This window comes from Camellia sinensis, chromosome 3, assembly GCF_055761805.1.
Source record: "Camellia sinensis isolate YWXY chromosome 3, ASM5576180v1, whole genome shotgun sequence".
In the NCBI taxonomy this organism is placed as follows: Eukaryota; Viridiplantae; Streptophyta; class Magnoliopsida; order Ericales; family Theaceae; genus Camellia; species Camellia sinensis.
This window is the reverse complement of record NC_138963.1, coordinates 151783697-151927875: the sequence shown is the minus strand read 5'-3', so window position 1 is coordinate 151927875 and position 144179 is coordinate 151783697. Positions and strand designations below refer to the sequence as shown.

Sequence of the window (144179 nt, the reverse complement as noted above, 5' to 3'; positions counted from 1 at the left end):
GCAATGCTGAACAAACCAAATCCCTCTTTCCCGCCAAAAAATCATCCAATATCCAAAGTACCAAAAACTAAAGTAAGTTTCAAGTTTTAACAGACTGGGAGGGAAACTTAAATAAGCAGTTGGTCGGCTATCTAACCGTAATCTCAAAGTAAGCTTCTCATCTAATTGACCTAAGAGATAGTAGCTGCTTTTGTAGTTATTACTTCTTGGAGAATGATGGAGCATTAATATACACACACTTAATGAAGAGGATGTGCAAAAAGTGTAGTGAGTAGGATGTGCAAAAAGTGTATATTGTGTGTGCAAATAGAAGCTCCCATTAATATGCCATATGTTATTACAAAAGTGCTATAAACCCCATATTCTTTTATCAAATACTCATATGGGTGTATGTTGCACACCCATTTAAGTGTTTAACAAAAAATTTAATATTTGTGATCAAAACTATCTAGTTAATAAGCTATTATGAAATCCACCACAGGCTCCAAATAATTTGTTCCATTTATCGTGTTGATTTTTATGTGCAGTAACTGTAATAATTTTATTCCATTATATATGTATTTTAAAAAATATATGATTTATTTTCAAAAATATTTTTATCATCTTTTTTTTTTTTTTGGGTTGAAAATAAATATGGTTACAAATTATTGAATTAATATGATTTTTTTCACGAAATAATCTAAACATGGGCGGGAACCTACAATTTGAATTGATTAAATCATCTAAATCCCATGGCCAAATGGACAGTCCAATCCACACATGTGGATCGGAAGGAAGCTATACTCTTAGGGTGAGTTTGTTTAGATGGACTGGATAAGAGAGAGATTGTATCCACCAGACTATTAATCTTGGGATACATTGTTTCCAGACTATTTGGTTGGACTGAATTTGTATCCTATGTAGGGTTGCAAACGAATCGAACTGAGCTGGGTCGAGCTCAGCTCGGCTCGTTAATAATAATGAAGCTCGAGCTCGGCTCGGCGGCTCGGCTTGATAATTTTTTTTAATATTATTTATATTATTTAATATATAATTTAAATAATGATAAACGAGCCAAACTTGACGAGCCGAGCTTAAGTGAGCTCGAGCTCGGCTCATTTACTAAATGAATCGAGCCGAACCGAGCCCTTAACCAGCAGAGCCGAGCTTGTTCACGAACAACTCGGTTCATTTGCAACCCTAATCCTATGATTATTTAGTTATGAGATTAGATGTCTAAATTGGACTATTCTATTGAATCCTATATTTGTTTAGTCATGTGATTTGATATTTGGATTGGACTATTCTATTGAATCCGATATGTATCCTATTTTATTTAATTTTTTTACTAGAACTTTTAAAAAATAAAATAAATAGAACATCAATAAAAATTATATATATTTATTTTAATTTTTAGTTGAACTTTTTAATTTTATTTTTATTTGAACTTTTAAATATATTGAACTTTTAATTTTATTTTTAATTTACCAAAATTATATAAATTTTATTTTATTTTTATTTTTTATTTTAATTTTATTTTAGTTGAGATTTTAATTTTATTTCAATAAATTCAGGATAATCCCAATCTCGAGCTTATCTTGAGCTTTCTATCTCACACCTGCCTTGGCAAAGAGTTGTCCCATATATAGGGGACTATTAGTCTGGATGGACTAGGAATGTAATAATGGTCCGGCCCGGCCCAAGCGGGCCTTGCTGGCTCCCTCCTTTTTAGCTGGCTGACCCGCCTTATGGGCCAAAAAGTGGGGCCCAGGCCCAAGCCCACTCATAATAGGGCCTGGGCCGTGGGCCTCCTAGTCATGCCTTTTTTTTTTTTTTTTTTTTGAAAAATAAACGATAAATACATTATTTATGTAGATTATTTATTAGGAATAAAAAATAATTAAAAAAATTATACTAGAGTATTTTAGCTAAGATTAATGAAATGTTTTGGTTGGTTATGTTTCATAGCGGTATTTAAATTTAATTATATATGACTTATATTTTTTTAATTATGAACTTATAACTAAAAAAGTATGCAATTATGTAATTTTTTTTCTTTCGAAATGAATAATTTTATATATATGAAAATGAAACTTTCAATATTACAATATTAAATTAATTATATAACATTTATTGAATGAATAATTTTTATTTCAAAATGAAATAAAATATTACAAAAATTTATATTATTAAATAAGATAGGATGGTAGAGCAATTGCATCACTATAAGTCAAGTACATCCCAACTAGGTTGGCACCTACTAGCCGACCAATCATTTGCATTATACTCCACCTCAATAATCTAATACAAAAAAAAAAATGAAATGAACTAGTAAAAAAAAAATTGTTAATTAATCATCGGAGGAGACAGACATTTCAGTCGCGTTTCCCGAAGATATATCATCCAAATAATTTTGAATTCACTCGTTTTCACTATAATTTTGTCTTTTTGTAAGCACATGCATATAATCTCTGGATATCATCAGTGCCGCAACCATTTGGGGTGAAAGCCCGCTCCAATAATCGCTCAAGACCCGTCCACCTGCACTAAAAGCTGTTTCCGAAACAACTGTAGAAATAGGAACGGTTAGTATATTACGGGCCATCTGTGAAACCACAGGCCACATACTTTCATTTTGGTTTCACCATTCCAAAATGTCAAAATCATCAGAATCATCCATTGACGGGCTTTCCAAATAACGTTGTAGTTCAGAACTACTTACACTAGTATGTTGAGATATTCTTCTACTTTTTATTACTGAAAAAACACTTAATCTCCTGCCTCAAGATAAACCTGCTAGTGTAGTGTGTGTAGGTATATTTACAGATGCAATTGCCCTGTATTCTTCAAATAGTCTGTTGCATGTTTGCATAATAGACGCAAACTGTGTTTGATCAACGAAAAGACGTTCTAAAAATTCTTGTAAACTAATTTTTTTTATACCTAGGATCAATTATTATGGCTAAACCTAAAAGATGAGGCAAATGATCAAAAATATTTATCAAATTTTACTTTCATTGAAGTAATAATGGTTACATAATATTCATTACTCATATATTTTACGAAAACTTTAATTATTTCTGCTAGCATATGTAAAACAAATGGTGAAGTAGGAATATATATATATATATATAAGAAAATAAATTTGTTGAAGTATCAAAAACTTTTAAAAAATCTTTATACATGGTTACTATGACAACCCAACCCTCTTATATGCTTTTAGCCTTTCATTATATGTGTAATTATATGCTTGATGCGAAATGCCATGTGAAATTGTGCTTAATTATGGGAATTATATGATTATGGAATCATATCTATCAATTGTGAGAAAAGTCTGTTAAAATTGTGACGTTTGAACTAGATATTGAACTAGATATTGAAAGCCTTAGAGGCGCGATAACCCAAAATTGACTTTATAATTGTGATTAGCATGATTTTTAGGTCATAATATAATTTTTTGTAAAAAATTGATTCATAATGAATTAAATTGATTAATTTGAGTTTAAGTCGTAAATAGTCTATTACACTCACGACTTAGTTACTCTTCAACAAAAGAAAATATCTCCTGGAAAGAAGAGAGGAAAGAGAAGAGAGAAGAGAGAGTCAATTAGGAGCTTGAAGAACTTGAGAGCATTCAAGATTGAAATTCAAGGTGAGTGTAAATAAACTTAAATCCTCCAAATTTCCCTTTGATTGATGAATATCAAGCACTAAATTGAGGTTTTACGATCACCCAAGTTAGGATTTTGACCTAGAGAACTTGTTTGAGATAAAATCCATGAAAATTGTCAAGTTTTAATGTATTTATTTAAATTATGAGTTAAATCTTGTACTTTGGGTTTGTTTTGAGTTAACTTGAGGGAATAGCTTCAAGATTTGCATGTTTTGGTCTCTCTCTCTCTCTCTCTCTATATATATATATATATATATATTGTATCTCTTTTGGGTTCATCATGGTAAGGTGAAAAGTTGAAAAGAATATGATCCTCAAGTTTCATAGATGGCCTTTAAATAAGTTATGATCTATTTAGGTTTAAGAATCATGTTTATTATATCCCTATGTTGTGTTGATGAAAGGAATTTTGCTTGTATTGGAGCCTTAAAATGCTTTTGAAAGTTGGATTTGGATGATTTTCGAATTGCCCAGAATAGAGCCAGAACCGCACGTGCAAAGGCCCAGGGCCGCACCTGCAAGAGGCACAACCGCACGTGCGGGGCTCACAGCCGCACTTGTAGAAAACAGGGGAGAAAGACTGAACTACACTGCAATAAAGGCACGTGTGGTGGGGACTTCCGCATGTGCGACTAAAGTTGGGAAATTCTGTTGTTTTCTTTCGCTCTTTTCAACCCTCAGAATGTGTTAATATGTTCGTTTAATGTTTTCATAATGCATTTAATTACATGGAACTTAACGAATTGAACATTTCAAAAATAAGAGGAAACTAAAGAAAAGTGATATACTTACGAGTTGTGTGCTATGTGTAGGGCACTTACAGGAGGGGACCATTGTTCATCCGCATCACAGTGAGTGATAGTAGTGTAACGTCATATTTCATTCGCGTATTGTATTTGTATATGTTATTCGATACCTTATTCACTTTTTTAGTAATTAACTTATGTTATATGAGTTATGTTTGATAGAGCAATTGAAGTGATTGGACTTTGGCACATGAGATATGGACCCGAGGTTGTTCTGTTTGCTATTATGATGGGCCCAAGGCCGTTTTGTATTTCGTTGGGCCCGAGGCTGTTTTGCTATTATAATGGGCCTATGGCGGTTCTGTATTACGTTGGGCCTAAGGCTGTTCTGTCTTATGTGGGCCTGAGGCTGTTCAGACAAGGAAATATGAACAAGACCAACGTATAATTTATGAATATGCACTGTTAAATTATGCTCGTACTCTTAATCTTTTTGCATTGCTATCATTTACTAAGCATTGCTCACTCCGCTTTTATGAATGTTTTGTAGGTAATCAGCCTGTTGGACAACCTTAGGTCAGCCCAGGAGCCTTTTATTAGACCTGTTTTGCTGAGTCACCCGAAGTGGCTCTTTTATTTTATTTTTGGGAAATCCCCATGATGGCATGTTTTGTTAGTATTTGGAGAAATAGATGTGAATATATTGTCAATATTTAACTTCTGGGTTGCTACCCGTTTTATGGTATCAGTGGATATGAATGGTACATGGAAATGTTATGTACTTATGTATAGTAGTGTATCAAGATCCTAACATTTAGACACAACTCAATGGATGTTTTATTCTACTATTATTTTGCTTCCGTTCAGGCCCCAATATGAGTAAAACTTTAAATAATAAGGTTGAGGCCTAAAGCCAGGCTGGTCATGTCCAAACTTTCAGGGGCAGGTTTGGGTCGTGATAGTTATTTGGCACCAATTAAGTTTTGTGGGAGTTAGTACTCCTTCTATTAATGTTGTTGCAAAAAATAAATCTATTACTTTTATTTGTTTACAAGTTATTTTTAACATATTATATGTTGAATTCCTCCTATTATCTACATCTAAAATTAATCTTTAAATGACATATTTTCTTGTTGATAAATTTTTCTATATTTCGAAATTCGATTAGCAGAAAACATAATAGTAACAATTGCATTTTTTATTACAACTACAGAAGTCTCGTATACATACATAGCTTCTTTAACAATTAAATTTAAAATATAGGCACAACAATGAACATGAAATAAATCACCATCAACAAATACTTGTAAAGTTGATTTTAAATCGGCTACAGTTTGATTATAATATGCTGCATTATCTAAACTAATCGTAAATATTTTATTTTGTAAAGTCCACTCATATAATACATTTCTTATTTCTACACCAAGCGAATGACCGGTGTATGGAAGTTCAACTAATTTAAATAAAATAATTCTTTTATTTAATTTCCAATCATTATCAATAAAACATGCAGTGATACATTGATATTCAAAACTATTATTTGACCATAGATCAGATGTTAAACAAACTATTCCATTCAAATTTTTAAAGATGTCAAATAATTCACTTTTAATATCCTCAAATTTCTTTAAAATCTTATTTCTAGTAGTATTTTTTGAAAAACTTTGATATTGCGGTGCAAAACTTTCGTGAATCATTTCGGTAAAATCGGGAGATTCACTAATAGTAAAAGGTTGTTCTTTTTTAATAATATAATCAACTACAAAATTTTGTGCACGTATAGGATCATATGAAAATATTTGCAAATTACCAGTTGATGAAACCCCTAATTGCATTTGACTTCAAATATCAAGTTGTTGACTTTACAAATGTTTGTTAGTATACCTTTTTAGATGACTAGTACCCTCTGCAAATGCAGCACCAAGTAAATGTGCACAATATTTATATTTTGCTTTAAATGTAGTTGTACCATCTGGATTATTATAGATATTTTTTCAAAATGTTCCTAAACACTACTACTTTTGCCCTTAGATGATGATCCAACTGTTGGAAGGAAAGACATTAGAAGGAGTATCAACGGATTCATGTTGTGTAGTATATGTATCAATATCGACATAAACATTAGGAATATTAGGATCCATAGTAATGTAAATAAAATGATATATAAGAATTAATAATTAATTTAAATAATGTGTAAATACAATGAGTAAAAAATAATAATTAATATATGTGCACAAATAATTAATGAAAAAAATGAGTAACTAATAAATTTAATCAAACTAATTAATGTTACCGGCTGGCAAATCCGATACAGAAATTAACTTCCTCTAATAAAAGTTTCTTGTTGCACAATTGCAATTGTCACTTAGGGATGACACTTCAAAATTAATTGAGAATTGAGAGAGATTGAGAGTTTAAGAGAAATTGAGTTGAGAGAGTTTAAGAGAGAGAGAGAGAGAGAGAGAGAGAGAGAGAGAGAAAGAATTATTTGTGAGATTCATTTTGGAAAAGGGAGGATATTTATAGTAGTTTGAAAGAGTGAAGTAAATTTACAAATATATATATATATATATATATATTGCCGTTGTATTAAATGGTAATATGACCGTTTGAATTTTTTTTTTCTTTTTTTTTTCTTTTTCCATTCAATGAATGAAGAGTGAGTTGAGTGATTGTGATGCAAGCATATAGCACAAGGTAGGCTAGTATGGGGCAATAGCAGGGCAGGCTGCAGGCAAGCAGCAAGTGTGATAATGAACCGTTTGAATTATTATTGTTATTATTATTATTATTTTCATTCATATTCATTCAATTTCAATTTGCAAGCAAAATGAAAGGGTGTCAAGATGATGCATGGGAAGGTGCACAGAGAGGGGTCTACAATTATTATAATCTCTTTTTTTTTTTAATTCATTTATGGTAAGGAAATGACATTGACTATTGTGTTATTTTGTTTTTTATTTTTATTTTAGCAAGATCAATCCTTTATTTATTTTTTAAATTATTTAACCGTTGCAAGTTGCAAGTTGCTTTTTATTTTTATTTTTTTGAAATTTGACAATTGGTAGAGAGAGGGTCAGGTGGGCTGGGTTGGGCCTCAAAATTTTTTTGGACCAACAGGCCGAGCCAGGCTTCAAATAGAAGGCCAGGCCCAAGGTATTGGGTCGGGCTCAAGCCCGTGCCCGTGCCCTTGCCGAAGTGGGTCAGGCCCACCTCAGGCCTAGAGCGGGCTTCAGGCCGCCCGCAAGTCTCGGGCCATTTTTACACCCCTAGGATAGACTCACAATCCGGTGCAAAATTTTTGAACCAAACAATGGACTATTTCATCCACTAGACTATGAGTCATATCCCATGCTCCTATCCCTCCAGACAAACGTGCTTTTAGGTCATGTTTGCTTTTCAAATTATGTTGACGGGGATTGTGACTATGATAAGATTGAATGATAAAATTATTAGTGTGATGATATTAAGTTTGAAATATAAGATAAAATGCATTTATTTGGGTATTATTATAGTTGTGTTAGTTAGTTAGGATTTATGAAATTATTTAAAAATCTTCATTATATAAAATGTGACTTTATTATTTGGGACAATTGCAAAAAAAATCTCAAAGTTTGACCCTTATAATAAAACGAACCCCCAAATTTTTAATTTTGTCTAAACTATTTGTCTATTTTCGTTAACTAAAACCAACGAAAAAATAGTTTTTTAGTCATTAAAAAACAATGTAAGTATACATAGAATGTAACCAAGGGGCTTTAGGGCCTTTTCCCAATATAAGCTAATCTACTAACCTATTTTCCAAACTAAGTCTAGTTTGGCCAAAATTCCTAGAATAAGCTGAAGCGTGTTTTCAAAACACGCTTTCAATATGTTTTTGGCCCAAACGTACAAAATGAATAAAACCATAAAAGCGTGGTTACAAATCACGCTTTTAATTAAGAAAACGTGGTTTCTATTAGCGTTTTCAGGCAATAATAGCGTGATTTGGAAACACGCTTTTAACATATATTAAAATGTAAACAAAATGAAAGTCAAGTGGGGAAGTAGCTCAAATAGTAGAGCGCTTGTTTGCTTGCAAGAGGAATGGGGTTCAATCCCCCGCATTTGCAAACTCAAATTATTTTTCAAATTCAATTCAACTCTTTCCCCCCTCCCCTTCCACTTACTCTATAATTTATATATAATGCAAACTCAAATTGTTTTTCAAATTCAATTCGACTCTTTCCTCCCTCCCCTTCCACTTACTCTATAATTTATATATTTAGTATGTAATTTTTTTATCAACAAAAAAGTAAAACGTTTGTTTGGTTAACTAAAAAAATTCTCTATAAACTATAAATTTTTTCAAAATGTCAACATAATTGATTAAAAAGTATTACTATTCAGGTCTAAAAGTTCCCCTCTCCAAGGTTTAAAGTAGTATTACCAATTGCCCCTTTGGTTAATATTAGTTGAAATAAAAATTCATTGAAAAAAAAAATTAATTGGGAAAAAAATTAATAGAAAAAAAAAATTTGTTAGTCAAATTTTAAAATTTCTGTTTAAAAACCAACATAAGATTAAAATTACACTGACACCCTGCGAGGTTTATGTTTATTACATTTGAAAGATAAAAATTATATAAAAATGATAATTATTTTTTATTTTTTATTTCTTAACCCAATTAATTTTTAATTTTTTAAAAAAATTCTAAAAATCAAACCATACATAGTCTAAGAATCTTTTGATAAGTCATTTCTTACATTGGTAACTTATTTAATTATTTGTTAATTTTACGATATTTTTATCATCTGAGGCCTGTTTGGTAACCATTTCGTTTTCAGTTTTCAATTTATATTTACAAAAATTTAAAAAACTGTCATAAAAACTTGTTTGATAATTTTTTTGGTTTATAAATGGTTGTCTCAGTTTGTAAATTTGAGGAAAAAATGTAAATTCAAAAAATGAGTTTATGTTGGTTTTTAAACAGAAATTTAAAAATTTAACTAAAAAAAAAAATTCAATTAATTTTTTTTCCATTTAATTTATTTTCAACTAATACTAATCGAGGAGGCAATTGGTAATGCTACTTTAAACCTTGGGGAGGGGATTGTAATTTCTTAAATGTGAGGGGTGTCAATATAATTTACCCAGTGAGGGAAAAATTGGTATTTAAAAAAATTAAATGTTGGAGGGAGCAATCGGTAATGAAACTTTAAACTTCAGAGAGGGGGATGTAATTTTCAAAAGGTGAGGGGGGAACTATAATAAATATAAACCTCAGGAAGTGTCAATGTAATTTACCCTATTCTTTAATTATCAAACAATTATCTTTTTGACACATCATTGGACCCACTTTATAAATTCAGTGATGTGTCAAAAAGATAATTGTTTGATAATTAAAGAATATTTAATTTTGAACCAATAATTTTCTTGACACATCACTAGGTCTAGAAAATGAACTTTTAGACCTGAATAGTAATACTTTTTAATCAATTATGTTGACATTTTGAAAAAAATTATATTTTATAGAGAATTTTTTTAGTTAACCAAACAAACGTTTTACTTTTTTTTTTTTGATAAAAAAATTACATAATAAATATATAAAGTATAGAGTAAGTGGAAGGGGGGGAAAGAGTTGAATTGAATTTGAAAAATAGTTTGAGTTTGGAGATTTTGATAAAAAAAAATTACATAATAAATATATAAAGTATAGAGTAAGTGGAGGGGGAGTTGAAAAAGAGTTGAATTGAATTTAAAATAGTTTGAGTTTGGAGATGCAGGGGATTGAACCCTATGCCCCTTGCAGGAAAGCAAGGGCTTTACCATTTGAGTTACTTCCCCACTTGACTTTCATTTTGTTTACATTTTAATATATGTTAAAAGCATGTTTCCAAATCGTGCTATTATTTAAGCCTAAAAATGCTAATAGAAATCGCGTTTTCTTAATTAAAAGCGTGATTTGTAACTACACTATTATGATTTTATTTATTTTGTGCGTCTGAGCCAGAAACATGCTGAAAGCATGTTTTGGAAACACGCTTCAGCTTATTCTGGGAATTTCAGCCAAACTAGGCTTAGTTTGGGAAATAGGTTAGTAGGTTAGCTTATTTTGGGAAAAAGCCAGGGGCTTTAGCCTAGTTGGCTAGCCCTTTGACCACCAAGTTTCTCTTAAGAGGGAGGTCTTGGGTTCCACTCCTAGGAGTGGAATAAGAGGGCAAGATTTTCTTATAAAGTGTATAGTGTGAGTTTCATCTTCCCTAATGTGCTAATCTAATAACTAACCATTGAGTTTTGTTAACAATAAAAAAAGAAGAAGATATACATAAAATGTCAAAAATATTCATTTTCATTGAGTTTAATGATTGAAATATCATTTTTCTTGTCGATTTTACCTAACGAAATATGCAAATGGTTCAGATTGAAAACAAATCAAAATTCAAGGTTCGAATTGACAAAATTAAAAATTTAGAGTTTATTTTGTTACAAAAAGGTCAAACTTTGGGATTTTTCTTGTAATTTTCTCTTATTATTTTTGTAACAAGAATAATATTATAATGATATTTTAAAAAATATAAGCCATGATTTTTTGTTTTAAAATGACAAAATTAAAGTTTGTCAAATCATTCTATATTAATTTTATCAACGCCACTACATCCACACTAATATAGTGCCCCGACTCCCCCGACTGACCTGGCTACGCTTGGAGAAAACGAAATCCCAGTTGCCCAATGGGTGTGTTTGTTTCATGCTCCCAAAGCGAAAACTGAAATCATTTATGGTGTGTTTGGTTGAGGGATTTGGGGAGGGATTTGGAAAGGGAAAGGGAAAAGGTGTGTGAAACTATGTGAAATATAAGCATGATTTATTCACATTTCACCTACCTTTTCCATTTCTCTTTCCAAATCCCTCTCCAAATCCCCCAACCAAACACAGCATTAGCAAACAGTCTGTCTGTTTGTCTGTCTATCTCTCTCTCTCTCTCTCTCTCTCAAACAACAACCAAACCTAAACCCTTAACAAACACTCTCTCTCTCATCGACAATCACCGATCACCATTAACGAACCGACTACTCACTTTCTCTCTCTGTGTGAAGCTTAATTAGATAGACAAACTTCAAATTAGATTTTATGGAGCTTGAATTAAAATCAAACATTTGTTTTAATTGCTCCTTAACCAGAATTTGCTAGACCAGTCTTTTGTTGTTACTGGTTTTGCTGGTTATTTGGTTCATTGAAGCTTTACTATTTAGATTTGAAGTAATTCAAGTGTTTGCTATCAATTTGTGGTGACTTTTCAAACTATGTTTTGTTTTGACCTTTGAAAAACAGAAGAGAGAGAGAGAGAAGTAGAGTGCTTCGTTAGAGAAAGAGATAAAGGATTTATGGGAGAGACAGAGAGTGAGTGGGTGTGTGTGCTACGACTCATCCTCGGTACCCAAAGGTTAAGTATCGCAACCAATCAACTACTGAGGTTACCAAGGGTCAATTCCAAATTTAACAGATTAATAACACAAGGGGCGACAAAATAAAAGGATACCTAAACATGCATTAGAGTTTTTATTTATTTATAAAAGCCAGCAAGCATTAAAGGCATCTGATTTACAAAATATGTGGAGTAAGACTATATTTACAAAGTGCATTGTGTCTACGCCAAGTCCTGACCTTGCTACTCCCCAAAACTTAAGAGCACGGGGTTAAAAACCCCACCCTAAGTCTCGTCATCTAAAAGTGTATAACAACTATAAACACATGGCAAAGTGAGAAGCACTATAGTGAGAGCATAAGGGTACAAAATTATCATGGATAATTATTTAGGTTAGACGGTGAATAATTTAGTTCGAACAAATAAATTATTTTAAATAACAAAAATATAATTCAAAATCGTATAAGTAAAATAATCATAAGTACGATATAGAACAGAATATAGGGTCAATGGATCCATGACAAACCGAGAGTCACTAAAGTAACTAATCAGAGGGCCAATAGTTATTTAAGTCCCTTCAATGCATGGGACCTCTGTAATGGTACTTACAAAATAATTGCTTACATTATCAATTATTAAATTGTCTTAAGAAACATATTTAATAAAGAGTAAATTGATGATAAATCTAATTTAAAGAGCGTATAAAACATTAAATTCAGTGAATATTTTTTATTGTTGAGAGGTCCACCTTTTGTGAACTAATTAATTTGGTGAGAAATCCTTTTATTGTTTTGAAATGACATTTGTTTCTAATTTTAACCCTTAATTTACCTGTAAACTTTTCATTATGTTCAAATTTATATCTATCTATTCAAATTATTTTCTATCTATTCAAAATTTGTCTATTTGTTCAAATTTTTCAACTATTTGTTCAATTTTTTCTCTTTATCTGCTCAAATATATGTCTAAATTTTATTATATATTCATTGTTTTTTTTTTTAATTTTTTCTATCTATTGAAATACCAAGCAAACCAAATTTTATCTGTTGAAATTTTGTCTGTGCAATTTTCTATCTGTTCAAATTTTTCCACCATTTTTCTGTTCAATTTTCTATATGTTCAAATCTTTCTCACTCTCTTGCTCTCTCCAGACAATGAGATCTATTTTTTTATTTATTTATCTACTCATTTACAATCTATTTCATAACAACAAAACTCCTCAAGATCATTTGCAAAATTATTTTCTCTATATTAAAAAATGTCATCAAAGAATCATCATCACGTCTAGAATTGGAAATCACGAAACCCTAACCTAGAACTGGTTAATCTAGTGAAAAAAAGAAATTGTTATCTGTTTCATCATCATTAATCATCATTATTATCAACAACAGAGAGACAATTTGTTTAAATTTGAAAAGAAAAGAAAAAAAAAATCTGAGGTGGAGAACACAAACATTGCTATGTTTACAAAATCAAAGCCACAATAATCAATGATCCAAACAATGAGATTTATGAAAAAATTTGTGATTTCTGAATATGTTAGTGAAAGAAATTCATGAGAGAGAGAGAGAGAGAAAGAGAGAGAGAGAAGCATAAACATGTACATAGTAGAAAAAGGCAAAGGTTTAGTAGTTTGGTATTCATGGTGGCATCAGATCCTCTACACGGTGGCGCACGACTACAGAGTAGTAACGACAGACCTTCGAGGCGACAGAAAATGAGGTATATCTAACCCCACTACCTCCGTACTAGTAGTCTAATCTGCCGCCACTGGCGGTGGGGAATCCAACAATGCCTCGGTACCCCCCATCATCGTCAAACCGTTGCAGGAAAACCCCCAGGGGTGGCGAAGCTTCCGGCATATGGCATGCTACAATGGTGCTATTTTTAATCAAATGAGAGAGAGAAATCTGAGGAGAGAGTAAGAGGTATAGATCTGATCAGAGAAATCTGAGGGGAGAGAGAGAGGTACAAATATGAGGAGAAAGAGTGAGAATCATAAACGTAATATAAAAAACATGAGATAAGAAGTAGAAGTGGCGGATGGGTGTTTCGGTCATTTTGTCTAAGCTTGTCCTTTTGGACAAACTATTTTTTGGGAGCATCTATTTACACACACCACATACACTCTTTGCACATCCTTCTCACTACACACACCAAAAAAATTAATTCCTAATTATTCTACTCACTGCACACACGGTTCATTCCACATCTACCCTCACACACACACACACACACACACACACCCTCGATCCCAAACCCAGCTCTCCCAACGGTGTAAATACACCTATTGAAGCTGAAGTTACATCTCTCACATTACCGTGTTGAAGACATTACCCCATAGTAGAAGCTTCACGCAGCTTTCATCCCCAAAGCTGCATCCATCAAGACATCACATTGAAGCATTCTAGCACATTTTCAATCCTCATTCGTATTTAGGTGAGTTTACTTTTCAATCCTCATTCCTATTTAATTTGTAATGTAGAGTTTTGTTTTTATCATTTTCAAAACGAACGAAGGCCCACGGAATGTAAACAAGTTGTTCGGAACTGGTTTTCCGAAAGTAAGGAATTGGTTCGGAAGTAGGAATCCGAAATTAGTGATTTATTTCAACAGTAGGTTTCCAAAAAATTTTCATTATTTCGGCAGTCAACTTCTGAATATTTTAAATTCGGACAACATTCAACTTCTGAAATTAATTTTTTGTTTCAGTTTTCAACTTCCGAACAGTTTGTTTGTTTGTTTGTTTTTTTTCTCCCTTCTTTTGTATATTCTTTTTACATTTGTATAGTCATCAAACATATTAATTTTTGAAGATAATATGGATTTTGAATATCAACAACGTGTCTCACCTACTGCTTCAAATAGACGACGTCGTGAATTGGATGTTGACCATGAACGGCGACAAGGGCGTGGGCGAGGACGAGGTTGAGGTCGTGGTCGAGGTCGAGGTCATGATGCAATTTTGGTAGAATATGATATCCCCAGTGCCAGTCAAAGTCGAAGCCGAAGCCAAAGACGAGTTCAAGATGATGATATGCCTGACATTGCTGTGGACGATGCCTCTTTACCCGATTCTCCTGCTGTCCAGGAAGAGTACCTTACTTATGTTTTTCCAGGTGGACCGACTGATCCATCAATACTGCGGAGTTTTAATAGTCATGTCGCTGCAGCTATTTGGCATGGGGAGGTAAACATTCTTGAGTATAAGTGAAATTCATTTTTATATGAGTTTTTTTTTTGTGTGTGTGTGTTGTATGGTAGTTTCTAATGAGATATCATTTGTGTTATAGGAACGAGGGCCCCTAAAGTTTCATAATCACTCTTCGAAGATCCTTGTATGGCCATGGTGGTCAGTAGACAACAACACCAGATTCAAAGCCATTATTGAGTAGTCTGGGCTGTCACAGTTAGCTCGTTGCACTTATCGGTTCGTCAACAAGCTTCTAATCTCCGGTTTTGTTGAGAGATGGCAACCTGAGACGAACACATTTCACATGACAGTTGGTGAGATGACCTTGACTTTGGATGATGTTGGCACTATTCTTAGCTTTTCCATTGTAGGTAGATCAGGTAGCGTACCAGATGTGACGGATTATCATGGAGTTACACTACTAGTTTCTTGTTTGGGGATTACTGAACGTGTAGCACATGAAGAGGTTTCTATTGCTGGTGGCAATTCAGTCAGGCTTGAGTGGTTACGAAGTCAGTTTGCCGATGTCACAGATTCAGACCCCGAGGAGGTTATACAATGCGCTGCTTAGAGCTTATTTGTTGTTTCTGTTGGGATGTACACTCTTCAGTGACAAGAGTGGCGGAAGAGTTCCTGTTGTTTACCTTGGCTTATTGATAGATTTGGGATCCATTCATACTTACGCTTGGAGTGCTGCTGCATTAGCATTTTTATACAAACAGTTGGGGTATGCTAGTCGATCCGGGGTTAAGCAGATGGGTGGTTATATGACTCTTTTGGAGGCGTGGATTTATGAGCACTTCCGAGCATTCCGATCTCACCAGAACATGGGCTACAATGAAGATATGCCACACGTGTACCATTGGGCATCTAGGAGAGAGGCGGGTTCCTCCATTAATCATTTGAAATCTTTTCGAGCGAAGCTTGACAGTTTGGTAGCGACTGATGTAAGTTTACTCGTCCTAAGATAATTTTAACACTTTTCATTTATCTTACCCTTTATATACTTTAATTCAAAAACACTTTACGTTCACAGGTTATTTGGGATCCATACCACAGTTGCAGAGACCTGCATACATGTAACCCGGTTACGTTGTACCATGGATGCTTAAAGTGCTTAGACATGGTCGAACCCTATCATCCAGATAGAGTTCTGAGACAGTTTGGCAGGGTTCAAACCATCCTAGATGCACCGCTAGCTCCCAGTCGTGGTGCTCGCGGCAACATATCTGCACAATATACAGTCATGTATAGATACTTAGATAGGATCTGAGAGGCTTGGGATAACCACGTGTTATCTGAGCAGCGAAGGAGCACACCAGTTCGTCAGCCTTGGGAATGTGTATCGGGTTACATGGATTGGTATAAGAATATCACGCACCTTTATGTTCAGTACACTGATGCACTGCGTGTCCATGACCATCAGGATTTCAACCAACACGCCGATGTAATATATTATCCTCTTTTATGCATTTGTAACTTACTTTTTATTTTCTGATATGTTTTCTAAAATGTGATATTCTTTTCAAATGCAACGTGTTGCACATGCACTGTAGATTGCATATCCTATTACTGAGGCTAGTTATGAGGAGGCGATTCGACATCCTCATCGACTTTACCAGGCTATCAAGACTATGATGCATGTCCTTGAAGGTCAGCACATTGACGAAGCTGGACCTAGTTCTGTTGGACCTAGTTATACTGGAGGTCGCTTTTCATCTCTGACATTGACATACAGTCGTAGGCCTAGGCGTAGGCATACAGCTGATTCGTGACATACCTCATTTGTTAGTTGATGAATTTTTTGTGGTGTTTTTTGTAAGATGACATTATTGTAATGCTAACAGTGGTTAATATTTTCTTATTAGAATGGAATGGCAACAATGGTTGATACCATTGAAAATGACATTTTATTATTAGAATGGAATGGTAACAATGGTCGTTGATTTTGTAAATGTTATTTTGTTATTAGAATGGAATGGTAACAATGGTCGTTGATTTTGTAAATGATATTTTGTTATTAGAATGGAATAGTAACAATGGTCAATAACATTCAATCCATGCCACAGAACACATCAACATCAAAAACACATCCATTAATTTCTTCCATAATTCTAACATTGTCAAATGCATACATGTGTCATGAGACATCAACAACATCAAATGTCTCTCGAGTTGCTACAGTATCATGAATAATGTCCTTGAAATGCTGAATGCGGCGCACATATGCATCATCCTAGTCGATAGCGCAAGGGTGCCCGTATTTTTGCCAATTAGTGGCTATAGGAGGAACTGGATGGCCTGGCTGCAAAAAAACCTACACCAAATGTCAATTGAGTTAGTGGTCATACCTCACAGCTGCTTGTACATGCACAAATTGATAAGTTTCTGTTATACTTGGACGAAATAATTTCCGTTGACAAACCCAATGGCAATCTCATGTCTATCAAGTTGAGGTACTGGCACTGTTCTAAGAGGTAAAAAGGTGAGACATTGCTGTAATGACAAGTGGTATAACACAAGATTGTAGCACGATGCAACAAGATGCCCCATGTCTGGCATAGTCATCCAATGTGAGTATCTAGGACTGTCTTCAAAGTATGACAATATGCTTGTCAATTTTTCAAACCTTTCGTAGGACCCATAAAGTGTAATTTATTCCTCTTTGTGTGTGTGCAGCTCACCCAAAAGATCACGCCAAACCTGAGCCCAATCATTTTCTCTATGACCAATTGAAGCAGCTATAGCCCTGAAACCACAATTCCCATCTGCAGCTACATCCTTGACAAACTTAATGTATGGTTTCAACCCAAAAGGGAAAGCATCAACATATGCACTAGGTTTCACTGTTCTAGTAATGTACACCTTCCCTTTCGCATTCACCTTCTCCTTTTCCTTAACAGGTCGCTTCTTCTTGGTTCCCATAGTAGAAGCTAATGTAGTGATTTAAGTGTCCCTAGGTGAGAAGGAATCATGTTTAGATTGCACCAACTCAAATGCACACGGGTCACGACGGGTAGAAACATTGATCTTCTTATGATTCCGAGGACATGTTTTGGGCTTCACCTCGGGCTCAACAAGAAAAGTGCTTCCCAGAAATACAATCTCTTTTAACTTCTTCAAAAGCTCCAACCGCATGGTTCTATCACTTTCATTGAACTTTTTCACAAACAACTCTACTTCTGCATAACAAGTCACCTCCGTTTCCTCTCCTTTGTTGCATATGGAGATATGAACTTGCCTCCACTGTGAGTGTATGGTAACAAGTGGTATAGGACGATCTTGTCTGATGTAGTTAGTAATCTTATGGGCACAAGGTAAACCATGAGTGTGGCGAAGGATGCATCCATAAGCTTCAGCATCAATACCAATAGAATTGGCTCTCTTACTCTCTACAAGTAAATACTCTAATGCAAAGATAGACATATTACCCCGTAACTCCCTGAACTGAGAAGGTTTAAATTGATGTTGCACAACAGTTAGACTTTTCTCAAATGAAGCCTTGATATCAGTGTGTTGCAACTCAAGCAGACTGTGTATTTTCTCAAATGATGCCTGAAATGAGACTTGACATGAACCCAATTGTCTTTTAAGTTTTGCATGTCCACTCTCAGCCCTGTTCAATTCAATGTAAGTGAAATTAAAATCAAGTACATGACACTTATTAATAACATATTTGAACAAAAGTAATCTGACCGGTTGGTTGTAACATTGCCACAATGCAAACACGTGTCTGTCCATGCCGCCACAAATTTCTCCTTGTAAGGAACAACCAAGTATCCATGACATAGTTGACTGCATCCGAATAACTACTGAATTCCTTAAGTAATGATTTAAGACGCTCATCGTATTGAATTTCAGAAGATGAATACACTAAAGAGTTCCACTCATGGTTGAACTTCTCTCATTTCTGCTGTGTCTCAAACATTTTCTCGCATTTGGTCAATACATTCTTACTGATATGCCAACGACATAATAAATGTCTTCCAGTCGGGAATATCTTCTGTATGGCATTCATCAAGGCTAGCTCTCTGTCAGTAATAATAATTGATGGCAAAACAAAGCCATCCATGACATCACGCAATGTAGCTAACACCCACGCATAGTTATCAGCCCTCTCATACTGTAAGTATGCGAAAGCTACAGAGAAAGTCATTTCAGTTGATGTCACTCCCACAATTTCAAGAAGAGGAAGACGATATCTATTGGTTTTATATGTGCATTTCATAATTAATATACGTGGGAAAGACCGAAATAAGTCCAAACTAGTAGGATGTGCCCAAAACAAGTCTGTCACAGTCATCGTGGACTCTTCACATCGATGGTGCTCAATGTAATTATACTTGGCCAATTCACCCAATAAGTGTTGCATCTGTGATCTTCTAGCTCTCTGTACCACCCTGTTTCGATGGTGTACATTGTAAATGGTTTTAAGTGTGCTTACATTAAGGGCATCTTGCTATTTCAAGGTTACTAGGATTTCTTTTAGCCGAACCATGCTCTTTGACATATCCATTAACAATGCTTTCTCATCCTTTGACAGCCCCCTCGCATATAAATGTCCATCAAGGTGCTCTGCAGGTGGATGGTTATGCTATTCGCATACTACGGTCAATGTCCATTCATCATGTGTGGTAAACCTATAAACCTTCATATCAAAAGGACAACCACACTTCTTCGTACCGGTTATTCTTGATGTATTGTTGCCATCATGTTTTAACTTCTTTGTCGCTCTATATTGACCACTCCTCTCACAAGCAAGATACATCCTGGGTCTTTTTTTCCCTCCACCATAGTCTGATGTTTTGATTACAATGACCAAACCATTTCTGTTTCCAACTTCACGTACCCAGTTGAGCAATTCATCCTTACTTTTGAATACCTACAAAGTCAAATAAATATTATCAAACATTTACATTTGTTGAGCAATTCGAAACATAATCATTATAATTTCGTAGAGTGAACCTGTTCAGTTGTGAATTGAATAGTGTAATCCAACACACTATCTGTGCAAACCTGACTTCCTTGAGTTAACACATATTCCTACATGTTTTGTATAACATTACAAATTTTTAATGGCATTATAAAGATTAATTTGCAATTTGAAACTGTAAATTTGGTATGCAGTTTACAAATTTGGAATATAAAATGGTGAAAAAAAAATTTACTTCATTCAGAAGTACAGTGTTGAACAAAATGCTAATTTTCGGAAGTTGAATGTTGTAAAATTTAACTTATTTCGGACAACATCTTCCGAAATTAAATATTTATTTCGGAAGTAGATTTCTGAAAATAATGATATAATTTGGCTCTGGTTATCCAAACGACGCTGAAAAAAAAAAAAACAAGATTTTTACATTGCAAAACTCACATTTCCTTGGCTATCTTTCTTATAAACATTTATTTTCTTTTGAAAATCTGAATTTTTAGAAGAGAAATCCTCCATAACAATGACGAATGAGGATGAGGTTAGTGTGTAAACTAATGGAAATGGAAAGCTACGATTGGACTTAGAGCTTCAATAGCTTCAACAACTTCAATGGACTTGGAGCTTCAACAGCTTCAATAGAAGAAGTACCAGCTACGAACTTGGAGCTAAACAGCTTGAACAACAGATGGGTGTTCAAGATGGATGTGAAGTTTGGATGTGTATTAAGATGTTTTTTTATTTGAATTGGTATGATGTCTAAAATAGTAATTTCACTTAGGGATAAAATTGTAATAAAAATAAATATCATTAAGTATGTGTATAGAGTGTATTTGGTGTGTGTAAATAGATGCTCCCCTATTTATTTTTTTATTTTTTTTTATTTTTTGAATCTGAAAAAGTAGCTGAAAACATTAAGTAGGTAATCAATAAAAGCAAAGGAGAATGTGGACATATAGCCCAATTACAAGGAAAACTATTGGAAACTAAGGACTTTGCTTCCCAATGAGCAACTTTGTTATTTTGACACCTGGTCCAAGAGAATGTTATCCTCTGTTGAGCAGTTGTACCATGAATGTCGAAAATCAGAGCAGCACACTCCCACAGAGACACAAGTTCTGAAACACACAGCTGAATCACCCATTGGCTATCACTTTCAACTTCAATTGAATGCAGATTGAGTGCTTAGATCATTAAACAAGCCAAATGAATAGAGCATGCGCCTCAGCTTGAAGAGCAGAAGAATACACTAATAACTAGGTCCTCTCTTCAACAAGCTTACCACGATAATCACAAAAAACCACTGCAATGGTTGCCATAGATGAGTGATTGCAAAAAGCTGCATCACAATTAACTTTGAGATGTCCAGGCAAAGATGGCCTCCACTTATGAACAGCAGGAGAAATAGAGCCCAAATGAGATGAATCAACAACAGTAGCTAAGAGATGGTAGATACATATTTCATGACAGGATTGCGATATTCTGTGACAAGTAGTAAAGGTGTCCACAGGGAGGTGGTCAAATACATACTCATTTCTAAACTGTTGGAACAATTTTCTGTGTAAAATAAAATAACTTGAAATAATCAAACAAAATAAAATAAATCTTACAGAATTTATTTCGTTGAACTGAATAAATAATTCAAGACCAAGTCAAGTGTGTGACACTCTGTCCTTAAGACAGATTCACCCCGCTACGGTGCTTACGGTTGAGTGGCGTCTATCTCCCATGATACAATGATCTTCAAAAACTTGTAGTAGCACTCCACACAAATTTTTACGGCTAACCAAACCTTGTGTTCTATACTCTCTCAATATTATTCTAAAACTAATAAATGAAGAATAAATGCAGTAGAGCAAATGGACAGCAAAGAGACCAAATTCAGACTGATTTTCGGATTGGAAAACATGCTGGACAGTGTTGGGTATATATAGAGCCGAACAGGTGCAGAAATTTAAACTGAACAGATGGGTATTTGAATTGAACAGGTGCTGTTTGAATTCAAACAGATTTCCAAACTGTTTCAACAGATAAACTGCTGGACAGTTATACCCGGAACTGCTGGGCAGTTTCTGGAAGTTAAGTAACTAAAAACCAGTTTAAATTTTTTGAGAAATTTCGGACAGAAGTTGTCTTAAATGTTGGACAAAAAATTAGAATTCAAATTTGAATTAAATTCTCGCAATATTATTTTGAAAAAATTCAAATGAATTTTGTCCAAAAAATTAATACAAGAACCAACCCGACCCACAACCCACACCCGCGCCCGACACGACCGGTCGGACGGACGGCGGTGGCAGCGCGCCCGCATGTGTGTAGTGGTTTGGGCTAAGGTTCACTTTGTCCATAACTCTCTCCTTCTACAAACTTGGGGTGCCCCTTAGGGCCCAACCCAAGTATTGTAGGCTAGAGCTTATAAACTCAACAAAACTCTCTTCAAGTTTCAATATGGGACAAGCCTCTCAAGGAAACCCACATTCAAAACTTAAATGTTCAATTCCACGAACCCGAAAACGACGTCATGTTCCCATTTACTCATAAATGATTTTGACGAACCGTCTTCACCGTGTGACTTGCCACGTGGCAAGGAACACTTCACCTCTTCGGACTTGCCCCAAAAGACGTTCGAGGCCCACTCAATTTTGAGCTCAAAGTTGGCCCAAAATAAGCCTATATAAACCATTTTTTCCAACAATTCCCCACATGAATGGAATTTGACGGAGAGAAGATGCAACAACATGATCTAAATACAGAGAGTACAGAAATTGGAAATATTCTACAAAGGATAGGTAGCTTTTGACTTTGAACCTTCCCTTGTGAGACACTATCGGATTTACTAGCTAACCAGTGAACATGATGTCTTGAACTGTTCAGCCGTTTGTGTAAACTAAGACAATAAAATTCACACAGTATATTCCCAGACACAGTTTAGTTCTCACTATTGTGTTCATTTTGGCCCTGAACAACCTGGTCTTTCATGAGTACTCTAGAGAATTGTAGCCCTTCACAAATCTCATAGAACCGGCCCAGTTCACACTCTCATAGGTGATTCTTATAAAGAGTATCCTGCCATACTCCACTAGGTTTACCTAGATATAAGAATCATTAAAATTTTACTTATCCTCAAACGCTGCAGACATCACTATTTTATCAAAGAAATGGGTAGGAGTTAGACGCCCCAATGATCCTTCTGAGTCAATCACAACTCGGTTGTCCCTTTGAACCTAGATCTTGGGATCTCCAGTCAACTAGGTTGGGTTGCCATTGTGGTAACTCTTATTTAATAGGCTTAAGTCTCATTCCCCTCGATGAATTCTCAACTAACTCTCTTGCTAACCCTTTGGTTTAGTGGATCCGCTATGTTGTCTTTAGACTTAACATATTCTATGGACATAATTCCATTAGAGAGTAGTTGTCTTACGGTATTATGTCGACGACGAATGTGTCGAGACTTACCGTTATGCATATAACTCAGTGCTTTACCAATTGCTGATTGACTATCACAATGTATGCATATAGCAGGCACCAGTTTTGGCCATATTGGAATATCTTCAAGGAAGTGGCGAAGCCATTCTGCCTTTTCTCCTGCTTTGTCTAATGCTATGAATTCTGATTCCATAGTAGACCTAGCAATGCAAGTTTGTTTGGAAGATTTCCAAGATATAGCCGCCCCACCAAGAGTAAAGACATACCCACTAGTGGACTTTGAGTCTCTTGTATCCGATATCCAATTTGCATCACAGTATCCTTCAAGTACTGCTGGATATCTAGTATAATTAAGCCCAATGTTACGAGTAAATCGGAGATATCTAAGAACCCTTATAATTGCTTTCTAGTATTCTACTCCCGGATTACTCGTATATCTACTTAATTTACTTACTACATAAGCTATATCAGGGCGAATGCAGTTCATCAAGTACATTAAGCTTCCAATAATTTGGGCATACTCTAATTGAGAAATACTTTCCTGTACATTCTTAGAAAGATACAAATTAACATCTACAGGAGTTCTAGCAAGATGATCATCATCTTTGCTGAATTTGTCAAGTATTTTCTCAATGTAATGAGATTGTAACAAAGCATATCCTTCTGATGTTTTGGTAATTTTCATACCAAGTTTTACATCAGCAATGCCCATGTCCTTCATGTCAAAATGTTTATTCAACATTTTCTTAGTAGTTTTAATCATATCATTATCACTACCTATGATGAGCATATCATCCACATAAAGACATACAATGACATAACATTTGTCTGTGTTTTTAATATAAACACATTTGTCACACTCGTTAATTTTAAATCCATTTGACATTATTGCTTTGTCAAATTTCTCATGCCATTGCTTTGGCGCTTGTTTTAAACCATATAATGATTTAACCAATTTACACACTTTCTTTTCTTTTCCTGGAACAGAAAAACCTTCTAGTTGTTCCATGTAAATTTCTTCCTCTAACTCACCATTTAAGAAAGCGGTTTTAACATCCATTTGATGAATTTCTAGATTGTATAGAGATGCAATGGCAATTACCATTCTAATGGATGTTATTCTAGTAACCGGTGAGTATGTGTCAAAGTAATCAAGACCTTCTTTTTGTCTAAAACCTTTGACCACAAGTCTTGCCTTGTATTTGTCAATTGATCTATCTACTTTCATTTTCCTTTTGAAAATCCACTTGTACCCAAGAGGTTTACAACCTGGTGGCAAGTCCACTAATTCCCAAGTGTGATTTTGCAAGATGGATTCAACTTCACTGTTGACAGCTTCTTTCCATAAAGGAGCTTCAGGACTGGACATAGCCTTTTTAAAAATTAAAGGCTCATTTTCTAACAAATATGTTAGAAAATCTGGACCAAAAGATTTTGAGGTTCTAGCACGTTTACTATGCCTAGGTTCATCTTCCTCATTTTGATCTAACTCTTGTTCTTGATCCTGACTAGTAGTAGCATCATGAGATCTTTTATTATTACTAGTCTCTTGTCCAATCTTATTTGGAAATACATGTTCAAAGAATGATGCATTCTGAGACTCAATAATAGTATTTACATGCATTTCGGTATGTTCTGATTTATGAATCAAAACCCAATATGCACTACTATTCTTAGCATAACCAATGAAAATGCAATCAGTGGTCTTAGGACCAATCTTAGTCTTTTTAGGACTAGGAATAGCCACTTTAGCCAAACACCCTCACACTTTTAAGTATTTGTATGATGGTACTCTTCCATGCCACAATTCATAAGGTGTTTAATTCACTTTCTTTCGGGGTACTTTATTAAGTATATAATTAGCAGAAAGTATTGCTTCCCCCCACAAGTTCTGAGGTAATCCAGAACTGATTAACATGGCATTCATCATTTCTTTTAAAGTCCTATTTTTCCTTTCAGCAATTCCATTTTGCTGAGGTGAGTAAGGAGCGGTGGTTTGATGAATTATTCCATGTTCTTTACAAAATTCACCAAAAGGTGATTCATATTTACCACCTCTATCACTTCTAAGTTTCTTGATTTTCTTACCAAGTTGATTTTCAACTTCATTCTTATATTGAATGAAAATTTCCAAAGCTTCATCCTTGGTTCGAATTAAATAAACATAACTATATCTAGTATGGTCATCTATAAAAGTGATAAAATACTTTTTCCCACCTCTAGTTTGAATTGATTTAAAATCACAAATGTCACTATGAATTAATTCAAGTGGTTCCATACTTCTTTCAATTGAATGAAAAGAAGTTTTAGATAATTTTGCCTCAACGCAAATTTCACATTTATGATTTGAATCAATGTTAAATTTAGGTAAACATTCCATATTAATTAATCTACGCAAAGATCCATAATTAACATGTCCTAGTCTACCATGCCATAAATTTAAAGACTCAAGCAAGTAAGAAGAAGATGTAGTATTATTAATAACTGAGGGTACAACGGTCATTCCATTTAATTTAAAAAGGCCATCAGACATGTAACCTTTTCCTACATACATCCCGTTTTTGGTAAGTACAAACTTTTCACTTTCAAAAACTAGCCTAAACCCATTCTTACTCAACAAAGATCCAGAAACAAGATTCTTGCGAATGTCCGGTACATGCAGCACATTGTTGAGAGTGAGTTCCTTTTCAGATGTCATCTTGAGTACAATCTTTCTTTGTCCTTCAACTTTGGAAGTTAAGGAGTTGCCCATAAAAAGTTGTTCACCATTGTCCACTAAAGAATAAGATGTGAACATCTTTTTGTCGGCACAAATATGGCGAGTAGCACCAGTGTCCACCCACCATTCTTTAGGATTTCCAACAAGATTTGCCTCAGAAACAACTGCAGAAAGATTGATGTCTTCGACACCATTGGAAATATTGTCCATTTCGGTCATATGAGCTTGAGTAAGCTTCTTGCTTGTTTTTCTTTTGCTTTTGCCTTTGCTACGGCAATCTTTGGCCCGATGTTCCTCTTTGTCACAGATGTAACATTTGTCATTAAACTTGTACTTTTTATTATCCCCCCCTTTAGAGCCTTGTGATGAACTTTTTCCAGAAGACTTTCGTTTCTTGGTTTTTGAAGCATGTTCCACCACATTTGCCTTAGACTTTATAGGATGCTTACCAGCCCGCTTTTCAGAATTGCGGTTGTCCTGCTCAATTCTCAAACGCACAATTAATTCTTCCATAGAAATTTCTTTGCGCTTGTGTTTGAGGTAGTTCTTGAATTCCTTCCAGCCTTTTGGTAATTTTTCAATTAAGGCTGCAACTTGGAATGATTCATTGAGAGACATGCCTTCTGCGTGAATGTCATGTAGAATGAGTTGGAAATCTTGAGCTTGGCTGATCACAGTTTTTGAATCAACCATTACAAAATCCAAGAATCTGCCAACCACATATTTCTTTGAGCAGGCATCTTCCGTTTTGTACTTTTTCTCCAACGATTCCCAAAGTTCCTTTGTTGTCTTGATTAGACTGTAGACGTTGTATAAAGTGCTGTCAAGTCCGTTCAAGACGTAATTCCAGCAAAGGAAATCGGCATGTTTCCTAGACTCAACCGCAGCAACTACTTACCGGTCGGTTTCATCCTCTTTGAGGGTAGGAGCCTCTTCACGGAGAAAACGAGCCAGGTTCAGAGTAGTAAGATAGAACAACATTTTCTGTTGCCATCTTTTAAAGTCAGTTCCTGAGAACTTCTCTGGCTTCTCTACATGATTTATTGGTACTGTCATCACAGGAGAGGGGGTTGGTGCAATTGCAGCCACCACAGTAGTACTTGTTTGGGCATTTGTTTCAGTAGCTATCAATTCTAATTTATAAAACAAAATTATAATTAGAATTTACACTACACAGAAAATTAAACCAAATGCACAGAATTAAATTCTGTAAAAATAAAAGAAACAAGAATGTAACTTTTATTTTCCAATTAATTTGAAAATAAAATAAAATTTTATTCAACCAAATTAATTCCACACAGGAAATTAAATTCTGTAAAATAAAAGAAATAAGAATATAACTTTTATTTTTTCAATTAATTTGGAAATAAAATAAAATTTTATTCAACCAAATTAATTCCACACAGAAAATTAATTTCTATAACACTTCAATAATTAAAATACTAAAACAGAATTTTAAGTAATGAAAACTCAGAAAATAATTTCTAAAACCCAAAATTAATTTCTGAAAAAATTTCACAAAAATATATTCTGAATTGTTAATGACACCAGTATCGTACTACTAGTTGTTGTCAAAGAAAAGAGACAGTATATTACTACTATCTGTAAAATAGCATATAATCACTATTTGTTTTTCCAACCAAAATATTATTTTGTAAATCCACTGAAAATAATTTCTCCGAAATTATTTACGAAGAATGAAAAAAGGGAAACAGACAAAAAATTCTGTAAACAGAATAATTCGAATCTGTCTTAAGATTGTTGGAACAATTTTCTATGTAAAATAAAATAACTTGAAATAATCAAACAAAATAAAATAAATCTTACAGAATTTATTTTGTTGAACCGAATAAATAATTCAAGACCAAGTTGAGTGTGTGACACTCTGTCCTTAAGACAGATTCGCCCCGCTACGGTGCTTACGGTTGAGTGGCGTCTATCTCTCAGGATACAATGATCTTCAAAAACTTGTAGTAGCACTCCACACAAATTTTTACGGCGAACCAAATCTTGTGTTTTATACTCTCTTAATATCTATTCTATTATTAAAAGGGAACAGTGATTTTGGTGTCCTGAAGCTTCTGCCACCTGCAAGTTATATATATTTTAAAAAAATAAATACACTTGCACGTCTCAATTGCCCTAAACGTTTTGTTCCTACACTTGCACGTCTCAACTGCCCTCACTTTAACTGCCAATTATATATTTTTTACTTCATCCCTCACGTTTGTTCTCTCACTTTTCGCTTCATCCCTTTGCACAAACTTTTCAATGAATTTCCAATCTCTTTGCTTCATCCCTTTGCACAAACTTTTCAACAGATTTCCAATCTCACTATCAACGATTCCGGATCGGTGAATTCAATTCAATCAATTTGTCTAATAGATTTCCAATCTTTTTGCTTTATCCCTTTGCACAAACTTTTCAATGGATTTCCAGTCTCTCTCTTTCAATTTAAGCACGTGTTGCTGTCTCTCCATCCCTCTCTTTCATGGGCTCTCTTATCTTTGGTGAGAGCAAAATCTTTTTCATGGACTCGAGCGATGGCGTCGCCGCCAGATTCCGCATCCAGAAAACCACTTCCTCCTCCTCAACGAAGACGAGCAAAATCTTTTTCATGGACTCGAGCGGTGGCACCGCCGCCAGATTCCGCATCCAGAGAACCACTTCCTCCTCCTCAACGAAGACGACGTTTTCTGGATCGGCGACTTCGCCGACCACAACCGTTCCTCCACCTCGCATTCCACTTTCTCCTCTTCCCGCTCCCACCACCACCACGGCGTCGGCCGTGCGGAGAATTTCGGCATCCTCGCTGCATTGTCTCCGGTAACGGAATCGGATTAGACTCGCTCTGTTTTCAACCACAAGGCTTCGACGTCTGTCTCTTCATCGACGTCTTCGACTTCGTCATCGTCGAGGATGATTCCGAAGAAACTGCCTCTGGATCAGAATAGTCTGTTTTCAAACAAACAAGAATAATATTTTGTGTGTGTATGTATTTTTTATTTTTAAAAATCAATGTTCTTAATTTTGTATTTGTGTGTTTATAATTTATGTTTTGAAAAAATTGGTTTGTTTGGATGGTTAATTTTGTGTGTTTTAAAAAAAATAAAAATAAAAATATTATGTTTTCAATAAAATTCGTTTGTTTGTTTGCTTAATTTTATGTCTTCAAATTTAATACCAAATGTTACATTGTACATAATTATTCATATGATTTATATGTATATTATTAGAAAAAATAATATCAAATTCATATTATAATTCTAAACGAATTTGCACACGAATCGCGTGTGCGCGGTTGCTAGTTATTCTAAAACTAATAAATAAAGAATAAATGCAGTAGAGCAAATGGACAGCAAAGAGACCAAATTCAGACTGATTTTCGGATTGGAAAACATGCTGGACAGTGCTAGTATATATAGAGCCGAACAGGTGCAGAAATTTGAACTGAACAAATGGGTATTTGAATTGAACAGGTGCTGTTTGAATTCAAACAGATGTCCAAACTGTTTCAACAGATAAACTGCTGGACAGTTATACCCGGAACTGCTGGGCAATTTCTGGAAGTTAAGTAACTGAAAACTAGTTTAAATTTGTTAACAAATTTAGGACAGAAGTTGTCTTAAATGTTGGACAAAAAATTAGAATTCAAATTTGAATTAAATTCTCGCAATATTATTTTGAAAAAATTCAAATGAATTTTGTCCAAAAACTTAATACAAGAATCGACCCGACCCACACCCGCGCCCGGCACCGCCGGCCGGACGGTGCGCGCGTGTGGTGGTTTGGGCTAAGGTTCACTTTATCCATAACTCCCCCCTTCTACAAACTTGGGGTGCCTCTTGGAGCCCAACCCAAGTATTGTAGGCTAGAGCTTATAAACTCAACAAAACTCTCTTCAAGTTTCAATGTGGGACAAGCCTCTCAAAGAAACCCACATTCAAAACTTAAATGTTCAATTTCACGAACCCAAAAACGACGTCATGTTCATATTCACTCATAAATGGTTTTGACGAACCGTCTTCACCGTGTGACTTGTCACGTGGCAAGGAACACTTCACCTCTTCGGACCCGCCCCAAAATATGTTCGAGGCCCACTCAATTTTGGGCTCAAAGTCGACCCAAAATAAGCCTATATAAACCATTTTTTCCAACAACTTCCAAATATACCATCCTACCGTAGCCACATGACTAAACAAGATTCTAGCCTCCTTCAAAGGCTTATGCAAATCGAGAAAATTAAAGGTCCACTAAGCTACATTCGGAATAGAGCCTGTTGTGATTCTGAAAGACAGGTTACATCCGAACCACATAGTTTGCGTCCAAGTGCAATCAAAAAGCATATGTTCCACAGTTTCATTATCTTCAAGGCAAATAGGGCAAGTGGCCGTAGGAGCACACTTTCTTTTATTTAGCCCAACTTTTGTGGCTAATAAGTTGTGACACGCTTGCTACCAAAAGTGGCGAATCTTAGGTGGGGTGTCAAGGCTCCATATGAACTTCCAAAGCAAATCCCCAAAATTAAAAAAGAATGAAGAGGGCAAGTTGGATGGACTGCCTCCCACTCCCGCCTAGCCAGAGCATAGCTAGATTTGACAGAATAACAACCTGATGATGTTGGATGCCAAACCAGAAAATCCACACGCTCTACCACAGCTATGGAAATGGCTTGGATTGCCTCCACTTCCACCTTAGAAAGATGAGACTGAAAAGAAGATAATTTTCATGAATTACGAGAGCAATCAATTGCATCAGCCACTGTGGTAATATTGCACCCATCTGGTTTAGGAGTCAAAATCCTATGGCCTTCAATAGACGGGATCCATTTGTTCGTCCAGAAATTAACGCGCTCACCATTTTGAACCTGCCAACGTAGCCCTTTAAAAGAAGGTCTCTGCCCTTAAGTAAACTAACCCATGCCCAAGATGGGGATGTGCCCCCCAAGTAGCTTGAAGAAAATTCGAATGTGGAAAGTAAAGCCCTTTGTAAATTTTACCCAAGAGAGAATTTGGGTGATTGATGATCCTCCGTTCTTGTTTAGCTAAGAGAGCCTGATTGAAGCTACGTAAATCTCTGAAACCCAAGCCTCCTCTAGCTTTCAGACTGGTTAAAGTGTGCCACTTGGCCCAATGGATACCACGACTCTCAAGATCTCCTTTTCACCAAAAATTCCTGATAAAAAAATTGAGCTTATGGCAGAAACTAAGGGGTAACTCAAAACAAGCCATAGCATAGGTGGGAATGGCTTGTACCACTGCCCTGATCAAAACCTCCTTTCCCGCTTCAGATAGCAATTTAGTCTTCCAACCCTGGAGTTTAGAGAGGGCCTTCTCTAATAGGAAAGAGAACATTTCAACTTTGGAGTGCCCCCAAGAAAAAGGAAGTCCCAAGTACATAGCTTTGGGATTAGCTGGAGAAATGCTCAACGTGTTGCAAATAGAGTCTTTAAGTTGCACTGATGCATTGGACTAAAAAAATACTCCATATTTATCAAAATTAAGAGCCTAACCAGAGGCAGTACCATACACCTCAAGGATATGTAACAAGTTCAAACATTCTCCCTGGTGAGCTCTAAGAAAGAGAATTGCATCATCCGCAAAAAAATATGTGTGAAAGAATGGGACACGTCCTTCTCATCCGTAAACCAGATATCCTATCCAATTGAATGTTATGTGTGAAGAAATTGGAAAGCACTTCAAACACCAATAGGAACAAATAGGGGGAGAGAGGGTCACCTTGTCGCAAACGACAAGAAGGAAAAAGAGAGGTCCGTAACTGTCCATTAGCAAAAATCGAGAACTTAACAGTGGTGACACACTCCATAACAAGATTGACCCAATGAGAGTGAAACCTCATTTTAAGGAGGATTGCCTCTAAAAAGTCCCATTGTATTCTATCATAAGCCTTGTTGAAATCTAGCTTGAGAGCAATGTGAGCCCATCTTCCTTGTTTCTGTTGTTTCAAATAATGAAACGCTTCATGGGCCATGAGGATACTGTCTTCAATGAGGTGTCCTGGGACGAAGGCAGCTTGGGTGGGCGATATAAGCTAATACAAGAACTTTTTCAATCGATTGGCCAAAAGCTTTGTGATGATTTTCATGATAAAGTTACAGAGACTAATCGGCCTGTTTTGAGAGAGTTTTTCAGGTGCTGCCATTTTGGGGATCATTATGAGATGAGTGTGATTCAACTTCCTTAACGCATGGCCGCTGGCGAAGAAACTATGGATAGCCTGGCACACATCCAGGCCCACTACCTCCCAATGCTTGTGATAAAAAAGGCTAGAGAAACCATCCGGTCCTAATGCTTTGAGTGCACCAAGTTGGAAGGCTGCTGTTTTAATTTTAGAGTCTTTGACAGTGCGCACAAGTTCAGTATTCATCTGAGGGGATACCCTATTCTCAATAAGCTCCAAAGCCTCCTCAAAATTTCTCATGGGCATGGCTTCATGTAGCTTTGTGAAATATGAGTGAATATGGCCCTTGATATGTAGTCAAACAAACCCCATCATTAGTCCTTAGCATAACCAGTTGGTTGATTTCACTGCTTGCGTTGAATAACCGTATAGTGGAAAAAATGCTAAATTTTGATTCTCATAATTGAGCCAATTAATCCTTGACCTCTGATGCTGATACATTTCTTCTCTACAAAGAGCTTGCTTCAAATCCTCCTTGATGGATTGGATTAAATCACCGTTATCAGTTGAATAAGGTTGTTGTTGGGTTGCAATCAATTTGGCCTTGTGTTCATGGATACGGATGCGATTGTCCCCAAATTCTAGTTTGGTCCAAGATAGTAACGACTATATGATACCCCAAACAACAAAAAAAAAGTCACAAAAGGTATTTGTATTAGGTCTTGTTTAACAAATTCGATTTTTTTTTGGTAATGGGCAAGTGTGGTTGCAAAATAGTTTTTTTTTTTTTTTTTTTTTTTTTTTTTTTTTTTTTTTTGGTGGCAATGATCATCGTAAAAAGTGTTCAAAATCTTATAACAAATGTAGTGTTTCTAAAGTTTCATTTTGGACATATTTTTGAGATTTTTTTTCTAAATTTGTAGTGTTTTTCAAAACCAAAAAAAAAAATTAAAATAAATAGTTAGTTTGTTGATTGATGTAAGATATTTAGATAATTCCAATGTTACTCTTCATTTTTGACCAGTAAATGGAAAAAATAGTATACACTTTATTTTACCTAATTGATTTTTTCATTTATGTGCTCCAACATCACTGATTTTCACATATTTATCTGTACAAATTAGTTTAACGAGACTTCCAAGATTCTCCAAAAATAACTAACCTAGAAGAATCTTGTTAAAATATTTAATGCAGTAGATAGGCGGTTGAAAAAGAGTAAAAAAAATGATGAGATTAGTTATAATAGTTAATAGATTTCTTTTAAAGAACCCGTTGGAAATACTCTTACATACATGCATATAGGTATATAAAATTTTCAATTAAAAATGAGAGAAAAAAAAAGGCAAAGGAAAATAAGAAAAATAAAAGTGCTTAAATTACGACTGTAATTTCCTCAGTTAGAACTGATTTTTCTGCCTGGTGACACCTTCCTTTTATTTTTTCCTTTTTTTCCTTTTTTTAAATGGTAGTATGGTGAGACCTTGAAAACTTAAATGTAGATGAATGAAAATAACAATTACTTATGATATACAATGTGTATAATAAAATATATGGAAAATATTTTGGGATAGTATGTTGTTGTATTCATGCACAAATTTAAAAGTCAATTGGTTTTAAAAAACCAAAATATATGGAAAATATTTGGATGCCTCTGTTTACGCACCATCTTTCATCTCAAAGCACACCTTTAATTAGTTTTTTTTTTTGTTACAATTTTAACCTTAGATAAAATGACCACAAAGGACAAAGGGTTATAATACACTCCATTTGTATAATTACCATAAAGGACGATAATGAATATAATACACATCAAGAATCTCAAACGTTACGTACGTATCTTGTCTGTCTAGAATCCAAAAACCCTAAAACAAAAACCCAAAACCCTTAAAAGAAACAACTAAAAATATATATATTATTGGATATTTTGATTGGATTGAATGATGGATGCATCTGGAAATATTGGTTTTCATTCTTTTTTTTCGTTTTCGTGTACATGCTAAGGGGTAAACCGTTTGTATTAGTTCGATTATCCAAAGTCGAATGGTATTTTCATGTTCGACTATCCACAACTGTACAAATTGTTTTTGTTCGATCTACTAGTGTCAAACAAGCTCCAATGTTTCGGTTTCTAAGTGTCGAACACAAAATATCTATTCAGCTATCAATAGTCGAACATATCTACTTTGTTCGACTCTATACTGCCAAACACGTATAACTTCTTTTTTTCTTTTTTCTTTTTTTGCTTTTTCCAGAACTGCGCATCCAGGGAATGCAGTAATGTTGGATTCGAGTGTTTTGTTGACTGCACAAGTCAATTTATTACTAATGAGGTACTCTCATGTCAAAAATTAGTTTTTTTTTTTTTTCCACATGTTTAATGACTTTGGTTAATTTGACATGTAGGTTTTCAAGAGCAAAGACGAATTGCTCAGTTGGGTACACGAGATGTTGGAAGGAAAAATGGTTTTGTGATTGTCATCAAGATATCGGACTATGGTGGTGGTCATAGGACACCAATGATATATCTTGCCTTTGAGAGAAATGGTCAATACAGAGCTCATAAGAAATTAAAAGGAGATGGTTCAAACAAAAAAATTGTGAAGATAACATGTACAAAGAAATGCGAGTGTCCCTTTGAGTTAAGGGCTCGTAAGTTGATGGCTGATGATGATTGGATGGTAGATGTAGCATAAGGAATGCATAACCATGCTCCTGCTAAACATTTTGAAGGACGTTCATTTGCAGGGAAATCATCTGAGGAGGAAACATCATTATTAGTGGATATGTCCAAAAGCATGGTCAGACTAAAAGAGATTTTGGTTACCATGAAACAAAAGGATGCTTTGAATGTAACCACTATGAAAACCATTTACAATGTACGTCATAGGAATAATGTTATTGGGAAAGTTGGGAGATCATAGATGCAACAGTTGTTGGGTGAATTAGAAAAACATAATTACATTGAGCGACATAAGTGTGACAACAACACGATGACTATCACAGACTTGTTTTGGGCACATCCTGTCCATTTAGATTTGTTCCGTTCATTTCCAAAGGTGTTGATCATGGACTGCACATATAAGACAAATCGATATCGTCTTCCTCTTCTTGAGATAGTTGGTGTGACATCCACTGATATGTCATTCTCCATAGCCTTTGCATATCTCTAATTTGAGCGGATTGATAACTACGTTCGGGGGTTAACTACATTGCATAGTCTCTTTGATGACATTGTTATTCTTAAGGTGATTGTCACGAACAGGGAGCTTGCTTTGATGAATGCTATTGACAGGGTATTTTCTATATCTCGACATTTATTATGTCGATGGTATATTAGTAGAAATGTACTGGCGAAATGCAAGAAAATGTTTGGGAGTAAAGAGAAATGAGACAAGTTTATCTCTTTGTGGAATTTCTTAGTACTCTCTTGAACTGAGCTTGAATACAATGAACACCTTGCTATGCTACTTGCGGATTTTGATACATATCCTGAGGCAGTGCAATACGTGTCACAAAGTTGGTTAATTCCATATAAGGATAAGTTTGTTCCCGTATGAACAGATAGTGAGAGGGTGAATTGTGATCTGAAGTTGGGCCGAGGTAACGGCCGAGCAAGTGGAGGGCCCAACGGTGCATGGGTCCGAAATGATCGACTGTTTGCCCAAAATGGGCTGCCAGAACTTGGGCCGGGCAGAGTTCGGGCAAAGTGTCACCCCGGACCGGACAGAAACTGCTCGGCAAGGCAGCGCTCGGTCGGTCCAGAATGCTCGGTCCTAGGACGGCCAAAGCTGGATTGGCCGAGTGACCGGGCATCCAGGAAGGCATGGACAACCGAGGAAGTTGAGAGGCCGGTGCCCGGAAAGGCGTGGTAAGCCGAGGAGACCGTATGATCGGCAGGAAGGCCGATCAAAGTAAGTATCCGGGCTAGGCTCGGCCGGGATGTCGCTCAGCCCGGTCTTCCGCGTGTTTATCTGGTTAGGCGCTTGAGGTATGAAGCGTGGTATGACTGAGGAAGGGCAGCCCGGTTGCCGAGCTCCAGCTGTGCTGACAGGCAGTTGAGAGCAGGTGATGAATGGCATGGTTTATGCTGACAGATGGGATAGCAGAGCCACGTGTCAGGAGATGACAGGGAGTGGATATGGGGGTCAGTAGGTATATTAGCATGTCTGCGCCCCCCCATACGGACACACGAACATTCTGTAAGGAAATTCTTACACTCAAACACTCTCTCCCTTCTCTCTATTCCCTCTAAGGTGTGTGCTAACTTGATCGTCGGAGGGTTTTTCCGGCCACACACCGCCGGGTAGCTCACCCATAATTTGCTCGCAGGCGATCGGATATCGACGGAGCTCGGAAGAAAGGAATACGGGCACGCCGGAATATTTGCTCCCCGTACAATTGGCGCCGTCTGTGGGAAGCTTGACAGACAAAACCTTGTCTTCCAGGTTCATCTGATCGCCGTCCATGGCGAACAACGACGAGTTCCCGTTGTCCGCCATCGACGGAGCCACCCCGGAGTATACCCGAAGGAGAGAGGGACCTCTTGCCGTCCACCCAATGGCTGACTTGGGGACGCCCACTGGAGGACAGTCAGGAGACGCGCGGGATAAGCGCGGAAGGAGTCATGGGCATTCACGGAGTCCAGACGGTCACCGGCGGAGAGACTCACACGCCAGGCGACTGGAAAGCAAGTTAAGGGACCAAGACGCTGTCATCAGGCGGATGGCGGCGGAGATGGAGGATCTTAAGCGGCATGTCAAAGGGAAGAGTGTAGCTGGAGTGGGAGACCACAGTGAGCACACCCCATCCCGCCGGTCAGGCGATCAGAGTCAGCGACGTACTCAGTCCATTTCCATCACCAGGAGTTACCAGGTTGGTGATTCCGACATGCGCGCAGAAAAATCTAGCGCGCAAGACAGCACCTACAAACCCTCACGTCCGGCGACGACGTCGAGGTACTCTTATTCTGCTCAGTCAGAGGACCTACGGGCAGTACTAAGGGAGCGGGCTCGCCGACGCGAAGCTCAGAGAATACCAGCTTTCCAGCGGCTCTCCTACGGGGTTCACGGCAGCGAGGAGGTCGGAATGCCTCCACCCCGCCAAGCAGTGCCAATATTTGAAGATACAGACTTGGCAAGGCTGAGTGCCACTCCTTTTTCCCTGGAAATAGAAACAACACCGCTTCCGGCAGGCTTCCACCAGCCCAAGTTCACACTTTACGACGGAAAAACCGATCCGTACATGCATGTGAGCCACTTTCGACAGGTTATGGCCGGACATCGGCGCAATGACGGACTTATGTGCCTAATCTTCCCGTCAAGTTTAGGCGAGCTGGGCTTAAAGTGGTTCGAGAGGTTGCCGGAAGGGAGCATACAAAGGTGGCATCAGCTGGCCGAAGCATTTGTTACGCGCTTCAAAACCAACACAAAAACACCAAAGGAAGTCGATCACTTGCTAAGTGTCAAGATGGAACCGTGCGACACACTGAAGGCGTATAATTCGAGGTATTGGGAAACCTTCAACGAAATCTTAGACTGCCCGGTCAACCTTGCTATCACGCAATACAAGCGCGGTCTCCCGGTCGGACATAGACTGCGGGACTCGCTTACCATGCACCAACCGACCTCCATGGGCCAGCTCATGCAGCGCATCAATGAGCACATCCGAGTAGAGGATGATGCGTCGGCTTCCACCGTGAAGGCCACTCCGGTTGGAACAGACAAGAAGACAACAGGCAAAGTGCACGCAGTTGGGCAAGAGTCCAGCCGCTCAAATGACCGAGCAGAGGAATCAGACCGAGGTTCAAATCGACGAAACCGGGGTAGAGGACGTCGGAATGACCGGGACGATTACCCCCGAGATGACGTTGAAGACGCAAACAGAAGAATGAAGGCAAGGACTGGCATAACTACGGTCTTCAAGATTCCAATCTATCGTATACTTAGTGAAATCCGAGACGAGGAGTATGTCCGGTTTCCTGCTAAGTTGGGCGATGGACAAAAGGGCTACAACCCGCGGTATCGTTGTACGTTTCACCGGGAGAGGGGCCACCGGACTGAGGATTGTTTGCCTTTGCGACAACACTTGGAAGAACTGGTTGCGGCCGGGCACCTGGACCTTTACATTGATGGCGGCGTGAAACCAAATCAGGCTCCGATCGATCCCAAGGGACAGGACGACCGGGATGCACCACCGCAGGGAGTTATTAATGTCATCCACGACATCGTGGAACCGGAGCGTGTTTGCGAACTCCGGGGCATGATCAAGAAGGCAGAGCATATGAGGGAGGTTCTGTCAGTACAGCCTGCCATCAAAAGGGGGAAGACAAAAGAGAAAGACGTGATCAGTTTCACCTCAAGGGATTTAGAACGTATCCAGACGCCGCACAACGATGCTCTTGTAGTAACACTACGCGTCAAAGAATTTGATGTTAGGCGGATCTTGATCGATCAGGGAAGCTCGGTCGAGATCATGTATTATGATGCGTTCAAACAGCTCAAACTCCGTGAGACAGACTTGGCTCCGGCCACTTCGCCACTGGTTGGATTTAACTCGCAGCCAGAGTGGCCATTGGGAAAGATTATCCTGCCGGTCAAAGCGGGATCCGTGGTCAAGCAAGTAGAGTTTTGGGTGCTACAAGTGCCTTCAACGTACAATCTTATCCTTGGAAGAGGATGACTTCACACCATGCAAGCCGTAGCATCGACCTACCACCAGGTGATGAGATTCCCCTCGGCTATGGGGGCAATTGAGGAGATTTGGGGTGATCAGGTCATGTCCAAGCAATGCTTCGTGGCGGTCAACGGGAGCCGGGCTGCCAAAGGATTCGTTCAAATGATCGAGGGACCGGAGGACCAGAGTGTCTTGGATGATGTTGGCACCAAAGCCGAAGACAAGGCTGTTGAAGAATTGGTTGAGGTGCGGATTGATGCCGAGCAGCCGGACAAATTCTTCTTGCTCGGTTCAAGTCTCTCGGCCATGGAGAGAACCGAGATGATTGAGTTTTTGATGGCGAATATCGAAGTCTTTGCATGGTCGCCCTACGACATGCCTGGCCTTGACCCAAGCTTTATCTGCCATCACCTCAATGTCTTCCCTGGCGCAAAGCCAGTCATCCAGCGAACAAGGAGGTCGGCGCTGCATCACGCCGAGGTAGTAGCAGAGGAGGTAAAGAACTTGCTTGAGGCACGAGCAATACAGGAAGTGCACTACCCTCGGTGGATTTCCAACACGGTAGTGGTGCCTAAGAATGGAAAGTGGCGAGTTTGTGTCGACTACAAGACGGTCAACCGAGCTTGTCCAAAAGACAGCTTCCCTTTGCCGCGCATTGACCAGCTAGTGGATTTGACGGCTGGACACAATCGGCTCAGTTTCTTGGATGCGTACCGCGGTTATCACCAGATTGTCATGCATGGGCCTGACCAAGAGATCACCTCTTTCACGACTCCTAGGGGACTCTTCTGCTATCGAGTTATGCCCTTTGGTTTGAAAAACGCCGGGGCAACCTTTCAGAGGATGGTGACCAAAATGTTTGCTCCTTTGCTCGGTCGGACGATGGAGGCTTACATCGATGATATGGTGGTAAAGAGCCGACATAAGGCAAACCATTTGTCCGACTTAACCGAGATGTTCGCCATTCTGAAGAAGCACAAGCTGCGCTTGAACACCTCGAAGTGTGCCTTTGGTGTGGGATCCGGGAAATTTTTGGGTTTCTTAGTCACGAACCGAGGCATCGAAGCAGACCCTACTCAGATTAGGGCCGTGCAAGAGTTAAAGCAGCCCAGCTCGGCTAAGGACGTGCAGCATCTGGCCGGGATGGCCGCCGCGCTTAACCGATTTATAAGCCGGTCATCAGATCGCTGCCGCCCTTTCTTTCAAGCATTGAAGTCAACGTTCTCATGGGATGACGAGTGTGACCGAGCTTTGGCTGAGCTCAAGGAATATTTGTCTTCTCCGCCGCTGTTGGTTACACCAGAGCCCGGTGAGGAACTCTACCTTTACCTTGCCGTCTCCCAGCACGCAGTAAGTGCGGTGTTAGTCCGGGCTGAAGGAATCAAGCACCTCCCAATTTTTTACGTAAGTAAGACCTTGCTACCGGCTGAGACGAGGTACTTGCCGCTGGAAAAGCTTGCGTTGGCACTGATGATGGCTTCGAGGAAATTGGCACATTATTTTCACGCCCATACCATCGTCGTATTGACCGAGTTTCCCCTCAAAGCCTTGTTTGAACGCGCAGACTTTTCAGGCCGAATTTTAAAATGGGCGGTCAAGTTGGGACAGTTCGACGTAAAGTTCCAGCCGCGCACCGCAATCAAAGCCCAAACCTTGGCCGATTTTGTTGCCGAGTTCTCGCTTGGCACTCATCCGGTATGCCCGGTCGACATTGCCGAGGCAGATGATGAGATGCACACAATGCCAACCGAGGAACAACCAGCTGAAGAAGGTCGCGCCGCGGAGTTAGCGCGCACCACCAAAGTTCCCTCAATGTGCACGGTAATACCACCCGGCGATGCGATGACGGGGTTGTGTATCACCAACCCATTTACTCTGTCCGGTACCGCATCACCAAGGGGGGAAGGAATGGTTTCACACAGCTCAGAACTTGATGATTCGCCTACGGACTTGGGCATTCTGAACCGACTTGCTGAGTCCGGTGCCGAATCATCAAGGGGGGAAGGAATGGTTCCAGACAGCTCAGAACCTGCGGCCGGCTTCACACCGCAACCTGATGATTCACCTACGGACTTGAGCATTACAAACAAACTTGCTGAGTCCGGTGTCGAATCACCAAGGGGCACTGAATTTGAGCCGGTCAACACCGAACAAGACACCGCACAACCGAGCAATTATGATCCCATAGCCTTTCGCAACTCTCAGGACCCATCTGACTGCTGGAAGCTTTTTGTGGGAGACATGTGGAAGCTTTTTGTTGATGGAGCGTCCAACCGCCATGGTGCCGGCCTAGGTATTGTTCTTATATCCCCGGATGGCCTAACCATTGAACACTCTATCACGCTTGGCTTCCCGGCGTCTAACAACGAGGCTGAGTACGAGGCACTTCTCGCCGGGCTCAAGAGCGCAATTCAGATGAAGGCTGCCGAGCTCCTGGTCTACAGTGATTCCCAGCTTGTGGTCAACCAAGTTTCTGGGATTTATGAAGCAAAGGACGAAAGGATGGCGAAGTACCAAGCTCTTGTCAGGGAGCATATCAAGCAGTTTGAGGCAATTAGAGTCCAACAAATTGGCCGGGAAGAAAACAGCCGAGCCGATGAATTGGCCGGTCTCGCCTCTATGGTGGATAATACTTTTCCAAACCCTCTTTTGATTGACTTTCTTCCGCGGCCGAGCATTGAACACGGCGGGCAGACGGATGTACTCTGCGCCGAGCTAGGTCCTTCATGGATGGACCCCTTGATCTTGTTCCTCAGAGACCGGACTCTTCCAACAGACAAGAAAGAAGCACACAAAATTCGGGTGAAGTCAGAGCGGTTTTGGCTCTCTCCATCTGGCGCGTTGTATAAGAAGTCCTTCACCGGTCCTTATCTCAAGTGCGTGCACCCGAACAGTGTGGAGGCCTTCTTGTTTGAAATTCATGAAGGCATTTGTGGCAGCCACATAGGGGGCCGGTCCTTGGCCTACCGAGCTATTTCGCAGGGATACTGGTGGCCGTGCATGCAGGCCGACGCACAAAAATATGTCCGCAAGTGCGAAAAATGTCAGAAATTCGCCCATCAGATCCACCAGCCTGCCAGGGAACTTCTTCCCCTCACCAGTCCTTGGCCTTTCTCCATGTGGGGGCTGGATATAGTGGGACCACTGCCAACAGCACCGGGCAACCGGAAATTCTTCATCGCGGCCACAGATTACTTCACAAAGTGGGTTGAAGCTGAGCCCTTGGCAACCATCAAAGAGAAAGACGTGAAGCGATTTGTCTGGCAGAACGTGGTCACGCGATTTGGCGTTCCCAAGATTTTGATCTCTGACAACGGCACCCAGTTTGACGGTCGCCTATTCAGAGGATTTTGTGAAGATTTGAAGATAGAATTCTACAACTCTACCCCGGCCTACCCGCAGTCCAATGGTCAAGCCGAAGCATCGAACAAGACTATACTGGATGGGTTGAAGAAACGGCTGGAAAAGGCCAAAGGAAAGTGGGCTGAGGAATTGCCCAGTGTACTTTGGGCATACCGAACAACCCCGCGACGTTCAACCGGGGAAACTCCATTTGCTTTGGCTTACGGCATGGAGGCGGTCATACCCTTGGAAGTTGAAATGCCCACCCTCAGAACCGAGAGTTTTGAGCCCAAGCTAAATGCCGAGGCTATTGCCTTGGAGTTGGATCTAGCGGAAGAGCGCCGGGAGAAAGCCCTCATCCATGTGGCCGCCTACCAACAAGAGCTCTCTAAGAAGTATAACAAGACAGTGCACCCCAGACCGTTCAAAGTTGGGGATTGGGTTTTGAGGAAGATTATGGGCAACACCCTGGTGCCAGGAGAAGGCAAACTAGGGGCAAATTGGGAAGGACCCTACAAGATCACTGGTCTGGCTGGCAAGGGGGCTTACCACTTGGAGGATCTAGAGGGAAGAGCCATACCCCGGCCATGGAATGCGGCCAACCTGAAGCTGTATTATTTTTAAGCTTTTACTTTCTCTCTATGTAAAGAAATTTTTTGGCTTGCAAAGCAGAATGTAATTCTTTTTGTCAATTTATACAAGTAATTTCGCCTAACACTAGCACTTGGATTGTTCTTTTAATGTTTAAAACCGAGATGATGTACTCCGGTTGGAAGAGTTGGTGTTTTGTCCAACTTCGGATTCCAAACCGAGATGATGTACTCCGGTTGGAAGAGTTGGTGTTTTGTCCAACTTCGGATTCCCAACCGAGATGATGTACTCCGGTTGGAAGAGTTGGTGTTTTGTCCAACTTCGGATTCCCAACCGAGATGATGTACTCCGGCTGGAAGAGTTGGTGTTTTGTCCAACTTCGGATTCCCAACCGAGATGGTGTACTCCGGTTGGAAGAGTTGGTGATTTGTCCAACTTAGGATCCCCAACCGAGATGGTGTACTCCGGTTGGAAGAGTTAGTGATTTGTCCAACTTAGGATCCCCAACCGAGATGGTGTACTCCGGCTGGAAGAGTTGGTGTTTTGTCCAACTTCGGATTCCCAACCGAGATGGTGTACTCCGGTTGGAAGAGTTGGTGATTTGTCCAACTTAGGATCCCCAACCGAGATGGTGTACTACGGTTGGAAGAGTTGGTGATTTGTCCAACTTAGGATCCCCAACCGAGATGGTGTACTCCGGTTGGAAGAGTTGGTGTTTTGTCCAACTTTGGATTCCCAACCGAGATGATGTACTCCGGTTGGAAGAGTTGGTGTCTTGTCCAACTTTGGATTCCCAACCGAGGTGATGTATTCCGGTTGGAAGTGTTGATTTGTTCAACTTAGTTACAGCCGAAGTGGCTATTTCGGTTCATGAATTTGTCTTGTTTTGCTGAAGTACTTAGACCGTGTTATGTATTCCGGTTCGATGAGTTATACCGAGATGTTTTGCTAAAGACAGAACTGATTACAACCGTGCATACACTTACAAAAATTCGAATTTTCATTGATAAGAAATTCATTACAAAAAGTGGGGACCAAGCCCGGTTACATCAGCAGTGTGGAAAGCAAAAATACAAAAGAGAAGAAAATTAAACTAGAGGGGATAGATGAGTGAATTCGTCCTCGCCGGCTTCGAGGTCAACGGTTGGACCGGTATCTTGGGCACCGGGCTCCTCATTGCCGGGCTGCTCTTGCACCTCGGCCTCTTCTTCCTCAGAATCTGTCTCCCCGTCCCCATCTTCAAGTCCCTCCTCGGCCTCAGTCTGTAAAGCGCTGAAAACATCGTTGGCATATGGCACGAGGTAGACCGGTAGTGAAGCTTTGGGAGGATTGGCAAAAACGTCGGTGTCAGAGCCCTGGCCGAGCTGTTCGCAAGCGGATTTCCAGCCAGCCTTGAAGTATATGTCTTGTGTTGCAAAGACTTGCTTCTTGTAATTCTTCTCGGCCTCGTTGAAACCCGCGTTGTTGGCAGCCCGGCAAGCCTTCCTCTTCGCCTTCTTCAAAGTGTCAACCTCGGCCTGGAGCTCGTTGTGTTTTTTCTCGGCTGCATTCAGTTGACCGAGCAGCCTGTTGTTATCATGGTTGGCCATCTCGAGAGAAGCTTTAGCCCGGCCGAGCTCGGCTTGAAGGCTTTCAACCTGGCTGGCAGTGTCGTTGGCTTTCTGCCTAAGCCGGTGGATGCGCTCCAAGACCAAATGTTGTTTCTGAATGGCCTGCACAAAGAAGCAAAGTACATCAGAAAGGGGACCGAGCAAGAAGGACCGAGCAAACACTTGTGAAATGTTAAAAAGAACGCCGACTTACCCTGGCCATGGACTTCACGGAAGATTTTACCAGCCGGGTGTCAGGGACGTGGTCACTGCCTACCACGTCGCCCGGTAGGAGAAATGCTTTGGAGAGATCGAAGGCGAGCAAATGTTCTTTGTCAGCCTTGATCGAAGCAGTCGCCGGGATGTCCTGTCCCCGGTGCTTCAGTTGAGGACGCCAAGCGGGCACGGGAGCAGGAGTTTCAGCTGGATGTTCGGTTGTCAGCTCGGCGACTAGCTCGGCGGAGGGATCTGCCCTTGGTCTTTTTCCAGCCCGGCGAGCTTCTCTGGCAGATTGCCCGGCAGCTGGAGCTGGAGAAGCAAGGGCTACCACGGCTACACTCGATTGACCGGCAGCCGGGGAGCGGGTGGTAACGCTCGGTATCTCGGCTGAGGTCGCGGTTAGAAGGTTTTTGATCCGAGATCTTTTGGTCATTTCTTGCTCGTCGGTTAACCGGATTAATGGGACGTCTGGTAGGGTTGGATCTGGAGGTGGCGAAGGAGCTCTGAGGAAGTCAGTTACTCTACTCCGGCGCGGAGCAGAATATCTGTAAGTCGGTGTGTAGCCGAGCAATTCGTTGCAGTCTCGGTGACGGTACCTAAGCACGGCCCGAATTGCCTCGACGTTGGGGAATTGGTAGTTGGCTTGCAAGGCTTGGATAGCTGCAAAAGAAACAGGGAGACTGGTTAGTTAAACTAAAGAATTAAGTTCACCGAGCAAGTTTGAGTGGCTTACATGAAGAACCGAAGTCCTTGCTTATGAACCAGCCCGGCACCTCGGCTGTTTCGTAATTGCCGGACACCCAGAAAAAATCATCGTCGTGCATATCTTTGTCCGGGGTGCCGGTTACGATTTTTTCCTTGCCCGGTCTTATTTTCAAGTAGTAAGCTAGGCCGTCACCGGTGTGGCCCATTGTGTATTGCCTCAATATCTCGGCTAGGCCTAAGTTGGTGCCTAGCCGTTGGTTCAATTCGTGAACGCCGTTGATTATTCTATAAGTGTTGGTGGACACCTGTGTGGGAGCCAGCCCGGTGCGGCGGAGGAACTCGGTTATAAGAGGGTTGAGCGGGAAACGAAGACCCCCTTCAACGATGGATAGCACGGTGAAGGGGCACTCCTCCCTACCCCAAGGTGTGGTCTCCTCTTCTGCGAGCTGCAGGTGGACATCGGCCGGGACGCCGTAGTCCTCCCTGAACGTAGCCAGCGCAGCCGAAGTATCCACTAGGAAGCGGAACTTCCCCATTTTTGGCCGGCTTAGTGTATCCCGGCTGAGGGGTTTGGCTCTGGGTATTGGATGTTGCCCGGTCTTGAGAGCCTCAGGAATGACGGTGGTCCCCTTGGACTCTGCAGGAAAAGGATGGCAAGTGTTAGGTGTTAGCGCGGTCGCGCGAAAGATGCTGGATTTTAGCTCGGTCATTAAGGGTGCCAAACTACCTCGGTTGTCTATTCTATCTAAGGAGCCCAGTCGCCCAAGCGGACCAGATGTTAGCCCGGTTGAACGGCCAAGTCCTCTTGTTATCTCGGTTTTCGCTTTGGTTGAAACAAACATGTTGTTTGCCCGGTTTGGTCGGTTTTTTGGATCAAAAGAAGGCCCAGAGCCCGGTTCACCCCAGTTCTTCAGTGTTCTTCAGGAAGACGAAGAACACCAAGAACAGTGGAAGGTTTAATGCGGATTCTACGACCTATGCCCTAATAGCTATGTTTTTGTACCCTAATGTGTGTAATATGAAAGAAAATAGCAACTAGGGGGATCGAAAACCTTACCTTTGTAGGATGGGGGCTGTTCTTCCAAGAATGAGAAATGGCAGTCGAGATAGAGGAGAGAGCTTGAGCTCTGGATCGTCAGATGGTAGAAAGGCAGTAGGGAGGAATGGCGTAGAGAGGCCGTGTGTATATAAGAGTGAAAGGCCGCCAAAATTCAAAATCCGACAAGAACGGCGGGTTGGCTTCTCGATGACCAATGGGAGCTCGCCACGTGTCCCCATTTACGGCTGCGTCAGGATTGAAACGACGGGATGAAGAGACGAAGAGCCAGCCGAGCTATTTTTGACGAGAAGGCTATAAGCCGAGGAACATGACCGGAGAAGGATAGCATATTAGCTCGGTGAAGGCTTGGCGCCTTGACGACCGAAGAAATGTTATCTCGGTCGAAGTGAGTAATCCCAGTCACGCTTCCGCGGACGGAATTAAGGGGCAATTGAGAGGGTGAATTGTGATCTGAAGTTGGGCCGAGGTAACGGCCGAGCAAGTGGAGGGCCCAACGGTGCATGGGTCCGAAATGATCGACTGTTTGCCCAAAATGGGCTGCCAGAACTTGAGCCGGGCAGAGTTCGGGCAGAGTGTCACCCCGGACCGGACAGAAACTGCTCGGCAAGGCAGCGCTCGGTCGGTCCAGAATGCTCGGTCCTAGGACGGCCAAAGCTGGATTGGCCGAGTGACCGGGCATCCAGGAAGGCATGGACAACCGAGGAAGTTGAGAGGCCGGTGCCCGGAAAGGCGTGGTAAGCCGAGGAGACCGTATGATCGGCAGGAAGGCCGATCAAAGTAAGTATCCGGGCTAGGCTCGGCCGGGATGTCGCTCAGCCCGGTCTTCCGCGTGTTTATCTGGTTAGGCGCTTGAGGTATGAAGCGTGGTATGACCGAGGAAGGGCAGCCCGGCTGCCGAGCTCCAGCTGTGCTGACAGGCAGTTGAGAGCAGGTGATGAATGGCATGGTTTATGCTGACAGATGGGATAGCAGAGCCACGTGTCAGGAGATGACAGGGAGTGGATATAGGGGTCAGTAGGTATATTAGCATGTCTGCGCCCCCCCATACGGACACACGAACATTCTGTAAGGAAATTCTTACACTCAAACACTCTCTCCCTTCTCTCTATTCCCTCTAAGGTGTGTGCTAACTTGATCGTCGGAGGGTTTTTCCGGCCACACACCGCCAGGTAGCTCACCCATAATTTGCTCGCAGGCGATCGGATATCGACGGAGCTCGGAAGAAAGGAATACGGGCACGCCGGAATATTTGCTCCCCGTACAGATAGTTGTATGCACTTCGGGAATGTTACAACCAACAAGTAATATATATTTATCTACCTTACACTATGAGGCATTATGATTTTGATTATTTAAATTTAATTATGTTAATTGTTTCCATTGTACACAAGGCTGAAAGTACAAAGGGCTGAAAGTGCACATGCAAAACTTAAACGGCAACTTGGTTCTAACCAAGTCAATTTTGAGTGTTCTTGGACCAAGACCCATAGTTTGCTTGAGTTACGACATGTTGATATTAAGGCATCGTTTGAGAAGAGTTTAACCGTTGTACAACACCAGTTCAAACTAGGGGTGGGCGCGGGTCGGTTACAGCCACGGAACCTCCAATCCGCCATCCGTCCGCCAGATTGGTGGATTGGAGAAAATCAATCTGCATCCGTCCGCCAATCCAGCGGATGTGGATTGAGAGGATTGGTGGTTTGGCGGATGGATGCGAATCGGTTTGGCGGTTTAAAATTTTATAAATTTTCAACATAATTCAACTTGTGCACTTCCTCAAAAAAAGAAGAAAGTATTACAGTCAATGACTTAAAAAAATATTACAATCACTGTATGCCTCATCCAAAGTAAGAAAGTTTGAAACTTTAGAATATCACAATCACTGCATGTCTCATCTACATACTACAATCACAGCATGCCTCATCCATATAAAGTATTACAATCTGTGGTTCTTAAAATATAAAAACAATTCAAACCATCAAAACCATGAACAAAGCAGTAGTAGAGATTGTATGTCTCTGTATTGTTACATTTATATCTGTTTTTGAAAACAAAAACCAACCAGCATATATCATATTTTCTATTAATTATTTTTAGAGATAGATTTAAAAACCAAAAAATATAGATAACTAATACGTTTATTTTTTTCAATTCAAAAAAGATATTCAAGTTGAAAATTTTTTTTCAACAAAATATATAAACTCTTTTTTAATTGAAAACACAAACAAAATATTTAAACAAACTGAAAACACAAAGTCTTATAAATTATTAGGGGTGCTCGCGGTTTGGCGGTTCGGTTGCGGCCAAAGGAATCTCAAATCTGCCATCCGTCCGCCAGATTGGCGGATTGGTGAAAATCAATCCACAACCGTCCGCTCGTCATCACGCATCTGTCCAAAATGCGGCGGATCGGTTCGGTTCGGTCGGTTTTGGCAGATCAGTTTATCCGCTACTTACCCCTAGTTCAAACCATCCCATTTTAGAGAGCTCCGAGGAAATATCTCTATTACTGTATTAGATCATGTCTTAGTGAAGAGTAAGCGAGCAGATGATGTTGGCATTGATGCTTCAGTATGTGGATGTGTTGTTCAACGAGCACATAAGATTACCTTGTGCCTATGAGATTATGAATTACATCCAACAGGGTCGTCCAATACCACTTGATAGCATTAACACACACTAGAGGACTCTTGAAATAGTACAAAAATTGAAGAATGATAAAGTAGAATTGAGTTGTGAACCAAAGTTTGATTTCATACTTAAGCAATTCAATGCACCTGATTATACTATGAAGTTGGAAATTCAGCATAAGTTAGAAGAGATTGCAAATCCGCAAAGTACTTTTCTCATCGAGCTGGATGTGAAGCCCAACCCTCGAGGTATGGGACATAAGAAGATAGATATATCTACGTGTCAAAACCTTTGTGCATTTGAGTTGGTTCAATCTGGACATGATAGCCACTCACCTATGGGCACCTAGATCCCCACACAGGATTCTGTCAAAATACATAAAAAACGGCCCGCCAAAGAGAAGGTACATGTAATCATTTTTTACTTACATTTTTGTTGATGATAAATTACGTGTTTTGTTGTTCATGTGTTGATGTCTTCCCTGTTGAATAAGTATATCGAACTCGTACAACTATGACGTATTCATATGTTGATGCCCTCCCAGTTGGATTGAAGCTGTACATACGTCTTATCAAGGATATAGATACCATTGCCAATTATGGTTTTAGGGCCATTTTTTGCTTAATGGGGCTTACGGGGGCTAAATGGGGTCAAGTCAGGTGTGATCTCCTACAAGAATTACACACACACATAGACCATTACACTCATCTATATGGTTCACATGACAGGATTGAAGAGCTGGCCCATATTCTATCATACTTTGAGCCCAATCTAGGATATCACCGTTAGATGACTATACCTGACATGGGTCATCTTATTGCATCTTGTTATAATGTGGTATTGTACCACTTATCTGCACAACAATGCCTTACATTCCTCCCCTTACGATCAGTGCCAATATCACAAGTTCAACGGACGTAAGATTGCTATTGGGTTTGTTAATGGAAATCATTTTGTCCAAATATAGCATTATGATTTGTGTAATACATTTATCATTTTGTACTACATCGCTCTCATACTTAAAGCTTTGTCAATGTAGGTGTTCATGTTACCGGGTCATCCAGTTCTACTGATAGCTACCAACTGGTGCAAGTTTCATCATTCTTGTGCGGCTGGATGGGATACTGCACATAGTTTCCGAATTGAGCATTTTAAAGAAGTTATTCATTCAAGGGTAGCTACTAGAGATACATTTGATTGTATTAACCTTGATGAGTAATGATGTATGTGAGTTGAGTTGTAGTAATGCAATTCAAATAGTTACCGATATATTTTTTTGTAGATTAGCATTTAAATAGTTGAGTTGGATTAAGCTTTGAATTAATTTAATGCACATGGTACTACTTGTTCATTGTGGTGTGTCAAACGCATTGGCATAATACTTCATATTCATTACCAAAAATACTAACCATGAATAGTTATTCATTACAAAATATTGGTAGAGTAATTCTCATTCATTACAAAACAACAAAAACATCAAAAGAGTACTTCTCTTCTATCACAAAATAACAAAACAAGATTACCGCAAAACCAACTACCTATCATCTACTTGTCTCCTATGATTGTATGTTCTAAATAGAATAGAACTAGGTCTAGCCTCATCGATTTGTTGACCCTGAAGAACACGTGTCATCCTCTCAATGGCCTCATATAGCCTATCTGGCTCACGAATACTAGCATCATGGCCCGCCTCGATGATAGGATGTACAATCCATAGTGCGTGATCAATACGCTGCATTAAGAACAAATACAATTGTAATTAGCTACACGTCTTCAAAAAAAAATTTAAACATTGTGTGCAAAATATTGTCATACCTCAGCATCCTGCATATCAGATCGACTATCCTGTGCATGTGGGTTAAAACCAGACCGATGTGTGGGGTGATAGATATATAAGTGTGTGATACTTGCATACCACTACATGTAACCATCAACACAATCAACTGAACGTCTAACTAGAGTACTTCTCCTCCGAGTAGGTAAAACATGATTATCCCAACTCTCTCATTTCTAATCAAGATACTGATACATCACTCTATATCGGCCTACTATGACACCTTTAACAGCACGAACAAGGTCGAGTGGCACGGATGAGATGGTCTGAACCCTACCAAATTGTCTAAGAACCCTTTCAAGATGATAGGGTTCAACTACATCTAAACACTTCAAACAACCGATATAAAATGTGATCTCATGACATGAGTGATGTTGAAGGCAATCTCGATATGGATCCCAAGTAACCTACGAGAGAAACACAAATGAAATCTTGATGAGTGACATGTAATGAGAACACTTAATTGAACTAATATTAATTGGTATACCTCATCAAATGCCAATCTGTCAAGCTTTTCTCGTAATGCCTATAAGTGTGATACTGTTGAACCAGCTTCTCGACGAGGAGTCCATCGATGCACGTGAGGCAATTATACAATACATTCCATGTTTTGGTGAGGTTTAAAAGGCCAGAAATGCTCATAAATCCATGCCTCCAACAATGTCATGTAACCAGCCATCTATCGAACAATTGATCTTGTGGCAAATTCCAACTTTCGGTATAAATATGCCAATGCAGCTGCACCCCAAGCATATGTATGAATATCAGTCAAATCCATCAACAACTGCAAGTACACAACAGGAACTCTCGTCTCACTCTTGTTGCTAAACAGTGTACATCTCAATAAAAATAACAAATATGCTCTAGCGGCATAAGCTATGAATTCCTCGGTGTCTAAATCTTTGCAACCATTGAATTTGCTCCGTAACCACTCTAGCTTCACTGATTGTCCCCTAGCAGATGATAGCTCCTCAGTTGCTTTAGCATCATCAACTCCCAAGGCAACAACCACAAGTGCATGTGCATGTTGATCTGTCAAAATTATAGCACTAACTGATCTACCTGTGATAGGGATCCCCAAGATGGTACCCACATCATCCAATGTCATTGTCATCTCACCAACTGTCAAATGGAAAGTATTTGTCTCTGGTTGCCATCGCTCAACAAATGCAGATATGATAATCCTATTCACGAAACGATATATGCAATGGACCAAAGAAGATAGGCCTGACTGCTGCACAATGTCTCTAAGCCTTCTATTGTCGGTTCTTGACCACCACCGCTACTCAAGAATCTTGGACGCATGATTATAACACCTTAAGGGATTCCTCTCCTGCAAGGTAAGCAATAATTTACATAAATAATTTGGTTCAATAAATAATTAAATAAATGAAACATGGAAAAAATATATATACTACCTTTTGCTCCCATATAGTTGTTGCAATATGTGCCTTAAAGCTCTTCAATCCTGATGAATCTGATGGCCCCCCAGGAAACGGACCAGTGAGTACCTCCTCAGCCTGATCAACATCAGCATCATCATCATCATCATCATCATCCCCTGAACCATTATTAATCACATCCTCTTCCAAGATTTGAGATGCTTCCTCCAACACAATATCATCACCCCGACCTCTACCATGACGCCGACCTCGGCCACGAGCAGGATTTGTTAATGCACGATGTCGTCTCTCTGAGGCAGTGGGTGGAATACGCGAAGGGTCATCTATTTTTGAAAATGAAACAGAAAACAATAAAGTTAATAGAAGCAACACAAATCATTTATGTTAAAATACTCACAATCATTCAAATTCTTGTTTCTTTAAGTTCGAAATAATTCATCATTTTTACATTTGTGTAGAAACAAATTCTCAAATTGTAAAACATAACAAACTTTTTAGTCTTTTAAAAAAATGTGAGTTGTGTTGTGAAAATATTCCTAAAACAGTTGACATAAGGGCACAACATTGATAGTAGGAAAATAAAGTTCAAGAGGGTTTAGCTTCAAGAGTTCATTTTTCTTTTGAGCCCTGCTTCTCAAAGAAAAGAAAAGAAGCTCTACTTGACAAATTTCCTAGTTCTCACTTGGTTTAATTTAGTTTGGTTTCTAAAATTTTAAAACCACAAAAACTGATTCAATTTTTAATTCATCTCAAAACTGAAATTAATCAGTCAGTAAATTTACAAATAATATTATATACAAGGCTAGTTTTTGTGATTTGAGAAGAGTGGATGATATTTTTTTGGTAATTCATTTTTTTTTCTATTTTATATAATTTTGGAGCTTTAAATTAATTTTATGGTTTGTAATGGTAGATCTAGAAAGAAAACAATTAATTGGAGAGAATGTGGTAATGTATTTGACCTATAGTCTATAAGTGATCTTTTGCAGAGAAGATAATGAGAGGAGTAGAAGATCCTCAGCTCTGTTGTAGTAAATTGTTACCATCGCATAAGAGGAGTTCTAATGCTCAATGGGACCAATTCAACTTTAATGAATGAGGATTTTGAACATTCAAACTTACCTGCAAATGTGAAAGTAGTTCAACTGTTAAAAACTTGCAGCTCTACTAACCCTTTTTTGGAACTCTGCTTTAAGTTCAAGAAAAGTGAATTTAACAAAATAAATAAATAAATAATCAAGAAGAAAAAAAATTAGAGATTTTTAGTTTAAGGATCTTGATATTAAGATTTTATAAAATAAAAGGTGTGCAATATTTTCATAATAGTTGTAGTCTCTCAACATTTTTTACAGAGAAATTTTAGTAAATGGGTTCTTTCTCATATAATTTAATTTATGAATATGAATGGGTTATTTGGTTTGGGCAAAATCACTAAATGATTTATAGGAACTGAACTGTTGAGTCAAGAGTCTGTTGATTTTCAGTAAATGATTTATAGGAACTAAAATGTTTTTTTTTTTTTTTAATGTAATGTATTCTTCTAAATTCAATTAGTTAATTTGGTTCCCACAATATTCCATTTCATCAGAGGAATTGGTCTGGCCCTCTAGTTACTATTCACAGCAAAGAAATCAATAAGGCAAGGTAAAAAAAAAAAAAAACACAGAGACTGTTCGACAGTACAACATCAAACATGTTGTTAGTGTTTGACATTCTAGATCTGAATTACATATCAGGTTCGACACTAAGATGTCAAACATGTTCGACAATAATAAACCGGACAAACTGCTATTGTTCGAAAGTCAAGTGTCGAACCACATGTTGCTCGACAGAAATCGACCGTACAGATGTTTGAGGTTCGAAATTCCAGTGTCAAACGGTTCAGAAACTGAATCATTCAAATACAAATTTCATGGCAATGGGAAAAAGTACCTAAAACTCCAAAATCTAAGCCAAATGAGAACTCACCTTCTGTATCTCCAATGTAGAGTTGTTTCCAACTGTGTTGAACACTACCGACGACGTCTTTCATGAGACAAAAAGCGTATTTAGCAATGGGTCTTCACCGGTTTAAACAGAGAATGGAGGGAGAGATGGAAGATCATGGGTGCGTAGGGTGTGTGAGTGAGTAGGGATAAAGATGGAAGATTGTGGGTAGATTATGAGTGGGGTGTGTGAGTAAGGGTAAAGATGGAAGATTGTGGTGTGTATTGAGCAAAACATTTATTTATCAAATTATTAAAGGTGTGCCTTGAGTAGTGGTTTACCTTGAGATAAAATGTGGTATGTAAATAGAGGCACCCAAAATATTTTGGGATAGTATGTTATTGTATGGGCAAATTACTTGGAAGTCCTATTTAAAAGATGATAAGTCTATTTAGTTCCACAATCTTTTGAATACTCTCAAAAGTCCACTACGTATTTTTTTTCTTTATTCTTCTCTGTGTTCTTTTTTCTCTACTTCTTTCTCTTCCTGACTTTTGGTGATCGGCGACCATACCTTACTTCTTCTCTTTCTTTTTTTAATATATAGTCACCGGTGACCGACGACCATCATTACTTGGGATTTACCGGCAACCACCGACCATCGGCTTCTTACTTCACTCTCACCAACGGCGAAAGAAACGAGTTTCTGGCAAAGATCTACTCAAATCTGATGTAGATCTACTCAGATCTACATCAGACCTAAGTAATTTTACATGAGATTTGACTATATCTAAACCAAAAATAGTTGTCAGAGTACAATATTCGCTCTATATTTGTTTCTTTTCTTTGATTTCTCAATTTTTCTACTTTTTCTCTGTTACACACTTCTATTTTTTTTTACTTTAATGGAGAAAATTTTCAAGTTGTGAATAAGTTGTTTTTAAATTTTAGTTACAAGCAGAAAAAACTATAAAATTTTACAGTTTCAATTTTTTTGATACTAAAATGAATCATGTTTTAAAACTGTAAAATTTTACAGTTTCATAACATTCTTTAGAACTGTAAAATTTTGTAGTTTCACAACATATTTTTCAGTTTGATTAATAAGGATAAATGTTTAATAGAATCATACTTTGAAACTGTAACATTTTACAGTTTCAAAGTTTACTTTTCAGATTGACCAATATTGGAGATTATTTACTTAAACCTTACAAAAATTGAAAAATAATATATATTTTTTTCCCATTGTTGTTTGTTGTTGTTATGGTTTTTTTTTTTTTTTTTCCCTTCCAGTTTATCAATATTTAGTACAATTTGCTATGTTTTTTCACTATAATTTCTCTATTTTTTCTTCTTTTTTTTTTCTTCCCCCCAGCAATATTCTAGATATTCTAGTGAATCTTCAATGATGTTATTGACATTCAATGAACATTTTGGACATTCCAACGACTTCTAGTGACGTTTAGAACATTCTGGTGATACTCCGACAAACTTCCGGCAACTTTTCAGTGATGTTGAATATTCTGGCAAGTCTTCGGTGACCGTTTGACAGAAGTCCGACGATGGTAGAATATAGCAGCATTTTTAAAGTTATAAAAAAAAAATTAAAAATATGTAGGATTAATTGGTGCAACTTGCAAGTGTTTTGTTTTGGAAGTAGATGATTTTAAATCTTGTATATAGAACTTACTGGTAAGTGCCCCTAATGGTTGTTTTGGAAAGATGGTTAAAAGTTGACTTTTTGATTTTTTTCACTGTTTCATGTGAGATGTGATGTAACCCAAAATAGATTAAAAACTGACTTTTAACTTTTTATGAATGTCGTTGGGTTTTAAAAAACCATTTTAATGCATGTCTTGGACAACTTGGATGTAGTCAATTTTTTTTATTTATTTATTTATTCAGTATTTAGTCAAATATAGTTAAAAAAAAAAAAGGGGGGGGGGGGGGGGGGGGGGGGGGTGGGTGGGGGTGTTGGGGGTTGGTTTGGTTTTATAAAGAAGGATTCAATTATGCAATTCCTCAAAATATTCTGTAGACTCAACATTTGGGCTGATGGCATGTGGGCCACGAAAAAAATCAATAGTTATGTGTCTTACAATGGAGCCCAAAAGCAGCCCAGAAAACAAAAAATGGGTCTAACTTGGTTGGAGTAGATCTCATAATATTTTTGAAATACAGAATAATGATTTTGAATATCTTTTACAATAAATTTAGATTTTATTATCAACCTCTATTTCCATTTGCAATTGAAAGAACAAAAAACATGTCCTCATAGTTGTCAATCTCTTCGAAGTGAACCTTCTCTATCTCACCATATGTTTGAAAAAGAAAAAAAAAATTGATATCTTTTCATCCTAATAACCTATTTGAATTACTAAAGATAAGAAAATAAGAGGAAATTAAATAAATAAACTGAAACTAATTTGTTTGGAAGAGTTTTAGAAATATGATTCTACCTCTTGATTTGTACGTGATGTTTGATTACAGTTTTCAAAAATTAATTCCGCATTCACTTTTTCATACTAAAATCATAATTACAAAACTCACAAACTCAAAATACAACTCTTATTCTTAAATCATATTTAGAAAACTCTACCAAATGCTATCTTTTAAAAATAAATAAAATAAACAAAAAATAAAATTAAAAAAACATGCATGGTATTAAAGTAGAGAAATTAAGAAAGAGAAAAAATAAAGTGATTATTAATTTATTATAATATTAAAATTGTTCGTTTAAGTATTATAAAAAAAATTAATAAAAAAACATGTAATAGTATTTTTTTTATTTTATGTAATCTATCTAAATAAGATAAGAGAGAAATACATTCATTCTGTTTGTTTTCAGTTTTCATAATACACTTTTCAGAAAATTCTAATTTTAAAAAAATTAATAAAAAAACATGTATTAGTATTTTTTTTTATTTTATGTAATCTATCTAAATAAGATAAGAGAGAAATACATTCATTCTGTTTGTTTTCAGTTTTCAGAATACACTTTTCAGAAAATTCTAATTTTTCATTTTTCGTATTTTTTTTATTTTCACTGAATTTTTTTTAATATTTTAAGAATTTTTTTAATTTTTAAGCACACCTAACATAAATACACTTAAAAAGTATAATATTTGTGAATTTTTTACAAAATACAAAAAAAAAAAAATTGAAAATTCAATACATTTTTCATATTTTTGTGTATTTAATAATTTTTTAAAATATTTTTTCACAAATATTTTAATATTTATATACATCTAAGTAATGTATATCTAAAAAAGTAAAAAATGCTTAAAATTTTAAAAATATTCAGTAAAAAAAATGAAAAACTCAATTTTCAAAAAACTGCAATCAAACACTCATTTTTTCCCCCTTACAATTTAACCCTTTTCTTATTCGAGTCTAGATTCTCTCTAATCCACAACTGGGTCGTACTGTTTGGCAAGCCTACTATAGGTCTCATCTCGATATTTTAAATTATTTATTTTTTAAATCACAACGTGTAAATTATTTATAAGGCTTTATTTGATTAGAAAAAAAAATTATAAATTGAAAGAAAATGAAGTAAAAGAAAAAAAATGAAAAGGAAAATATATTTTCTAGGAAGCATTTGATTAAGATAAAAAATTTGTAAGAAAAATAATAAAAAATTTAAAAGTTTAGTTATAAATAACTCACACATTTAATTTTTCTTTTTTGGGTTAAGAAATTAAAAATTAGTTACAATTGTTGTACAAGAAATTTAGTTTTTTTTATTTTTATTTTTTTTCACCACGCATAAGTTAAACAAAGTCAAAAAAGTTTTTTTTTTTTTTTTCTCTCTCTCTCTCACTTTTACCTATTTCATTATAGACAAACTGAGTTTTAAAAATTAGATAAATCCGATAATTATAATCATGTTAGTTCATAATATTTATTTGTGAAAAAAGTAACAAATATTATTTAAAAATTAAACTATTTACTTTTTATAAAATAAATATAATAAACCAACGTAATTATAATTATCAGATAAACTTATTTATTTATTTATTTTTATAAATAATTTATGCATTACGATTAAAAAATAAAATAATTGGAATGGTAGGCCCTCAAAATAGAGTCTAAAATGATTTGTCGTCGTCGACGGTTGTCCATTTGCAACTGGGAAGAACAACAAAATGTCGTAACAGTTGTCAATCTCCTCAAAGCTTCTTCTCTTTCTCTAAACTTTCTCTTTCTCTAAACTTTCTCTTTCTAAAACGTTTATTTTTTCATTTTCCACCACAAAAAGGGTTGCTTTCTTTCTTTTTCTTTCATGTGATGTGTCTCCTAAATCTCCATAAACCACAAATCCCTGAAACGCCCGGGTACAACTTCTCAACAAGTTTTCTAATTCTGGGTAAGCCATATACATCTGCTAATATTTAATTTTTGTTGGACTACTTGCTTCAATTTGTGATGGTTTGTTCTAATGATTAAATTCTGCAAATTGGTTTGGGATTCTGCTATGGATTTGGCTTTGATCTAAAATTTAAGTTTTTTGATCTTTATGATTATAAGGGCTTTAACTGTAAACCCTCAGAGGGTTTAAGTGTAATTGTTGCGTTTGGGCACTTTATGGGTCTTGAATTCCAATTCCAATCAAAAGTTGTAACAAGTTGAATTGTTCAGATGGTTACTTACCCTTAACAGAGAAGTGGTAGTCTTGTGAGTGCTAGACTCTTACTTTTTTATTTTGTTTATATGGGATTACTTTTGTTTATGGAAACTTTGCACATATACACACCGTGGGACGAAGATGAATCGGCGTCATCAATTTATCAATTTCTTTACTTCTTCTAAATTGTGCCAGCGTTTAATTATTATTATTGATTGGGAAAGTTGTTAGCAACATAAGGGGTAGTCATTGCAGATTTATCAGAAGTTTAGTTTGTGCGAGTGTTTTTCTGTATGTAGTTAATCGTGCAAGTTTTAATAGAGTGATATATAGAAATTGCTAACAAGTGTATAATTCCATCCGAAAGAGTAGAAAGAAATTGGGATAAATAGCTATTGTTAGAGACTGGATTTTAGCCCATGTATGCAGTTTTGGATGTGAGAGAGTGGAGATTATAGCATGATCTTTGACTCACAAAGCCCTCTGTAACAAATGCATATTATGCTCCTTGAAAAAGATTGTGCCTCTAATGATGAACGTAGCACCTGAGCGAAAAAAATATTTACATCCTTTGGGGTTTTCTCTGCTAAACCCACTGTCTGAATCCGAGAAAAGAATCCTTTCTCTGCTTAGGCCACTTCTCTGTTAGCTTTATGTGGAAAGGTCACTGCCACTAGCGTGATCTGTGGTTAGAAAGTGAATGATTACCAGTCAAAGTGGAAAAGTTTTACCCTTGGAATACAATCTCTTATCTCTATTTTATACTGTGCTTTGTATGACCATAATTTTTTGGGGGGGTGCTCTTGGCTTAGTTATTAATTTTGTATAGGATGTATGTTGTTTAAATTATTTACTTTGGTGGGAAATGAGAATTTTTTCATGATTCTAAGGAATGCTTGTAAGCCCCTTTTCTGCAATTCAGGTGCAGGCCTCAATAAGTTCTCTTAATCTCAGAGTAATAGAACTTGATTGTTGATATGAAAACTCCTCACTTTTCGTACTACTAGCAACATCCCAAGAGCTGATGTTGATAAAGTCATGCAACTATATCATCACCCATATTCCCTGGATAGCCAAAAAGTAAGGCTTGCTTTAGAAGAAAGGGTCATTGATTATACATCATACCATGTCAATCCTCTCACGGGCAAGAACATGGACTCCTCATTCTTCCGGATGAACCCTAGTGCCAAGCTTCCTGTTTTCCAGAATGGCGAACACATTATATTCAACACAGCAGAGATAATCCAGTATGCCTTATCCTTTACTCAATACTTGTCAATTACTTTTTTCTAGAATATTTGGTCTTGTGCTTGGAAGCAATTTCAAACTTCAACGAATTATGATGGCCATTTGAATGATTTCCAGCATCATATTTAACAGCCCGTTTGTATTTGGTGATTTGGGAAGAAAAGAAAAGAAATGCATTTCTCTTTGTTTATATCACCTGTTTGGATTAGTAAAGAGGAGATAAATGGGGTGACATGGAGAGACACATTTCTCTTATAACCCTTATTTTGAATCTCTCCAAAAGTGGAGAGAGTGGGAGAGAAAAGAAACCAACAAATGCTATTTTTATAATACCCAAACTGTCCCTTTACATATAGAAATTAAAAAACTGGCACCTATAAAAGGTTAGTTTGGTAATATAACATCAAATAATTTCTTTTATTTTTATTTTTGTGTAGTTTATTATCAAAACAAGAGGGATAGAAAACACAATCTTCTCTTCTTTTCTTTCTCTCCTTTTAACTTGTGTAATCCTTTATTTTCTCTCACAGGTTCCCAAACAGAGTGCAAAAGCTTTGGGAAACATAGGGTGAATTATCAAAATATGAATTAAGTCTTAAATCTCTAAACAGAATGTTTTCTTTTTTACTCACTCCTTATGTTCTTGTAGTGTAAGAAGGCACAAGTCCTTGAAATTGTTTCCAAACACAATTTTACAATAGAAAGGAGATTTTTTAAGTGATATCAAATTGTACAGGTATATAGAAAGAATTGCTGTTGTCTCATCAGGCGGCGGTAAAATCACTGTCAGCAGTGGAGAAGTTGTTGAATGGATGAATAAGATACAAGAGTGGAACCCAAAGTTCTTCACGCTCTCCCACATCCCTGAGAAGTATCGCCTTTTTATTTCTAAATTCATGCGTAGAGTGGTAATTGCCCGGATGTCTGAATTTCCTGATCTAGCAAGTGCTTACCACCGTAAGCTGAGAGATGAATACGAAACAGAAGACAAGTTGAAAAACCCAGAAGTTCTGAGACGAAGCAAGAAACATCTGGTAAGCCTTCTTGATGAAGCAGAGACAAAACTGAGCGAAACATCGTATTTAGTTGGGGAAGAGTTTACTATGGCTGATGTTATGTTCATTCCAGTGCTGGCGCGATTAGAGCTGTTGAATTTGCAAGATGAGTATATCAATAGCCGTCCAAATGTTGCTGAGTACTGGAATGGGGTGAAGCAGAGGCCTAGTTATAAGAAAGTGATTGGAAGGTACTTTAACGGCTGGAGGAAGTACAAAACCCTGTTGAAAACTTGGTGCTTTCTTCAGATCAGAAGTAAGCTCAGTAGATATTGATGAATAACAAAGCAATCACTCTGTTATTCTGAATATGTGAATGATTTTAGTGGAAAAGAAATCTGGTTTGTAAGATGTGCACTAGGAATGTCAAATTATTTGTACAGAATAAGCTCCAAATAGCATTAGATCTGGGTGCCTCTATTTACCCAACTTCTTTCATCTCAATACACACCACTACTCAAGGCACACTTCTAATAATTTAATAATAACAAATTTGCTTAATACGCACCATAATGTTCTATTTTTACCCCTAGTCACGCACCCCCACCACCACCACCACCACCACCACCACCTGTAACCCAACTCCGTCGCTGGCGACGGTGTAGTCCCTCTCTCTTCCCCTCTCTTCTTCGTCACCGGTACCTCCACTCACCGGTCCCCTCCTTTCTCCCTCACTGGCACTGTCTCTTCCCCTGCAACAAACCTTGGTCACTATAGCGATACCCATAGATTGAATGACTAAAATTGGAAGCATTATAGTAATAATTAACAATCAAACCCTTCAAAAATCCGTAATACAGAGGTGAAACCTCCAAATCATCTTCCACAACAAAGGCAAACTCGTCATCCGAACTCGGCTATCGCAACTCCAACCACAGCGCTTGCAACCCTACCTTTCCAATCCAGTAAAGCACCAATTTTTTACCGAATTCCCAAACAAACCCATCAACAAAATCCAAAAGTCGACGCGATTCACTCAGCTTTGCATCAAAATTATTAGTTAAATTGTTCGTGATTTTGAAGTGGTCAATGAAGATGTGAAGATTGACCCTGTCATTGTGGTAATGGGCATTGGAGAGAGATCCAAGGCAGCGAGAGAGAGAGAGAGGTAATGTGATCAAAGGCGAGGACTTTGATGGTGAGAATGAAATTGGTATTGGTATTGGTGTGATTAGGTAAAATGGGAGTGGTACAGTGGTTTTGGTTGAAGGAGGTGGATTGGAAAGACTGAAAATTGAGGTAGTGAGAAGTTGTAGAGAGAGAAGAGGAAGATAGATGAGAGAGAGATGGAGGGGTTGCGGTGGTGGTTGTGACCACGGCTGTTAGGATTTCATGAAAGATGATGAGGGCAATTTAGATATTTGATTGAGGGATATAATTGTAATTATATTTTTTTTAGAAAATGATGTGTTTTGAGGTGAAAGTTGGTGTGCGAATAGAGGCACTCATTAGATCTCTCTCTCTCTCTCTTTTGCCCCTTCTTTTTTCTGGGTGGAATTTGGTTTTATTTTAATTTTTGGAGAGAGGTTGTATTGGAAATTAATTTTGTTTATAAGTTTTTTTAATCTCTCAAACACTATATGACAATGATAAATTCCGCTATCTAAACCAATCATAAAAAATATAAAATAAATAAATAAATAAAAAAAAGGAGGCAACTTGTGATTGACAGGTAAATAAATAAAAAATACCACAACACAATCGGTGGTGTTACATGCACCAACTAGTGTTATGATATTATTATTGATTACATTTATTATACAAGTTACAAATACTCAAAATCATACAAATAATGTCACATCATCTGTTAGTATACTAGTGTGTACAATAATTGGTACATATAGCATTACTCCAACACAATATATTGTTAGGACACGCTACTATTTTGACACAATAAATACAACAACATTGGACCAACTTGTAATAAATTTAATTAAAGTACATTTTTATTGTGCTAAAATAACATTAAAAAAAATACCATACCACTAAAAGATGCTATTTCAGTTTTCACAAGCAAAATGCTAAGTCCCAAAGCATCTTAAGAGACTCAATTTGCCAACTACAAGCACTATACTTTGAAAATGCTGTGTCTCATTTGCAGAAGAAATTTATATGTATCCCATAAATTTACATACATTTTTTTTTTTTAATTAGCAAAAACAAATTTATTGATGAAATAATGGAAAACAAAGGTAGCATCAGAATGAAGACAAGGGCACAAGAAGACTCGCAGCATCATGTGCAAGCACACACCTGAGCAAAGGAAGTTGGTAAGATATACCAACCTAACAGCAGAAAACATTAAAAATAAATAAATAAGCCAAAAGGAGCAAACTACAATTCAAGAGAACAATATCTCACGACGGGATAGGAAGAAACTAGCCCAAACAAAATTATGCAGCAACTTTGAACCAGTAAATGAAACCCCGGAGTATACCAATCAGCAACCCATACAATTACCGAACCGGAAAGAAAGCAACAGAATAAAATTTGCACACCATATTGACTCAAGACAACTAAAAACAATCTCTAATCTTCTGTAAATGATAACCACATCATTCATGGAGTAATCCTCAAATTGGACTTGGCCTTGACCCATATTGCCACTTTAACCTTAATAAGATCGGAAATGCACTCCCAATGAGGTTGAGTATCTTCAAAAACAATCCTGCATAATATAGTAAAATCAAAACACACCAAATCCATGGAGGCCACCGTAGATCAATGCTTTATTTGTCAATTTCATTTTTTATTCAAATAATGAAACATAATGAAAAAAACACTTTTCCTTCTTTGAGGTGGAAGTTTCCAAATCCAAATGACCTCATTGCAGCTATAAATACTGGGGACTTGTAACATAAAAGGAAGGGAAGTTGGGGGGGTTGGAAACTAGAATTCAACTGTTTGTAAAAGCCAACAAAGAATCGGAGGCATATCAGAGGGGAGCACAGGAGAAAATTTAGAAGCTCCTCAAGAGTTTTTCCTATAAACCGATCCTAATTTTGCTGTTGCGGATAAAGCTGAAAAGTATTGTAAGTATTTTGCACTCCAGTCCTTAAATCTTGTAAAAATTTTGGACCTTCAAACCCATTCGCCACGGTTGCTACACCTATGCTGTACATCCCATTTCTTAAATCATTTCCCATGAATCCCCCACCATTTCTATTCCACATCCAGGGCTGTTCTAAATTCGAATTATTCCACTCCTGCTGCCTCGGGTACCTCCTTTCCAAACCATAGGAACTCCTTACTGGTTGAACAGAATGTTGAATATTTCCACCTTGAAACTCCACATAAGGTCGGCTCGCACCAGAAGTGCTCGGATGGTTTTGATTAGAGTGACAAATGGTAGGTTTATTCTTTGTCACTGTGTCACCAGCACAAGGTTCTCTCTTGGCTTGGGGACGTGGGGGTAAAGGTGGGAAAGGACGGAAAGCCATGCCCGGAGCAATAACCCAACTCTCTAGGGTTTTTTCTGATTGAGGTGTCCCAAATTGTTGCACAAGAGGCAATGCAATCCCATAAGAGACGGGCAAACGATTACCAAACTTTCCGTGAGGATGTCCCGCAACTGCTTCCAAAGGACACTTTGCAGGAGTACCATTTTCTCGGAGGATATCAGTAACAGTTAAAGCATTCGATGGAACTGAAGGTGCATTATGAGGTGAAAATCCAGGAGGAACATCAAGAAGAGGTGAAAATCCAGGAGGAACATCAAGAAGAGGTGAAAATCCGGGAGGCACATCAGCAAGTGGTGAAAATCCAGGAGGAACATCAACATCCTCATCAATGTTCTGTTCCTCATCATCTCCCCTATTTTCCATCTGCTGAGGTCCATCGCATGCAACTTTACCAATCTCAAGTGGTGGACCTGAATGTGATTGTTGTAACAAACTAGGCTCAATCTTTGGTTCCTTCTTCTGGGGAGATCTTACATATGTCTTTATCTCTGCTGGCTGATCCCATCGACTCTTTCGCTTGCGAGTTTTTGTCCCGCTGGTTTGGAGATCACTGCCAGAAGGTGCAGAGCAGCTTTCCAGGGTACTGGTATTAACTGAATTTGTTGCAACAATTGATTGGTTGATGCAATTTATTGCTTCTATAGTTTTTACACCTTGATCACGCTGTGATGCTGAGTGTCTATTACAGTTTGAACCCCAGTGAAGTTCCACCTTGCCATTACTCCTGTCCAGGCAGCTGATATGTCTGGCAGACCTAGGAATCCACCTATCTCGGAAGTTTCTTGCAATTTGATGGACCTGTTTGTGCAATAAAATGATATCTAAAAACTCAAATCTTTATTCAAGAAAACATGTTCAGCCAATATTCATACTTTCTATGAGAAAAAATTGTGGAAAGAAAGGGGAACTACATGGGGAAATCTACAATCACTAAAAAATCAAGATAATTCAGAAATAAAAAAGAGAAAGCAAAACGAAGGGTAAAATCTATGAAGCATGGACACGGCAGATTTCATGCCGTGGCAGTGTCTGACACGGGGACACGCCGGGGACACGGGGACACGTCGGGGACACGTACGGGACACGCCGGGTGGCGTGTCCCTTTAATTTAATTATTTTTTTGCAGGGGACACGGCGGAGACACGGCGGAGACACGCGTGTCCACCAAATCTGGACACGCGTGTCCAAATCTGGACACAGAGAGCCAAAAAGAAGAGTAAAGGAGAAGTAAAGGTCTTGAAACAAACCTGGACTTCGATCCAGTCCAGTCGACTTGCTGGCGACCTCCATGACTTCGATCCAGTCCAGTCACTCGCCGGCGACCTCCATCACCTTCGACTTCGACGATCCAGTCGCCCTTCGACTTCGACGAGCTCTCTCTCTCACCTTCTCTCCCTCGCGATCGCGATGGCGATCGATCGCTTCTTCCTCTCTCTCTCTCCGTCGCGTCTTCTTTAATCTGCTGATTCATATATGTATATAATATATAACTATTATTATAATCTGCTCTGCTGGATTCATATATATATATATATATAATATAACTATTATTATTATATTATAATAAAAACTGAAAGTATTATTATTATAATAGTATAAAGGATGCCACAGTTATTATTATATAACTATTATATTATCTATACTTATACATATTAATAAAAATAAATAAACATGTATATAAAATAAAATAAAAAAATTAATTAAAACATATTATTTAAAAAATATAATAAATAAATAAAATAATTAATATGTATTAAAATAAAAATATTTATAAAAAAATTAAAAAATCTGCCGTGTCCCCTGCCGTGTCCGTGTCCCCATTTTTTAAAAATTGACGTGTCCCGTGTCCGTGTCAGTGTCCGTATGCGTGTCCGTGTCCGTGTCCGTGCTTCATAGGGTAAAATAGTATAAGGTGTACACATCCGTTGTAAATTCTGATCACAACTAGCATGCAGGCAAACTTCAAGGTATAGGAGAGAAAAATAATGAATATTAGAGGGTGCAATCACTTTGTTATACAAGAATTTGTGCTAAATTTTACTATTCTCGATTCTATTTGATTCATGATTCAAAAAATTAGGATTGCAATTCATGATACTATTCTCGATTTGACAGCTATGGTTGACAGAAAATTTTGCAATATATAATAGGAAAAAAAGAGTAAAGAAAAAGAAAAAAAGAAAGATAGAAAGAAAGATGGAAGAAAGCAAGAAATGGATAAAGTTAAGAAGACTAAGGTTGCGTTTGGTAGAGTTTTGTAATTATGATTTGAGAGTATGAGTTGTATTTTGAGTTTGTGGGGTTTGGAATTATGATTTGAGTGTAGAAAATTTATTTAGTAAAGAGTTTTGAAAATAGTTTTGAAAAGAGTTTTGATTTGAGTGGGGAATTGTTGATGTGACATTTGATATTTGATACAAAAATTTATAACTCATAACTAAACATACAACTCAAAATTATTTTAAAGCACACAAAAAAAAATTTAAAAATTTCAGAAAATATTTTTTTCGATTATATAAAAATTAACATATCAATTGAAAAAAAAAAAAAATCACTATTCTGGTCAACCGGCCGGACGACCAGTTAGGCAAAATTTTCAAAAAAAAAATTCTGAAAAGCGCGGCTGAGACAGAGCTCTCTGCAAAGTTTTGAAAACGTGATTCCAAAACTCCAACCAAACATCATACTTGAATCAAGGTGTAGAATCATGATTTGAGAACACAACCAAACACAGCCTAATATTTTTTAGCAATTCATTCTAGCTACCAGGCTAAGAAAGGTTACTATTGATGTAAAGATCAAAGATTTGGTTGGTTAGTAGTGCACTAGAGCAATTGGCTCAATAGGATGCCAAATCATAGATGGCCTCACAAAAAAAAATTCACAGATGTGTGTTAGTTGGAAAGACACCTAGTCTTTTTTCTTTTTTCTCTTCTTTGGAAAGGGAAACTACAACTTGCAACAGTGAGACTCGAACCTGAACATCATGCTTAAGAGAGCACCATGAAGCTATTAACCAATTTTTTTGGTCCACATGTTACAAGGATATAATGTTGGACAACTAAGAAACATGTTCATAAAACGAGTATAGCTAAGATAAGGATGCTAATGTGTGGTAAATTTAGGAAAGATCGGATTAGAAATAAATATATCCATAAGTAGTAGTATTACCAATTGAAGATAAGTTAAATAGAGAACATGTACAATGGTTTGGCCATATACAACAAATACATGTAGATGCCACGGTAAGGAAGAGTAATATGATCAGTGTGAGGGGAAGACCTCAACTGATATGGGAAGAATTAAGTCTATTTTTATGTATGCACTATTGGATATCCGAGACGACTAGGAACAGGATTAATTTTCAGAGATCCTCCTGGGATTCGGATGATACAAGTCAGGCTTTTTCTGAACCGGCTATAATTGAGTTCTTTGTAATGGAGAGGGTCTAACACTATCAAAGGTCCCCAAGGAGGCTTCAAGATGGCATATCAACCAATATACAATATATGATTTAAGAAAAAATTAATATAGTAGCTTGTTGGGGAGATTTCATTTACTGGTTTGTCACAATATAGTCATTGAAGAAAAAATTAAAAATGGACTCAGATCACACAAAAATTGCAGCAAGCAAATTGGTTCCTAGCATAGGAAAAGCAAAAGCAGATTACTTGGCTAAGAAGGGAATCAGCACTCAAAAGTCTTGTAAGAGTCAGATAAGAAGTTTTGATGTTTTCAGAAATGAATCTATTTGATCTTTTGTGATTTTCCATCCAGCATCTCATACTTATTTTTTTTAATTTATGATTTTTTGTTTCCATGAAAAGAATATATCCAAAAAAAAGAGCAGAAGACCACAAGTAAAAGTGGAACATGGCTCCATGGCATGATAGTTGATGAAAATGGACAAAGAGACCGCATCAAAGTTGACAGACTATTAGGATCCTTTTAGTTGCAACCCAAATCAATTAGCCTGACAAACAAGTAAGGCACATGCTAATTAGGATCAATCAAGGACAGTCATATAATCAATAGATACATGAAAAGATTGTATGTGCCACACTGCCGCATATTTTTGAACCATGATGATTTAATAGACAGATAAAGTAACATCCTATTCTTATCAGAATCTTTTAGAAGAGGGTATAGGAGAATGGACATATCAGTATCGTAGGTATCTTCTTTCCACAGAGCAATAATCAGATATTGTTTCAGCATGAAGTACATAGAAGTGACTAACATGGGTGCACACTACATGCATGATGGAGACAGCTCAAAGGTATATAGTACCTGTTTGTCATCATGTTCTGTCAATATCAAAATTGATTCCCTAAAGCTGCACAGAAGCACGCATCTCAGGAATAGATAAACAAATCACAAGTCCAATATAAATTGCACACTCACAAAGAAAATTAAATGAACTTTAAGAGAAGAAAGCAGTGTCTGAAAACTGTAATACAGCGATTGTTGGCAAGAGCCAACTAGCATGACTTAAAACTATAATAAGAACAATGAACCTGATATATGTTCATAAGGGGCGATTTCCGACGTAATGTTCTCGGCAGATCAGGCAAGCGGCCCTCGTCGAAAAATTCTTTTCTTAGGGGGCCATTCTTTTGAAGTTGAGGAGATTGAGGAGGATCGGATTGGGCGGCGACATTTGTCAATTGTGGAGCGTGGACAGGGGCTTTGGAGGGCACTAATCATTGGGGGTGTTGAAGTGGGTTGGCTTGTTGAGAAGCTCCGGCGGGCGTCATGCGAGATAGGCTGGTTGGCGTTTCTTGGTAGACTTATTGCTGGCTGTCGTACTGTGGCAGTTTGGGTCCGAGGGGAGGAAAATGGCAGCTCTTCGGTGCAGATTGTGGCCACAACAGGGACCAAGCGAGAATAGATTTTCTTCCCAGATTCTGGTTATGGGGATGGGTGGGAGGGGCTTGCTTTGGTTATTGAGGGGTTTGGTTTTGGGGATGGCTGGGCCAAACGTAGGCAGCAGTTGAAGATTGGGACGGCCACAGAGGAAGTGTCTCAAACGCAGTTGGCAGTATCTCAGGAGGGTGACAGCACTGATGTGGTGGTACCAGGAGGAGGAGAAAGGGGCTGGCTTCGCATGTTGGACAGGGCTCTGGTGGGTAGGGTGGGGGAGGAAGGAGAGAAGGGGCTGGGGGTTTCCTCTGTGACTGAATGGGTGCACCGTTGGTGGAACACATCGGGAAAGGTGGAGGTGTCAGGTGTCGGAGGGCAATATTTCTTGTTTGTCTTCTTGTCGAGGCGGGAAGCAGAGTTGGTATTGCGTCGGAAGTGGACCATTGCTGGATGCGATTTTCTTCTGCATTGGTGGTCACCAACAGCTTTCTGTTGCCGTCAACTGATGCCAGTGAAGTTACAGAGTCAATGGATCCAAGTGTTAGGCCTACCTCTTCATCTCCGTGGGTTGTCTGGGTACTAAGCCATTGGGAATAGGTGTGGCGGCTTTCTGAAAGTGGATGAGACGTTGGATCTTCTGGGTTGTGTTCGATTATAGGTTCGAGGGCTGTCGGACAAGATTCCATCACGGATTTCGATCCGGTGGGGTTCATGGCGTTACTTTTTGCCTGTCTAGTCGGAGGTAGGGCCGACGGTGGCATTTGTGTTACCGACGACAACACGTTGGGGTGGTGGTGGGATGAGAAAGGCAAGTGGGGCCGTGGTGCAGCAGAATCGCCAGAATTGGCTGAGATTTGGGGATCAGCCAGTTGGGGCGAGATTTGGGGGATCAATTTGGGCAAATCCACGCAGTTGTAGGGGAAGGTCAACTTTTAAAGGGCTAGACTAGGGCAAACAATCCACGAGTTTGGGCTTAGTGGAACCTGTATTAATAAAAAAGGCCCAAATACAGGCTACTACGATTAAGGCTGGGGAGGGAGGTCATTTGGGCCTACCTTTGTTAAGGCCCAAAGATGTGGCCTCGCTGGATGTGTCTAGGCATGGGCTGAATCATGGGCCTTGTGGGTCTAGGTCCCCATTAACGAGTCAGGCAGCAGACCCATCAGTACGTCGGGTCTTTCAGGTCCTGAATCATATTATGGGTTTCTCTTTACCAACCAATGGTCCGACTGCTAGTTTGACAGGGTCAACGGCACCGGAGGACGAAACGACTTTGGCATCTGGTTCACAACTGCGACAGGCTAGGGAAACCTCGATGATCGGGACTAATGGGTGGTTGGTGAGGGCTAGGTCTACCGTGTCGGCGATATCAAGTGATGTCATTACTGCTATCGAGGTGGTGGAGCAACTAGAGTCGCTAGGTGTGGTGTCGGGGTTAGAGATGGTGGTGCACAGTGAGCCTAGTGACACAGTGGATGACTCAGGGTGCCCTTTGGAGTCTAATAGGTGTCAATTCCGGCTTGACTTTCCAGTTTGCGATGATGGAGAGGCTCGACCTGGATGGGAGCAATCTGATGGCCTGTCTGTGGAAGGTCAGGACAACTTGTCAATGGCGGTGCAACCTTTAGGTGTGGAAAAGGGTGATAGGGGGATCTTCACAGATCGGCATCCATAGCTGTCCCACAATGTTGAAGATTTGGGCAGGAATGGAGTACCTTCGGTTGAGGAGGTTTCGAATTGGGTGTTGGAACAGATTAGTGATGTTAGTCACTTATTGGGATTGTCTTTCGAAGGGCATGAGGACCATGCGTCTTTTCTCAACGATGAGGAGTCGTGGCGAAAAGGGGTTCCTAGTGCAGAGGTGATCACTCCCGTGGCAAGTGGTCGTAAAGGGATACGGGAGCTTAAGAATCTGGCATGTTCCATTAATTATGAACATGGCGGGTCCACGACAGGACGTGTTTCTCGTAGGAATTGTGGCGAACTGCTTATGTTGAAATGAGGACCAAAATTTTATCTTGGAATGTGCGGAGCCTAAATAATAGAGATAAACGGTTGGCAGTAAAAGCAGTGTTGCGTAGTGCGAGGGCTGATGTAGTTTGTCTACAAGAGACAAAGATGGAAGCATTAGGGGAGGAGGTGATGAGTAATATTGGAGAGGGAGATTTGTGGAGTGGCTACACTTGCCGGCCGAGGGTACAATCGGTGGGATCCTTCTATGTTGGGACTCTCAGGTAGTGGTGAAGAAGGAAGAGGAGGTGGGCGGTTTCTCTGTCTTGTCTGTTTCAGTGTGTGGAGGACAAGTTTCGGTGGGTGTTTACTAGGGTGTATGGTCCGGTGCAAGATGTTAATTGGGGTGAGTTCTCTTAGAATTGGAAAATGTGGCTAGTCGTTGGTCGGAGCCTTGGTGTGTGGGGGGCGATTTTAATATGGTGCGATGGCCGGCAGAGAGGAGGGGGAGTACTAGTGCCTCAAGGTGGATGCGGGCTTTTTATTCCTTTATTGACGAAATGCAGCTGGTTGATTTGCCTCTCCAAGGAGGGAGCTTTACTTGGTCGAATGGACAGAGCCTGTCTCAGATTGATCGCTTCTTGATTTCTACGGGTTTGAAGGAGCATTTTTCGGCTGCTATTCAGCTTCGGTTACCTCGCCCAGTGTTAGATCATTGGCCCATTTTACTTGACAATGAGGGGGTTCGGAGGGGCCCAACTCCTTTTCGTTTTGAGAACATGTGGCTGCACTCAGATTGGTTTTTGGAGAGGGTTTGCGGGTGGTGGACTAGCTATATGGTTACAGGTCTACCTAGCAGTGTCTTAGCTCAAAAATTGAAATTTCTTAAACGGGATCTGAAAGGTTGGAATAAGGAGGTGTTTAGTCAGTTAGAGGGCCAAAAGGCGGAGGTGGTGTCCTTGCTCCAGTCCTTGGATGAGCTAGAGGCTAATAGGGGCTTGTTGCCTAATGATACTACTTACAGGGAGGCCGCTAGAGAAGATTTTGTTCGTATTTCTCATATGGCGGAGGTGAGTTTCAGGAAGAAGTCTCGGTGCTTTTGGTTAAAGGATGGGGATTAGAATATAAAGTTCTTCTATTGGATGGTTAATGCATATCGTTGAGTAAATCAGATCAACAAACTGTGGGTGGATGGTCAAGATTTGGGCACAGATGAGGAAATCAGGAAGGGGATTGTGGGTTTTTATCAGTACCTGTTTTGGCCGCAAGCAGGGGAATGACGGCCAAGGATGGTCGGGGTTTAGTTTGATATGATCTCGGTGGCTGATAGGGAGGCTTTGGAGCGTCCTGTTACCGAAGATCAAGTGTTGGGGGCTTTGCGGATGATGGGTGGATATAAAGCGCCTGGCCCAAATCGCTTTACTTTGGCCTTCTTTCAGCATTGCTGGTGTGTGGTTCGAACAGATGTGATGGCAACTGTCAGGGCCTTTTGAGAGGAGCTTGAATGCGACGTTCTTGGCTCTGATTCCAAAGAAAGGGAGGCGGAGGATATTTGTGATTTTCGGCCTATTAGTCTGCTTGGTAGTGTGTACAATCTTCTTGCTAAAGTTTTGGTAAATAGGCTTTGGCAAGTTCTACAGGCAATGGTGTCTGAGTCCTAGAATGCTTTTGTGGGGGGTCGCCAGATTCTGAATGCAGTGTTGGTGGCTAATGAATGTGTGGATTCTCGAATTTCAACAGGGACAACCAGGTTTGATTTGTAAATTGGGCATTGAGAAGGCTTATGATAATGTCCGATGGGAGTTCCTGTTATATGTTTTGGAGCGTATGGGCTTTGGAGAGACTTGGTGTCAGTGGATTTGGTTCTGTATTTCTACTGTGTGGATGTCGGTTCTGGTAAATGGTTACTCCAGTAGGTTTTTTCCCGACCTATATAGGGGTCTTCGTCAAGGGGGTCCTCTATCTCCACTGCGGTTCATTTTAGTGATGGAGGCGTTGAGTAGATTGTTGGATAAAGCGGTACATGAGGGTTTGTTGGGGGGTTTTATGGTGGGTCCTATTACAGGGACGCCAATTCTTGTTTCACACTTACTGTACGTTGATGATGCTTTGATCTTTTGTGGGCCGGTGACGGAGCAAGTGGGTTATTTGAGATGTGTCCTGTTATGTTTTGAGGCAATTTCAAGCATTCGAGTGAATTTGAGGAAGTCGGAGATGATCCCGGTGGGAACTGTGAACTGATTATCAGTTTTAAAGGTGGTGTTGGGTTGTAAGGAATCGGCTTTGCCAGCTACTTATCTGGGTTTGCCTCTGGGGGCAACGTTTAAGGCCAAGGGGGTATGGGATGGAGTGCTGGAGCGGATTCAACGCCGGCTGGCAGGTTGGAAACGACAATATCTTTCCAAAGGGGGTAGGCTAACTTTGATTAAGAGTGTGCTGAGTAGCATTCCGACGTACTTTATGTCCGTGCATGTTATTCCGGTGTCGGTGGCACAGCGGATAGAGAAACTCCAGCGAGATTTTCTGTGGGGCAGTTGGGGAGACGCTTTCCATTACCATCTGGTGGATTGGGAGCGGATTTGCCAACCAAAAGAGGTCGGAGGATTGGGGGTCCGGAGTCTGGTTATGTTCAACAAAGCTTTGTTGGGTAAGTGGCTGTGACTTTTTGCGTTGGAGCCGGACCGGGTATGGAGACTGGTGGTGGCTGGTAAGTATGCATGTTATTCCGGTGTCAGTGGCGCAGCGGATAGAGAAGCTCCAGCGAAATTTTCTGTGGGGCAGTGGGGGAGATGCTTTCCATTACCATTTGGTGGATTGGGGGCGGATTTGCCAACCAAAAGAGGTCGGAGGATTGGGGGTTCGGAGTCTGGTTATGTTCAACAAAGCTTCGTTGGGCAAGTGGCTGTGGCGTTTTGCGTTGGAGTCAGACCGGGTATGGAGACTAGTGGTGGCTGGTAAGTATGGTTTGGGTAGTAGGGAATGGGGGTCAGGGGAGGTGGTTGGTTCTTATGGGTGTGGTTTATGGAAAGGTATTACTTTGAATCAAGTGGAGTTTTGGGAGAGGGTGAGGTTCGGGCTAGGTGATGGACGGAGGGTGCGTTTCTGGAAGGATAGATGGTGTGGTGAGGCATTGCTAGAGATCAGTTTCCTTTGATTTTCGAAATTGCAGGGGAGCAAGAAGCTATGGTGGCATCATATTTGCGGATTGGGGATGTGGTGATTTGGGATATTCATCTGTGACGGCCGGTCTAGGATTGGGAGGTGGATCAGTTGTTAGATTTATGGGATTTCTTGTATAGGTTGGGGAAGACTGGGGTGGGGGAGGATGTTTTGGGGTTGAATGTTGTGGGGACTAAGGGGAGCTTCTCTGTTTCGTCTTACTACCGGAGCTTGGTGGGTGAGGTGAGGCGGGATTTTGCTTGGAGGAGTATTTGGGTCCCAAGGGTTCCTTCTAAGGTAGTTTTCTTTATGTGGACGGCGGCTTTAGGACGAAATCTCACGATTGATAATCTAGTACGACGCGGTCATTTTTTAGTCCATCGGTGTTGTATGTGTTGCGCTGACGCGGAGTTGGTAGATCATTTGTTTTTGCATTGTCCGGTGGCTAGTCGTCTGTAAGGACTCATGTGCTCTCTTTTTGGGATAGCTTGGGTTCAGGCGCGCCGAGTCATGAATATGTTGGGGAGTTGGCGTAGAGCTTGGGTTGGTCAACGTCAGCGGCATGTGTGGTCCTTGGTGCCTTTTTATTTGATGTGGTTGGTTTGGTTAGAGCGCAATAGGCGAACTTTTCAAGAGGTCCACCACAGTGTTTCGTGGCTTGAGAGTCGTCTTCTTACAGTCTTGTATAGTTGGATGGAGGAGAAAGTTGATCCTGATTTGTTTGAATTGTTAGATTTTAGGCTTTGGTAGTCTCCTTTGCAGTTTTGTATTCTTTGCATCATGATGCTTCCGCAATGAAGTTTATTTTATTTATCAAAAAAAATATAATAAGAACAAGTGAACATTCGATTGTAAATTATAAGCGTGTGATCAGTTGGAAACACCAGCTACAAGAGAGAGAGAGATAGAGAGAGAGAGAGAGCAGGATTTCAAGGAATAAACTAAACATGTATATGTAACAGATAACAGTTAAAAAATACCAAAACAAACTAAAAAATAGCAAAAAGAAAAAGAAAAATACCATGCAAAGAGAGAGGAAGCACAGATACTCTCGACTCAGAAATATTCAAAGAGAACAAATCATATAAAAAAGTGAAGCAGTTCAATAAAAACTTGGTTGATAAGATTTTCTAACCTCTCCACCCCCGGATAACGGGGGCCTCCAGTAATGTGTTCCAATGTAAGTATCTCCCTCACAGCCAGGTACTCTAAAACCTGCACAGAAAACCATAAAGAAGTTGCTGCATTTTCTTCCAGATTGCTAATAGGTTCCAATTGTAGCTATTCAATTGCAATTTGAAAACATAGTAGGAAATAATTATGGCTCATTTACTGTGAACCCATTTAAGAATTGGTTGAACTTCAGAAAAAGAAATCAAAAACTATATAATTTATTTATGCTGGTATTAATCCCAACAAAAACCAACAAAACTCTCTCAAGATGATAGACAATTTCATTATCTTATTTTCAACAACTCACTGCAGTCACATCTAGTTTGGTGATTCTCCAAATTCATCCCAACGGAAGCCTTTCCAAGACCTAAACTTCCACACATTGACACAGCCAATATGACATCTTGCTGTGCCAAATTCCAAAATTATATCCAATTGAGTTGTTTATTTTCAGAACATGAAAAACCAGTAGCCACAGGATTATAAGCTTTGCAAATGCACATACCTTAAGAAGCTTTCGAAGAATTGGAATCTTATTGAAGTCCCTTCGGTACTGCTTCATTATGTTGTGTAGCATCTGCAAACCTAGAAAGCAAATCAGAAGTCATTTACATGAAAAGGGTGTCCAAACCATAGTTTAATTACATCCATGACAGAAAAGCAGAAAATTGCATGAAACAAAATATATATATAGAAAACACTACCATTCGTGTTGATTATATCAACCAAAACCATTCGTGATTTTGTTTTCAAGAGTCCATCAAGGATCATAGAAAGATCTCGATTGCTGCAAATCAAATGTATACATTAATGAAGGCAATAAATAATTTGAATAAAACAATGAGTCATCTGAACTTGAGTAAGTGAATCAAATTATCAGAAAAGATTGCTGTAGAAATTTAATGTATAAAGAGAAATGATTGTATTATTGATTGTTGTATGTTATCTATTACAAATGGTGAGGGGCTCCTTATATAGGAGATGTAGTGGAGTAGGTGGTAGTAGGTGGTAGTGGTAGGTGTGTAGTAGGTGGAGTAGGTGATGGTAGGTTTTAACAGCCCCCCGCAAACTCAAGGGGGATAGGAACTAACCAACTTGAGTTTGGAGAGAGTAACAAAACAAGAAAAATAATCTGAAAAATAAAAAATGGATAGGGGACACTGTATGGTCGTGTCAGACCGTTGTAGAAGACTGTATGGTTATGGCAGACCGATGTAGAAGACACTGGCTCGTGTCGGACCGATGTAGAAGACAGTTTATGGGGTCATGTCGGACCGTTGTAGCAGACAATGTTGTGACAGTTGTTGTGACAGTTTACGGAGTCTTGCTGGACCCTTGTAGAAACTAACCGGAATCAATGTCGGGACAGTTTACAGAGTCTTGTCGGACCCATGAAGGAGCTAACCGGAATCAATGTCGGGACAGTTTACAGAGTCTTGTCGAACTCCTAAAAAGTCGCACCCTCAAAAGGTGTGCCCAATCTGTCAAAAGGCGTGCCATCAAAAGGCGTGCCCAATCCATAAAAAGGTGTGCCGGACATTATGGCGAAGCGCGTGACTACCTTGGCTTGCGCGCCCATGTTGTCGTCTAGCGCCGAGCGGCGCACGATACGCGTGTCTGCCTTGGCTATTTAACCAAGACGGAGGCTGAGGCTGAGGCTGAGACAAAAACCTGCTAAAAAACCTCTGAAAAACTCTTCGTGTTCTGAGAGAGATACTCTGGAACACTCTGTTGCCCAGAAAATGGCTTCTTCTTCCCGACCTCTGCTCACTCTCTTTCCCGACCTCAACGAGTCCACAAGAGAGATAACCGGTGCAGTTGCCCGTGAACCTCAACCAAGCGCCCCTGAGTTTGCTCCGCTGACCTTTCCTATGCGGTCTGTGGAGCAAAGAATGGCAGCACAAACAGATATTGAGGCCAATCAGTATACATTGAAGTCATGTGTGGAGACCATGACGGCGGTCACAAACTTGTCGCACCGGCTTCAGAGTAGGACAAATGAGGTGCAGCAGTTAAACGCCCAACTGGCTCTGCTCCAGCGCATGTATAAGGATGCGCGAGCAGAGACAAGTATGCTAAAGACGGAAAATAAGGAGCTGAAGCGGAAGGCCACCGTTATGTTCCGATTTGGAGGGCCGCCATATGCTGCAGGAGAGGAGCAGGGAGTAGTGATCGTGCCCAGTGGAGTGGGAAACACGGAGGCAACACCGTCAAGGACCGCCCAGGACGGAGGCAAGAAGAAGAGACCGGCGGCAGAGTAGAGAAGAAAAATCCCGCCTGTGGATGTGGTTGTTTGGGTTTTGTTTGTGTTTTTTTTTTATTTTATTTTATTTTTTATTTTTATTTTTATTTTTTTATCTTTTTTTTTTTTTTTTTGTGTTTTGTGGTGTAAAATGGTAATCGGGGTTGATCCCCGGCATGAAGAAATGACAAGGGTGTGGAATGTTTGTGGTGTTATTTTGTGTTGTTGTTTTGTTTAAGAATAAAAATAAAATAAAATAAAACAACGGATAAAGAAAATAGATAAAAATATTTGGGGATGGGCCATATGAAAAACATCGGTTTTTTTTTTTTTTTTTTTGGTGGAATATAAAAAAATAATAATAAGATAATGGAAAAAGGGTGATGCTCACTAACGAGTTGTAGAATAAGGAAATATTGATGAAAAAGAAAGATAGAAAAAAGAAAATAAAATAAAATAAAATAAAAGTAGGGATAAGGAAAATATATTATAATAAAAAAATATAGATATATATATATTAAAATAAAAGAAAAGTGTGAAATAATCGTGGGTGGTGGATGTGTGATAGATGAGAAAAAGAGCGTGGGTTCATATCCCACAGCTGTCACCAACACAAACCTGCAACAAGAAGAATCTTTTGTTGCTTTTCTTATGCATCTTTTGTCTACACACTCTGAGTCTCACTGCAGGTTCAAATTCAGGAGATTGGTTGAACCATGGCGGTGATATATATAACCAGAGACATGCCCATGGAGAATCCAAGATCAGCCCATCAACTGTTTCAAACCTAAGTCTCAAGTGGGAATTCAAAACAGGGAAAGACATAAGTGCAACACCTGCAATATTCAACGGCACGCTCGTTTTCTCAAAAATCTGTATCTTCTTGCAACAAATCGAAGCGCTATCCAGGGCACCGGACATGGCTGTCCAAGAAATGGCAGAGTTACAAGCAAATGTAAGCTTAAAAACAGAGCCTTGAACTTCATCATCAGAAACCTCTTGAATCAAAATCGCCGGCTGATCATCCTCGGAAGCTTGCTCTATCAATTTGATAGGCATAAACACATCTTTCATATCAAATCCAGCCTGTGCATAGCTGAGTGGTAATGAATCGTAGTGTTTGCGGATGTTGGAGACGAGCTTCTCTGGAAGCTGACTACCGGGATAGAGTTGAGTCAAGTTCCTCACAACGCTGCCCCAGACGACTTTCCGGCAGCTCTCGATCCGAGACTGCGGCGGCGGAGGCGAGTCACGAGCCGAGTCGAGATTGAGTGAGTTCTTGAGTGAGGCGATGGCCTCGGAAACGTTGCGGCTCAGCCTCTGAAACCGCTTTTGCATCGCCGACGACTCCTTGACGCCGGCGATAGCGGCGGCGGTGGCGGAGGAAGAGGAGGACGACGACGACGACGATGAGGGTGTAGACGAAGTGTTCGACGAAAGTCCCAACCGAGTGGGTCTTGTTGTTGAGCATACAGTGGTGGTGCAAAGGCAAGGCTTTTGCTCCTTGATCTTAGAGCAGCACAGCTTTGATGGAGGTGTGTTTGATGTGATTGCACCCACGCAAGAGCTCAGCTCTGTTGGGTTGCATGTCACTGCCATGGAATAGGTTGAGGTCCGGCGGGCAGCTAAGGTAGGTGAGGTTGCCGCCCGCCGGGGAGGCGAAAATACTAGGTTCTAAACCTGCTCTGATACCATGTAGAAATTTAATGTATAAAGAGAAATGATTGTATTATTGATTGTTGTATGTTATCTATTACAAATGGTGAGGGGCTCCTTATATACGAGATGTAGTGGAGTAGGTGGTAGTAGGTGGTAGTGGTAGGTGTGTAGTAGGTGGTGGTAGGTGTAGTAGGTGGAGTAGGTGATGGTAGTCCATCAAGGATCATAGAAAGATCTCGATTGCTGCAAATCAAATGTATACATTAATGAAGGCAATAAATAATTTGAATAAAACAATGAGTCATCTGAACTTAAGTAAGTGAATCAAATTATCAGAAAAGATTGCTGAATGCAAAGCAAGATAAAAGATAACCTTTGAATTGCTTCACCATTGCCACTATCACCAGAAGTTGCAGTTTGAAGAAGAAGCATCAAGTAGCCTTTGGAGGCATCCTGTTGAAAAAATAAGACACATTTAAACATATTGAATCCATGTCATTAGACATGCATCAAACATGATAGCAAATAAGGATACACAAGTGCCAGTTGCACAGCGTAAAATACTTGAGAAAAAGCACTAATGCAAAAATTGAAGAATTGCTTCTGGTTGTTCAATCATTTAACAACCAGATTCCTCTGATAAAAATGAAGTTTCCCAAATAACATAAATTTAACATTGATATTTCTAGAGAAATTCATGGAAGAGAAGCTACCATGAAAATGCGCAGGAATACATTGACCCAATATAAAAATAAACACAAACAGGGAAGAAAGGAACAGTGAAGAATGATAATAAGATGCACCTGCAATAAGATCTAAAACATCTGACTTTCATTTATATATTTTTTGGATTAGTAAAACAACATTTCACCCCACATTCAATGGAGACTAAACTGGAAGTACTTTTTTAGTAAAATGACCTCTGAATTTTTGGACTCACAACTGTCAAAAAGCACATGAAAGCACATAACAATATGATGCACACAAACATATAACTTCGCAAGTTCCATAATCCATAAACAATGTCACAGAAAAAGAAAAGGATAAAAAAGAAGAAAAAGAAAAATACGTTCATTAATACATGAGCAAAAAACTGCTTACTTTTCTTTTGCTTATTCCCCCATCAGCATCTAGCAACCCATTTAGTGTCTCCTCAACTACAACCATTAAGGGACAAAACAACATTATTGCAATTCCTTTTATGTAACATCCTTAATAAAGAAAAAAAGAAGATGACAGAAAATGGGCATACCATATTCAAGACGACCATTTAGAGAACCTTCCATTATCCTTTTGGGTTTATAGGGTAGCACAGGAGATTTGTTAACCATCATATCGGGTTTATGAACATTCACAGAATTACTGTTCAACTTTCCCTTCTTAACCGAAGAAGACAAGCGGGAAGTTTTCATGAGAGGATATGACTTTGAAGCACACCGGTCTTCAATTATGTCAGAGTTGCACTTCTTCTTAGCATCAATTGTATTAGATAATGATTTGTTGCTAATGACAATCAGTGCAGAAGTCTCTAATCTTTGAACAAACTCTTGCTTAGCATTAGAGATGGTTTTTCCCATCATGTCATCTAGTTGTGAAGAAGTTACAACTTGTTGAACAGAAGGTGGTAGCTTTTCCACTGAGTTATCCATTGCCAAAGAAATTTGCAAGCATTCACCAGATGCAGATTTGTTCAAGGACTTTCTTGTAGGAATCTCCAAGTGCTGAACAGCAGTTGCAGATTTATCAGTTTCATCTTTTACCAGTATCTCTGCAGTTTGTAGTTCTGTGGCAATCTCCAAGTGCCCAACAGCAGTTGCAGACTTGTCCATCTTATCTTTGTTTCCTATTGTATGGTCTGTAATTTGCACTGCTGTACTCTCAGAGGAACTGGTTGAAGATAATAATTTTTTCAATTTATAGTCAGGTTTACCATTTCTATAAACCATTACAGGTTCAGGATATTCTTCATCTGGATCACACTGAACAACTACTTCAGTATTTAGTGGATCACCACCTATATAACCCCGACACTGAGATGAACCACAGACGCATTTTTTTGCAGCAGCTCCAAACACCCGTACAAAATTATAATCAAATGTCACTTCTTCACCCTGACACAACAAAACTCCAATGCTAAGGTTATAAAGTATGATGAAAGGATTCACAAAATCACAGAACAACAAGCAAATTTAAAAAAGTTGAATGTGAAAGAAATATATATGTATGCAGTTACAAGCAATCTATTCAAAGAAAATAGAGTCCAGCAAAGTTCAGGTACCACCAAGTGCAAACTAAAGTCCCAAGTTTCTTCCTCTTTAGGTAAAGGCATGTATGAAGAGAGCAGAGAAATTCTATAATTCATTCTTTAGGTAAAGGCATGCAAAAAGAGAGCATAGAAATTGCATCGACATTCCTACTTGTAATCAATAATGTTGCCAAGTGTCTTGGGCCGACACTTCTGACAAGCATAGAACCGTGTGGCATGGCTCATGAAACTAAACAAATCATGTATGTAAAAAGGAAGCAAATACTTTTCTATGAAGCTCAACCGAACAGGCAAGAAATTGACTTGGAGACAAAATTCTTCAAATATTTAAGACTCAAGGGAAGTGGATATTAGATGATCCTCAAAATTTCTTTTGTGCCAGGCAACGCTGAAAGTAAATTGTTCTTCAAAGGGAACACATAAATCTTATTCTCTTGATATTCATCTTATAGGGGAGAAATTATTGATAACTGATCATCATAAAGGGATCTACATGTAGTATCATAACCATTGATGACAATGGTGGTGCAGAAGTGCGAACAAAAATGAAAAACCTTATTAGGTTGGGCAAAATAACTTAGATAATACAATGATGAAAGAAAAATAATGTAGATTTAAAACTAGTAATCCCTCCTAACTTTAAGAATTAGTGTTATGGTGCATTTGTTTATTATTTTTGAATAAAATACTTATGTATATGAGATATACTAAATACATAAAACTACTATATATTTTGTGTCCCCCACATGTGGTGTCTTGCATTTTTTAAAAATTTCCGTGTCCCATTTTCATGTCGTGTTGTGTCACATGTCCTTGTTTGTGCTTCTTAGACTACAAGCAAGCATTGGCCTCTGGCTACTTCCACCCTGACAGCTTCAGATTTTTGGGGCAATGGGATGTCCACTTAAGTCGGATGGGAGTATATCCCAGCTGTCAAAACACGGGAACATAATCCCAATAAATTAAGAAATACAATACACGAAGGTCAAAATTACAAGAATGCACAGGTAGTCTTGCTTGTGGAGAACACAACATGGTTGAACTTGCGCGTAACAAGAGCCTTAGACGAGTCTGACAACCAAGATGCGCCAACTACTTCTTGAGCTTATTTTCTATTCACCATGGTTTTCGTCTTCATTTCCACGATCTAAACCTTATGGAATTGTATCAATTTCTCATTTAAGTACGGTAAGAATAGAGCTTCTTTTTTCATACATATGCATACTAAGGATCAAACATTGAAACATAGTATAGATTCTTTTTTTTTTTGATAAATGAATTTTTATTACCATAGCATCAAGAAGATGCAAAAAGAATACAAAACCAACCCTACGAAGAGCAGGGGCCTAACTAACTATAGCATCAACAAAGTCTAAAAGAACAAATAAATCAGGATTCACTCGTCGTAACACCCAGCTATACAATATACCTAGGAATCGAGACTCTAAATGGGCTAAGGACTGAGCGCTTCCCTGAAAGATCCGACAACTCCGCTCCAACCACACCAACCACAAAGGCGCCAATGCCCACACCCGCCGCCGCCGCTTCCCAACTCGACCACCCCCCCAACAACGCAACACATCCATAACCTGCCTCGGTTGAACCCACGCCACACCAAACAGAGAGAAAACAAGCACCCACAAACAAGATACAACCGGGCAATGAATCGGCAAATGGTCTATTGTCTCTGCATTCGCACAACACATACCACACCAATTAACCAGAATATGATGCCGACAAATCAAATTATCAATAGTCAAGATCCGACCAAAAGCTGTTGTCCACACAAAGAAAACCACCTTCGATGGAACACTAGAAACCCACACACCACGCCAAGGAAACACTCCCCCACCACCAACATACAAGGACGAATAAAAAAACGAGACTGAAAAAACACCTTTTGCCCCAGGGACTCCCCAAACCACATCATCCTCCCCCTCTTGGTCTAACCTGGACCCCATACAAAAAGGTCATCAACTCCACCAACTACCCTACCTCCCAATCCTAAGTATGGCGACGAAGAACAATATCCCAAACCAACTCCGTACCATCTCTGGCCAAACAAGAAGCCACCAACACCTCCAGGTCCATCACCAACCAGTAGATCAAAGGAGAACGATCGTGAAGGGTAACCTCCCCACACCACTTATCCTTCCAAAGCCGCACCCGAGCTTCATTGCCTACCCGAAACTGAACCCACTCCCAGAATTGAACCCTCCCCAACCAAATCCCTTCCATAAGCCACACCCATGAGAGCCTCCCACCACCCTACCTAGTACACCACTCGCCCCTCCCCAACCCATACTTGGAAGCCACCACCTTGTGCCACAAACGGTCCCGTTCCTTAGAAAACCGCCATAACCACTTTCCCAACAAAGCCAAATTAAACTTACACAGCCTTCGCACCCCCAACCCCCTAGCCTTCTTAGAACAACAAACCTGCTTCCAATTAACGAGATGATACCAAAACCCCCCACCATCACTTCCCCACAAAAAATCACGCTGCAGCCTTTTCAACCGTCGAGCCACCAACACAGGAATGACATGAACTGACATAAAATAAAGTGGGATACTACCCAACACACTCTTCACCGAAACATAGTATAGATTCTGGGAAGACCCTAAAACTCTAGAAGCTTGAAAATAAGACAATTGAATTTGTGTGCAGTAGTGGAATGTAGAAAGCCAAGGTTCTTGGAAGTAGGGCTACGATGTGAAGGTCCTAAACATTTCATAAGCAGCTAGCTTACTAGTCATTCGATTTATTCATTCTCTCTCTTCGTCATATTTTAAAGATTCAGATTAGAAGGTAGAACAAGGACGTTTATAACTTATCACAAAATTGTTTACTTATGCAACAATTCATTGATTCAGACACACATCCACTGCTACTTCCAGCATAGTCAGGCCTCATCTGTGCACATGACACTTCAAGGATTCAGAACTAATTCCACAAAGCTGCTGTTGACCGAGAGATACTCTTCCCATTCAAGAGTATAAAGTTTTGGCAAATGTCAATGCAATATCAGCAAACCAAAGGCCATTCTGGTTAAATCTTTAAATAGGTTCTAGTTAATCAGAAAAAAATAGGTACTTTTAGGGTTCAAGTAGGATTACTCCCCTTCCTCATAGATTGAAAGTCACAAATTCCTTCATCACATTTTTCTTTGCACTATGGATTTGGGCATAATAATATAGCCATATCATGGGTAAAGGTTTGGTGAGTTGTGTTACATGGACTCTTCTATTTCCACAAAGTACTCGTCTCAACCGGATGTGACAAAAGTAAGGGAGTGAAATATGTGTCCAACACCTGTACTCAATTAAGACACTTGGATCCTCTATAGTAGTTTTTTTTTTTTTTGGATAACTTTTATTAGGGTTTCCTAGAATGCCTATAAATATGCCATTATGTATTAGGTTTATCTGACTTGCTTAAATATTGAAGAATTAAGTTACTGAATGCTATTTGTAGAGTGTGAGGATACATGTTTTTTCTTTTCTCGTGATTTCAGTGGACTTCTTGTACCCTTGTTCTTTTACCTGCTTGCTTCTAAATAAATTTCTTTTGTTGCTGATCCAAAAAATAAATAAACTGGGATTGCTCCCATTTCGCCCCTTCATTCTTCTTTTTCTCCCCTATATTCTCAGTTTCTCCTCTTTTTCTTCCTCTCTGATTCTTTTTCAACTACATTGGTATGTTGGCCCCTTTAGTGTGCTGCATCACCTAGACTCTGGGGTTGTGAGATTTTTACTTCTTTAGCAGTCTAGGTTTCTTTGGGTCTTGGCATATGGCATGCTCATGCCCGCCAGGGGTGTGTTTTGGGCCTTATACCTTACAAAAATTACCATTTTCAATAACTCAATTCAGAATTTTGCATCCAAAATCAACATTCAGACCAACAAAAATCACCACTGATGCAAATGATTTACAGCCATTTTGAATTCAATCAAAAAGCTAAGCATGGAAATAACTAAGGTGTGTAGGAATATTACCTTTTTAATATCTTTTAATGCAAAGAGTCCAATGCAAACTTCTCCATTCACCATCCACTGTTTGAGAAAATTCCAAAAACAAACTTAATGTTGTCATAATAAATATACATGCAGGTGCATAATATACGTAAACATGTAAATGTGTTTTCTAGAAGCTGCAATTCTAGCAACCAGTAGAACAATCTACCAAATGAACAAAGTTGAAGTGTGCAACTGTGTCCAATCACTATCTCGTGTCTAATGCCCAATAAATAAATAAATAAAATAAAATAAAAACCCATTTATTTCCCCAGAAATAATGAAACAAATCTAGTAGTCATATCTCAACTAAAAAATCACCCCACATTAAAACTATCAACAATGCTAGGGATAGGGGCACAATGAATTACTCCTTTCTCACATGGGGTGTGGGGCCCACATCATCACAAGGCACCCATATGAGAGGGGAAGTAATTTAGTGTGTAAAATTTTTTGTGCCAATATCTTCGCTCTTAAACTAATCAGTACGGTCCAATAAATTAAAGCATCTCAACACATTAACATTATTTACAATATGTTAATGAGGAAAATAAGTGCATCTAGTGAACACTGTATTTCTGCTCCTCCTTCCATCTGTTGCCATATGATATGAGGAAATATGTCAGCCCCTAAAGGAAAGCAATTATAGAAGGGGGACCATCACCAAAATAAGGGGTTCAAGGAGAAGCAAAACATATCACACAATACATTCTTCTACTTAATGCATTTTGCATAAAAACAAAAACAAAACCAATATACAACAACACACAAACAAATAAGGAACAAAATAGAAACACAGTGATATCCTGAAAGACAACCATCTTATTTCAGTGCAGATGGTTATTCAAAGTGCCATCAAAAGTGCAGACGCCAAGAAGCACAAACACTTCTAAGAAGGCGGTGTATCAATGTCGAACTCTTAACACTCATCAAACACATCCCAACACACATTGGATACTTCCAATACATGTCAAACACACGTCCAAACATGTCTTATTATTTTTATAAAAAAAAAAATTAAATAAATAAATAAATCTACTCAAACCGGCTTTGTACATTTAAAGAACACACGTGCTCATCACATAAGACATACATGAGACATATTATAATTTAAACAAAATAACGTAAGATCTAATGATAAAAGAAACATAATGCAGACTTATACCAATTAATCAATCATCCTTTCAACTTTAGAAATTCAATTTATGATATATATTTGTTTTATGATATATCTTTTAATCAACTTTGAACGCAATATTCAAATATATGACATATAATAAATTTATAAAATTATACATTTTGTGTGTCCACTATGTATAGTTGTCCTACGTTTTTGAAAATTATCGTGTCAGCATTTCCATGTCCATGCTTCTTAGTGCAGAGGACTCTCAGTGTCACTTATTTTGATCAATCCACTCCATCTATCACCACACTCATGAGTCCTTTTGGGAGTAACTAAATCTGACTTACCACATCCTACCTCCAAGGACAAGACAAACATTTTTATACAAGTAAAGATATTGCTAAAGCACAGTGAAGGGGTAACACAAGAATAGACAAAATATGCAAAAGGCCAACAAAAAGGAAGAATTAAAACCAATAAAAGCCTGAACCTAGTGCACAAGACTCTCACCAAATCAGTGTCTGGGATTGAAACTGAAAATAGAAAAAAATTATTACAATGCCTTGTATTAGAATCTCCCAAAACCTTGTGAGTAGGACAGGCTAAATAATTCATTCATCGAATACATCTTCTTTTGTGATCCATTTTATGTCAACCCTAATTAGTTATCAAAAAGCATACTTTACATAAGGAACGTCATTACCTTGCAACCTTGCGCTTCCTGGTAACCGAGGGGAATACCTTTACTCTCTTCGCACGAACGGTAAGAAAAAATTCAAGCTTCTTCAATACCTTTCAGAAGCAAATGCCTTATTGGAAATGAACTCCCGAACATCTAATATGGGACTCATTGATTATTTTCAGTAGTATTGGTTGACACATACTTTTGATGGCTTTGGTAAAATCAATATGTAGTGGTAGCAAAAACTTTCTATTTAAGGAGTCACTTTGGCATGGAATAAATGTAACGACATCATCTAATGGTACTACTGGGCTCCATTAGAAATGTTAGTCAAAGTGTTGGTGTTAGAAGAACAACTTCTATGACTCTTTAAGGTGTTTATTATAATGCAATCACATGAATTTTGTTGTTTTCTCTCATTCTAGACCTATCTAGCCATGAATTGTTTATTTGAAAACAAGTAAATTTATTTTAATTAAAATAAATTGCACTCCCAGGTGATGACTAGGAGCTTTAATTTTGTATTATATCTACACTTCCTAGAGATCAAAGTTGCAACTTATCCTATGTTCCAATTCCCTTTACTTCGACATTATGCACTTTTTTTTTTTTCTTTTCTTTTTTTAATATGTAAACTTATTACACTAAAGCGACATACACGGTGTATACAAAGGAAACAAAATTGGAAACAAAAGCCTCCTATATATCTACATGAATGTACAATTTCCCAAAAATAAACAAAAGAGGATAAACAACTTATCAATCTTAATCCCCACTTTTGGGGATGAAATATAAGGGCCTATCTTTTGTATATGACTCTATATAAAGCTATTATCAATAATATTTGACTTAGCACAATCATGTCCTTTCTCAAGACCTCAAACCACGCCTTTCATAACCTAAGCACTTGCTTTTTTGGAAACTTTTAAGTGGATAAAATCACTGCATAAAGGCATATAAATTGGGTCAAGTTGTATATAGGCTAAACCATCTCAATCGAACTTTCCAAATCTTAAATTCAATATATGCCACATCTAATCTCCCAAAAATATATTTGCTTCCTAGCCCATCTTTTCTTGTCAACATATCTCAATATCCTCATTTCATGTACACTCATATTTTAACCACATGAATTCTCAAGGGCCTAAATGACACTTTATGCTATAATAATATTTGTAGGATTTCAATAGTCATACCATACATCTAAAGTACATTTCATCCATCCTACTCTACATGTGTTACCAACATCCTCCTTAATTGCCCCTTTCATATTGATAATATACATATGGTAATGAAAATGCTCACTCTTGGGCATGGTGGTTAAAATCAAAATCCAACATATGCTCAGGTCAAGGGTCTCATGGATCAGATCAAGGATCATAAGATTCTACTTTCCTAGGATCATATACCCGAAACAAGTCAATAACTACGAGATGGAGTCATTTCTTCATTGCTCTAAATTTATTAAGCAATAAAAAAATAACTATGATAGATTTTCCAAGTAGAGAATCAAATTTTTTAACTCATACTAATGTCTACAATCTTATAAATTCCACTCAATTGCTATTCCCTGAGTTTCATCCAGTGATTCATATTTGAATATCAAGATAATTAGTATAGCTTAAAATATCAAATATGCTCCTCAAATAATCGTTAGAGTGCTTTCATCCATTCATCAAGCATTTACGTAGTCTATAAAGCCTCATTAAAGAAACTAGTCAACAAGTTCATTACACATAAACAACAATAACGTCAGTCTCCACCTCGATAATAATTTCATTTTTGTTTTTCATCACTTTCCAAAAGCAAGAAAGTATGACAAACAGTTTCCCACTCTTTAATTTGAACTTCAGGTTACCTAAAATCTTGGTATGTCTATCCTTAGTCATTGTTGCATCATTGGCCAAAGAAGATGGGAGTAAGAATCAAGTTAGCATGTATTCCAAACTTGATAGTTTAGGGGCTCAAAATAAAGATAAGTTCTATATCTTTCTCCACATAAATAACAATCTATAATAACCCATTTCTATAAAAAGCATAACACTATCATTATGGTCACAAACAACACAAAATACAATGCATTTATATATATACATCCAAGTAAGGAGAAATCACTTTTATATAACCACTAAAATCCATATTGCACTCCCTAAGTAGAAATTTTGGAATTCCCCTATTTGTATGCATTAAAATGTTTTTGGGAAAAATTCATCAACTAATCTTCACCACAATTCATGTCATTCGGTTAGTTAACCTACTCCAAAATGCCAACTAATATTTTCCCTATATTTATCCTACATTTGAGTAAGCATAGAAAATGGAAATGTTTTTTTTTTTTTTTAAAAAAAAAAAACTGAAAATACATATAAGTTCTTGGAAACATAAATTAAAATCTATCTACATATCAAAACCTAATAATTGATTAATTAAACATATTGAAATTTACAAAATCATTCACATAAAAGAACAAGTGTAAAATAAAAAATTAAAACCAAAAATAATAGTGTTGCTAGAAAAAGAAATTGTAAAGTATTTATAAAAAATTAAAATATAAAAACTCAATTTAATTCGACACAAAGTAAATGTAAATGCAAATGATTCTAAAAGTATGTAAGATCCCAAAAAATAAGGTCTAAAAATTTTCTTAAACAACAGTAATAAAGTATTATAATGTTAGTAAAAATAATATTGATTAATGTAGTAAAATATAGCCATTTATATTTTTCTAAAAAAAAATTGTGACAACATTTATGAAAAATTATAAAATGATATTAACACAATTTATTGTATCAGTATATTGACTCGTGTTTTTGGTGAGTTTCGTTGTGTTCCAATCTTTTTTGACGGAAACACAACAATTTCATTAATCGGCCAGTATTTCGTTTCGCTCTGTTAGAAAACATATACATTTTTGGCTGTTCAATGGAAACAAATAGAAGTTGTGTTCCCTGTGAACAGCTCAAGCCATTTGATCAATGAGAATGCTTCACCTATGTAGTAAACATATTGTTGGGCTTCAAAATTAATATTTGTATCCTGTTTTAAATCACAGTTGTTACATGGTTTAGTAGAAAATGTAGCAACTAGGTTTCTTCTCTTAATATAAAAACAAGCTTCCTCGCCAAGTCAATCCATGACTTGTCGCACTTCAATAATAAATGCCTACCTTTATTTTTTATGAATAATTCCAATGCCTAATAATCAAATAAAAAACGTTTTCCTACCTTATAATCAACCTTACAAATAATTTTCCTGAATACAGCCAATAGAGAAAAAAAAAAAGAAAAAAAAAAATTTGTACTGAACAATGAAAACTGGCATTATAGCATGATGACTTTGGAAAAAAATTACGCATGACCAACAGAGTCATCAAAATTGCCTTAGCAAATAAGACATGCAATGACAAACAAAAAATTCTGAAACATAATAATTTACATTTAATACAGTGACTAAGGCTGCATAACAATGTCTGGTGCAAAGCATGTGGGTTCACAACTGCTTCAAATTGCTGCTGCATCTCCAATTCTCTATCATTATCTTGCTCAGACTGCAATGTTGACTTGACAGTAACCTTGTTATAGTTGTAGTTCCTTCTCATGCACTTTTTACCCTCTACATGATGCAATATTGACAACTACATGTTCATTCAAGAGTTCTACCAACTATAACATTCAATCCATTGACACAATTCCCTATGAAATGCATAAACCAAAATTCAAAGTATCATGTTTAATGCACTTCTTTTGTGATCTATCATCCATAGTGGCACTTCTATGTCCTGGTGTAAGTTTGTATCAGCCTTTTCAAACATTAAAAACAAACAAGTCATTCCACAACTATAGAATCACAGTTTTTCTTCTTCCCCCCCCCCCCCCCCCCCCCCCAAAAAAAAAAAAAAATCATGTTAAAATTTATCAATAAACCTACCACCACTACCACCTCACCTACTCCACTAAACCTAACCCACTACACCTACATCTATATAAGGAACCATTTGTAATAGACAGAATATAAACACAACAACATACATCAATCAATAATACTTCAATTTTAACATGGTATCAGAGCTATAAGATTTAAGCCTGTATTTCTTTGTAACCGGCGGGCAGCCGGCCGGCAACTTTGCCATTGCTGCCCGCTGGAATTTTTTACACATACCTTCACTCCCCCTCTCTCTCTCTCTCTGCCAGAACCCTACATACAGAAGCTCCATTTCCTCTCTGCTGCTCGTCAAACATGGCGGTCACCGCTGGTAGCCCTGGCATCTCCATCCGACCACCACCCTCCTCACCCACGAGCAAGAAGCCGGTTGGGGCCAAATTGGAGACCACATTCCCGCCGAGTCGGTGAGAATTCGCGGCTGCTTTGGGTGTGTTTTTGATCTTCTCCACGGGCCTTTCCTGCGTATACTTGACAATGCCTGCTGCGGAGTATAGTCCACTTCAGCTTCCCCGCCACATTTCAGATCTGCAAGCGCTCAAAGATCACCTTGCAACATATGCTAAAGCTTACCCAGCAGAATTCATTCTGGGTTACTGCTCAACTTACATATTCATGCAGACATTTATGATTCCTGGCACCATTTTCATGTCGTTGCTGGCTGGAGCGTTTTTTTTGTGTGATCAAAGGCCTTTTCTTAGTTGTCTTTAACGCCACCGCTGGAGCATCATCCTGCTATTTTCTGTCTAAGTTCATTGGACGGCCTATAGTTAACTGGCTGTGGCCTGAAAAGTTGAGCTATTTCCAGGCAGAGATATCAACGCGCAGGGAAAAGCTGCTGAATTATGCTTTTTTTGAGGCTATCTCAACTTTCTTTTATTTTAATATATATATATATATATATATATATATATATTTATTATAATCTATTACCCACTATGTCAACTTTTGGCAAAACCCATACCTCTTTTTCTTTTTCTTCTGAAGCACTGAGTCCATCTATTACTTTCTTTTTCTTTTTCTTCTTTTCCATTCTCCCAACACCGCCAGCCTCCTCTGTTTTTTCCTTTCTTTTATTTTATATATATATGTTTCTATATTATCCTCCCACACCAGATCTCAGACACCATCTCTGATTTTTTATCTCTTTCTTTTATTTCATTCTTCCCACCAAAAAAAAAAAAAAAAAAAAAAAAACAACAACAACAACAACAAGACAAACTGCACACCAAACTCATTTTATTCATGTCGGAGCTCCCCCCGATCACCATGTTTCCACATACAAAATTAAAAAAAAAAACTACTACAAACAAACAACCACATTCACAGGTGGGATTTTTCTTCTCTACTCTGCCGCCGGTCTTTTCTTCTTGCCTCCGTCTTGGACGGCCCTTGACGGTGTTGCCTCCGTGTTTCCTAGACCACCAAGCCCGTTGCCTCCTCCCTGCTCCTCCACTACAGCATATGGTGGACCTCCAAATCGGAACATCACGGTGGCCTTCCGCTTCAGCTCCTTGTTTTCTGCCTTTAGCACACTTATCTCTGCTCGCGCATCCTTATACATGCGTTGGAGCAGAGCCAGCTGGGAGTTTAACTGTTGCACCTCATTTGTCCTGCTCTGCAGCCGGTGCGACAAGTTTGTGACTGCCGTCATCGTCTCCACACAGGACTTCAAAGTATACTGATTGGCTTCAATGTCAGTTTGCACTGCCATTTTTTGCTCCACAGACCGCATAGGAAAGTTCAACGGAGCAAACCCTGGGGCGCTTGGTTGAGGTTCACTGGCCCCCGCACCAGTTATCTCTCTTGTTGACTCGTTAAGGTCTGGAAAGAGAGTGAGCAGACCACGGGAAGACGAAGCCATTTTCTGGACAACAGAGTGTTACAGAGTATCTCTCTCAGAAATCTCTCTCAGAAAACAGAGTGTTACAGAGTATCTCTCTCAGAAATCTCTCTCAGAAAACGAAGAGTTTTTCAGAGTTTTTTCTAGCAGGTTTTTGTCTCTGCTTCCAAGCCTCAGCCTCCGCTTCGGTTTATAAAGACCATGACAAAGAGGCCGACACGCGTTCTGTCGATCACGTGCATCGCCGCGTGTCTGGCGCACCATTTGATGGCACGCCTTTTTATGGATTGGGCACGCCTTTTGATGGCACGCCTTTTGATGGCACGCCTTTTGAAAGATTGGGCACACCTTTTGAGGGTGCGACTTTTTAGGGGTCCGACAAGACTCTGTAAACTGTCCCGACATTGATTCCGGTTAGCTCCTTTATGGGTCCGACAAGACTCTGTAAACTGTCCCGACATTGATTCCGGTTAGCTCCTTTATGGGTCCGACAAGACTCTGTAAACTGTCCCGACATTGATTCCGGTTAGCTCCTTTATGGGTCCGACAAGACTCTGTCAACTGTCCCGACATTGATTCCGGTTAGTTTCTACAAGGGTCCAGCAAGATTCCGTAAACTGTCACAACAACTATCACAACATTGTCTGCTACAACGGTCTGACATGACCCCATAAACTGTCTTCTACATCGGTCTGACACCGCCATCCAGTGTCCTCTACAACGTTATGACACCACCATCCAGTGTCTTCACCAATGGTCTGACACGACCATACAGTGTCTCCTATCCTCTTTTATTTTTATGTATTTTCTTGTTTTGTTACTCTCTCCAAACTCAAGTTGGTTAGTTTCTATCCTCCTTGAGTTTGCGGGGGGCTGTTAAAATTTATCAATAAACCTACCACCACTACCACCTCACCTACTCCACTAAACCTAACCCACTACACCACTACCACCTCACCTACTCCACTAAACCTAACCCACTACACCTACATCTATATAAGGAACCATTTGTAATAGACAGAATATAAACACAACAACATACATCAATCAATAATACTTCAATTTTAACAAATCATATATAGAATACATCACAACAAAGATAGAAGTCTCCAAAGAAACAAATACAAATAAAGAAAAAAAGAATAACAGAGAAGCATGGAATAACAAATTTAATGACAAAGGTGACTATTTGAAGACAAGGTGACTATTCACAAATATGAGGCCTGAGAGATCCAAAAACAAGTTCTTCTCTTGCTAGAAAATACTCTAAAGAGGTTCATTCAAATATTTACATTTACAAACTATAATAAGGAAAAAAGAGTGAAAATGGAAGTACATAGTAAACTCATGCTTGCAAGTATGTTCACCTTTTCTGTACGGCAATTAGGATCACAACTATGGTTTATGAAACGGCCCAAATTCCCTTTAGCGCATGCATCTATTACCTGAAAAGGGAAAAGGGGAGAGAGGGAGGGGGGGGGGGGGGGGGGGGGGGGGGTAAACATTGCACTCACAGAAAGAAAAGAAAATGTGAAAACACAAAACACAACAAAAACTTAAGACTAAAATATTTGTTCAAGGAAAGAATCAAACAAATATGAAATATATGAACACAAAATGTGTGCACATATAAAGGCATGACCAATAGATGATTTAAAATGAAATCAGAACACTTCATACAAAGAGCACAAGGAACTAAATTTTCTGCAATACTGCTATATATGTACAGTAAAGGGAATCATTCTACAGTTAAGTAACAGCTTGAGTTCAAGTAATAAGCTCTGAGTGATACCAACTTAGACCAAATTAAGCTTATACAAAACTACCAGAGCCAGTATGTAGTTGTAGCAGCACTGAACCCTAGGAGACTTACCAGAAAGCATTTTAATTACATTTAGTAGTGCAAAATGTTGCAGGTTTAAGTAAAGTAAGTCCTTAAAATCTCTCAAAAATTAAATGAGAAGGAATATCATGAAAATCATGTGAAGCAAGTGCAAAATGTTGCAGGTTTAAGTAAGTCCTTAAAATCTCTCGAAAATTAAATGAGAAGGAGAAGAAAAGAAGTTACCATGAAAATCATAACACATGATTCTACTTTTTTACTTATTTTACTGTGCAATAAAAGTGTTCCCATTTCCAGAAGAGAAAAGTACAAGTAGTTTTTCTTTTAAAAAATTGTGTTTTCATGTTATCCAGATCTAGGATATTACAAGTCAGAAGTTCAGCTGATTTTAAGATCAGACTAAAAATTTCCAAAGCTGAACGCAGTGTGTGTCAGCTGCGCGCCTCTCCATGAGAACATATATGAAGAAAATCAAAACATACACTTCAAATCTAAAAGGAAATACAAAATCTTGTTTGATGATAATACTAAATTAAGGAATTCCTAAAATTTAAAATTATTCGTATTGAAATGACCTGGATGAAAACCAGTAATTTGTGCCCAAGATTAAATGTATTACAGAACATTTGACAACCAAAACTTTGCAACCAAGAACAGCCCAGTGAATTCTGTTCCATTACAATAGGTTCCATAACTTGAGGCCATGAAGCACCTTGAAAAACGTAACATACAGAAGTTTTTAGATAGCATTAAATTATATTAAATCATATCCTACTCACAGTCGTTACTTTTCATAAACAATTTAATTACTTTTCAAAACAACATTTGAGCAGAGATTGCCAAACCTCACTGCCATTCAATGTCATGAAGTAAAAATGCTTATGACCCTTTGCAGCATACTCTCTTTGTCGTGCCTCATATGCTTGCATATCCAGCACCTAGAACAACCATTGTTTTAAACATAGATACATTTAAAATGATACATGTATATATGTGTGTAGACGACAGTATAATTTTAAAATGATTGGACTTTAAAATAATAATAATAAATTTGAACATAAAAACAAAAGCATGAACATGGGTTTAGGTCCAGCTCAGTAGATGCAAACAACCACATTAAAAGTTCAGGCTAATGATTAAGTTGCATTGCTTACAAAATTCCTTCTTGTCTGAAAAAGTCCATCTTTTATTTTTCTCATTAATATCATCACATTTAGAGGCACACACATTTTTGAAGACAAAGTGCCAAAAGTTACCTCCCCAACATATTCAATAAGAAACTGTCCTTCGGAGATATCTTCAAGTAACTGGAGCCCATAACCCTTCATTCCACATCGGAACCACCTCAATTTGGCATACTTGTGTTTCTGAAACTGCAACCAGATAATCACAAGAAAGTGATACCCTTCACTTACAACAACAAAACAATGACCAATCTAGTAAAACAACCAACCTGTTGATTTGAACAACGTTGCCCACATGGGCAAGTCCCTTTAACACATTCAATATTAAGCATTCGATTCAAGCATCCATCACCACAACCCATCATCCTGCCATCTGGACGTGGTTTGCAGTGGCAAACCATTATCTGGTAGGAGAAAATCAAAACATAACAAGAAACAAAAAAAGTTATTGACAAAACCACAGCAGTTTCATTAGTCGAAAGGTCAAATGCATCAACTTGTAAACAATATCATTATCAACATCTTAGTTCATACAGACAGACAAACAGAAAGAGAGAAAGAGAAAGAATGTTCAGCATCCAAACTAACAATTATACACTCACACAAAAACATATATAGCTATAAATCTTGACAGTGTGGGGCTAGAAATTTATACACTTAAGTTCTCATAATCATTCAAATGAAATTTAATGGTTACTTAGTTTTAAATATTAAAATAAAAATGCTACTTGCCTTTATATTTTAGACACTATTGCCTGTGGTACGAATATTTAAAAGTACAGGTCAAAATTTTCAAAAGGGAAAAGGCTATGTGAAAAAATGTGAAAATGAAATTGCATATGTATCAATATAAAAGGCGTTGGATTAGATACCAAGACATATAGCAAAATACTTAACAGTAAAGTACATATATGGTTGGAGCAGAAGTAAAGAAAGTTTACCAAACCATAAACAAGGAAAAGGCTAAGAGTGGCCAAACTGTATGCATTCAAAATTGGGAACAAAGTTCTAATTATTTCATTAATAACAAAAGTATTGTACATAAGTTAACCTAAAAGATATCTGTTCAAAAATAAATAAATAAATAAACTAAAAGATACACTTTTATAAGCATAAAAATTTAAAAATATCATTAAATTCACAAATAAAATTCTCAATCAATATTAAGATAGACATGCACAAAACAAAAAACAAGAAAATAGGATTATATAGAAGCTTTTTTCATATTGTACAATATATGATGTTAGTTAGGGCCTAAAGGTATAAAAGTCTAAGAAACCACTACTATACACACCCCTAAAGAAGTGAATAGCATAAGCATCTCCATTTCTTGCCTTTAGATTTATATAAGAAAAATAAATAATCTAAGCCGTTCATTTGGTTCATAATCAACACCACTATATGTCATAGTCAAACACTGCTAAGTTCATAACATAAAACCACTATTGGTCATAATCAACCACAACTATAGATCATAACTAAACATCACTAATTTCATTACCCTTTTTGATTTGATATTGTGGTGAGACTTGAAAGTGTTTTGCGGGGTACCCTACGCAATATACAGACCAGAAAACTGAAACACTACAAATTAATGCAATTTTTGGGACCTTAGCAAGAGCCACAACCCCCTCCCCCCTAACCCCCCCATTGGTCTGCTAGTAGCTATACATCAACTCATGGATCAAAATTACCTATAAAATCCAAAAAAAATGTTGATGAAGACCACAACGACACCCAGCAATACAAAAGTTTCAAAAAGAACTCTTCAATATATAGAAAGGCTCCTCCACCACATCAAACAAGCAGTGGTTACATGCACTCCAAATCAACCACATCAAGCATACAAGAGCCACTTTTTCTCCTACCAACCCACACCCCATTCCAACAATGCAAGAGCTCAGCCACGTCTAGAAAGACCCCAGAAATACCATAGAACATCAAGATAATAGTCTGCAACTCCCATGCCACACTACAATAGCTATGACAATGTTTTACCAATTCCAGCATCTTCCTTGCAAATACAACACTGATTCACAATGATATGCCTACACCAAATGAAATAAAGTAATAATTTTTCCATGTGCCAAAAGCAACCTTGGTTGGAGCTTTTAAACCCATATCTCCTTCCAAGAGGAGAGTGCAATTGTCCCAACTACTAAAATGTTCTTAAAATAAAATAGGCCATACATGGTTCAATATAACTGTGGGGAGGAAGAAAAGAGAAAAAAGAGGAGAGACACCAAAACTATGATCCTTTATATAATAAGCATGGATATGGACATGTGATGCAAGACAGCCATGACACAAATGTACCATAACGATAATTTTCAAAAATGCAAGATACGATCCGTGGGGGACACATGCAAAATACATAGGTTTATATATTTATTGCACGTAACATATATGAATATTTATTCAAAGATAATAGAAAAATACAATATAACACTAATTTCTAAAGTGTAAAGGAGAAATTAATATGTACAAACCTATATTGTTTTTCTTTTATCATTAGATTCCAAGTTATTTTATTTATATTTACAATGTATTTCATGTGTGTTTAAGTGAAAGACATTTGTGTCCAAAGCATCCAAAGTGTGTCCCAGTCTCCAAAAAAAAATAAAGATAATGACACACTTGGACATGTTCCGACATGTATTGAGAAGTGTCTGACAAGCAACGGTGTTTGAAGTGTATGCCACCTTCTAAGAAGTTTTGATCTTCTTAGCTGAGTGTGAAAGGTAATATCAAAAGAGCACAATAGATACCAGTATAGCCACTTTGTCCCAACAGAGGATGCCTTCAAAGTCCCTAACTCGCATGATCATTTTCCACAAAAAGAAAATGACACAAAATTAAAATTGATTATAGACATACTTGCTGGGCCATAAACATGCAAACAAATAATCGACAAAATCAACCAAAACTTGGACAACCCAACAAGAAAAAATGTTGGTATTCTTGGGAAAGAGACACGGATTGACAGTCACATAGAGATTTTCTTTTTTCCTTATTTTTACAAGCAAATTTATTAGCCAAAGAATTGAACTGTAATTAATTATAGAATGACATCAAGATGTCAAACCTCTTAAGACCCTAATTATTTCCAATTTAAATCATATTTCCCACATGGAAAATTTTGACTTGATCTGTAGGATCAAAACTGAATTGATATTTCTCTAAATTATACTATTGTCAAATAGTATTTCACCAGAAGAAGCGAGCAATTCGCATTATCACCATTTCTGCATTATGTTAGCTTCACATATTCCCCCAGTGAGATTACAATTTCCCCCACCTTCCACCACACCAAAGAAATGGTTGACACATTTCCAGACATCTCTAAGCAAATAACCATTTTTCAATCATATCCACAACCACCAAAATCAACCTTTCATGCACCTCCATCGGCTTTGTAATACAAAAGTTATGCTCTTCCCACCAGGGATAACACGTAATGCAGCCAAAAAAAATTCAATCATAATGATGAGTTAAAAGTGAAAATGTAAACTCTGTTAGGTATTAACCTCATCAATGGTTTGACTTTTACGGCTACGATGCAGAAACAAATTCGACTTGATGAGCATCCAAGGGGACTGTTCTTGAACTGCAAGGCACATTAACTTGTATCAAACCTCCACAGCAAGGATGTAATATTCATAATATGCTATCAGTAGCAAAAATCATATACCTGTTGAATGTTTTGGTTCCAGTCTCTTGGAATATAAGGCATCACAAGCATCTTCCTCATCTGATATTTCCAACTCTGCATTAATTTCTGCATTTGACTTCTCCTGAGGTATCGAGCAGTCAGCAAAGCCTTTATCTATGTTGTCCATGCAGGTCCTTTGATATAAATCACATCACATGTAACACAATTAGTCACCTTAAAAGTACAATAGAATATAATCACATTGCCCAACTATGCCACAAAGCCTTAATTTTATCACAATTTTGATATAATTTCAACTATATATAAAAAAAGGCTAGAGGATGTTACTATTTTTGTGTGCTTGGTTTTGTCGAACATTCATTTGGACAGTTTTGTCCCTAACAAAGTTATAAAATCATTTCAACTAGTGTTATTAAAGCTGATAGATGCTCTAAAGCACCAAGGTTTCCTAGGGACTAGGCGCAAGGACTTCGTTGAAGCAAGGCTCATGTTGACAATAAAATATAGATAATTTAATATAAGAAAATAATTCAAAGTTCAACATAAGTAAAATGTAATATTATTTTTATTTTATTTTTTTATTCGCACTAGGGTGTCCAAATCAAAACCCAACTAATCCCCAAGGGTGCACAGGCCCTCATCAAAAAGTTTCCCACAAGTGCACCATGGTTTATTCAAGAATTTTAAAACAAAAATACCAACTAACACCAATATTTTATCATAGAAAAATAATTCAAGCTTGCACATAAACACAATCATATAACTCATAAATCATAAACATTTGAAAATAGCGATGAAATTGAAATGTCATATAAGATAAGCATAGAGAAGGAGAAGGAGAAGAAGTAGATAATGGAGAAGAAGAATGAAGAAAACTGTTGGTCTGGTCGAAGAGAAAGCCCTATCCAACCAACATCTTTGTATAATTAGGGCTAAAAAAGTATTAGGTTGCAACCTACAATGTATGTTTAAGGGTTTAATTGTAGCACCATGTAAAAACCCAAAAAAAAAAAAAAGATTAAGTGAAATCAAGGGTACTAATTAATAAACATTTTAAAAGAAGCGCAAAAGTCATGTGCATTGAGCCTAAGCCCAAAGCGCACGCTTCACGAGCCTTTTTGGGGCTGTTTTATATAGCCTGGCCTAAGATGTTGCAAAGCACACTAATAGCGCCTGGATGAGCCTTGGGCCTAGGCGCATGCCTAGGCAGCCTTTAATAACACTAATCTCAACATGTGTCTCTATTCGGTCTCTTCTTACTATTTTTTTTTTCTTTCTCACAAGCTATTCTCCCCACCTCTCCTCCCTCATTTCCCCCAAACCAAACCAAACCCTCTATGTCACTTTCTCTTTCTCTCTAAATCCCATTTTCTCACTCTCATTCAAGAATGGAAGGACAGATCAGAAAACTTAATGAGTGATCAATAGTAATAATATTGTCTCTCTCTAGGGTCCAAAAATGCATAATGACAATTTTCCAAAATTGAAACTTACAATGCTATGATTTTTGTTTTTATTGTTTGTAAAAGAATAGCACAATTTCAAGAGTATATATCCACGAAAAATATACAATTTTAGTAGATATTTTGACCATCGTTTGTACTTTTTCTTACAAGATCTACTTGCTCGTGGTTCTCCATCATGGCATCAGAGAAGAGATCTCTTCTCCATCTCAGTCCACTTCAACTTGTAATGATAGAAAGTTTCATAGCTTTATATTGTTCATTTTTACTTTAAAAACTCAATCTTGCATAGCTTTTACAAGACTGTCGAGTCCGTTAAGGGATTTTTGAAGAGGTCCAATTTATGGCCTAGGTTATCTTATAGGCAGATACTTCAGAAAGACCAACAACCTAAGTCCAAGCCTTCTTCTCCATCGTCTTCTAGTCTGGTGGCTATTGAAGAAGAAATGCAGAAGGGGAAAACTTTGACTGAGAGCTGCTGCAATGCAGCTGCTAAACCCTGTGCTACAGTTCTAATTTAGCAACTTGAACAGAAGTTGGTGCTCCAATGCATCTGCTATTTGACCTGTCAAAATTTGACAGTGCTATAATTTGTGCCAAATTTGGCACAAGATTTAGCAGATTGCCAAATTTACCAACTCATCACAACTAACTGTTTCAAGCTCTTTACCCTTCCATTCATGAACATCCCAGGAAAAACACCAACAAACAAACATACATAATCCAAATAAATGCATACACACAAATCTCTATTCTAAATATATATATATATATATTATATGATGCATACATACGAGACTTTGTTCATATATATGCATAGAAAAATAATATAGATCCATAAGTATACATAAAAAAAAAACTAAAAACTAAAAGAAAAAACAGAGAACGACAATGGTTGGGTGAGACTAGGTGTGGTTGAGAACAACAATTTTGGTGGGTGTGACCGAGTCCTCTTAGATTTACAATGTTGGCAGTAGTGAGTCTCCTCCTTTCTCTTCTGTTCTTTTCAACCAAAAACACCCATGAGAGGAAACAGTAAGATTGAAGATTCGGAAAGGAGTGAGACTGGGAAATGAGATTGTAAGAGGGCGAGGGACATGCCTAGATTGAGTTAGTAGAACCAGATTGGGGGTTGGTGGGGATTTGTCTCTAGATTGAAATAAAATGAGTGGCTGGGATAAAATGAGTGATATGTGGTGCTTTCTTATACGCTTTTTTTTTTTATTATTTGTTTTATTTATTTATTTATTTTGTATTGATGGGATTTAAAGTATTGGAAAGATGGTGTATGGATTTAAAATTGGTTGGTGGAAAAAAGTTAATGTTGAGGGAAAAGTAGTTATGTTAAAAAATAGCATTTTTGCATTGGAGCAAGATTGTTAAAATTTGATATTTTGACATTGTTGGAGTGTCAAAATTTAGCAATAGCAAGCCATTTTAACTATTCTACATTGGAGATGCTCTAATGGCACAAGAACCATACTAGCTTCTATGGATGTTGGAGAGGTGGATTTTGAAATATAATCTTGAATATATAGTTTTGGCAATTTCCATTTGACAAAACTTGCTCTTGGAATACGTTGTAATAGGCCTTGGTAGATTAGGAAGAGTGTTGAGAGTGTTCATGTTAAAGAATCAGATCAGCAGTTGAAAGCATCACTCCTTTACCCACTCAAGTATTGTGCATTGCATCCAGATGAATTTCTTTAGACAATAGTGTTTTCGTAAGTGCACCTATTAGGATGCTTTTCTACCAAAATTTGGCAAATTTGCACCTTTTCCAAAACTAAGGGATTACCAAGGAATTGATAAGAGATTGATTGGGGATCAAACCATATCAACGGATTGCTGAGCGGTCAAACCCCATTTGGAGGGATAGATCGCCACTTAAAGGGATCAATCTCTAACACACATCGGAGGGATTGATGACCACTTGAAGGGATTGATCACCAAGGGATCAATCGCCAGTAAGAGGGATTGATCGCTAAATGCTCGCAAAACATGGTTTTACTGGTAAGTGTAGGGATCGCTAAGGGATTGTTTGGGGATCGATCACCCTAACAAGATTAAGCCTAATTTGACTTTATTTAAGTTTGTAATCCCCATTCTTTTATATAAAGGACCCTAATACGTTTTTAGGGTTTAAGCCTCACATTTCAATTCCTCTTAAAAAATCTTGAGAGCTTTTGAGCGGTCTTAATATTTGCATCTTATGACAATTCTCTTATGTTCTAAACAAAAACCTTCACATACTATTCATTGCTTCATCTTGACACCAGTGGATGGTTAGGTAAATGAAATTGTCGAAGTATGAAGCTCGAGGCGAGGAGCTTTGTGGTGATCTAGCAATCAAAGGAGGCTGAGCAAGTCAGGCCGAGTTCATGGCGCATGGTGAGGATTTAGAGTTAGGTGAACTTGAATATGGTTGTAATTCCTTTCATTTGTGTCCTATGAACTTTTGATTTGTATAGTAGATTATTTGGGGTGTTGGGATCGTAGTTTTCCTAGAGTCATCCTAGTACGAAGATCAAGGCTAAGATTGTATTTTCTGCTTTATATTATTCTGTGATTTTTTTTCTTTTTTTCACCCTTTATTTGAATTGGAATTGTTAATTGGTTTTGGAATGCTCTAAATAAGTGCACTTTTTGACTTTTTATATAACAAAAAAAAAAATGTGTAAAAAAGTAGAGAAAGTGAATAGAAAAGTAGAGAGGAGATGCTGATAGATGTTGATTGATGTAACCCAAATAAGTGCACTTTTTTAGTGCATGCCAAACACCTACTTAATTTTTAGTGTTTGGCCTATTCACCCCCCTCTCTTGGCAAAATATATTCAAACTTCAATATTTCAGATTTCATCTATTTCAGATATTGTGGTGAATTCTTTGAGGGCTTCTTTGGACATGGATGGTAGTTCTCTATGAAGCATGGGTACTTCGACAAACATGTCGTACCCATACCGAGTACTTACTGGCATATGATATTTTTGCATACGTATCAAGTACACGAAACACCTATCCAAATTTTTTTTTCTTAATTTTTGACGTACTCAGACGTACCTAGTATATACCCAAGTTGCACCGTATCTCAGTCGAAACAATATTTTCTTCTACTATAGAGATAAAATTCATTTCACTAAACTTCTTTTTTATTTTTAGTTTTATGCTTAACATGATTTTAAAATTAAGCTATGATTTGTAAGTTATTTAATATAATGACATTTAATTTTGGTTTATACCTTTACTTTTGGCATTAAATATTAATTGTAAGTTGGATCTTAACAAATTAAGCCATTTAATTAATTTTTGCATTATTCTAAATTAAAAGTAAATATTTTTTTACAAACATACCAAACCGTACCCGTACACGTACCCTATTTTTTTTGGATCTTACCGTATTGACATATTCATACTCGCACCCGTGCTTCATAGGTAGTTCTCCTATTAGAGTGGTTTTGTTGGGTGAGCGTGATGAGATGATGTTCCAAAAGCAATGAACCCTCTAATATGAAAACTCTCTCCAAATTAATGATCCTAAAAGAAAATAAATAAATAAAGGGCAAAATCCATTTTACCTTCATGTAGTATAACTTGATAGCACTTTACCCCCCTGTCTTTTAAAAATAGCCATATACCCCCCATGTGGTTTTGGGCTAAAATGAAACTGTTAACATTGTTAACTATAGTTGTGAAACGATTATAATACCTTCAAACCCTATATTTTTTGTTATTTTCTTTCTCTCTCATGTATCATACACATAATTTATAATGTCTAGTATTAATTCAACTAAATCACAATAAATTATAAATTCTTAATTATTTATTGTAGTTCTTAAATTTTTATTCTAATTTTAATTTAATTATATTTTGGATCACAATTAATCCAAAATATTTCACTATTTATTGTAATTACTAACTTTTTAATCTAATTTGAATTTAATTATATTTTAGATCACAATTAATCCTAAATTCCTAATTATTTATTATAATTTCTAACATGTTAATCTAATTTGAATTTAATTACATTTTAGATCAATTATTATTTACTGTTTATTTTATATTTTATTTAATTATATTTTAAATAAATTCTTAATTATATTTTATAATTTAGATCAATTCTTAATTATATTTTATTTTATTTTAATTAACATATTAATCTAATTTAGGTTTAGAGGAAATGGGGGTAAAATTGTCCTTTTGTTGTATTAATTTCATTCTAATTTTTCAAAAAACAAAACCCACTCTAAAAAATAGTGTGTGTAATACACCTTCGGTTAGTTTGGGTGGAAAAACTAATGGTAACCCTTTAGTCCAAAACCACATGGGGGATTTCTGGCTATATTTGACACATAGGGGGTAAAGTGCTCCAATCCCAAACTACATGGGGTAAAATGAATTTAACCCATAAATAATTATAATCATTCGAAGTTCCAAAAGCAATGAACACACTTTTATCGGATATCATCGTGCCTGGATGAATTTGCTCCATGTTTGTACATCATCCCACCAAAACTCGCCTACTACACTCGATTTATGCAAAAATGAGGCCTACTGTTATATGCATAAAAGTTAGTTTTCTCCAAATCAAATTTCTCTTGGACCAAACAGATGAATGGCATGCTTGGTAGCTGTTTTTTACAAAGCAAACTTCACTTGAATTAAACATATCAATTGCAACTCCCACCAAATAGCCGCACTCTCCATCTTTATTGCCAAAATCTCTATCAACAGATTGTTGTAGAGCAGGTTTGTTTTTGTCCCAAAAGCCATCATACAGTAAATTAATATTCTCAGATCAGTTTCAGATTCAGTAGTTTTGACATTGTTTCACCAATGTCTAAGAAAACTGATTGCCATTGTTTCACTAATGTCTAAGAAAACTGATTCCCTTTATTAAATTACTACCTATCTACACTTCCCAAGCAAAAAGTGATCCTTCAAGGTATGAGGGGATGGAACATTTGAAGGTTTGAGGAAGATTGTGTAGCAGGTTGGGAGGACCTTTGATTTTGTGTTGAATGCAGAGAGAAAGGTGGTGTGGTGGTAGTAGGAGGAAGAGAATTGCAGAGATCGATGTCACTGTACGAGTTCGAAGTATAGTGACTTTGTAGTTTGTACAAAATGAGGTAACTCTTTAGAGGGGAGGTCTTGGGTAGTTTGAAAGGGGGCAGAGGTTGGGTACAGAGAGGAAAGATTTCTCAAATCACCTTGGCTATAAATTATAAAACCAACTTTATAATTTTAAAAATGTTCACAGTATTCTTAGCAGACCCTATAAAACATGGTGGCATATCCTGGTCCAGGTATGGTAAGGGCAGATGCAGCTAACGTAATGAGGCTCTGTTCACGAGATTGTGAAAACAAGAGAAAAGTTTCCTACTCTTGAATTTTATAGAAACTTATAAAACATTAGCCAACAAGTGCAAATTGGCAAGAAACCTAACCCCAGATAATATATATAATGGCCTCCAAATTAATAGCACGTTTGCAATGTGGAATTGAGATAAGCATGGTATAGCATACCATCGGCAGTTTGTTTCTTCAATGGAATCTGCAAGATTAGCTAGTATACGCCTCCACTTCAAGCAATCATCGCAACACACCCAAGCACTCCTTGGCATTAGACCTTGCTTGCCTGCATCTCTAGGCACCATGCTCAAGTTGAATATGTCCTTGGTTATAATTTCATCACGAGTCTTAGGTTTTCCAGGATTATCCAATGAGTGATCTCCTACAAAACATTTTTTTTTCCTTTTGAAGTTAAGAAACAAAAGCATTGAGGGTATGCAAAATCTCAGAGCAGTAGGAATCTCCTGCTAAAACATTAAAGCATGTCAAATCAACAATCAACAAGACTCAATAAAATCAAAAACAAACTCCTTTTTGTCTAACTTAAAAGTGCATCACTTGGGGAAAAGGAAAAGTTTGGACAAAAGACATAAGAAAGGAGTTGATTACTAAAAGTTTATACATCGCAAGCCTTAGGTTTTCCAGGATTATCCAATGAGTGATCTCCTACAAAACATTTTTTTTCCTTTTTAAGTAGAGCAACAAAAGCATTGAGAGTATGCAAAATCTCGGAGCAGTAGGAATCTCCTGCTAAAACATTAAAGCATGTCAAATCAACAATCAACAAGACTCCGTAAAATCGAAAGCAAACTCCTTTTTGTCTAACTTAAAAGTGCATCACTTGGGGAAAAGAAGTTTGGACAAAAGATGTAAGAAAGGAGTTGATTACTAAAAGTTTATGCAGTGTGTGTATAATATGTCAGAGCACATACTTGAAAATCGCAAACTTTTTGTACCTGTTTCTTGGTGATTCTCAACTTTGGAAACAACCTCATTGGAAGCACCCTTGTCTTTCACTTTCTTCCTACTAACTGACTTCACTGGGTTTCCCTTCTGTCCACAAGCATTTCCACTTTGGCTCCTTGGTGAATCAGAGACTTCTGACCCACTTTTGCTCATTCCTCTCGGTTTTGAACTCTTGAAATGCTTCCACCCCTTAGCTTTACTATTAGGAAGTAAGTTCTCAGAAATATGTGATTCTGGTGACTCGAGCCCTACACCAAGCCTGAAGCATATATCTTCTTCTGTTCCACTTTCAGCTTTCAAATTCTCACATGAGACTCCGAAGTCAGTAATTCTTGATGAAGGCAATGGTTCTCTCGAAACTCCCTCACTACTTGATGTGTTGCCAGACACATTTGCTGTGGCAGTTGAAATAGAAGCCTCACTAGAGTAAGAGCCATCTCCCATTTTCTCTCCTTGTCCCCATTTCTCCAATACACTTGCTTTGTTTAGGATTTCCTGACTAGGTAACCTATCACCAACACTCAAATTACCTGCATGAAAAAGCTTATCCTTTTTCTTTCCTTTCTTATTTCTCATCTGTGACAGATCCAAACTTGTAAAATCTTCAGGAGCAACACAACAAGCTTGGGAGGATATCAGGGCATCTTTCAAATCTTCTTGAACTTTTCCATTAACTTGGGTTTCCATAATCAGGTTGATGACTTCAGAATCCGGTGAAGTTCCTGAATCTATGTACCTGTTATCAAATGCAACTCCCAATCCTTCAACCTCTATCTCGGAAGGAAGTCTTTGATGATTATCTGCAGTGATTCCGTCTGAGTTTTCATAGATCACAGGGCTCTCCAAGTCCTTGTTTGCAAGGCACACATTGGAAGTGTTTGATACTGCCTTCTCCAAATCCCCATTGCAACATTGAAAACCATTAATCCTAGGACCCTCTTCCTTCAACTTATTTTCACTACCATCAGTTAATTTAGGGACATCTGAATTAGTTCCCCAGTCGTTTCCAAGACCATTGCCAGTAATAGAAACCATGTTTGGTAGGAAACTTTGACCCACTTCTTTCCGTAGTGTAACCTTCAACCGAATGCGACCAGAAGTAGCAATTTTTTTTCTCTTTGACCTCTGTGAAGCACCCACCTGATTCTTACTATGCTTCCCAATTCCTTGAACACCCCTAGCGTTTCGTGATTTTGTATGTTCGTTTTGATTGACATCAACACCAGTATTCTGCTCAAAAAATTGTGATATATAGCTCAATGATCCCCAAACAGAAGAACGAGCTGGTTTGCAAAAATTTCTTCTTTTTCTAGCCACCCCGAATGGAACTGAATCTAGCAAGGGTTTTCTCATAACTGTCCTGCCACATTTTCTTCCACCTTTTCTTGTTTGAGTCTTCTCGTTCAATTTAGTCCTCTGTGAACTTCTCCTTGGAGGAGATGAACATATAGTGTCAGGACATTTTATTTCAAAAGCATCGTCAAATTTAACCTTATCCTTTCCTTTGTCATCTCTATGTTCAGAAGACTCAACTATGCTGAAAAACTTAAGAGCACCAACAAGAACCTCAGTACCCGAGATACATGGCGCAACCAAGCTCTTACAAGGCTCGTTATCAGTATCAGAAAAAGGCTCACATGATCTTAGAGATACCGATAATTCTTCAAGAGCACAGTTAGGATCCATGTTGGATGATCCTCCCTTGAAACTGCTCGCACTTGCTACTACAGGTAATATTTCAATGAGCATATCAACGTTTGATCAGTGACAGCAACACTGGGTAGGACCCTCAATTGCCAGAGGCACTTAGAGCAATCCAAAGGCTCATGCCATAAGGAAGCAGAGCACTTGTTCTGGAAATTAGGAAAAGCAGATGCATTTATATAAGATAAGGAATATAAATCTATATTTCTATGAATTTTAATGTGCTGAACTACTAAAAACCAACATATTTTTAATCACAAACACCAAAATTGTTAAACAAGAGATTACACAACAGAAATGATAACTAAGCAGAAGAAGATAATATATATATAAAGGTTACATTTAATCATTAAAAACATGCCCCAAAAAAAAAAGTACACCCAGATTAAATCCCACTGAATGACGAGCAAAAAATCCAAGAATGACAAGAACTTAGAAGCAAAACCTCAACTATCAACTACAAATCGTAACTACCAATTCAATTCAAACTTAATAAGAACACAAAAAACAAAACAAATTTAAAAAAAAAGTTCAAAGTTTAAAAAATATATATTCTAATTGCTAATCACAATATTGTATTGGGCCAATTTATTCCTTAATATATATATTCTAATTGCCATCAGGTAGATACACAAGGAAAACAACAACTGTAACATTACAAAGCCAACGGGTACGAAAATATAATGTTGCACGCAACAATACCAAAATAAGCATTTGAAAATTCCAATAACAGCCAATTGCACTCAAATCTTGATCCTACACATCCAGCATTCCAACTATTGATAACAAATAGTCCATCAAAATAATACGAGTAATTTCTATCTGTGATCAAGTTTTTCAAGAATGACTACCAACAATAAAGAGTAGTTTCAAGAACAAGATGGAGATTAAGAAATAGAAATGCATAGAGAAAACATGGGAAAAATGAAGCAACAATGGGAAGGAAAGGGGCTATCTTTTTCCACTATTGCATTTAACATTCTCTACCCTTAAGCCCTCTCTCCCTGCTTGTATGTGTTTGTGTGTGTGTGAAATATGTACAAAACTCTGTAATGTAGGTGCTATGTCCTCTCCGTTAAACTGCTGACTGACGGTGCATTCCTACCCTTACTTGCGCAACACAGTGAGAAATTGCTGAAACTATCATGAAGGAATTTCGGCACGCTGTCGTGTTGTATAGGATTTGTTATTTTGAATTCTTAAAATAGATGACCCATTTTATTTAGCACTTTAGACGGAACATATTACATACAATACAACTGATCACACAAGCACAGCAAATGAAAAGCCAAAACGATTTTCATACTAGTAATCAAGAACTAAGCATCAATTATATAAGGTGTATACGAAACTTGAATATATAACCACAAATTACAGACTGAAATATATATGTTTGGTAGAAAACTAACTAGTATATATATATATATATGATTACTGTAGACCGGACCTTAGTGGCAGAAACAAGCACCTGCAAATCCGATGGAGTTTCTCAAATAACATAACAATTGTGATATGGAATTGTTACTTGATAGAGGGTTGCCTTGTTTGGGAATTATACAACCAGCTGCAGAGAGAGGCAGACAGCAATAGTTTTTGTTAGAGGGGTAAAAAAGGAAAGACAAAGCAAAACAATTATATATAGGGAAATTCTATTCACACAACTCATAAAATCTCAGTACACACCATTTATACCATTCCAATATAAACTTTTAAACAAAAGTCAAATGTTTAAACATTAACTTCCGAATAAAAACCATTTTCTCAGATATACATTTCATTGAACTGTTTATGTCGGAAATGTTTTTTGTTCAGAAGTTAATGTCTGAAATTTTGACTTTTGTTTAAAAGTTTATATCCAAACTGTGTAAATGATGTGTACTGACATTTTTTTTGTAGTGTGCAAATACAATTACCCATATATCAATGGTTCTTAGATATTATAAGATTGAGATAGAGATGGAGAGAGTTCTTTTTAGCAATAATGAAAGACAATAGGCACAATGTTGCTGATCAGAAAAAGAGCTATAACATCAAAAAAAAAAAAAAACCAATCAATCAAACCCAGCAAAACCCTAAAATTTTCAATGTCAACAGGCGAATGCAGTCACATATACACATACATACATAAATTCACCACACCACAGGAGTCTCCAACTTCAAGTCGACACACACACATACAAAAAGAAGAAGAAAAAAGAAAGCGCGCAAACAAAAACCCTAGAACAATCAAAAACCCTAATACAGAGGTCCAGCGCCAATGCCGCCATATATACACACAACAAAATACAAATAAAACAGGAAAAATTGAACAGAGAAATCTGGAAGAAGATCGTACCCGGTGGTGAAGCAAGCAGAGAAGCAGTAATCAAAATTGGCATAGAATCGAAGAGAAGATTGCAAATTTGTGTAGGTACAGATAATGTGCTTGACGGTAATGGTTTTAGAGAGAGAGAGGGGAAAAAAAGAAGAAGAAGATTTAGAGAGAGAAAGAGAGGGAATCGGTGTGTTGTCATGAAACGGTTTTCAAGGGGAAAAAAAAGAGAGAAAGAGTTAAAAGGCTCGCTCGGTGATGAAACATGTTTGACACGAATCGTAACTGATTGAATAGGTAGAGGCCTCATCAGAATGTGAGTTTTTTTTTCACTCGCTCTTCAGTCTTGTGTCTGTACGACACGTGGACAGTTTCAGGGCTTTTTGGTAATTTGGTGGGTCTCTTTTTTTATTTTTGGAAATGATGGATTTAATGATTTGTAGATTATGTAAATCTGGGTATCAGATTATGACATTAAATTTTGTAATAAATTTGGAGATTATGGAGGTGGGGACAACTCTCAAATGTTGAGTTTTAGTTTATTTTGGGAAGTGAGTTAGTAGTTAATTTTTTAATTTTTAATTTATTTTAAGTTATATTATTTATCACATATTTTTTATATTTTTTTAAAAAAAAATTAAAAATTTAAAAAGTCAATTTTTAACTATTTTTTCAAAACAATTTTTATTATTAACATTTTATTGCAAAAGTGGGAAATAAATTATTTGATTGGACAATCACTGTATGGGTTTTTTAAAATAAATTTTTAAATTTTTAATTTGTATTTTTTTTTTGTAATGAATATTTTAAAAAAATTGTACAAAAGTGTGTTTAGGTTAAATGAATTTAAAAAATATATAAAATATTAAAACAACTTACTAAACATAAAAATATATGAATTAAAAATGTATAAAACTGTTTTGAAAAGTCCAAGTGATAAGTCTTCGTTTGGAAAGAGCTAAAATAATTTGTTTATTTTTTGATTATTTTAGTTTGATTTTTTTAGTCTCGTATGGTTTTATTTTTTGACTTTTTTAAATTTTATGAGAGAAAAAGTGTAATGATTATGATTTGGATGTGACATTTTATCTTATTGACTTATGTAGTCAATTTTGTTTTTTTTGTGCTTTTTTTAGCCAAAAAGCCAAAACCAAACATATTTGATGATCATAAAATAGAGAATCCAAATCAAGATTTTGTTGTAATTTGGAGGGCAATATTATAATTGAATTTAATTTTTCAAATTTTGGTTTAAGAAAGTACTGTTGGTGGGTATTTAATGAATTATATTAATGATCAAGACACATATATAAATGATCTCATTTATTTGATTGAGTTTTCGCACTCTATTTTTTTCCCCCAAAAAAAAAATCAAAAATTAATTTGTTCAAAAAAATTAAAAAGTAAATTTACTCGTTATTTTCGTATATTTTTTCTTTTTGGAACAAAAATAATTTTTTATAACTTTAAAATATCATTTTTTCTAATTCTTTTTAAAAAATTCAAAAAATAAGTTTTGAAATCTCTAGGGAGCCTTTTTATGTTCAATTTAGACTATCATACTTTCTTCTAAAATTATATGTTTTGCATATAATTTTTGACAAATTATAATGGTAGTCTCTGTATTTTAACTATTTTGTCATTGTGATCCCTATAATTCTAATGAGCTTGATTTTAATTCTAAATTTATGACTTTGTTTCAATTTGGTCAAATTTATAATAACGCATTTTTTACGAAAAATATACATATAAGTGGCATGTATCATATTTTTAAGGGTAAAATGATAAACTTAGGGCAGGTTTGGCAAGTTTAAAAAAAAATCAAAAAGTTACAAAGTTATCACTATTCACAAAAAATAAAAATATAAAAAAATTAATATACAAATATTAAAATACAAATCAACTTTTTTGCCAAGAAAAAAAAAATCACATGCGTACATTCACTAAGTTGGATAGTAAAGTTGGTCCCGTGGGGGCCCACTATGGGTCCCGTTTTGATAATCTAAACCGTTCAATATGTAAAACTCATCTAGTACTATATTTTTAAAAAAATCACGTCTATCGAATATCGTTAACTACATGATCAAATCAGTTTTGTATAAAAATTTGATGAAATTATAGTTAACAGTTGACAAAAAAAACTAATACAATCATATAGCTATCGATATCCAATCAACGTGATTTTTTACAAACATATAGTACTCGACGAGTTCTACACATTGAACGGTTCCGATTACAAAAAGGGGACCCGTGGTAGGCCCCATAGACCGAACAACACCGTCCAATCAAAACCCAAAAAGAAGGCAATCTTTTCCATGTATTCACCCAAGGGACTGCACTGCCAATCCGTACGGCCTACTGCACTATCTTCTGCTACACACTTATTTATTCAATTTTTTAATACACATTTTTTCATAAAAAGTCAAAAAGTTAACCCAAACATCTATATTTTTTTTCTTCAACTTTTTAGTCCAAAAAAATAAAAAATGCACTTGTTTAGGACACTCCAAACAACCCCTTAACTCAGTGAGTTAATCTCAACTAATTCAGTGATCATTGTTCGTCAAAATACTAATGACATTATTAATTGAATCAAATTAATACAAAATCTAAAATTAAATGTCAAAATTAAAATAATTGAAAGTGCATAAACTAAAATGACATAAAAAGCAAAATACAATAACTACTAGTATAATTTGTCCTATAATCTTTTGATCAATCACAACAAAGTGCATTATGTAAAATAATTAATGCTATTGAAGAAGTGACCAGTATTATCTAGCTTGTTGAATCGAAAAAAAGAATATTATCAAGCTTGTCAAATATGCATATTTGGAATTTTATGTTCCATTTAAGAATTTTCTACTCATGAGATTAGGGATTAGATACTTAAGACTTGTTTGGGAAGAGTTAGGGTATGTTTGGTTTGTGTTTGAGAGATGTGTTTTAGAGATAAAAAGTACGAAAAGTTGTTTGGTTTGGTTTTTTTTAAAAGATATTTAGGAAAATTATTTTGAGAGAGGGTTTTGGAAAAAGTGATTGATTTGATGTGTGTGTGAGAGAGATTTGTTTGGAAAACTTGTTTGGTTTACAAGTTTTGAGAAATTTTTTTGAGAAAATTTGTTTGGTTTGATTATTTTTAAAAACTTATTTGTAGAGAAAATTTCCCAAAATTTTTTCAGAAATGCAAACCAAACGAACCCTTAATGTTTGGGAAGTGGGTTTGGAGGTTTTTTTTAGACTAAGCCACAAAAAATAAAATAGGCTTTTTCATCTAACAAGACAACACATCACATCCAACCCATAATCCTTATATTATTTCTCTCACAAAAAAGTTTAAAAAGCTAAAAACTCTTCCCAAACTAAATTTTTTAGCCCCAGACTAAAATAGTCAAAAAAATCAAAAAAATCAAAAAACCAACCCACTTTTCAAACCAAGCCTAATTTAGTCAATAAGACAAAATGTCACATTCAAACTATAATTATTACACCTTTTATCTCTCTCATAATTATCACATCAAATCCAAAAAAAACCAAAAGTTCTTTTCAAATAAAACTAACTAGCCTATCACCCGTACTATGCACGGGATAATTATAGATATTTATATTTGTTTTAGATTTTTTTAATATATAAATTATGTTTTTTAAGATTTTTTATGAAAATAATTTAACAATGTTATCACTAACCATAGTGTATGGGAGAAGTTGAAAATGGTACTGCAGTAACTATACACGGATTGTATCTATAATTATTTGTATGAGGGGATTTTAAATGCTGATTAGGAGATTTTGACCAAATCAATAAATGTAGGTACATGGAAAGACATGTGGATTGAAAAATTTTAATAAATGTTGATCAGGAGGCTTTGACCAAATCAATAAATGTTGGGTTTTTTTTAAAAAAAAATAAAAAATTTAGAAAATTCAGATTGGGATATTGAAGCTCTCACAAGTCTTGGAGTTAAAAACCTCATTTTACTTAATATATAACTAGCATATTATCCGTGTTATACACGGGTTGTGTTTACAATTATCTATGTATGTGAATTGTGATTTTTAAATGTCTTTTTTTTTTAAATGTCTTCTTTTTTCCCTTTTTTATATTATATTAAAATTTAATATTTTGGTAATAATCGTATGTGTTAGACTTTTCAAGAAATTAAATGTCTTTTTTTTTTATTATATTATATTAAAGTTTAATATTTTGATAATAATCATATGTGTTGGATTTTTCAAGAAATTTTTTTTATGCTTGTTCTTAATGCATTAAATTGTTATTATGAGGGATAATAATCATATGTGTTGGAACTTTTCAAGAAATTCATATGTGTTGAATTTCAAAGAATTTTTTTATGCTTGTTCTTAATGCATTAAAGTGTTACTATGAGGGTAAGACTTAGGGGTTGGGAGAAATTAATAAATACTAAGATTTTTTTTTTTAAATTAAAAAATCAAGAAATTTAGATTGAGAGATTGGAGCTCCCACAAAACTTGGGGTTAAAAACCACTTTTACTTAATATATAGTATAGACTAGACTATCACCCGTGCTATGCACGGGATAATTATAGATATTTATATTTGTTTTAATTTTTTTTAATATATAAATTATGTTTTTTAAGATTTTTTATAAAAATAATTTAACAATCTTATCACCAACCATAGTGTACAGGAGAAATTAAAAAGGCTATTATAGTAATTATGCATAAGTTGTATCTATAATTATTTGTATGAGGAGATTTTAAATGCTAATCAGGGATTTTGACCAAATCAATAAATACAGACATGTGGAATGAAAAAAATTAATAAATGGTGATCAGAGAATTTTGACCAAACAAATAAATGATGAGGTTTTTTTTTTTTAAATCAAAAATTTAGAAAATTAAGATTGAGAGACTAGCCTGTCACCCGTGCTATGCACGGGATAATTATAGATATTTATATTTATTTTAAATTTTTTTTATATATAAATTATGTTTTTAAATTTTTTTTGTAAAAATAATTTAACAATCTTATCAATAATCATAGTGTATGAGAGAAGTTGAAAAGGGTACTGCATTAACTATACACAGATTGTATCTATAATTATTTGTATGAGGGGATTTTAAATGTTGATTAGAGAATTTTGACCAAATCAATAAATGTAGGCATGTGAAAAAACATGTGGATTGAAAAAAGTTAATAAATGTTGATCAGGGGATTTTGACCAAATCAATAAATGCTGAGTTTTTTTTTTTAAATAAAAAACTTAAAAAATTCAGATTGGGATTTGAAGCTCCCACAGACCTTGGGGGTTAAAAACCCATTTTTGTTTAATATATAGTATAGATTGGAACTTCCATAAGGCTTGGGGTTTAGAAACCTCATTATCCTTAATATATTTATAATTATCTATATATGTGAACGGTAATTTTTAAATATTTTTTTTTATTTTTTAAATGTCTTCTTTTTTTTATTTTTTTATATTATATTAAAGTTTAATATTTTGATAATAATCATATGTATTGGACTTTTCAAGGAATTAAATGTCATTTTTTTTTCTTATATTATATTAAAGTTTAATATTTTGATAATAATCATATGTGTTGGACTTTTCAAAGAATTAAATGTCTTTTTTTTTTTTATTATATTATATTAAAGTTTAATATTTTGATAATAATCATATGTGTTGAACTTTTAAAGAAATTTTTTTTATGCTTGTTCTTAATGCATTAAAGTGTTATTATGAGGGTAAGACTTGGGGGTTGGGAGAAGCTAATAAATATTAAGATTTTTTTTTAAAAAAAAATCAAGAAATTTTTAAATGCCTTCTTTTTTTCCTTTTTTTATATTATATTAAAGTTTAATATTTTGATAATAATCATATGCGTTAGACTTTTCAAGGAATTAAATGTCTCTTTTTTATTTATTATATTATATTAAAGTTTAATATTATGATAATAATTATATATGTTAAACTTTTCAATAATTTTTTTTTATACTTATTCTTAATGCATTAAAGTGTTATTATAAGGGATAATAATTATATGTGTTGGGACTTGTCATGGAATTCATATGGGTTAGATTTCAAAGATTTTTTTATGCTTGTTCTTAATGCATTAAAGTGTTATTATGAGGGTAAGACTTGGGAGTTGGGAGAAGCTAATAAATGCTAATTTTTTTTTTTTTTTAAATCAAAAAATCAAGAAATTTAGATTGGGAGATTGGAGCTTCCACAAGGCATGGGGTTAAAAACCCCATTTTACTTAATATATAATATAGATATAGATTTTACCAAGTTAAATTAATCAAAAAATCACATTAATTAGCCATTCCAAATGAAGGCTTAATAGACAGCGATTCAAACATTTTCAACACTATCAAATGTTTTGTCTATTCATATTTTATACTTTAGCATTGTTATTTATTTTAATTATTCATTCAAATCTTATTCACTTTATGAAATGTCATACAATGAAAAAAAGATAGATGCAAAAATTATAAAAGTTAATTACATTTTGTCTAGTTTTTCTTTTCCTTATTTATTTCATAAACATATTTATATTATTAATAACAATATTACATTTACACAATTTCTTCTCTAAAAATCTTTTGAATGACATGATAAGATTGGCTAAAAAATTTTAAAAGAAGAGAAGAATGTGAGAATATGAATTATTAATTTATCTTCTTTTTTTTTACCACGTCATTTGGAGGCTTAAAAAAAAATTTAAAAAAATTGTATTGATGAAACAGTTTTGTATTATTGATGAAACAGGTTTGGAATGTTCTAAATAAGTGCATTTTTTTACTTTTTATCAAATATGGGTTGAGTTTGGATTGAGTTTGAAGTGATGTATTAGAGAGGTGATGTGACTTAAATAAGATGATATGACTTAAATAGAATAATAATTTTTTGACTTTTTTAGTACATGACAAACAATACAAAATGAATAGATTGTCTCCGGTTGTTGTTCGGCCTTATTGGGAGCCCACCACAACTCTAACCTCAGTAATTTAACCCTTTGGTCTTGTAAAATTTTATGAGCATATAATTTAAGCAAAAAAATTAAATTGATTGGCCAATCAGAACCACAAAATCATATCACTTTTTTTATTGAAAAATAAAAAGATAAATATAATTTAAAAAAAAAATTATATGTACTATATATTAAGAAAAATGATATTTTTAATGAGAAGAGTTTTGTGAAACTAAAAAACCTCCCACTATTTTTCTAAAATTCTTATTTTTTAAATAATTGAAAAAATATATATTGGTTAACTTTTATTGAATTATTTTTAAAAAAATCTTATTTTTTGTTATAAATTTAAATTTAGAAATTTGAAGAGGAAAGTTAACTAATCAGTTTTTAAATTTAAAAAAAAAAACTTATTCAGTGTGTTTGGTTTCAGTTTTTTGAATTCAGTTTTCTGGAAATTGAATTTTTATTTTTCATATTTTTTTTTTGTTTTTAGTGAATATTTTTAAAATTTTAAGCAATTTTTTTACCTTTTTAGATGCACCTTACTTAAATGTATCTAAATAGTAAAATATTTGTAAAAAAATATTTTAAAAAATTAATAAATACACAAAAATTCAAAAATGTACTAAATTTTCACATTTTTTTTTATATTTTTAGTATTTAGTGAATTTTTTTAAAAAAATCACAATTTTTTTTTTTTTTACTTTTTAAGTGTGTTTATGTTAGGTGTGTCTAAAAATTAAAACAATTGCTTAAAATATTAAAAAAAATTTATTGAAAACAAAAAAGTACAGAATATTTTTAAAAAATAGAATTTTCTAAAAAGTGTTTTCTAAAAACCAAAACTAAACAAGTTGAATATTATGTCTTAATTTACACATTTCAAAAAAAAAAAGTTAACTAATCAATTTATAATTTAAATTTTGAAATTTGACAAAGCAAGTTAACTAATTAGTTTTAATTTTTTTTTTAATTCTTATAGTTTTTATTGAATCATTTTTAAAAAATTATTATGACTTGATTTTCACATTTCAAAAGGAAAATTAATTAGCGTATTTCTAAGGCCTCGTTTGAGAACTGTTTCAGTAACTTTTTTTATTTTTTGGCTAAAATATAAGATAAAATAAATTAGTATATTTGGAATTATTTTTTAATTTTTTACAAAAAAATGTACAAAAAGTCGAGAAAAATGAAATATTTGACTTTTTAGTATAGTTTGTTGGCTTTTTAGTTTTTTTAAGCGACTTTTTAATTTTTAGGCTAAAATATTGAGTTGTCAAACGAGGTCTAAATTTAAATATAAAAATTTGAAAAGGAAAGTTAACTAATCAGTTTTAAAATTTAATAAAAAAAATCTTATAACTTTTATTGAATTATTTTAAAAAATCTTATTATGCTTTGATTTACACATTTCAAAAATAAGTTAATTATTCTATTTAAAATTTAAAATTTAGAAATTTGAAAATGATTAGTTTTAAAATTTCAATTTTTGTACCACTAAAATATAATAATCAATTCACGGTTTATTTCTCTTGATGTTTAATTTACTAAATATTTAAAAAATCTTTTATTGGTTAACTTTTATTTTTCTTTACAATGATTGATGATCTATTTTAAGGACTTACTTCTCCTACCAAATATTATATAAGTTTTTATTAGGTAGTGAATATTAATATATAGATCCAAAACGCCTTTCAAACATTGATGATGTATTTGATTCTTGGTTTTTTTTATAGAAATTTTGAAAGAAAAATGAAAAGATGTGTGAAACTAGGTAAATATAGTTATATTTCATTCACATTTTACCTATCTTTTTTCTTTCTCATTCTAAATTCCTACATAAATCTATGAATCAGACATAACATAAAGTTGGGTATATGTTTTTCATACTGAAAATTTTGAATTAGTATTACTTTTTAAAATTGAGTATTACAAACTCTTATCACACATGTCTTTCCATATAATAATGTTTGAAATTTATTTTAGTTGATATCTCAAAAATTAGTTATAGAGTTAAAGAAAATGTGTAGGCCTTAAAGTTTTAAAGTAAAAATTTTATGTTAGAATTTATTCGAATGTAATCTCTTAATATTTATAATTTTTTTTTTTTTATTGATTGATAAAAAGCACCGTAAACATTAAGATTATTTTTTTTATGATATTGAGTTATTAAAATATGATGTGTTATAGCTTAAACCAATAATTATAGGAAAAAAAAAATAGACTCGAACTAGATTTTTTAGGCTAATTTTTAATATTTAATTCAATATTAAAATCCCCAAACTAACTCATACCATTCATGAACCGATAAAGACAGTTTTTAATGATTAGGAGAAGGTCACATGGGTATAAATATTGAGTCAAGTAGCTTTTAGGTCATTTTTAATGTTTAGTCTAACACCACAAATCAATCGTAGTGTATTTTTACGTAAGAGTTATGATATATAACAATTTGTAATTTTGAGTAGACAAATTTTTAGGCTTTACAAAATAAGGAAAAAAAAATTAGTATATTAACAAATGTAATTTACTACTACCATATGGTAAATTAAAATTACAAAACTTGTAAAATGAAATGTCAGTGTGTTTGGTTTGAGTTTTCTGTATTAAGTTTTTTGAAAACTAGTTTTTTGATTTTCGTATTTTTTGTTTTTAGTGAATATTTTTAAAATTTTAAACATTTTTTTTACTTTTTTAGATGCACCTTACTTAGATGTATCTAAAAAGTAAAAAATTTATAAAAAAATATTTTAAAAAATTAATAAATACATAAAAATATAAAAAATGTACTGAATTCTTGTATTTTTTTTATATTTTTGGTATTTAGTGAATTTTTAAAAGGTTTTTTCTACAATTTTTTTACTTTTTAGGTGTATTTATGTTAGGTGTGTCTAAAAAGTAAAAAAATTGTTTAAAACATTAAAAAAATTTAGTAAAAACAAAAAAACACGGAAAATAAGATAGTAGAATTTTCTGATAAGCGTTTTTTGAAAAATGAAAACAAGCAATTTGATATTTTATCATAAATATATTTTTTGTAATTTATTCTTTATTTTATACTAATTAAATTATGACATGAAATTTTTTATTAAGAACTTAGAACACACATTAATGATATCAAAATAAAAAACTTGTCTTATATGTAACTCTGTTAAAATAAATAAAATTTAATTGATTATAAATCATTTTTACTACATAGTAATTTTATATTATTATTTTTATTTTAAAACTAATTTTTGATTGTTTATTTATATATATATATATATATAGCACAAGTAATACGTTAGATTTTCGTTTATTTGAAAACAAATCTTATCTAATAGCTATGGCTTTGGCTTGATCACAGGAAATAGCACAAGCCTGATCAGCATCACATACATTCACAACAATCATGCTATAAGATGAAGTTTACAAAATATTTGTATCAGTAATTTTTAAATAAAAAAGTATCACCCATTATACTCTATGTTTAGCACCATACGAGATGTAATCTCATATAATATTTACTTATGATTACTTTAACTATAATTTTTTTAAGATATTATGGGAAGACTGGAGTTATTCGACATCTTATTTTTTAAAATTTTCTCAAAATATTCCTATAACATTTACATAGTTATACCCTAAATTCAATTTTTTGTTCTTTCTTTTTTAATTTTTTTTTTCAAATTTCTCAATTTCGCCTTTCCAAATTCGTTTAAATTTTCATATTTTTAATTCAATCATACAGTTTTCAATCTTATTTTTTTTAAATAAAATGAATCTAGTCTATACTATATATTATAGCAAATCACTTTTCATGGGGAGCCTTGTGAGAGTTCCAAAACTCCTAACAATATTTGTGAAATTTTGAATTAAAACATAATTTTAAAAAATCTTATTGGCTAATCCATTAAACTAATAATTATAAAAATAGTAATTACCAATGATTTGAACCTTTTAAAAGGAAAGATAAAAGAATATTCTACATCTTTTGCTAAAATGTATCATCTCATAAAAAATTAAAATGAAAGATTAAGAGAATTCCAATACTAATCTTCTAATTTTTAATTTTGCAATTTTAAAAATTTAAGAAATACACGTGTGATAAAATAATTGGTTCATCTACTCCATTAAATTTTAAATTTTGAAAATATTTATACAGAAATTCTAATATAAAGTTGTAATAATATATAAATCATATGAAATTTGAAAAATTTTAATAGGCAAGTTTAACATTAAAATTTATTAATTTAAATTTATCCATATGTTGGGTCATCTATCTAATTTAAAATTTTAAAATATTTAGATGAAAAGCTCAAAATATTTAAAACAAATCTAATTTGAAATTAAAAAATTTTAAATAGAATTTTAATAATGTTACCAACTTTTTTTTTGCACACACCTACTCTTGAGCTTCAACTATTTGAATAAATAATATATAAATTTTTAATTATATGATATATGGAAAAATTTCATTAGAAGAACTAATTGATATTCCATGCAGTGGCGGAGTCAGAATTCAGTGAAGAGGGGGCACAAATTAATGACAATATTGATTTTGTTTTTTCCTCATAATAAACGACAATGAGATATTATTAAACGTAAATATTAAGAGTTTATTTGGATAGATGTGAATTTTAAATTAAAGGATTTGACGTTAAATTTTTTACAAATATTATGGAGTAACTATTTTAGGTGGATTGAAAAATTAAAAAAGAAGATAAGTTGAGATAGAAATGATACATTTTAGTAGAGAAACTCTATATAACATACCGCAAAAAAATGTCTATCATATGTTGCAGTTATGATCTTTGTGGTCTTCAGTTATGACACATTATAGTGTTGGATATAACTTAGTTATAACTTATTGTGGTTGTTATTTTAGTTATGATTGAAGAGATCTTTGATTATACATCAATTCGTAATGACTTATTCTAATATTAGTTATGATTTATTGTAATTTTTTTTTTGGTTATAATTGAAGATGTATTGTTTGGTTATAATTTCTATAGTAGTCATTTTAGTTATGCATGAAAATAATTTAGTTATGAAAATTTATAATATCAAATCATAAAGTAATAACTAATATATGGTACACCTCTTTTGGGGGTGTATAATAGAAGGACTTATTTTAGTTGGTTCATTATAATTAGAAAGAAAATTTATAATAGAGGGACTATTATAATTTGAAAAAGGGATATTATTATAATTTTATAGAAGATATATATGATATAATCTATATATACAAGGGTACTAATATAATTATCAAAACTTGAGAGGCGCACGTGTACACTGTCTCCACCCCTGATTACATGCAAAAGTTTTGAAATATTTTTTTTATTATCAATAAGGTTATACCATACAAATTTACAATGCATTATGTCGGTTATTTTTAAAAATTTATGAGTAGCTCTCAAATATTTATAAAGTATTATTTAAAGTGTGGATTATGCATACCAACAAATCTATAGTTCTTCTATTAAAGTATGGATTATGCATAATATATCCCACGTATTATTGTCCTTTATTTGAAGTATATATAATGCTCATTATAGGTTAGGAAGATATGAACCAAATTATCCAAACCTCTTAATGGCCCTGTTTGGTAGAGCTGTGAGAAAGTATTTATAACTTATGCCTTAACAGCTTATAACTTATAACTATGAACATAAGCTGATTTCTGACTTATAAATTAAGCATCTCCTGCCCCACTCAAAGAATAAGCTGATTTCTGATTTACAAAAAGCTATAAGCTGCATTGTTAAGCTAAATCAAACACATCAAAATAACTTAAATTAAGCTGAAAGCTGAAATAAGCAGCTTTTAAGCTGCACTAAACAGGCACAATATCAAAGCTAAAGTGTTGGCCATTAAAATGATTTGACACATTTTTAACCAAATACACGGTAAAAAACATAGCCTATAAGCTATCTTAGTTGAGTTTTACTAGTTTAGTTTATTTATTCACTGTATTAGTTTTCTAATTGTGTAACATTTGGCATGTTTATTTATTCACTGTATTAGTTTTCTAATTGTGTAACATTTGGCATTTAAAAAATAAATAACACTAAAAAATAAAAATAAAAAGTAGTGCCATGGTCAAATTAAGAGTATGATATCAAAAGACAAAAAATGTTTTCACCTTTTACTTTCTCAAATATTTTTCTAAAATTCTACATATCATTATGTCTTACAATGATTACCAAAATAGCCAATAAGCTATCTTAGTTGAGTGCTTTTTTACATACAAATTTAGTTTATTTTATTTATTCACTGTTAGTCTTTTACTTTTCTAATTGTGTAACATTTGACATTTAAAAAGTAAATAACACTAACAAATTAAAAAAAGTAGTGTCATGGTCAAATTAAGAGAATGATATATCAAAAGAAAAGAATGCTTTTACCTTTCACTTTCTCAAATATTTTTTTAAAATTCTACTTATCATTATGTCTTGCAATGATTACCAGAATTAGATTTATTTTAAGTTTAAATTTTAAACTTTCTAAAGGAGTTACTTCAAATATTATTATAATTTTGTTCCTAAAAATGTACTATCATAATTACATTATCATCAATATTGTTTTTCTTAAATTATGCTACCATTATTAAAATTCTTTTTTTTATCATTTGCAAATCATTCTTAATTTAGAAAATGAAACCTACACCAACAAAAATCAGTTTAATAATAAAATTAATTTTAAATTAATACATTGATATGTGAATGGAGTATATTATAATGAATTTACAATTTTCTTGTAATTATATTCCTCCAAACCCTAATATGGAAAGATTTTAAAATTGTATTTTAAATTCTTATATAGAAAGTACACATGTAAAAAAAATATTAATAATTAATTATATATTTTATTAAAAATACACTTCTTGGATTTGTTTGGTTTAATTTTTGAAAATTGTTTTTTAGTTTTCATTTTTTTTGTATTTTTTTGTCTTTAATATATTTTTTTCTTCATATTTTAGTGTCAAATGCACCTAACACTTATGAACTTTTTTTAAAAAATTTATATAAACAAAAGATATAAAAATGTGTCATTTTCTTTGTTTTTTTATTTTTTATTTTTTTACTTTTTCATTTTTACTGATTTGTTTTCATATTTCTTCACAATTTTTTTTTTAAGTGCATATAGATTAGGTGTATTTAAAAATTAAAAAAGAAAAAAACTATTGAAATTTGAATTTTTTTTAACTAAAGACTAAAAAAAATACAAAAAGAAAAACTTAAAAATTATACTTGAGTTTTTTTTTTGATGAAAAAAAATATATATTTGAGTTTGAAAACCGAAGTGATTATGATCTTGCCACTTTTTTTTTTTTTCTTTTTCTATAACCAGATTAAATTATACTTATTAATGAACTTAGTTAGAATTTCAAATACCATAAATCACACCTTTATAAAAATAAATAAATCAAATATATGAATTTAGCAAATACATGTGTAAAGAGATTATTGATTATCTTAACATTAATTGTTTTAATTGCAAATGTTACAAAATTATTAGTTTGGTTCAGTTTAGTTTTCTTTAATAATTGCTTTTTTTAAAAAAAAAAAATTGTGCTTTTGAACCAACCAATATTTTTTTGAAAATAATTTATTTTTAATATTCCACAAGTTTACATTTTAAAATAATATTATTTGAAATAATAACATTATTGAACTATTTCTGTTTTAATAAAAATTCCTTTATAAAATTCAAATAAATATGATAAGTTATTTTTATTTTATAATATTTTGTATTGAAAAAATAAGAAATTTTCATACCATATGTAGTATGGGTTTGCTGCTAGAGTGTATATATACATATATAAACAAAATTGAATATGTAACTATAAAATTACGAACTGAACAATAAAATATGTAAAATCAAATCGTATATTCAAACCAAATCAAATTGAAAAATTTAATCTAGATATAACCATTTTACAATTTTTTTTTATTTTATTTTTTCATCAATCCGAAATAGGAGTCATAAAAGCGAAGATTGAAAAAGTAAGAGACATAAGAGACAAAGAATAACGTATGTTATCCAAGTGAACAAATATAATAGGCGTCGCATACAAGAAGGGTATCAATGTGAAACATGTGATCAAGGAGGATGAAAACTCAAGTTTCGAAGCACTTTTTGGGCCAAAATGGATTCCTATTCCTTTATTTTCCTTATCATATACATATATGTGATTTTATTTATTTATTTATTTATTTTTAAAATCGGTAAGAGAATATATATATATATATATATATATATATAGATTATTGTGAGAAGGAAATCCAAATTACAACACTGTTAAATTCAAACAAGATTAGATCGTGGCCATCAGGCCGAGCTAATATAGAGTTGGTCATAATGACCGAACGAGAACACCTTGGGAACGAACATGATTGAGGGTTAACTGGTTGATCCAAACTTAGGGGTGGTTTGGGATGATCTAAATAAGTACACTTTTTGACTTTTTGTGAAATATGGGTTGGGTATGGGTTGGGTTTGAAGTGATATGGTAGAGAGGTGTTTTGACTTAAATAAGATGATGTGACTTAAATAGGATAGTGACTTTTTGACTTTTTGACTTTTTTAGAGTACCCCAAACAAGGCCTAATTTTCAAGCTCAAATTATAAATCTGAATAGTCATACTAGGTTAACGCAAGGTCTAACAAATGTGGACTAACCACTCCTATAAATTCGCAAACGTGGGACATGATCCAATGGAAAGTGGAAACTTGTGGTATAGAAATCTCAACTGCCACCAAACAGTCACTTAGAGAGATACAAATACAACAATCCAAGAAAAGAGAGGCACACAACATTTTCTACTCACGCATTTATACTTTGGTGTTTAATCTTTCTCTAACTTAGGCATCAGAGATTTCTTGAGTGTTTTCAGGCATCAATCCTTCAAGTTCAAGCCGAAGGGAGCGCCGTCATTGCCAAGTGTGGGCAGATTTTCCCCACTCAATTATAAATATCAAGACAATTACATTAAATTATACAATCAACTATTTCAAAAAATAGGCATGCAAACCGAATACCAACATCTACTACATAAAGAAAATATAAAAAAATTAGGCAATTACTATTTAATAAAATCTACTTGCAAATCTAGAATAGGGAAAAAAAAAAATTAATCCTTATATTTAGCAAGGATTGTTACCCCTGACCTCTCTTAGTTGAGGGTGCACCAAAATTGTCAACTGAACTAGTCTAGTTAATTAAACATATATGATATTTAAAGAGCCATTAAACACATTATCTTATCATTCAAGAGTGTGTTATTTATTGCCATTGAAATCAAAATAAATTTCAAATAAAAAAAAAAAATTGTACTTTGTTGTCAGTAATTTTTTTTCTAAAATGTAACAATATCACAATTAGGGATCAATTTAATACATTAAATACCATGGAAATCAAAATAAATTTTGAAAAAAAAAAAAAATTTTACTTTGTCGTCAGTAATATTTTTGCTAAAATGTAACAATATCACAATTAGGGATCAATTTAATGCATTAAATACTTTTGATCAAAGTTGGCACAATTGAAGCTTTGAAAAACAAAATAACACAGCATGCACTTTAGCCACCAAAAGTATAAATAACCCATATATAAATGGAATACAACTTTTTTTTTGATTAGCAAAAGAAAATTTATTGATGAAAATCAAATGTATAAAATACAAAGATGAACATCAATAAAAGGAGGCGAGTGCCAAAGCAACAAAGCAAACTAGACGATTCCAATTAGGTTGGGACCGGAAAACAAGTCAATCAACTATTAGCACTACACCATGGCTGGAGAGAAATCAACCGAACAAACAAAAAGCAAAAGAAATACTAACCACCCCAACACCCAAAACACTGAACTTAATAATCTAGCTACACCTCATACCAAACAAAAACCCTCTTCCAATTTAGACCCTCATAACAAACAATCACCTGAAACCAATACCCCATCTCTTGAATTTTGGAAGCACCAATGATGCTTTCAGAAACTTCTTTTTCCTTTCTTTATTCATTTGACTCGCATTGTTAAGATATGAGGCCTTATGAACACCTCCACCCTCATGTCTCCAAGAAGATTCCTCAATCTTGACCGAATTGCTACTCACTATCGGAATAGAAGACTTTTCAACAACATCAACCCCTTCCACTATTCCTTTTGGCCCAATAGAAAAAAGTGAACTTGGCTCATAGGGTACTTGCACAATCTTATTTTTTCCAATCGAAACTCCAAGATCTATAGCAGTGGATTTGGGCTTCCAAAATAATGAATAAACACGCCCATATTTATGTTGTGGGCCAAGCACACTCCTTAAATTAAAAGGTATCATTTGCACCAAGTTTAGCACAGCTCCTCCATAAAAATCATTTCTCTTCACACACCGATTGATGGTTGATGATGACTCGTTTGATTTGTTTGAATTTGAGGAAAGCACCGTTTTTTGTCTCCAAACTCTTTTTTCCCCATTGACAGAGATTTGATCATTCCCTGCACTAAATTTGAGTGCAACATCTTCATGAAAATCAAAGGTTTCACATATTCTAACAGGGTATTTGTTTCCTTTGTACTCCAAACTTATCACCGTATTTATAGGCTTCATGCTATTTGTTAACAATTTAACCTTGCCATACTCAAGAGAATTTGAATTGTTAACTTCAACAACTTGGATTATCTCACCCCATAAGCTACCACTGCTTTTGAATGTGTTAGCATTCCAGAAGTTAAATGGAACTCCATAACAGCACAACCAAACACATCTCTCATGATCGAGATTTAGATCTACTTCTTCAGTTGGTCATACCCTTCTTTCATAGCTTGTGATGAGTTGAAGGTTAGGACTACACTTCTACCTCCCCCTTTTCTGACTAATATCTCACCCAAACCTTTAAATGGAATACAACTTGGCTTCAAGTCAAGAGTGGCAGTGATAAAACTGAGAAGTTCAATCACCATATCTAGGTCCCGTTTAGAAAATTGGCTATTTTTGTCTAACTAAAAAAGTTGTGTTTGAAAAAAGATTGAATTTTTTATAATTGAATGTGATATTTATTTATGAGAGAAAAAATAAAATAATTATGAATTTGATGTGATATTTTGTTTTATTAACTATTTTAATTTAGGACAAATTACAAACACCCCCTCGAGGTTTGGTAAAAATACAGATTCCCCTCTGAGGTTTGAGAAATTACAAATTGCCCCCTGAGAGTCAAATTTTCATAACAAATTAAGGAAAATTATGGGGGAATCTGTATGAAAATAAAAACTTCAGGGGGCAATTTGTTATAAAAATATAAATCTCAGAAGGCAGGATGTAATTTCTCAAACCTTAGGGGGGAATCTGTATTTTCATTAAACCTCGAGAGGGGTGTTTGTAATTTGCCCTTTAATTTATTTTGTCTTTTAATATTATTTTAGCCCAAAAAGTTAAAAAAGCCTCTTCCCAAACGAATCAAGATCCCATCCTTGACTTCCTACTTCGTGGGTTATTGGGCCTACTTTTAGGCCCAATTTCGATGATTCGAACAATTCACATTTTAAAATTTATTGAGTATATCATATCTGTAAAAAATCAAGTTGATTGAATATCAGAAAGCATGTGTTCGGAAAACTGTTTATTAAATTTTTAAAAAAAATAGTTTTTAGTTTGATGATCCAAACACATGCTTTCTGATATCCGATCAAATTGATTTTTTACAGGTATAATATACTCAATAAATTTTAAAATGTAAACGGTTGGCATCATCAAAATTAGGCCTAAAAGTAGGCCCAATGGCTTAACAAATAAGAAGTCAAGTAAGAAATTCAAGGAGATCTTGGTTCCTTTCCAAACACCCTGCTAGTTGAACGACACTTTGGCTAAAGAGTAAAAAAGGACCGTTGCTTTGAGAGCGAGAGATAGATAGATTTTCTCCATTACATGGTTGAGCATCTCAGGATTATAAAATAATTCTAAAAATTTATTACTATTTTAAAATTTTAGAATGAGTAGTATCACAATCCAATAATTAATAAATCCATTAAAATTTTAGAATGGATAGTATCACAGTCCAATAATTAGTAAATTGATACCAAGAAATGTTGATCCTTTATTTTCTAGACAATAATTAAGGCCACAGCTAAGCATTCACACTCGCACACAGTAATTGTTGTACTTATAGTTTGTACTTTATTACAAGTTTTACTACTAGTTGCTTAAGAAGTTTAAGGCTTTCCCATATGACAAACTCTAGATAAAAAGTTTATGTTTAAGCAACCAAATTAACCCATTAAGTTTTAGAGTTCAAATTTAATACCAGCAAATTCTAAATTCTCTCTTGCAAATTTGGCTGAATTGGCTGCACGCGGAAGGCAAAAGGCATCTGGGACTGGAAATCTCGCACTCGCTGATGATATCCATTTTCCATCTCTCTGCTGCTCTCCATGTTCATCTCTTGCTGATGCTGCAGATGACAACATAATAAGAATTTGAAAGAAGAAAAAAAAATATTAGTACAAAATTAACACAGCTTCTATAAAAGTAATAGTTGACTTATATGTCATCTTTCTCAGGAAAAAATCAAAATCAATGTAATTAGTGTGACTTTACTGAGTGAACCAAAAACCTATCTCAGTAGAGCTCACATATATATCAAGAACTAGCAAAGAGAATGGTATTTTTTTTTGGTTGATTATGACAAGGCAAATATGACAAAAGCTAAAATGGTATAGCTATATAAGCCTATGATTACTGGCAAAGAACAACGATGGAGAACATTACGAATGCAGAGATTACAATGTGCCGACTCTCTCTCTCTCACAATCCTCTCACGGAAGCTCACAAGATGATTATGGCACTTGAACTCTAAAACAACCCAATATATACAAGATTTGAGAGCAGCTAAAAGGTCGAGATCACAATAGATGTAAATACAAGGACGTACTTATCCCTCCACATAGGTCGCCAACTATAAATAAAATATAAAAGAATTGGATGTAAACTAATAATACGTGGAGGTGATAGAGAGATGAGAAACAATTGAATAAAAACTTTAAAATCATGTTAACGAATCCAACTCAAAATCCATTGGCTATGATCGGAAGGGGGCTTTTGAAGTATATTTATTAACCAACCTCAAGTAGCTTAGAGAGATGAGGTGAGAAAAGCCTAACACAAATAGATTGAAAAACTAAAAGGAAGATAAAAATAGAATGAGAAAAATACTTTATTATGATCTCTGTGCAATTATAATCTTTAGCATGAAGGTCTATTTAATTTATCTGCTTCCTTGCTGGATAGTCATTTGTTTGGTCTCTTAGTTCGAAGACGTAATCTAGCTCTCTATTTGTTTGTCTTTTTTCTTGTTTTCTATTGTTAGTTCCTCACCAACTGGCGCTGGGAGCTTCTGTTTAGCTTCAAGCTCCCCTTATTGATGTAATATTTCATACTGTGTTTGTTTCATCAATAAAGATTTCTTTTTGCTGATAAAAAATAAATAATCTTTAGCATGAAAGATTTTTTAAAAAAATACTTTAAGATTAGGCAGATTCTCTCTGGGTGACAGGCCATTGTTTGGGTTCATGAGACCCACAGACGAATCTTATTTTGATAATTCGAATTTTTCATTTTGTTGGACATTTTGTGTATTTCTTCATGCACATAAAAAATTAAGTTAATTCAATAATTGTAATCTATTTAATTTATCGTATTTGTCATCTAAAAAATAGATGGTTTATTTTTTAAAACACAATTATCATTATTTTTTTTTGTGACAAACGTGATAAATTAAATAAACTATGATTATCGAATAGACTTAATTTTTTATATGGATGCAATACATGAAATGCCTATCAAAATGAATGATTCAGATCATTAAAATGAGACCCATAATAGGCCTAAACAACGCTTTCTAGTACAAATAATGAACTAGAGGGAATCCTCCTTTAAATTATTAGTTCAAGTACATAATAATTCATTAGAGTAAAGCTCTCAAATTCAGCCTTGAAAATTATATCTAAATATTTTTTTTTATCGCAAAATAAAATAAACTTTATTGATGAAAACAAAATGCAGTGCACCTGAATACATCAATAAAGCAAGGTAAGAGCAAAAAGTATTAAAGTGAACCTCCTAATCCCAACTAGGTCGGCACCAAAAGAATCACCCAATCATGTGCAAGTTCAAGCTACAAAAGTTGGAGAGATACCAACAAAAATAAATAAACAACACTCAAACACTCTACCAAAATAACCACCCAAATCCTAATAGAACACATAGCAATAACAGCAGCAACAGATTATCAATGATAAACTCCACCAACAGAATTATTAATGCCTAAATTTGAATTATTCTTCTTGATGATTAATGTCCAAATCTTTTCATTTCAAATTTATAAATCCTAATGCAACCTAAAGCTATTCCACTATCTGTGATCAAATTTTGAGAACCAGTACACATGAATTATTTTTCTCCATATATGTATCATCAAAAAATGGTGCTGCTAAATATACATTAAAAATTTATAGGACATCTTCACAAGCCCATGTCGATCATCACCTTCTCCTTCAAGTGAAAAACAAATTAAATTAACTTAGCCTCTCATTAAGTTCAAGATTACCATATCAAACCATATTTTGTATTCTAAGCAATATGTGACACTATGCTTTCATTTCTAAATTTAATATCATTCATCACACGCAAATGACATCGGATACACTTTCATCACCACCCCTCAATAACATGTGCAAATTTGTGCAAATGAATGAATACACAAATTTTTAATGTCAGAAATAAGAATTATCAAAATTGATCACAGAACCGAACATAGAAGGCTCGTAGCTCTGTGAGTCAGTGTGTTTGATTGGATAGACTGGATAAGGGGAGATTAGAAACCATCGGACTTGAATCTTGAGACTGTGAATCTTCCGAACTATTTGGTTGGATTGGATATGTATTCCGTGTTTGTTTTTCTCATGAGATTAGATATTTGGAAATGACTATTTTTAGTGAATCCAATGTTAAGTTGGATGGACCGGATAAAGATAAAGGTTTAAAAGACTATTTTACTCTTGCATTTTATAATTTATATTTTTTATTTAATATATAATTTTAAATTTGTAATCTATAATTTTTAATTTAACACTAAAATTTTTTAATTTATAAGGCCATAATTTTTAATTAAATCAAAATTTTAATTTATAATTTATAATTTTTATTTAATATATAATTTTAAATTAACAACACTAAAAAAATAATTTTATTTAATATATAAATTTAATTTTTTAACAACACTAAAAAAATTAATTTATAAGGCCATAATTTTTAATTTATTATTTTTAATTAAATTAAATTTATAATTTATAATTTATATTTTTTATTTAATATATAATTTTTAATTAAGAACACTAAAAAATAATTTATAAATGTTCAAAAAACTATTTTACCATTTTCCAATTGTTTACTAAATACTAACATGAGGGAAAAATGGACATTTCATACATTAGTTCCCATGGGATTAGAATAATCCCACCCCCTTTCCTAGGACTGTTTAGTCCCTCATATGAGAGATATGGAATCCGGTCAAACTCCATGTCTGGCAGACTAAAATTATACCAAACAATGGACATTTCCCTTCATTGGATAAGCAATCCAAAACAGTAAATAATCCCCCCTCCCAATCCCTTGAATCAAACACACCCCGAGTGTTATGCAACCAATTTTTGTGTGCATAGTTGAACCACTTAACCAAAGAAAGTATAAATCAATGGACAGTCATGTCTTTGCAGGATGTACACATAGATTCGCATATTTGTAAATAAAAATTTATGTCCAACATGAATAGAGATGCATAAATATATGTTGGTGAGTTCGAAGATGAGAGAGCATACCAACATAAAATTGAGGTGCTTGTTCTCCTCCTCCAACATCTTTTTCTGATCAACATTCACCCACAATGCACGTAAGTCAATCAGTTGCAAAATGTCTTTAATATTTTAGTTTTTGTACTTCCAAACAAGTATAAAATGATCCAAATATAAACAAAATCAAGAAAGGTGTCTTGGCTTCATCTGTACATACATTTTTCTCCATCATGTCAATGTACTCCATCTGTGACAAAAAGCATAAAGGAAGGTCAAGGATTAGTTTTTGTGGCTAGTCATTACTTGAGTAAATATTGAATAGAACAACGATATTATAGGGTAGTAATATATAATATTGCTAATAATACCGTGTAATTTGTAAGATAATGTCAGCTTAGGATCATCGATTAGTCTCAAAAACCCTCTATCCTCGTGTTTCCCTCTGTCCCCATGTTTCAATTTACTGATAACCATTTGATTATGTCTCAAAAAATTTTGTATTTTAAAATTCTTGTGCATAAATTGGAACAGAGGTAGGGAGGATGTTTGGACAAAATCCCAGATAATGCTTACTAGCAATATCATCAGACTTGCCTGTTTCTCGCGAACACTCCCTAGCCCATTTTCGAGGGCTTCCTCTATGGCCATGAGCTCTTTGTGGTGCAAAGATGTTATGTCTTCTCCTTTCAGGTGCCTGGAACATTAATTTACACAAGATGAGAGAGAGAGAGAGAGAGTGTGTGAAAGAGAAGACGCAAGTTATTACCTCAGCTCAATCTGCATGCTATCATTCTCTTTCTTGATTCTATCAAGTTCGATGCTGAGATTCTGTGGGTTTTAATTTTTTTTTCAAATTTAACAAGCACCCAGAAGTTAATTGATAGATCCAAAAAAGAAAAAGATACAGATCCAAAAAGGGTGTATGTAACATTTTACACTTGTTTGTGCGGTTTTGATCGAAGACTCACACATTACTTTGAAAGAGCCAGATAAAGAGAGAGTTCATTGATAGATCTATTCAAGAAAACACTTATATATGGTCCTGTAGACTAAAATCCATCAAATTACTTAGTTTTTGCATGGAAATGGAAGAGAGAGAATGACATTTTATTACCAGATCTGTCCATGGATGGAACATCTCATATAGATTTTAGAGCCTCTTTATCAACAAAAATTATAAAATAATGAAGAGGAGAGAGATAGAGAGAACCACAACACATCCCATTAGTAGATCTGTTCATAGAATTCATATTTCAAGTTTCTTTGCATATTTTTAGCAAAGAAAACATGTCATTTTTTCACAAACAAGCAAAGAACATGAGATCCATTAGGGCAAAATACATAGACAGAAGGGATGAAAGAAAAAAAAAAAGACCAAGAGAGAGAATCAACCCTACCTCATGCTTAGCATCCCACAACCTCTCCCCAGACTGCTTGTGATACTTATCCAAGATGTCAACCAACCTTCATCAACATGAAAGTGAGAGGAACAAAAAAAAAAAAAAATCAAACAAACCCATGAAGCACAAAACCAAAGAGAGAGAGGAACAAAAAAAACCCACAAAACATCAAAAAGAAAAATAAAAACAAAAAAACCTAAAAGATATATGTATTGTTTTGCAGATATACAAAAAGAAAAGTTAAAATGGAGGAGAGGAGGAGGAAGAAGAAGAGACTAACGTAGTGGAAGGGCTACAGTACTCATGCATCTTCCCAGAGCTGGCAAAGATGACAAGAGAGACCTGAGCATCACAAAGAACAGTGATCTCTTTAGCTTTCTTCATGATCCCATTCCTCCTCTTTGAGTAAGTTACTTGCCTGTTGCTTGAGTTTTCTATCCTTTTTATCTCTATCTTTCCTCTCCCCATTTCTCTCTCTTCCTGTCTCTTTATCTTTCTTCTTCTTCTTCTTCTTGATAAGGAAGAGATAAAGAGAACATAAATTTATGGGAAGAGAAGAGAGAGGAGAGTTAAAGTAATGGGGAGAGGTGCCTGTTTCCATTAAGGGTTGGAAGACAAGAAACTTTCAAATAGTCTCAGAAAAGATGGTTTGTATAAGGGCTGTTGACAAAGCCAAGCCAACTGCTAAGATTTGTTGTTTGATTTAAGTTGGCTTAGTTTGTCACACCTTCTTTAACCCCTTGTTGCACCTCTTAACCACTGGTTTCTCCCTCTCACCCCTCTACCTCTCTCCAAATAAACATATAATTACCCACATATATAAACCTACTTGTAAGTTGTATGGGTAGATGATCGTAATGGGGTCATTTAATCAAGTTGTAGGGACAGAATCAAAGTGGGAACACAACAGAAGAGGGGGGTGTGTGTCTTTGATGAGTAAAAAGGGTTTGTGCTTAGGGCATTGGAGTTTGTAAGGTCTTTCTACCTCCGTAGTTTTTTATTTATTTTTTAATCAGAAAAAAATAAAGGTTATGTTTGATCTGTTTTTCAAAAATAATTTTCTATTTTTTAAAATAGAAACCAATTTGCTAAAAATAAATACTAAAAAAATAATTTTAAGTTTGCAAAAATTACTTGTGTTTCTCAAAAAGATAAAACTATATGAAAATTGTCAATATTTTTCATTTTTTTCACCAAATTATGTTTTAGTTTTTAGAAAAAATTTAGAATTTTTTTTTCATAAAAAAAAAACAAACTAAATAGGGCCAAAGATTTCATTGATGTAAAAGGATTAGAAGGAAGGATTCCATCTCCCTAGTTAACTAGTTATTTTGTCCAAATTGCAGTAGTTCTTTTTTTTTGGACCGCGGGGGGGGGGGCCTTGTGGTTTAGGCTCGGAACACTTTACCTTTTATTATTTAAAAACATGTAGAAAACCTCTCTGTGATTTTAGACTAATTGCAATTGTTATAATTTTCATCAAAACTAATGGAGAGTGGAGTATATGAGCCAATTTTGAGGATAGGATTCTTTTTCTTTTTCTTTTTATTAATGTGAAATTAAAATTTAAGTAAAAGACTAGTTGAATTTTACTTAAATTTCACATTAATTAATGAGAATTAGTCTTTTTTCTCTTCAAATTTGCATTTTGCTGGGCTCTACTTCCTTACTGTATATACACATAAACATATATATAAATATGTGATATATATAATTCTGGTCTTGGGTTAGAACTTCTGATTTATTCAATGTGTATATGCACATATATATATATATATAGTTATAATTCTGATCTTGGATTAGAATTTCTAATATATATATATATATATGTATGTATAGAATTTCCCAAAATTTTCCTATATATCTATCTATCTCTGTGTATAAATCTGCATGTATAAATGATTTAAATCTGTGTGCATATATAGTGGGGGTGTTTAGGAAGATAGCAGCTAAGACAAAATATCATATTCAATCATAATCATTTCATTTTTTCTCTCACAACCATGAAATTTTAAAAAAAAAAAAAAAAAATCAACTATCATTCCAAAGGCTAAAAATAGCTAAAAAGCCAATTAAAATAGGTAAGTTCCCAAACAAGCCCAGTGTATGTATATAAGTCTATTGTTGTGCATACAATTCGAGATTTAATGCTGTTTAAATTATGAATTTTGTGTATAATAAAAGACAGGGGAATAAATTATGAGGACACGAATGAAGAAGAAAAGTGGTCATTTCAAGCCTGTAGTTAGCAGAGTTTGAGTTGCAATCTAGTCTAAAATCACAGAAGAGTTCTCTATCTATTTTTAAATTATAAGGGGGTAAAGTGCTCCAAATTTAAATCATAAGGAGATAAAGTGAATTTTATTTATTTATTTATTTATTTTGATGTGTGTGTAAGAGAAAGAAGAACAATAGTTTGCATTTGTCCCACATTAATTAGTCTTTTAGGTGAGGAGTGGATCATCAAAGTTACATAAACCGAATAATCTACTGAAGTAATAGCATTTTCAGGTGAGACATTGGTAGGTGTGATTGGGGTAATTATTATTATGAGTAATATTAGGGATCATGAAAAAAATATCATGAAATGCATCATGAAAAATTTTCATCATTTGATTAGTGTTGATTAGTGTGTGATGTTTTGTTATAGGTATAATTTAAAGATAGAGAATCTTTCATAATTATTTTCATGATATTTTTTTATGATTCCTAACATTACTCTATTATTATTATTGAAAAAGATCGGCATTCCAAAGATTAGCCTTGACCCTTTTGGGACGTGTGGTGAATTTTATTCCTATAAAATATGACTATGTAATATGTAGTTGTATTGAATAAAAAAAAACAACTGAAAAAGTAAAAAAATAAATACACCACACGTGTATAGAAAACTAAATACACCACACGTGTATTCCTAACATAAATACACCTAAAAAGTAAAAAAATTATAAAAAAAATCTTTTAAAAATTCCTTAAATACCCAAAATACAAAAAAAATACAAGAATTCAGTACATTTTTTTTATATTTTTATGTATTTATTAATTTTTTAAAATATTTTTTCACAATTTTTTTAGTTTTTAGATACATCTAAGTAAGGTGCATCTAAAAAAGTAAAAAAAATGTTTAAAATTTAAAAAGTATTAACTAAAAACAAAAAAATACGAAAATCAAAAAAGTCAATTTTCAAAAAGTTTAATTCAGAAAACTCAGACCAAACACACCGAATGTTACGTGAGAATAGTATTTTTGCATTTGAAATTAGTAAATGGTTCCAATTAAACTACATCCTATTTTACACGAATTCTTTTTAATTTTCTTATTTATATATAAATTATCCACTTGATTAAGGTGGTATATTAATACAATCATAACCATCTAATCGAACTCTTTGCTTATTTCTACAAACATTATGGTTGATAATGAAAGGGGTCAAGAAAATGGAAAGATGGACAAGAAAGTGTTTTGTGGTGTTCCCGCCCGGAAATCCCTCCAAATTTTAGTAAAAAAAAAACTGTCAATTTCACAAAAAATGAAAATAATTATAAAAAGAATATAATAACAAAAAACTGTCAAGGCCATCAAAAAGGAAGGCCTTTGATTGGATTTGGGTCCAAGGTATGACTTGGAAAATCTAGCACAGGCCTAAGGGTTCCCCTAGGGTTCTTCAATGTGCATGAGTTTCAGTCTAGAATAATGTTTTAGAGTACTAAATTGGGAGCTCTAGAATATCATTAATGATGTGGTACAGTGGCCCCCACTAAAGTGATGTGATGTTTTGAATTGAGTTTTTTTTTTTTTTTTTTTTAAACTCATTAGAGCTATTAGTGATCCAAAAATTAGTGGGATGAATCACCACTCTTCAGTCTAAAAGGTTGTCCCCATACAGCAGTTGTCCATTTTTTTGTTTCTTTTTGATAATTGAGTGTCCGGGCTAGCACTCCTTCGGAGTGTCGCACCTCGACTAATCTCAGAATTCTGAACTTATCGATCGGACAAAGACGCAGTGGCCCGCCAATAACCAGCTGGGGGTGGAATTCGAACCTGAGACCTAGTGAGGAGTATACTCCTAAGTCCCTGGTCTTTTGCCCTCGACCAACTGGACTACCCATGCGGGTTAGCAGTTGTCCATTTTAACGCCACGAATGCTTTAGTTAATAATGAAATTAAAATTGAAACAAATTTAATTTCATTCAAAATTCAAAGCACAGGATAAATATTCTCAAATAAAATAATTATTTTATTAAAATATTTGTTTAAATATTTAATTAATTAAAAATAATAAAAATATATTATAAATAGAATCATCATTCATTATTGTAAGAAAATTTTAAAAATTAATCCTTCTATTCTATTGTAATGAACCAAATAGTTTATAGGCATTAAATTATTTTTTAAGTAAAGTACACTATTTATCTGTATAGTTTTAGCCGTATTTCACTTCGATTTTCGTAATTTTATTTTTATCAATATAAGTCATACTTATAATTGCGCTAGGAAAAAAAAATATTACATGCATCACACCATTATGTGACTTTTTGAGATTTTTTTTTGTCTTTTTGTATTAAAAAAAAAAAAAACATGCAAAAAATTCATAAACTTTTAATACCATATTTCTCTCCAATTTGACTAATCAAAATGAAAGAATGTTAAGAATGAAGAACTTTGAACCAATGATTCACAGCGGTTAAAGAGGAGAAAAGAATTGTAGTGGGTGAAGAGAGAGGTTGCACGGACTAAGGTTGTAAATGAAGCGAGTTGAGTTGAGATTTGATGAGCTCAAGTTCGTTTATTGTGTTTGAGTTCGGTTCGATAAATAATTGGGCTTGAGTTTGGTCCGGTTCGGCTTGACTCAATAAGATTTTTTTAAATATTATTTATATTATTTAAATAAAAAAAAATATTTATTTTTTTTAAATATTTTTATACTATTATTTAATATATAAATAATATATTTATTGTTGGAAAAATATGATTTTATAGGCTTATTTTGGGCTAACTTTGAGCTCAAATTTGGATGGGGCCCACACATCTTTTGGGGTGGGTCTAAAGAGGTGACGTGTTTCTTGCCGCATGGTAAATTACCCGGTGAAAACAATTTGTCAAAACCATTTATGAGTGAATGGGAAGTTGACGTCATTTTCGAGTTCGTGGAATGAACTATTAAAGAAGTAAAATGTGGGTTTCCTTGAAATGGTTATCCCACATTGGAAACTTAAGAGAACTTATGTATGTATATAAGTTTTAGGTGGTAACACTTGGGTTGGGTCCTAAGGGGCACCTCAAATTTGTAGAAAGGAAGAGTTATGGACAAATTGAACATTGGCTCAAATCACCACGCACGCGCACGCTGCAACAGTCGTCTGGCCGAGCACGGTTGTGGGTCTAGTCAATTCTAACATTAATTTTTTGAACAAAATTTATTTGAATTTTTTCAATTTCTTGCCGGAAAATTAATTTAAATTTTACGCCAATTTTTTCTATCCAAATAGTGCTATTTTTTAGTCCATTTTCCAATAGGTTCAAACTGTTCAACGAATTGAAAAACTGCCCAGCAGTTCCGGGTTGTTTTAAAACTGCCAGCAATTAGCAGATCTGTCCAATTTTGAAATTGTATCTGTTCAGTTTGAAGACTGCATCTGTTCAGGTTGTATTGCACCTATTCGGACAGATCTGTAGGTCACCATTTGTCTATAAATACAAACTATCTTCCAGCATTTTCACAATCCAAAAATCTTTTTTTTTTTTCTTGCTTTCCTTTGTGCTCTCTTTGCATTATTCTTCATTCTAGTTTTTAAGAGAAATATCTGAAAGTATAGAACACATGTTTGGTTCGCCGTACAAATTGTTTGGAGTGCTACTATAATTTGTGAAGATCATTGTATCTTGAGAGATAGATGCCTTTTATTCGTAAGCACCGTAGCGGGCCGGATCTGTCTTAAAGACAGAGTGTTACACACTCGACTTGATCATTTTTATTATTTTTTATTTCGGTAAAATAAATTCTGTAAGTAATTTATTTTTATTTGTTTGATTTGTTTCAACTTATTTAGTTTACACAAAAGATTATTCCAACTACATAATTTAAGGCCTAGTTTGGAAAGACTAAATAAGTGTACTTTTTGACTTTTTATGAAATATGGGTTAGGTTTGAGTTGGATTTGAAGTGATGTGTTAGAGAGATGATGTGACTTAAATAAGATGATATGACTTAAATAGGATAATGACTTTTTGACTTTTTATCTTTTTTTAATCATGCCAAATTTGACCTAAATAAAGATAAACGAACTAATTGAGGAATATGAAAGGTATTAAATTATGGAAGGGGTGAGGGCATCGATTGAGAGTGCACTTGAATTTACAAATGATTATAGCGGGTCAACTTGAAGACGAACAATCAAGTGTTAGTTTCGATGCTTCAAAAAAGAAGGATTTTTGCAAGAACCTATCATTAAGGATATCCTATATTACGCTAAGTTTTTTTTTTATATTTCTTAGTATTATTAAGGTTGAAAGGAATGTAATTAAATCAGCTCATAAGCTGGCAACTGCTGTAACCTGTTCTTTTATTTAATAGTATTTCTATTTTTGTCCTAAATTTTTTTTTTACAAATTATAAGAAGTTAATACATGGGTCAAACTATCAAGACATAAAATAAAATTTGTGCTATCTATATTATAAGCAAAAACATTCATAGGTGTATGAATTCAAAACTCCTAACCTAAATTTTCAAGATTTTGAATTATAAAAATATAAAAATACACGTGTCATATAATTATTGGCTCTTCCATTTTAATTAGAATTATTGACTATTTGATTGTTATGATAGAAGAATTCTATCATACACAACATCATATACACTTTTAGTTACGTTATTTTTTTTCTTTAGTTATGACTAATTTTCTTCTTTAGTTATGATATTATTTTGAAATATTTAGTTATGATTTTTGTGTGTTTGGTTATGACTTTTTTTTTGTGTGGTAATTATGACTCAGAAAGTATGGACTTATGTCATTTTCTTCTGTAGTTATAAGGTGCATATAGTACACATCTTTTAAAGAGTGTATACCATGGTCTTTCCTATTATGGTAATATATTTCAAATTCTTTGATTTGTGGAAATTTAAAATAAAAAACAAAATCAATAATTGATGACATTATTATGGAAAATATATCAATTTTTTTTTTTTTTTAAAATGTTAAGATATATGTGACATGAAACTTTTTAAAAGTCCTCAATGACCTAGCGCAATACCCTTGCTATTATAATTTAGGATAAATTATAAATGCATCCTCTGAAGTTTGTTTCAAATACAGATTACTCCCTATGACTTGAAAAATTAAATATATCCCATTGTAAGAATTTTATATTTAACATAATTAACTAAAAAAATAAAATTCTCAACTGCTCTCCTATATAATGACAAAATTACCTAAATTATTAATTAAAATAAATTTTGACATGTTAAAAATTATTAATTGACTCGATAATTTATTAATAAAATGTTTAATTTTTTATAAAAATAAAAACTTCAAGGAATAACATGTAATTTTTAGAATTATAGGGGAGCAAATTGTATTTTAAATTATTTTTAAGAGGTGTATTTGTAATTTACCCATCTATAACATTATTATGAACTTGCAGAGCACTTTTTAAAAGTTTATTTTTTAAAATATATCATTTTTATTTCCAATCTATCTATATTATTATATATAATTACAAAATATTGTTGGGTTTTGAGTTTCAAAATCCTAACTACATTTTCTTAGATTTTTTTTTTTAATTTACAAAATATAAAAACACATGTTTTGTAATTGTAATAATCCCGACCCATGATTAACTATTAAACCATGATTAAGCCATGATTTAGTATGTCTAATGAGTAATTAAAATGAAATCCTGAGTTAATTACATGTGCATTGCATTATCTGCATTCCTATCTGTGTCTCGTAGAAATATCTGTTTGTCTTTCTATTTCGGTTACGAATTGAAGGTCTTATCATCCTTCGATTA

The 144179-nt window shown here is 35.6% G+C and overlaps 3 protein-coding genes and 1 pseudogene across 6 annotated transcripts; 2 read left to right on the top strand and 2 right to left on the bottom strand.

Annotated features, from left to right (window-relative positions):
- Nucleotides 1–58277: 58277 nt before the first annotated feature.
- LOC114305970 (glutathione S-transferase TCHQD) lies at nucleotides 58278–61523 on the top strand. The gene is made up of 3 exons (XM_082921165.1): nucleotides 58278–58553; nucleotides 59734–60058; nucleotides 60796–61523. Exons 2-3 carry the CDS (start codon nucleotides 59850–59852, stop codon nucleotides 61388–61390), a joined length of 804 nt encoding a protein of 267 aa, XP_082777291.1. The 5' UTR covers nucleotides 58278–58553; nucleotides 59734–59849; the 3' UTR covers nucleotides 61391–61523.
- Nucleotides 61524–63842: 2319 nt separating this feature from the next.
- LOC114306004 (histone-lysine N-methyltransferase ASHH2) lies at nucleotides 63843–112429 on the bottom strand. 3 transcript variants are annotated; one of them, XM_082921162.1, is made up of 19 exons: nucleotides 112006–112429; nucleotides 111118–111234; nucleotides 107957–109819; nucleotides 107175–107382; nucleotides 100207–100361; nucleotides 100043–100122; nucleotides 96785–96919; nucleotides 96588–96704; nucleotides 96177–96269; nucleotides 94856–94933; nucleotides 85884–85940; nucleotides 80874–81732; nucleotides 80723–80778; nucleotides 79995–80074; nucleotides 76425–76507; nucleotides 76226–76305; nucleotides 75683–75762; nucleotides 68866–68911; nucleotides 63843–65373 (listed from the first exon to the last, which is right to left on the bottom strand). In XM_082921162.1, the coding sequence occupies exons 3-19, from the start codon at nucleotides 109713–109715 to the stop codon at nucleotides 64111–64113; spliced, it is 5229 nt and encodes a 1742-aa protein (XP_082777288.1). In that variant the 5' UTR covers nucleotides 109716–109819; nucleotides 111118–111234; nucleotides 112006–112429; the 3' UTR covers nucleotides 63843–64110. The 3 variants fall into 3 exon arrangements, with proteins under 3 accessions (XP_082777288.1, XP_082777289.1, XP_082777290.1); XM_082921163.1 differs by having other exon boundaries at nucleotides 111139–111234; nucleotides 112006–112278; XM_082921164.1 differs by lacking the exon at nucleotides 68866–68911.
- LOC114300976 (putative membrane protein At4g09580 pseudogene) lies at nucleotides 91943–92839 on the top strand (annotated as a pseudogene). Its single transcript, XR_014362857.1, has one exon. The product of XR_014362857.1 is annotated as a putative membrane protein At4g09580 pseudogene (transcript).
- Nucleotides 112430–130999: 18570 nt separating the features above from the next.
- PI (K-box region and MADS-box transcription factor family protein) lies at nucleotides 131000–136646 on the bottom strand. Its single transcript, XM_028251159.2, has 7 exons — nucleotides 136448–136646; nucleotides 136165–136231; nucleotides 135534–135595; nucleotides 135362–135461; nucleotides 134985–135014; nucleotides 134795–134839; nucleotides 131000–131370 (listed from the first exon to the last, which is right to left on the bottom strand). The coding sequence occupies exons 1-7, from the start codon at nucleotides 136633–136635 to the stop codon at nucleotides 131233–131235; spliced, it is 630 nt and encodes a 209-aa protein (XP_028106960.1). The 5' UTR covers nucleotides 136636–136646; the 3' UTR covers nucleotides 131000–131232.
- Nucleotides 136647–144179: the final 7533 nt, after the last annotated feature.

What these genes read in the sequence shown, in the direction of transcription:
- LOC114305970 (XM_082921165.1), top strand. Translation starts at nt 59,850, where the DNA reads ATGCAACTATATCATCACCCATATTCCCTGGATAGCCAAAAAGTAAGG. An exon ending in AACACAGCAGAGATAATCCA is followed by an intron (nt 60,059 to 60,795) that starts GTATGCCTTATC and finishes CAAATTGTACAG; the next exon opens with GTATATAGAAAGAATTGCTG.
- LOC114306004 (XM_082921162.1), bottom strand. Translation starts at nt 109,715, where the DNA reads ATGCTCATTGAAATATTACCTGTAGTAGCAAGTGCGAGCAGTTTCAAG. An exon ending in GAAGAAACAAACTGCCGATG is followed by an intron (nt 100,362 to 107,174) that starts GTATGCTATACC and finishes TTTATATCAAAG; the next exon opens with GACCTGCATGGACAACATAG. An exon ending in AACGTTGTTCAAATCAACAG is followed by an intron (nt 96,705 to 96,784) that starts GTTGGTTGTTTT and finishes ATCTGGTTGCAG; the next exon opens with TTTCAGAAACACAAGTATGC.
- PI (XM_028251159.2), bottom strand. Translation starts at nt 136,635, where the DNA reads ATGGGGAGAGGAAAGATAGAGATAAAAAGGATAGAAAACTCAAGCAAC. An exon ending in TGTGGGATGCTAAGCATGAG is followed by an intron (nt 135,596 to 136,164) that starts GTAGGGTTGATT and finishes TAAAACCCACAG; the next exon opens with AATCTCAGCATCGAACTTGA. An exon ending in TTGACATGATGGAGAAAAAT is followed by an intron (nt 134,840 to 134,984) that starts GTATGTACAGAT and finishes AATGTTGATCAG; the next exon opens with AAAAAGATGTTGGAGGAGGA.